The sequence below is a fragment of the Mixophyes fleayi genome, chromosome 1 (assembly GCF_038048845.1).
Source record: "Mixophyes fleayi isolate aMixFle1 chromosome 1, aMixFle1.hap1, whole genome shotgun sequence".
Lineage (NCBI taxonomy): Eukaryota > Metazoa > Chordata > Amphibia > Anura > Limnodynastidae > Mixophyes > Mixophyes fleayi.
The window spans coordinates 270656774-270786438 of record NC_134402.1 but is presented as its reverse complement, the minus strand read 5'-3'; the positions used below and the strand labels follow the sequence as shown (position 1 = coordinate 270786438).

The window sequence follows — 129665 nt, the reverse complement described above, 5'->3', positions numbered from 1 at the left end:
TGGTCAGTTATAACAATATGTCTCACAAATATATTCAGAAATATTATGCGCATCATTTACCAAATAAAATTTGTTTCAGCACTTTCTGTTGCATGACTTATGATATTATTTTTTCATGTGCAGAATTCACCCCGTCCTCAAAAAAGTAAAATGCTTCTTCATAGAAATGACAATAACATATATACAATTGCTTAGTAACCTTTACTCTAGATTTTAGACTAATAAAGTAATGATTCAGTATGGTAAAAAATGCTGAGTCACTCTGAATTTGCAGTGTTTCTCATTGTTAGTTAACCACAGCCCCAGTATTCACAAGTACTGTATAACAAAAAACATCTAAAAAAACTTGCTTAGTATGTTTGAAATCAATACATTATAGCAGTGGCTCCCAAACGTTTTCAGTTCGCGGCACCCTTAGAGTCTCCATAATATTTTTCAAGGCAGCCCTCCAAAATAATTACCGAGCAGTCACGTTTTATAAGTAGTTGGGCCAAAATATTGTAATAAGTATTTAGGTCAGGACAGAAATACTTAATAAGTTGTCTGCAAAAATAATACACATAAATCCAAGGGAAAAGAATATTTTTATATATTTTATTCAATTCTATTTCTGTCAAAAAATAATTTACAGCTAATATTCAGAGGAAAGAAATCAAACAAAATAAGATAACATGTACAAAAATCATCACACTGTGCCCCTTCACGATCACACTGTGCCCCTTCATCCTCACACTGTGTATCCCTTCATCTTCACACTCTGTGCCCTCCTTCATCCACAAACTCTGTGCCCTCCTTCGTGCACACACTCTGTGCCCTCCTTCGTGCACACACTCTGTGCCCTCCTTCATTCTTTTGCCCCACCATTGCTGTTTCCTTTCACTATTTCCCCTCCGTTTCTTTACTTACCATACTTGGCCTTCTTTCTTCTATTTCTTCTGTCTTTTATTCTGTCTTCTTACCAATCCGGCGGCGCCCAGGACCCAGCATCCTCCTCTCTCTTGCCGCTTCTCACTGAATATGTTGGGTGTGATGACGCGAGGAGAGAGGAGGATGCTGGGTCCCGGGCGCTGCCTGATTGGTAAGTTTTTTTTTTGGGGGGGGGGGGGTTTCCTGGCCACGACACCCCTGTGAGAGCGTCGTGGCACCCCTGTGAGAGCGCCCCGGCACCCCTGGGAGCCGCGGCGCACACTTTGTGAACCGCTGCATTATAGATTCTAGTACTGGTCTTACTACAGCTATTGACAGGGTTTGACAGATGATGTTACTGATCTGTGTTTAAAGTTCAACCTCACCCATAAGAAGTATTTTGTTATGTTACAGGGGACTGTGTCTCTTTCCATGCATGTCATAACACCTAGGTTTACTCAAAGGATTTGTTCTCTGCAAACTGACTGCAAAAGTCTATTCTACATAACAAATAACTGATGTGAATTCAAAACAAACTGCCATGTTTAGCAGGGACATTATATGTTGCTTCAGAATTTCTTTTATTCCGCCTTTACAGAGCAACCTTTTTGAAATTGACAATTACAGATCTGTAAAGCTGTGGCAAAATTTTGAGCTAATACAATACGGCATCAGGACTGGCTGTTTCATAGGGGTGCGAAGTTCTAGCAATACAGTTTCTGAGTTCCAACATTGCTTGCCCATACAGCAGAATAGACGTTCTATACTGTATATGTAAATTCTACATTAATTGACAGTGTCAACTAATTCTGCTATGTGGGGCAGTTTGAATTCCATGTGGAACAAAATGATATGGAGAATTCCACATGGAAGATTTAAGGCCAAATTCCAAAGTGAGAAACGTGCACAATTTTACGCCCAAATGCGGAATGATGTGAATATTATGCAGAAATATGTAAAAAATTTGCTTAACCCTATAGACAGTCATAGCACAGCATTTCCATTATCATAGAATTTATTTAGCTTTTTGCATGTAGAGCTCCACATACATTAATCAACATCATAATGGCAGCTCCCAGTTAGGAAAGGCTGAGACTGCAGAACTGAAGAGTGTCAGTAAAAAATACCCATTTATCACCTTCACATGTATGAATAGATGTGTCTAAAATAACTGCTGTCATATTTATTTGTTTACTTGTACTAGTGGTAGACTTTTATAGATCGGGAGAATCCATATCTCTGACGAGGTGACGAGGGGTGCGCACAATTACCATTAGTGCAGTAATTTCAACGTGGATTTCTGGTCACGGCTCAGGGAGCTGCAAGCAAAAATCAGTGTTGAAATTACCGTAGTAACGGTAATAACGCGCCGCAATTACTCTTCTAATGTTAATAGTGCGCACCCCACGTTGTTTTTTAGAACAATGCAGGGAATTAAATTCTCCCCTTAGAGATGGAAAAGTGGAACGTGGGAATAAAGGTGCTATGCATATTATTAGAATTGCTTTGCATACTACTTTTTTCCTATTTGCAATCTTATATTAAATAAGTACTAATTTAAAAAATGGATTATTTTCCTGTAATAAATCATTTTTTTTCCCGAGTGAACGAGAGTTTCACTTTAATAGCAATAAATTGGAAATACTAATATCAACTGAGTATACAATTTTATTTTTAAAATTGTGTCATTTAATGAAATCTCTATCTTGGTATTTCTGTGTGAACATTGGCACATAATTGCAACTACATAGTTATTAAAAGAAATGTCCCAATTTACACCAATCTGAAGATAACCCAAAGTTAAAAAAGGAGAAATAACATAAGCAGCCATACAATGTAATTTTTATGGTGCATATTTACTAAACTGCAGGTTTGAAAAAGCGGAGATGTTCCCTATAGCAACCAAACTGATTTTGGTTATCATTTATTTAGTACATTCTACAAAATGACAGCAAGAATCTGATTGGTTGCTATAGGCAACATCTCCAATTTTTCAAACCCACAGTTTAGTAATTATACACCTATTTTTTTAGCGTTATACATGATCCTCAATTACTTTATGAATTCAAAAGAAAAGCTGCTTGTCATAACATGTTTCACCACCAGAGGGCAATAATAGTACAAATTTCATAAAATAATTGTTTCAAAATAAACCACAATTCACAATTAGAGATGTATTAAACCCTGAAATTTCATTCACCCCACTTCTATACACTCCAATTCTTCTCACCCAGATTGTAAAATGTGTGTTTGTTTTTTTATCTATTTATTTTGAAAAATAGCAATCATGTACAGATAAGAATCAACAATTAGTACCTTTGCAGGGCAAGAGACAAAAACAGAGAATAGTACATGTCATGGGTATATGTCAAAGAAGCTGGAAATATTTGAGTAGCAAATATATAGAATAGCCAGAGGTTGTCAATAAACAGACAGGTAGGTATACAATTGTTATCCAGAATACTCAAGGAACTATAACATTTTATAACAATATAATGTGGGGGGGGAGGGGCACTGGTCGCCACCGAGACTGAAAGAAAAAGAGATCACACTTCCCAATTATCCACACAGTTCCTTACCCCTAACTTTCCTTTGTAAGAGGAGAAACAAATAGATAGAAGAGGGGCAATAAAAGTTTCAGAGGAGATTACTACTTAGATTCTCTGGGAAGGGAAACAGCATCGAGAGTCAAGAGTCAGGTCACCTATGAACCTAGGGAGTCTTTTTAGGAGGAAGGAGTTGGTACAAGAGGTATGGGGTTATAAGTCAAGCCAAGGAGCCCAAACCTGGTGAAATGTATCATCCTTATCATGCAGGTGGTATGTAATCTGTTCCATCCGGGCAATAAACCAGATATAGGATCGCAGGGCCGCCCTAGTGGGGGGTTCAACTTGTTTCCAGGACTTAGCTACTAGGCATCGCGCAGCAGCCAGGACATGGGAGGCCAATTTCGCAGACTGTCTATCATCATCAATCAAAGGGTAACAGAGAAGAAAAGACCATGGGTCTTTCCGGACAGGGCATGGAAGGATGGAGGCGAGGAGGGCCCTAACTCGATCCCAAAAGGAGGATATTTTAGGGCAGGACCACCAGATATGCAAAAAGGAGCCCATCTGGCCACAACCCCACCAACATAATGGAGAACTAGAGGGGAACATTTTTGTGAGTTTGTCAGGTGTGTAGTACCACCTATAGTATACTTTATATGCGTTCTCCTTCACCAAAGTGGAAATAGAGCTGGTGGCAGCTTGATCCCTTATGATTTCCCAATAATCCTCCTCTGGGGGGGCCCAGATCCCTCTCCCACTCCCTCTCATGCCTGCCGCCCGGAGGTAAAAGTACATTGAGAATTAAGCTGTAGATAGAGGAAATCATGCCCCTACCCAAGGGTGAGGAGAGACATAGAGATTCAAAGGGAGACCTAAGAGGGGGGAGAGGAGCCCCCCGAGGAGAGAGCCCACAAAGTGTCGTAATTGTAAATACTCGTAGAATTTAGGATGGAGACTAAGATTAATTTCCACATGTTTGGGGAATAACTGATTGAGATGTTCAGTTATAATTCCAGCAGCAGCAATGAACATACAGTCACACAATACACTAGAACATGGGCATGGAAGATCAATAACAGATTTTGATATTTCTGGCCACTGGTCAAACTACTTCTGCCAATATTCCAGCAGATCAAAATCGTGTGGCAGTATTATAGTGTAATTCAGCTATACACCCCTGCATTACCCTATATGATTATCACTGCCAACACCTCCTAGTTTACCAGACATAGAACAAGTTCAAGAAGTAGGGATGTGAAAATCTTAATTTGCAAAATAAGACAAAATAAGAATTTTATTGGGCAATTGTTTGAAGATTGATAGGGCAGGAGAATGGCCACTCGCCACTGAGACATGACAATGCCCCCCTGTTGCATGCACGGCTGGCCATCAGAAAATGTGGGGCCCAATACTAATTCATCTGGCAGCCCCATTCCCCCTCATAGATGCCTCCTCTCTCTTCACCATACATGCACCCCCCTCCCTCATCACAGTGCATGCCCCCCCCACTCCCTCAACACAGTAAAGGTAACCCCACTCCCCCCCAATAACAGTAAATGTTCCTCTCCCCGCCATGATATCACAGTAAATGTTCTCCTCTCCCCCCATCCCATAACTTGACAGTAAGTGCACCCCTTCCCCCATCTGATCCCTTCACAGTAAATGTTCTCCCTTTCCCCCTCATCCCATCACATCACAGTAAATGTTCTCTCTCCCCTCCCCCAATCCCATCCCAGTAAATGTCTCCCTCTCCCTCCATCCCAGTAAATGTCCCCCTCTCCCCTCCATGCAATCAGAGTAAATGTTCCCCTCTTCTATCTTTCCCCCCTCCCCTATCAAATTAATGACCAATTAACTTACCTTCTCCTCTTCGATGCTTAGGCTCCGGGTCACTAATAGACTGGGAGCGTGGAGCGCCGGGAGGCCGTCGCTGCACGCTCCCAGCCTATCAGAGCCTGGGAGCCGCAGTATCGCAGAAGAGAACGGTCACAGTCGGTCAAACTATGGGGCCCGGACAGATGTAGAGGACTGTCCAAGCCCCCTACTCTGTCTGGGCCCCTCACAGCTGTACCTACCGTACCCCCCAGATGGCTGCCCACTCTATGTCCCACCTTCATTTGAAACATGAAACATTTAGACAGAGCAGAGGTGAACAGGTCATACCTCCCAACATTCCCACTGTCAGGACAAAGGTGATGATGCTTGAGAACATAGGACAGTCTGGATCTGAGGGATTTGTTCCACCCTAACTTGGGACTGTTTGAAGGTATGACATAGATTGCTAACATGCTTATTTCATGCTCACTACACTTTAAATTTGTTAAGCCTGAGGTCTTCCATGAATTAATGTCAAGCCTCAATAGACATACTCCTATTACTTTTCCAATAAGGCCATTTTGATCATGCATAATGAGCTGCTTTTTCAGAAGTGGCTGTCATTCTCCTCCACATAAACCTCACCATGGATCTGGGTAGCATGCACAGACAGGATTAATATATGACTTTTACAGTTCAATGGGTCAATGCTGAAGGATGTATTATGAACAGCCAGTTTACAGGTTGTGTTGCTGCAGACTTTAAGCCACATGGACTAAGAATATTAGCATTATTATCATAACATTCTCACATTCTTTTCCTACTCCTCCACTCTAATCTTATTATCGTGCGGCTCCTGCATCTCTGGATGCCACTATGCATCTTGATGGGAGAGGGGTGCCGAAATAATGAGGATCATTATTTCGTACCCAACCCGTTGTGGAACAGTGTTAGAGGGTAAAGAGGTACATCTTAGTTACTGTACACCTGAAGAGCATATCTCTATCTCTCTCTCTCTCTCTCTCTCTCTCTCTCTCTCTGTACATATATATATATATATACATATTGTAGAATAGATACTAAACAGTGTTGTTCATAAGTTATATATGTCCGTTTTCTTCCAAGTCACAGAAATCTGTTTTTGATACAAAACTTACAATATTTCTTTAGAAGTCCATGTATATTAAAGGTGGCTTCTAAAGACCAACCTGCTGTGATAATATTTCCTTAAACTGCCTAATGGCTGATGCCCCCCCTTCCTTATTACCCACCCCCCTTACCCCTGAACTTAAGACATGAGAATCGTTTTGCTAAAAAATAGGTCACAGCTTTGTTTCAACATTTGCGAAGGTGGCAAGAAAGAGCAGTGGATCCATCAGTTCCAGCCATCACCAATAAATCACAAACAATAAGAGGGGCTGTGACAAAACGAGTGTGATATGTGAATTATAGCAAATACTTTTTATAGCCTTCTTTTGTTTCCCCAGCTCACCAGACTATAACTGCATTGTCCAATAACATGTGGCTAAGGGGACATTGTAGTTCAGTGTACATATGTATATTGTTTATTGTATATTGATAACTTGAAGTAAGGTTGCTATTCATTGTATTTAAAGTAAAGCCAGGGGGATTATGGGTAGGGATCAGGTTGCCATGTGCCTGAGTAGGAAAACTAATTAGTGTCCATTGTTCTCACCAGGCTAGTCAAGACAGGCCATCTAACAGGGGAGGTTCTCTGAAAGGACAGCTCATCTTCACTCCCCTGTCCAACCCCCCCCCCCTTTAGTCCAGCACTGACCAATGGTTAAGTAGAATAGACGCAGGGGTTTGCCCAGGGAGGGGAAAGACTGTGGAAATTAGACCTGTGATATATAAGGAACAACTCCAGGGGGGAGGGGTGCTCATGCTTGGATTTCATTCAGGAAGGTGCAAGATGGAGTTTTGAATTGTCGTTTTCTAACTCAAGTCTATATATGCAGCTGAGAGGGATCCATGGGTCATGAAGTCTGGACAGCAGGTGACTATATCTCCTTAAGTTATTGGGGTAAGGGACAGATGATGTGGTAAATCTGACTGGCATTTATTTACTGTGTGTATATAATATTCTAGTGTTGTTTGTATAACAATAAATATACTGTTGTATTTTTATAACTGCATTTTGCCTGAGTGACCATACGAATCCTAGAAGGTACTGGGTAGCACTGGGCCAGATAAACCCGGTATCTTCACATTTTTGGTGGCAAGCAGTGGGGTCACTCAGTCCCAGGTCTTCTCTGGGTAGAGCTGCAGGGGAACTGTATCGTGATACATTCCAGGGCTCTGCAAAGCAGTTAGCACTAGAAACCAGTTACCACATTATCCTGAACTTACTCCTAAAGGCTTTAAGGTAGAAAGTGTCACGAAAAGCGCTGTGGGCTTTAGGCGAGGGAAGATGCCGCCTAAGTGCCGATTTGATAAGGGGAAGCGCACCCCGCCAGAGGAGAGCGGAAGATGGAACCGTGTCTCAAAGAGAGGAAATCACAGTGAGGTGATCCCTGGAATTAAAATGGGTGTGAGCTCTAGGAACAAGAGAGCAGATCACAGCCCAGTGTTGCAAAAGTTCCCAAAGGAAGGGATGAAGCAGTCCAGTACACCCAGGAGAAAGGTGTACTGGGATGAAGGACTGTGGGAGTGTCTGCAGGATGGGGATATGGATGTGTTGCACCACCCCACCACAATGCAGCACATTTTGGATTATTGGGATGAGGAGTGCCCAAAGATTATTATGTGGGAAGGAGCCAGTCTACAGGAGAAATTGGAGAACCTGTTGGATGTGTTCCTAATGTTGAAAGAGGAGGCAAGTGCCTGTAATTTTCAGGATGAACCAGCATGGGATGATTTTACACATGAAGTTATTTGTACTATGCAGAATCTGGCCAAGGGAGAATCCAGATACAACAATAATCAGCAGTACAAACAAGACGTAAATGGACTATTACAGCACAGGGACATGCCTGATGAATCCCCTGAAAATGTATTAATAGAATCTGTCCCATTAGCAGATTCTACAGATCCACTAGAGACAATGAGTATGGAGGAGCTGATAGTGGAATGCCAGATCCGGGGTGTACCTTACCTGTACAGCACACACATGGATATCCTGAAACGTTTGTTAAAAGATCAGGAGAATCCCATCAATGCCTTTAGTGTTTATAGAAAATGGATGCTCACTTTAGGTCCCCACATACCTCTCTGGGAACAAATGCAATGTCTGCAACAGAGTTTTGAAGAAGCAGAGGATGAGGTATGGCGGCAAGGATTTACGGACACTGAAATGTGGCAGGATCAGTGTTATCGAGTGAATACTGAAAAATGCCAATTGGAATATCTTTTATCACACTCTAAAAAGATGGCTGCTCAGTCTGTTAATCAGGGGGAGGTCCATCCCAGTGGATTAAATACAGTTGCTCAAGCTACTATCTTGGGGGAGACTGGAGAAGAACTGCTTGGTGAGGATGTTGTACCTCTGACTACTCAGAAAGGATTAGGAGAAATTCTCCCATTTGGTGACTTGGATGGAAAAGAGCTACCAAGTAAGTACCATGTAGTAGCATCTTCTGATAATTTGCCAGTGTTATTGGAACCTGAGACTGTGTCTGAGTTAGAACAGAATTACAGAAAAGACCAGTTATCCATCCCTGTTGTGCCTGAAAAGAATTTGTTTAATGAAGTAACGCAGGATACCGCATGTGTGCTCTCCGGGGCAAGTGATGTACAGCTTTACCCAATTGTGACAGAAGAGAATCATAAACTTGCGCAACATATGATCTCAGCAGAAATCATGTTTACAGACTGTAGGACAGAATTAATGGGAGAGGATAAAGGAATTGTCATGTCAGAGGCCACTACCATGGGGCCCTGGGAAAATTACACTTATGCCTTCCCCTATGCAGAATTGGCAGATGAGGAGATGTTGACTGAGTGGGTGTCTGAGAGGGCACCAGTACAGCAAGATTCACCAGCCCCACCAGCTTTGATGCATCGCACTCCAGCTCCAAATCTGGGAATCCAGGACCCAATACCAGAGGCCTGCACTGGACCATCCACTTTGCTTTGCTGCCAGGAGGACAAGTCTGTGTCCAATGAGGATTCACACTACCCCGATGTGCCAGAGGCGAGGGAAGTAGTGCAACAGTTGGATGTGGTAGCAGGGGAGGGGAGATGCACACAAACATACTTACAGGGGCACCCACATGTGGTTTGGGAGGGGGACAGAGGATTCCCCATAAGCAAAGAATTAATGGAGCCCCCACGCTTGCCTGCCACTGGGCAGTTGTCCCTTGAGTGTTTGGGGGAGGGGGGATTGGATCTTTGCCAGAAACAAACGGACAAGGTGCCAGAAAGTTTTCCTGCCACTTGGCAGTTTTCCCTCGGATATGTGGGGGAGGGGAGCATGGCCTCCAGAAACAAAGGACAGGCCAAGGGACTATTTGCAGTTGGGCAATTAAGGGTGGACAAGGCACCCAAGGGATGTTGGACTACAACTCTCCTACCATGGATGTGTGCACCGGAGTGGCCCAGTTTTATTGTTGACTCATCTTATGACACAGGGCAGCATAAACCCCCACTCCAGCTGGGTGGGAAGATATGCCTGCAGCCATGGGACCCTGGTGGGAGAAAGAGGAACTGTGTACTGCTGTCTACCTTACCATCAGACCCAGGAGAAACCACAGCAGGCCAGAATATTTGGACTTGTAAGAAATGATTACTTGGGGCTAGGGAGCCACTGGGAAACAAGGGCTAAAAAAAGTAGGGGAGGAATGTGACAAAACGAGTGTGATATGTGAATTATAGCAAATACTTTTTATAGCCTTCTTTTGTTTCCCCAGCTCACCAGACTATAACTGCATTGTCCAATAACATGTGGCTAAGGGGACATTGTAGTTCAGTGTACATATGTATATTGTTTATTGTATATTGATAACTTGAAGTAAGGTTGCTATTCATTGTATTTAAAGTAAAGCCAGGGGGATTATGGGTAGGGATCAGGTTGCCATGTGCCTGAGTAGGAAAACTAATTAGTGTCCATTGTTCTCACCAGGCTAGTCAAGACAGGCCATCTAACAGGGGAGGTTCTCTGAAAGGACAGCTCATCTTCACTCCCCTGTCCAACCCCCCCCCCCTTTAGTCCAGCACTGACCAATGGTTAAGTAGAATAGACGCAGGGGTTTGCCCAGGGAGGGGAAAGACTGTGGAAATTAGACCTGTGATATATAAGGAACAACTCCAGGGGGGAGGGGTGCTCATGCTTGGATTTCATTCAGGAAGGTGCAAGATGGAGTTTTGAATTGTCGTTTTCTAACTCAAGTCTATATATGCAGCTGAGAGGGATCCATGGGTCATGAAGTCTGGACAGCAGGTGACTATATCTCCTTAAGTTATTGGGGTAAGGGACAGATGATGTGGTAAATCTGACTGGCATTTATTTACTGTGTGTATATAATATTCTAGTGTTGTTTGTATAACAATAAATATACTGTTGTATTTTTATAACTGCATTTTGCCTGAGTGACCATACGAATCCTAGAAGGTACTGGGTAGCACTGGGCCAGATAAACCCGGTATCTTCACAGGGGCCCTAAATGGCTTACAGGCCCTGGAGACACCCCCCCCCCATTATTCTGGCTTCTTACAGGACCCCCTATAAGGGTGGTATTAAGCATATCAGCTGCCCTTCAAAGAGGGATATTCGCCTGGCCGTCACTTTTGCCCCCCCCCCTCTCCCCATGGCTGCTGACTGCAGTGCTTTTTTTTCATTCTGTGGAACGGTAACAACTTAGATTTCGAGGAATTCATCACAACACTTAATACTAATGACAATAATCTAAAATTAACCTATGAGATGAGTTTGGAAAGAATTAATTTCCTTGACATCACAATTAAAAAAGGACTGGGAGGTAGGATAGAAACGGATTTGTACAGAAAGCAAACTGCTACAAACAGTATATTGCATAACACGAGCTCTCACTATCCACCAGTTGTGAAAAACATACCCAAAGGTGAATTCTTGCGTATTAGACGCAATTGTACTGATATGCACGATTTTGTAATAAGATCAGATGAACTTCGAAAGAGACTATCTGAGAGAGGTTATAGTAAACGAATTATAAAAAGAGCTTTTTATGAAGCAAAAATTAAAGATCGACCATCTTTTATATCCGAAACTATCAAAACCTCAGTCCAACAAGATTCGATTTATTGGCAATTTTTGTCAAGAATGGAGAGATATTCGTCAGATAATACAGAAACATTGGTCCATTTTATTGAATAATGATACTCTTAAATCAGTCTTGGACGACAATGTTAATCTAACCTGGCGTAGATCTAAGAACTTAAGAGATAAGCTAGTTGATAGTCACTTCAGTAACATCAAGAAGACATCTTCTATTACCCAAGGATTTTTCAAATGTGGTAATTGTAAAGGTTGTGACTATATGATTAAAACTAGGGATTTCAAGGACAAATTTGGAGATAATCATAAAATAGATAAATTTCTTAATTGCAATTCTAAGGGTGTCATCTATGCCCTTAAATGTCCGTGCAATAAATACTACATTGGCATGACTAGCAGAATTATGAAAACACGCATTCTCGAACACGTAGGAACTATAAGGAATGCCAAATCTGACAGAGATAAATTTAAACAACTTACCTCAGTAGCCAGGCATTTCCTGAAGGAACATGGTGGCAATGCTTATGGATTACAAGCCTTTGCAATAGAACAGATACATTTGGGCATAAGGGGAGGGGATATGAACAGACAATTACTTCAGAGAGAAAGCAGATGGATTTTCCTTTTTGACTCTCTTATACCTCACGGTTTGAATGAATATACCAATTATGCTTGCTTTTTAGGGTAACCAATATAACATTCAGGTTCCCTAGGCACCCATTATATCGACCTATAGAACTTTTTCTCTCTCTCTCTCTCTCTCTTTTTTGAGAAGTATATGTGTATATCCCCTCTATGTCTTGCTTATACTTATATTCTGCTCCTTCTATTTTTAACCTTGAACCTTACATGTTCATCGAATAATTATAATATCCAACTTTATAAATCAAACATGGTATTATATCTAATCTGGTCAGTAAAATGCTGATGGGGCTCGTTTATCAGTTTACATCTTTTTAATGTGATTTGCATATACTGATATTGTAATACTCATCTCCATCCTTTACATATTATTTAATATTTATATATTTTTCAACTATTGTATGTGCATTTTCAGGTACGAGACTAAACTTTATTTATTAGGATACCTGAATTCATATGAATCTATTTGCTTTCTGAGAACCAGTTATATATTATATATATTATATTTTCAAGATCTATCTTAATAGTGGATTATCATACACATATATCATGAATCTAATTTCATGATAAATATTTGATATAGTGTGTCTATTATATATCAATATTCCCAAGATCCATACTTACCTTTATCTTTTACATACTATAATGCTAACACACTATATTCATTGTCTATGGTGACCATATTTTTGTTTATTGATATCCATAATTCCTTCTTTATTAAATTATTTTTCAAATTCATTAGTTTATCATTTTTTAGCCCTTAAGAACTTTGGGATTTTTCCCAATATTTGGCTAATATACAATTAATAATTCTCATCAATACAAATATAGAGTTCTATTACTCCCTACATTTCTAATAAACTCTCCCATGATCTAATATCATATATTAACTTACCAATCCTATTTGTAGTTTAGCGATAGTAATATAGTTGTTTTAATATAAGTCATTGTCTAATTTAGACTGGATAATGTGAAACGCTGTATAGATATAATAGGATCATTCCATATTGATACAATCATTGGCTATTTTATATGTCAGTCATCTTCTAGACATCTGATTGGATGTCCTCGTGATAAAAGACCTGTCTTTTGCTACAATCGGCTCCTCTTGATAAAGCTTGTTCTAAAAGTGAAACGTACGTTGAGGTTATGGGTAACTGACGTCAACAGTGACGTCATACCCGGAAGTGGAGCCAGCGAGCGGTGGTGCCGCTAGCGCTCTGAGATTTTTCTGACTGTGTGCTTGTTGCTCGGTATTTATTAGGCGCCTGATATATACTTAACTAGGGAATTCAGGGCATATGTAATACTAGTCCATACATTCACATTGATGGTACTATATCAATGGTGTTATTAATAAGGGACCTTTGATATAACTCTATGGCATATACTGACTTGTGATATATATTTTTTCACTTGTGATTTTGCCAATCACTACTATTCATTATTTAACATGGGGTTGTCAATGTAGGATATCCCTGGCAGGAGCGCTTTATATATACTTTAATCAGGCAATCTTAGGTGTCTGCCACGGTCATCTGGGGCGCTTATATCAGGTTATTATATATGTTTCCACTCTGTCCTACTATCAGATATGGACACCTAGAGACATATAATTTCATATTACCTGGCTCCACTATCCCTAATTTTAATACACATTGCTCTATCTTTTTTTCACCATATTCTATCTGTTTTTTAAATATTTCACTTTTTTACCAATGAGGTTGTATACCATCATCTAGATGGATATGTTTTTCATTTATTAATAAAGGCTCCTTGCCCTGAACTATTTAATGGTGATTATTGAATTTCCTTTCAATGTGGATAGGAGTGCTTCCAATCCCTTCTTTCTCTTATTCCTTGTTATGCTCTATTATGGTAGGGAGCACCCCCTCATATATGTAGACTGTGATTTCTGTATATTCTGAGGTATATCCTAGCTCTGTGCAGGACATTATATAATTCTTTGAGCTTCCAATTATTACTGAGGTTCCTTCTCAGCTTCTTATGTCCAGCACGAGCATCATTCTATATATTTTCTTCTAAACATATCCCTGAACAACTACAACTGGGGACAATCAGTTTGCCAATTTTTGTATCTCTAATCCAAATAATGGCGAGTTTTAATCTCCAAGCAGATCTTAATAGTAGATGTGACAAATGGAATGATAATATTGATCTGATATTTCCTGATAAGGGTACTGAATATACAAGTCACAATGTGAATACTTGGAATGATGACTTAGATATTTTAAAAAATTTATTATTTAAACAAAGTAGGACATGGTGGAATCTAACCACCACACAGAATTATTTAAAACATTCACTAACACCACGAGGACTTAGACCAAAAGTATACCCTGCTTATCAGTTGGCGACTTTAGAGCTTAAGACCGAATGGGAGAGTATCTTATTAAAATGTTCTAGAGATCTGATGCAGGTAACTCTTAAACATGATACACTCACCCTAGACATGTACTCAAAAGAGATAGAACTAATTAGTTCAAAACTTAAGAACTTTGAGAATGATAGTAATTTTCAAATGATCTATACTAAATACAAAGGTGATCTTGAACAATTTGAAAAAATTTTGATAGACAAAAAGAAGAGTAAATTTGCCCGAGATCGCAAGGATTATGCAGAAGGTACCATCTTTAAATGGAATAAAAAAACTTATAATCGAAGTAAAAAAGACCATACTGACAGTTATGATTCATCAGAATTGGATATATCGGACAATGAAACTAATAACAGTAGATCCGATAATAGAGATAGAGAACCCTTCCCCAATAGAGGTCGTTTTTTAGAGAATCCTCACAGAATGGAAAAGGAGGGAGGATCAGGCGTAAGGCAATCAGGCGAGGCAGGAAGAAACCTAAGGGACAGAAGTCGTTGGGGTTGGAAGGAAAATCGCAAATTCAATCAGAGACAATGGAGGGGCAAATGAGTGACCAATCCCTTCAGATTATCAATCTATCAAATAAGGTCCTAATGGAATCACATTTAAGTCTTTTGCGACGAGGTCTTTCCTTTTCCCCAGCGTCTATCTTTGATCGTTTCTGTTGGGAAAAAGATTTACATCTTTTTACCCGGAAATTGAAGCTGTCTCTGTACTATAATAAAAATAAATTAGATTCAACTTATCATAGTGACAATGAGACAGAACTTATTCCTTGTCTTGACAGCAGAGAGGATATGGAAGGAATTCAAATTTTAGAACAACTTATGGATGAACAGAATTTAGAAGTACATATTCCTACCACTATTGAAAGACCAATTTGTAAGAAAAAATCTACCTTTTTCCCTAAAGATATTGTCTGCCCAGAAATATCAGTTTTTGAAAAACTTGTATCACAAGATCTTGATAAATTAAAGACTAGTGGTCCACATTTTATCAACAAAAATATAACCAAAGAAGAATACTTATGTTTGAAAGAAATGGAACTTTGGAGTGATGTGGTTATAAAACCATCGGATAAAGGTGGCAATGTTGTCATTTGGCCAGTCGATATGTACAAACGTGAGATGTATCGCCAACTAAATGACACTAATTGTTATCGCCGCCTTTTTTCCAACCCCTTGGATGATTTCCACAAAATATATAACACCATCATTAAGAATGCGTTGGAGTCACATATTATCAACAAATGTGAATATGAATTCTTACAGGTCAATAATCCTAAAACTGCTACCATATATCTCCTGCCCAAAATTCACAAAAATAAAAAGGTACCACCAGGCAGACCCATTGTATCTGGGATGGGCAGTTTGACGGAACAAGCCAGTATTTTTTTGGATACACATTTAAGAAAATATGTTAACTGCCTACCCTCATACGTAAGGGATACTACTGATGTTTTAAAGTTGTTGGATGGTATTTCAATTGACTCTGATACCTGGTTGATAGCATGTGATGTAGAAGGTCTCTATACTAGCATTGGCCATGATACAGGTATACAGGCGGTGAGATATTTTCTACAGGACAATCAAGATTTATTATTCAGCAATTTTTTACTTGACCTGTTAAGATTCATTCTAACTAAAAATTTCTTTGTTTTTGAGGATCGCTTCTATCTACAAACGCGGGGAACCGCAATGGGCGCGGCATGCGCACCAACGTTTGCTAATCTCTATCTAGGACAATGGGAAAAAGAGACTGTCTTTAATGACAATCTTAAAAGATTTTCTGATCACATCATCATGTGGGTCCGTTATATAGACGACATTTTCATTCTGTGGAACGGTAACAACTTAGATTTCGAGGAATTCATCACAACACTTAATACTAATGACAATAATCTAAAATTAACCTATGAGATGAGTTTGGAAAGAATTAATTTCCTTGACATCACAATTAAAAAAGGACTGGGAGGTAGGATAGAAACGGATTTGTACAGAAAGCAAACTGCTACAAACAGTATATTGCATAACACGAGCTCTCACTATCCACCAGTTGTGAAAAACATACCCAAAGGTGAATTCTTGCGTATTAGACGCAATTGTACTGATATGCACGATTTTGTAATAAGATCAGATGAACTTCGAAAGAGACTATCTGAGAGAGGTTATAGTAAACGAATTATAAAAAGAGCTTTTTATGAAGCAAAAATTAAAGATCGGGACCATCTTTTATATCCGAAACTATCAAAACCTCAGTCCAACAAGATTCGATTTATTGGCAATTTTTGTCAAGAATGGAGAGATATTCGTCAGATAATACAGAAACATTGGTCCATTTTATTGAATAATGATACTCTTAAATCAGTCTTGGACGACAATGTTAATCTAACCTGGCGTAGATCTAAGAACTTAAGAGATAAGCTAGTTGATAGTCACTTCAGTAACATCAAGAAGACATCTTCTATTACCCAAGGATTTTTCAAATGTGGTAATTGTAAAGGTTGTGACTATATGATTAAAACTAGGGATTTCAAGGACAAATTTGGAGATAATCATAAAATAGATAAATTTCTTAATTGCAATTCTAAGGGTGTCATCTATGCCCTTAAATGTCCGTGCAATAAATACTACATTGGCATGACTAGCAGAATTATGAAAACACGCATTCTCGAACACGTAGGAACTATAAGGAATGCCAAATCTGACAGAGATAAATTTAAACAACTTACCTCAGTAGCCAGGCATTTCCTGAAGGAACATGGTGGCAATGCTTATGGATTACAAGCCTTTGCAATAGAACAGATACATTTGGGCATAAGGGGAGGGGATATGAACAGACAATTACTTCAGAGAGAAAGCAGATGGATTTTCCTTTTTGACTCTCTTATACCTCACGGTTTGAATGAATATACCAATTATGCTTGCTTTTTAGGGTAACCAATATAACATTCAGGTTCCCTAGGCACCCATTATATCGACCTATAGAACTTTTTCTCTCTCTCTCTCTCTCTCTTTTTTGAGAAGTATATGTGTATATCCCCTCTATGTCTTGCTTATACTTATATTCTGCTCCTTCTATTTTTAACCTTGAACCTTACATGTTCATCGAATAATTATAATATCCAACTTTATAAATCAAACATGGTATTATATCTAATCTGGTCAGTAAAATGCTGATGGGGCTCGTTTATCAGTTTACATCTTTTTAATGTGATTTGCATATACTGATATTGTAATACTCATCTCCATCCTTTACATATTATTTAATATTTATATATTTTTCAACTATTGTATGTGCATTTTCAGGTACGAGACTAAACTTTATTTATTAGGATACCTGAATTCATATGAATCTATTTGCTTTCTGAGAACCAGTTATATATTATATATATTATATTTTCAAGATCTATCTTAATAGTGGATTATCATACACATATATCATGAATCTAATTTCATGATAAATATTTGATATAGTGTGTCTATTATATATCAATATTCCCAAGATCCATACTTACCTTTATCTTTTACATACTATAATGCTAACACACTATATTCATTGTCTATGGTGACCATATTTTTGTTTATTGATATCCATAATTCCTTCTTTATTAAATTATTTTTCAAATTCATTAGTTTATCATTTTTTAGCCCTTAAGAACTTTGGGATTTTTCCCAATATTTGGCTAATATACAATTAATAATTCTCATCAATACAAATATAGAGTTCTATTACTCCCTACATTTCTAATAAACTCTCCCATGATCTAATATCATATATTAACTTACCAATCCTATTTGTAGTTTAGCGATAGTAATATAGTTGTTTTAATATAAGTCATTGTCTAATTTAGACTGGATAATGTGAAACGCTGTATAGATATAATAGGATCATTCCATATTGATACAATCATTGGCTATTTTATATGTCAGTCATCTTCTAGACATCTGATTGGATGTCCTCGTGATAAAAGACCTGTCTTTTGCTACAATCGGCTCCTCTTGATAAAGCTTGTTCTAAAAGTGAAACGTACGTTGAGGTTATGGGTAACTGACGTCAACAGTGACGTCATACCCGGAAGTGGAGCCAGCGAGCGGTGGTGCCGCTAGCGCTCTGAGATTTTTCTGACTGTGTGCTTGTTGCTCGGTATTTATTAGGCGCCTGATATATACTTAACTAGGGAATTCAGGGCATATGTAATACTAGTCCATACATTCACATTGATGGTACTATATCAATGGTGTTATTAATAAGGGACCTTTGATATAACTCTATGGCATATACTGACTTGTGATATATATTTTTTCACTTGTGATTTTGCCAATCACTACTATTCATTATTTAACATGGGGTTGTCAATGTAGGATATCCCTGGCAGGAGCGCTTTATATATACTTTAATCAGGCAATCTTAGGTGTCTGCCACGGTCATCTGGGGCGCTTATATCAGGTTATTATATATGTTTCCACTCTGTCCTACTATCAGATATGGACACCTAGAGACATATAATTTCATATTACCTGGCTCCACTATCCCTAATTTTAATACACATTGCTCTATCTTTTTTTCACCATATTCTATCTGTTTTTTAAATATTTCACTTTTTTACCAATGAGGTTGTATACCATCATCTAGATGGATATGTTTTTCATTTATTAATAAAGGCTCCTTGCCCTGAACTATTTAATGGTGATTATTGAATTTCCTTTCAATGTGGATAGGAGTGCTTCCAATCCCTTCTTTCTCTTATTCCTTGTTATGCTCTATTATGGTAGGGAGCACCCCCTCATATATGTAGACTGTGATTTCTGTATATTCTGAGGTATATCCTAGCTCTGTGCAGGACATTATATAATTCTTTGAGTGGTGCAGTGCTTTTTTGCCAACATTAGGTTCCCCCTGCCTGGAACCGCAGCCCACCACCACTAACACCTAGCTGTGCACCTCCTAATTCCAATAACAAGCCAAATATGTCCTCAATAAATATCCTCTTACCTTGATAGTATAAATGCACCCCATTTTGCCTGTACAAATGTGTCATGTTAAATTAAATTCTGCTATGCTTGACCATACAGACATCTAACTCTTTTACAATCTTTCCCACCACAGAATTCACCATTCTGTGCGCTTCATCCATAGCTGGGCGATCTAATGTATCGTGCCACTTGATCCTGTGTACTATTTCTGACCAAATTACATGAGTACTGGGCCATTAACTCACTCACCTCTGCTCAGCTTCCTCTATCAGTTGGAGTACCACAAGGCTCAGTCCTTGGTTCTCTACTCTTCTCTATCTATAAAACTTATCTTGGAAAACTAATAAGCTTCTGTGAATTTCATTATTATCTCTATGCGGATGATACCCAAATTTACCTATCCTTTACTGTTCTCTCACCATCTGTGTTAGCCCGTGTTACTGACAGTCTTTTTGCCATTTCATCTTGATGTCCTCTCACCAACTCAAACTAAATATTTCAAAAACAGTTAATAATATTCCTACCCACCAACATAAGTTACCTACCTGACATGTCCATTTCTGTTGACAACATGACCATGAATCCCACCCCGCAAGTTTGTTACATAGGAATTATCCTTGACTCAGAACTATCCTTTGTTTCCCACATTGACTATATATCTAAATCATGTACCACCTCTATGGTGATGACACTCAACTCTGCCTCTCATCTCCTGATCTCTCCCCTTACCTCCTCCTGGATGTCCCTATGCTTTCTCAAACTTAACATGGGCAAAACTGAACTCATTGTCTTCCCTCCATCAAGAGTCTCCTCCTCTCCTGACATCTCTGTTTACAACACCACTATCTCCTCTGTCCCCTAACTCCACTACCTGGGTGTCATTCCTGACTCTTCCCTCTCCTTAGCCCCTCTCATTCAATCTCTTTCACAATCCTGTTGCTTCCAGCTCCGCAACATCGCCCATATCAGACACTTCCTCTCCCAGGATGCCACCAAAACTCTTATCCACTTACTGATCATTTATTCTCTTGACTACTGCAACCTGCTCCTTACTGGCCTTCCCTGCTCCCATCTCGCTTTTTTTCGATCTATACTTAATGCTGCAGTTAGACTTATCTTTCTCTCTCACCGCTCCACATCTGCCTCCCCTCTCTGGCTCGCTTTCCCCTACAGAATCCTCTTCAAATTCCTCATGTGTAAGGCCCTCTCCAACTCCACTGCTCCCTACATCTCCAACCTCATCTCCATACATACTCCCTCCTGGCCTTTCCGGTCGACCAATGTCCGTTGCATTTCTCCCCTCTGAAAACCATATGAAACTCCCTTATCCATGATTTCACCCTCCACCACTAGGACAATCTCCCTTATTATATCAGACTGTCCCCTAGCCTGTATAGCTTCAAAAGGTCATTGAAACCCACCAGTTCACCAGTTTATTAAAGCCTACCAGTACTCCACTTAACCATTTCACCATGTAGTATACCACACCCTCTTTCATCCTCAATCTCTCCCACTCTTGCTTCTTGCCCTCAGATCCCTTTACATTGACTCACCCCCATGTGTCTACAATCTGTCTGCCCCTTCCCTTTAGATTGTAAGCTCTAGTGAGCAGGCCTCTTTTCCCTCCCGTTCTCATTACCTATAATGTTTGCTCTCCAACTACACTCCTCCATTGTCTTTGCATTTCTTTCAGTGGCTCTAAACCTGTTAGTTGCGCCTATGCTAATGGACACAAGTTTCAGCCTGCGCTGAATATACCCCTTGCACCCCAGTAGCTGTGGTGAGAATTGTAGTGTTATTTGTTTACTGTTTTGTGCCGTTATATTATGTACTGTATTGTTGTTTGCCCTCTATAGAGCTTCACGTATCTTAAGATAAATGCAACTTGGCATACTATCTGCTGCATGAAGATTTATAGTTAATCATGCAGTAGAGATACCAGTCACTCATACAGTTGACGATGATAACTGGTGGTTTTTTTTGAAAAATATAATAGATAAATGTAAAAAACAGCTACAGCCAGCCCCACCAACAAATAAAAAGTGGTACAAGCAAAAGCCTAGGCTGGTAGCGACAATTTAGAGGATATACCACACTGTTTGATTATCCCCCGAGTATATCAATGAACTACATTTTGTCAATGCAGCTCATTGCAGTTAGTGGTGAAACCCCACGTGAGGTCCCACCACTACTAACCCGCACGGAGCAGCTTCCCCACTCTCTAACCAATCAGAGCGAAGCCACTCTGTATTGATTACAATCTGACAGGCAGTGGAGCATGTCATTGGAATCCCTTATGGTTTTTATATTTCTTTCCAAAGGGATTTTACAATCTGCACTAAAGAAGAGGATTCTCCCAAGGATTTAGGTGAAAAATAAATTGGTATTTGAGGGTGTTTTTATTTTTAATAAAGGACTGGTATTTAAGTTCACCTAGTCTCAGGCAAATCAAAATTTTAGGAGGTTACATAGTAAGATTGGTAAAAAGAAAAAAGGCATAGGTCCATCAAGATCCACATTTCCTAAATTGACAGAACATAATCCCAGTGTGCAGGGCCGGCACTCCCATTAGGCAAGCTGAGGCAGCTGCCTAGGGCGCCGTGCTCTGGAGGGCGCCACTCAAGCCAAATATAATAGTTCACAATGTCCCTTAATGCTAGCGTCAGCCGCGGACATGATTAAGATACCTATTTGCCGTTATAGCCGCAGCGCACCTCATGAGTTGACCCGGATCAGCAATTGAGTCATTCAGTGACTCTTTGAACAGCTGCGGAGTAAGGCGCCCTCCCCTTCACTGCTACACAGTTATTCTCCGCCCATGGAAGAGGTCCTGAAGGAGCAATGGTGTCTAGGGCCTCACTCACCCTCGGATCGCTACTCGCAGGCTACTCATGGCCAGGATGATATCCAGGTGCTCCAGGCGTCAGCGGCTCCGTTGCAGCCGTATCACCAATCGATCTGTGAAGGGAGTCAATATCGGAGGCAGCTGCAGACTCCAGCGGAAGCATGATTGACTGTGCAGGAAGTGGACCCCGTCAACCTTCTTCCTCTGTACATTCAGCTGCAGCCTGAATGCAGCCCAGAGACCTGAGAGCTCGGCAGGGGAAGTGCTGTGGTAGCTGCACTGCTCAGAATTGCTGTGAAAAATGAGCAGCTCTGTTCAGACTCTTGGACTATAACAATGGAGATCCTTGGAGTGTAAGGTAAGGAGATTTGTATGCAGAATGACAACAACATGACACCCACAGGTGACTGCCCCCCCTGCTCATGTGTGCCTGCCCCCCCCCCCCGCTTATGTGTGCCTGTCCTCCCCCCCTTGCTCATGTGTGCCTGACCTCTCTACCCTCTGCCCATGTGTCTCCCCCTGCCCATGTGTGCCTGTGTCCCCCTGCCCTTGTGTGCCTTTGTCCCCCTGCCCATGTGTGCCTGTGTCCCCCTGCCCATGTGTGCCTGTGTCCCCCTGCCCATGTGTGGCTGTGTCCCCCTGCCCTTGTGTGCCTGTGTCCCCCTGCCCATTTATGCCTGTGTCCCTCTGCCCATTTGTGCCCGTGTCCCCCTGCCCATTTGTTCCCCTGTCCCCCTGCTCATTTGTGCCCGTGTTCCCCACCTCTTTGAATGTATTCAGCTCTTACTAGATAATAGGAACCCTGTCTGAGTGTGCTTTGGGCTCCCTAAAGACTTCAGTCAGCTCTGATGGTGCCTATGTAATGATGTAGCCCTTGAACAGCAGCAGTTGAGACATCAGCTTTGTGACACCCTGACAGGCAGTATATATTAATTTTGAATTTTTAGGTAAGATGCTGACTTTAGTCTTTAAAAAAACAACCATAAACAAAAACCTATACTCATGTACTATACTCATGTCCACTTATACTTAATATACTCAGAAATGTAGAAATTATATCGAAGGATGTTATACTCCTAATAAGTTCACACTAAATCAAATACTTTTATTATATTTGAAGCTTTCAGTTCTCTTCTTGATGAGTTTATGAATGTGGGTCGAGCGTAATGGGGGGGGGGAGCCGGTAGGCTGAAGCTTTGCCTAGGGTGCCCAGAAACCTAGCACCGGCCCTGCCAGTGTGACAATTTAGTCTCCAAAGGGAAAATGTCCTTCCTGACCCAAAAAAATGGCAATTTGATCAATTCCCTGGATAAATCATTTCCTAATACTAATTATAGCTGCATATACTATTTCTTGTAAGAAATACATCTTTAAATTATGTCAGTGAGTTTGCCACCTTTGCAAGGAATTCCACAGATTAACCACCTTTACTGTACAGAACTGTCTCCTTTGCTGGTAGTGTAACCATCTTTTTTTTCTATTTGCAATTTATGACCCTTTGTCCTCTGTATGGTTTATGGTATAAAAAGCTTGTTAGACAAATGTTTGTATTGACCTTAATTATATATCTTATACATAATAATTATGTCGCCAATTAGGTGTGGTTCAAAAGGTTGAAATTTACTTTATATCAACTGTGTCTAAAAATTGTCTTAGAAATGCCACTTGTTCAATATTGCAGTAGGTATGGTTTAAAATGATTGAAATATAATTTATACCAACTGTATCCAAAATTGTCTGTCTTATTGTAACACCCCTCAATCCATTCCTGAGTGGGGTGTTGCAAATATGCTCTGTTCACACTGCACTTACACTCTTGATGGCACAGTACCTCCACCGAAGTCCTGTGTGCTGCCCTCTGTGGGATGTGGGTAGCTTGCCTTATCAAGGGGTGACTTGGGAGACACTCTTGATTCCACACAAACCTCTCAGGGATACCACAACACAGCATATGGATAAAAAACACCTTAATACATTTATTAAAGCAAAGGGATGATTGGAAAATGGATCTAACAGGTGGAACAGTTGTAACAGGTTGCAATTAATCATCAATAGAAATCTCAATCACAGTTATAATGCAACGTGTTACTTGCTAACCATCTTACTCCTATGAGACATGTATCACCTTTCATATTGGTAGAAGAAGATTAGACAAAATAACAATGGATCAATAGAATAGAATTTACAAAATCAGAATAGACTTGTATTAGATAGATTGATTCAGTAAATATAACAGTTCAGCTATAACAGTTCAAGTGAACAACACAAAGATCTGGGAGGTCATCCCAACTCAGTCATGAAGCATATATCTCCCATGCACATGTAATAAACCCAAATAAAGGATGTCAACAACACTACATTACACTTGCACCAATCCTTTCACTCTGATTATCTAATGCAAACAATAAATTCAAAGTTATAATCATTGGGTACCCTTGGTGCACCTGGTGAATAGCCCATGTTGAACGTCAACAATGTATATCTCTTCAGTTGATAATTTTAACAGCCTAACATAAAGAAATATCAACAGGAGGAAATAGTCTGTGTCTTTAGATAAAGATAACACGCAATGCTGCACTCACACAATTCAGTAACAGTATAGATGTGTACTTTTATCTCAGTCTCTATGCAATATATGTACAGTATATGCCGGAGTCACATATAAATGCCTCTTTTTAATGAAATAAGTATTGCAATAGTTGTGGTTGAAATTATTAAACTATAGTTTATAGCAACTGTACCCAAAATTGTCTTATAAATGTATTAAACATTTCTTTTTCGCTCAAACATTATCACAGTATATATGCTTATAGTGAGTGGAATATGCTTTACAATAATATTCACACATTTTTTTTCCCTCTGTCTTAAAAATGATTTTTTTTTAGAAAAAAGGTCATAACACAGGTAACATTAACTGAAATAACTGAACAGCAGTTTTACGATAGGACTTATGAGACATTACAGCAATGTGATGATTACCATTAGCTGGGAAAAGAAAATAGATTCCTTACTAAAGTCTGACGGGGGATGAGGACAAACATTATCCCTGTGTGATAAACTAGATTGTTGCACAATTCAAAAGGGGTAAATATGCTCACACAATCCAGCACTACAAACATAATGTTTCTCACAAACTTCCATCTTCCAAAAAAGAAGCCATGTTAGTGATACTGTCAGTATAAGGAAGTAATTAAATGTACTGGTGCATCATCCTCATCAGAATTCAACAAAACAGTAACATGTATTAAACATACATCAGTATAAATAATAATATTTGACTTATACAATAAGAAAAAATTAAAAACTGAGAAACATTGGTAAAATCCCCTTTGGAGACCTAACGAGCCACAATTTTCTTTCCTGCACCCAGATTTCTGAAAAGATCATTGGTTTGAAGAGCAAGAAGACAGCATTTGTGGTGGAGCAGAAGTTAGGTTGGGCCTAGTTTTGCAGAGAAATGCAAAAACAAGATTTCATTTTGCATAGTGAAATTGTTGAAATATAAAGATACAAGGCTAGAGAGGGAGCACTTTTAAGGGTGCTCTACAGTTTGCAGAAGGGCAAACAGCCATTTTCACTTCGTATAAACACTATTTATGAAACCTTCCAAAAAGGAAAAGTGGAGGTATTGCCCATAACACCTATAATATTCTATATTCTATAATTTTCTAGAATTTAGTAGATAAATGATAACTAGAATCGGATTGGTTGCTATCGGCAACATCTCCGCATTTCCTTTATAGAAGGTTTGTTGCATTTATCACATGCTCTTGTACTTTCAGTGAGACACATTTTACCCCTTGCATTTGAAATTTTGCCCCCTGCATTTGAACTTTGGTGGATAAGTAGATGTCTAGACACGGTGACATGTAAAAAAGCCTCAAACATACAAAACTCAATGTCTCCTCATCCTTGTGTTTAATTAGGCCATGAATGAGACTATGCCAAGTATTATTTAAGAAGAAATATGGAAAAGTTTAATAAATGGGGAAGTACTAGGTTGGACTTTGGTATGATGTTTAGACTTTTGCACAGTGCACCTCTTCTTACCTTTCTGCCTCTTTGCAGATCTAGGTATGGAGATGTGCCCCGCAGATGATGTCCCCGTGAAGAGGGCGAAGAAAGAAGAGACTGTAGATGACTCACCAGTCCTGCGTTGCAGCGGTGAGTACTTCCATTCTTCCCCGACAGGTCCCGGCAGCAGAGGGCAAGTGAGGCAATAAGGGCTCACCTCCCCCTGCTGCCCAATCGGTGGGCGGATAGGTGATCCAATCCTGGCTCACCTCTGGCCGTTTAAACTGTTGGCACCGCGGTGAGCCGCCGAGTGACGTCGACGCGCCGTGGGGCTATGTACGCCGCCGGGCGACCTCCATCTTCCAATAAGTTTGCCAGGTGAGGAGTAGGAAGAGGACATCGTGGGACGTCCAGCGGTGGAGACGCCGGCGGATGTGGCAGGGAGCCCTTGTAGGAGCTGGGGGCTGCCCTGCCACGCGAAGACGACGCGGGAAGAGAGGAAGCCGGCGAGCAGATCGTCGGCGGGGAGCCCTTGTAAGGGCTAAGAGCACCCCCGCCAAGATGACAGTGGAGACACTAGCGCCGAAGCGGAGGAGGCGACGTCGGCTTGAGGGTCTGGAAGCCCTGAAGACGGCAAGACAAGCGGAATTTCCTGCGCGGAGCAGGTGAGTATAAAGATACTCGGTTAGATCGGGCATAAGGCCCAGGGGCACGTTCCGGGCACTAGGCCCATGCTGTGCTAGGTGGGCACTGGGCCGAGGCAGTTAGGTGTTAGGTAGGTTTTGTTATCAGGCACAAGGCCCTTAGTGTAGACAGGGCATGAGGCCCTTAGTGTAAACAGGGCGCGAGGCACTTAGTGTAGGCAGGGCACAAGGCCCTAGGTTCAGACACGGCACGAGGCCCTTGGTTCAGGCCGGCACTAGGCCCTTGGTTCAGGCAGGGCACAAGGCTTGTGGTTCAGGCAGGGCACAAGGCCCATAAGATTTAGGCCCCAGAGAGGATGGACAAGGCCTCTGGTGCGAGACAGCCCACCAGGCCTTGAGGTAGGTATCGGACACTGTTATGTGCGTATTGTCGCTAACCAATAACGATTGTCGAACCTCGATTTTGTGTTTCCAACGCACAAAGATTTATTCGCAAATAGTAGAATAATATGCTTAAGCGAAGTGATAATAAATACAGCCGTTACTTATCGCAGGCGCTCTGGATCCAGTGTGCAGTCATTCAATCCTGAAGTCTGGGGACAAGATGTCTGAACACTAGATGTGAAGCTGCTGCTTATATACACACAGTAACACAATGAAGATGGTATAGCTTGCATCTATTGGTCCAGGTCTCAGGAAGGTCCAAGGGGTTATCAATCATTGGCTAGTACATCCTAAGGAATCCAAAAGAGGGGGTCACCTCCCCAGGGGGTATGCTCGGCTCTTCCCGCCAAGATTCCTTAGTCTTAAGTAGTTCATAATTCCCTATCATTCATAACTTGTGTATGCACTCTGCGATTCCCTCGCAGAGTGAACCAAACAGTAGGATATGTAAAAAGGTTTATTATGATACCACTCATGATATGATTTCTTCAACCTGTTCCGTGTATTTCACTAATATGCATGTAACTCTAATATAACATATAAATACTACTATATTTCGACATAACTGACTATGTGTTGCAACTACCATTAATGTGTACTATTTTATAAGTATGCGTGTTTGTGCAAATGTATGGTAAAAGACCAATTACTGTTGCTGCCATGTGTAGTGGATGCGTACGCCCTTTCACACCGTAGCGTGCCCTTGTACGTCGTAGCGTACCGTACGCATCTTTTCAGACAAAGACAACCAAGTTTGCTCGACTTTAATTGAAATGACTTTATCCAATTTGCTGACTTCGACAGCTCCACCCTTTAATAGTGTAATAAACTATCACCCAATCACCGTTTCAAGTTCAGGATTATACAATACTTCTTCACAGACCATGATCTCGGTATCTGGTACCACCCTTTCAGTCTCTTTCTCAGTGTTACTCCTATGAGACCATTTTCCACACTTCAACACAGTAGGAACACATTTGACAACTAAACCAATTGCTAAGATGACACCCAGTATAAGGAGAAGGAGCTTACCTACACTAGCAACCATTTCCTGTACCCACTCCCCCAGACCGAAAAACCATTTCACAGGGTTCAACCACGAGAACCAACCCGCCACCTTTTCCCCGACCTCATATAACGAAGAATTATGGCTCTTTCGAAATTCCCATTTCAGCTGCAAAATTTCATCCATCTTCCGGTCTATAACCTCTTTAGGGTCATCCGTATTATTAGTAAAGTACGTGCAACATTTGACACCGAACAGGGTGGCCAGTGTCACACAGTACCCACCAGTAATAGAGGTGAGATAATTTAGTACCAGTCTATGTTGCACCAACTCCTTCTTGTACGCTTGTAGCTCCCTTCCAGTATACCTGAAAGTGTCATCATACATCTCGGTGATATTATCTATTAATTTATCTAGGTCTTGGATATATTTAAAGTTTAATGTTCCCCGAGCGGTCCTGGTGAGGTCTAGAGCAACCATAACTTGGAAACCAGCAGTTTCACTAATCAATTTTGTAGCTATGGGTTCCTCACCAGGAATCATATTTCTCTTGCCACGGTGTTCATACTGTGTGTGTATGTATGGTGGTGATGTAGTCTTGTGAATACCAACCATTTCTTCATGAGTAATAGTCATGATTTCAGGAACCAGTTTAGCTAAGAAACACAAGCCCTTGGAACTCTGAGTCACCCAGGAATAAGCTTTCCTTCCACAAACAAAATACACATCATCAGGGAGAACATAAGGAACAGTATGCCCATGAATTATATCACACAGAGTTTTGATAAAACTACCCATGCCTAGTGTCTCCATTTGCTCTAGACACGTGTCGGCATTAATGAAATTTTTACATTTATCTGTAGAGACTTTTCCAATGGATACCTTCTTATGTTTGGTTATACGCCTTAATTTGTGACTTCCATCAACATTCCTGCCTAGTAGTGACCTTGTGAGTCTCCCTCTAAAATGAGTGTGGCGAGCTATTGTCTGATCTGATAGGTCAGCCTCCCAATTCTCCAGGCGCTTTGCATGAGATATATTAAGGCACAGCAAAGATCTGCCTATGGAGTATTGTCGAAGCGTCAGACTAGGGGACCTAGTGTTATTGTACCTCCCGTCTATGGGCCTCCCACCCCTCAATTCGAGTACTTCGGATATGTTTAGAGGGAATGGCACTAGTCCTATATTATGCTGCCCTTGCGGCACGTGAGAGCACACCCAACACTCGGTCTGGTTTAGCACCTTACCCACCAGGGAGTAATAATCCTTCAAAGGATGCCCGTCTATATTTAGAGTACTGGGGGACTGGCATCGTTGGATGCATCTCTCTTCAACTAGGGAGTCGCAGAACTTGCAGATACAATACTCATCAGTCAATAGCCCCTCACACTGCCTCCGAGTTCCTGAGCTAGCAGACCTTTTCATAACCCCCGGTCCAAGTTTGATAATGGGCTGCTCTGAGTATCCTAATAACTTTTCTTCTGCCTCCATTTCATCCGTATCACTCCCAGAACTTTCCTCCGTCCTCCATCCTCCTTCACAAAAATAGACTGTCCTAAAAAAAATAAAAACAAGGAAAATCCTGGAACAAAAGAAAAACAAAAACCGCCACTCCATCCCTGGAAAGATAGTTCTGGGGCAACGTCTCTGGTTCAGGTGTCTCGACTGCAGGCTTTAGGTCTCCCGGAACAGACTCATGAGTGACAGATCTATGTCGTTGGTCTTAGCTTTATCTTGCACTTTCTCCGGATTATGGACTCTCCTGCAGTGGGTGGAATGGACCCAAGTGTCTCTCTCTGCAACCTTCAGTGATGTAGTACTGGTCAGCAGCACTTGGTACGGGCCTTCCCAACGGTCTGTTAAACAACCTGAACGTAAGAAATTGCGGATCATAACATAGTCTCCAGGTTCAACATCATGACAGTTCGTTTCTGGCATACCAGGTGACAGCATTTTTAGTTTTTGTTGTTGTTGTTTTAGCTGTCTACTCATTCTTATAAGATATTGTACAGTCACTTCATTATTACACTTCAAGTCGTCTTGTGGACTCACGATCAAATGAGGTTGCCGTCCAAACAGTATCTCAAAGGGGGACAGATTCAGAGGAGGTCTAGGAGTGGTCCGAATGCTATGGAGGACCAATGGCAAAGCCTCAGGCCATGCCAACCCAGTTTCAGCCATTATCTTACCAAGCTTGTTCTTTATAGTACCGTTTACTCTCTCCACCTTACCACTGGCTTGTGGTCGGTAAGGGGTGTGAAGTCTGCTACCGATTCCCATGAGTTTACACATATTTTGGAAGATATCACCAGTAAAATGGGTACCCCTATCACTTTCAATGATTCTAGGGATACCGAACCTACACACAAAGTCTTGTACAATTTTCTTTGCAGTGAACACAGCAGTATTAGTGGCTGCCGGATATGCTTCTACCCAACCGGAAAACACATCAATACAAACTAACACATACTTTAAATTCTTGCACGGTGGTAATTGGATATAGTCAATTTGTATTACCTGAAAAGGTCCGTCTGTAGGAGGGATGTGGGATGGCTCAGTTGGAATAGTTTTCCCAACATTTTTCCTCAAACAAGTAAGACATGACATTGCTTTCTTACCAGCCTGAGAGGAAAATCCGGGAGCACACCAGTATGCTCTCACCAGTTTGCACATACCTTCTTTACCCAGGTGAGTCAGACCGTGTGCTGCTTCAGCCAGGCTTGGATAGTATGTTCGGGGAGCTATAGGCTTACCTTGTCCATCCCTCCAGAGTCCTAAGGACTCTTGACCACATCCCTTCGGATTCCAGACCGCCTTTTCCTGCAGGGAACACAAATCTTGCATTTCAATTAATTTCAGCATGTCTAAGGTCTAAAAAACCATCATAGTCTCGGTCGATACAGTCATAGGTTGCCCTGCTGCCCATTTAGCAGCTTCGTCTGCCCTGTTGTTGCCCAATGACACTGGGTCTTCTTCAAAGGTATGGGCTTTGCACTTTATGACGGCTACTGTTCTGGGTATCTGTATCGCTGTCAGAAGTCCTTTTATGTGTTGTGAGTGTGCCACTGGTGTACCTGCTGCTGTCGTAAAGTTTCTAAGACGCCTCAGGGCCCCAAAATCGTGCACTACCCCAAAGGCGTACCTAGAGTCAGTATATATATTGGCTGATTTGCCCTCTGCCAATTCACACGCTCTCCTTAGTGCTACTAGTTCCGCCACCTGGGCTGAGTGAGGTGGGCCAAGGGGTTCAGCTTCTACCACATCCTGATTGTCTACAACAGCGTAACCAGTACATAGCTCTCCCGTCTCTCTGTCTGTCTATGGCAACTTCCGTCTGTATAAAACGTAAAATCTACATTTTCTAAGGGGGTGTCACGTATGTCGGGCCTTGCAGTAAAGGTCTGATTCAGGTGTTCCATACAGTCATGCGTGCCAGTATTCTTGCCTAACTCATCATCAACCAGGGTCTCCTCACCTCCCACCCTTTGTGTCTCTAGAGACACATACGGAAGGTATGTAGCTGGATTTAAGGTGCTACATCGTTTGATGGTGATGTTTGAGGGTGCCATCAGGGCTAGTTCCCACTTTGTGAATCTAGCTGAAGAAACATGTCTGGTTTGGGCTGAATTTAACAGAGCTGATACAGCATGGGGTGTATAGATAGTTGAATTATGTCCTAACACTACGTCCTCGCTCTTACTTACCAGAAGAGCCGTTGCTGCTACACTTCTGAGACATGTTGGGAGTGATCTTGCCACATTGTCTAATTGTGCACTGTAGTATGCTACCGGTCTGCTAGCGTCACCCTGTTTCTGTGCGAGGACACCTGCTGCACAACCATCAGCTTCTGTACAGAATAGCTCAAAAGGATTTTCATAATCGGGTATTCCCAATGCAGGTGCTCTAGTCAGACTATCTTTAAGATTTAAGAATGCTTGCTCTGACTCTTCTGTGTGTACGACACGTTCTGGTTTTGAGGAAGAGACTAGCTCCTGCAATGGTAATGCCAGAATAGAAAAACCTGGGATCCAGGATCTACAGTATCCACACATCCCCAAGAAAGTACGAATCTGCTTCTGGCTCTGCGGCAGAGTCATGTGTTGTATGGCCTCAATTCTGTCGGTTGTCAGGTGTCTTAGCCCCTTAGTGAGGCAGCGTCCTAAGTATTTGACCTTAGTCTGACATGGCTGTAATTTATCCTTTGCCACCTTGTGCCCTGTTTGTGAAAGATGAAGCAACAACAATTTAGTATCATGTAAACATGACATAAAAGAATCAGAGCACAACAACAAATCGTCCACATATTGAATTAGAACAGACCCATTGTGGGGTTGAAAGGATTGCAAACAGTCATGTAAGGCTTGGGAGAAGATACTGGGGCTGTCAATGAACCCCTGGTGTAGTCTGGTCCATGTGTATTGCACTCCCCTGTAGGAGAATGCAAAAAGGTATTGGCAGTCAGGGTGAAGAGGGACTGAGAAGAAAGCAGAACATAGATCAATGACAGTAAAATGACTGGCAGACGGTGGAATCTGCATGAGGATGACAGCTGGATTCCGCACTACAGGGAATTGGCTCTCAACAACTTTATTAATTCCCATTAAGTCCTGGACTAATCTATAGCCCCTCCCCCCATTCTTCTTCACAGGGAAAATGGGACTATTTGCTGTACTGGCTGTACAAATTAAAATCCCTTGTTGTAACAGCCTCTCAATAACAGGATATACCCCTAGTTCCACCTCTGGTTTTAATGGATACTGTGGGATTTTTGGAGCTATCCTACCACTTTTTAGATTGACCATGACAGGGGCTACGTTTGCCATCAGTCCAGTGTCCTGTCCATCTCTGGTCCATAGTGAACCTGGTATTTCCAGCAACATCCCCTTTACTTGAGATGGACTTTGTTCTGTAACAGGAGAGTGTAACATTAACCTTTGAGGGGTGTCCAATATATCCTGTACCTCATGTGCGACCTTCTCCGGTATATCTAAGAACACACCATCAGAAGTACAGTATATGACACATCCCATTTTACATAACAAGTCTCTCCCTAGCAAGTTAGTAGGAGCCGCCGCAGCCAAGAGAAACGAATGCTTGGTATGCAGGGGCCCGATAGTAACCTCAGCTGGTTTAGTTAGTGGATAATGCAACACTTTTCCCGTTACCCCGATGGCTGGAATTGTTTTACTGGTCACCTGTAGATTGAAAGTAGAGGTTATCACAGACCGGGCCGCCCCTGTATCTACAAGAAAAGTTTCTTTCCTACCAGCTATGTCAACTATCATTGTTGGTTCTTCACTCTGACTCTCAGTTAACCTCACTGGTTGTAGACTACAGGTATGACCTGACCCCTAGCGCTGACTATCATTTTCCCGCGCAATATTTGTGGTTATAATATGTGCGGGAAGATGTGAGTCTTCGATTCTATGTGAATTTTTCCTTGGAGGATATCTATGTGTCCCACCTCTAGGGCTGTATTTGTCTTTTTTACAATCCCTCCTCATGTGTCCTTCTTCATTACAATTGAAACATCTGATCACTCTATGTTTCTTATTATGTGGGTTGTATGCTGGTGGTCGTGTATGCATCCCCTCTAGAGCCTGTATACTCACCGTCATTAACCTATCACCTTTCTCCTCCTTTTGTCTAAAAAGGTTTTTGTCGTGCTCCACAGCAGACTCCCTAAGAGAATCTACTGTGATGCCTCTCCAATTAGGTAATGTGGTTTGTACTCTGGATTTTAAATTTTCTTTAAGGCCATCCATTAATACTCCTACAGCTACTTCCCTATGATATGGGTCCTCCCCTATGTTGGATATCCCAGTGAACCGTGTTATCGCTGCTATAGCTCTAATGAAGTAATCTGCTGCTGTTTAACTATCCTTTTGTTTAATGGTGAAAATCTTACTCCAATTTACTACTACTGGAAAATAGATGGCTAAGTGTTTGACAATTTGTTCTATATTCTTTTGGTTAATCTCAACAGTCAAGGTGTCATCTTCCTCCAACAAACAATCTTCAATAAATTTTTGTATGTTAGTATTGGGAGGAAGACACGCTCTCAACACTACACGCCAATCCTTATTGGTTGGTTCGTGGGCATTTCCTAAGTCTTTAACAAATTTCTGACATTTAGCTAACTCCTTTCTAGGATCTGGGAATTCAGTCATAATGGAACGTAATTCTGATCTAGTCCAGGGACAATGCATTGTAACATGTCTTAAAGGAACTACACCATCCTTATCCGGTTTCCCATTGGGAACTGATATTGTGCGGACTGGGTACGCACCCTCTGGTTCACTGACTTCAGGGGACACTACATGATTTGCTGGTTCAAGATTTAGAACACTTTCACTCCTAGTGATCACGCTACTCTCACCTATCTCAGCCATTTTCTCATACTTGCGCTGAGCCTCTAGTACACTAACAGCATGGGCAATGGCCGAAATCACAGTGGGTTCATCTTCATCTTCTGATACACTTGTTTTAAACTGGCTTAAAACAGGATACAACTTAGCAATTTTTCTTTTTTCAGTTTTAATACCGGCTGTACTTACCGCACCCGCCACATAAGGTGGCGTGGGCACGCTTGCGCTAAGTTCGCCACGCTTCTCAACGGCTACTTCCGCCGTGCACGCGCTTTTCGCCACGCCTACTTCCGGTTTGCATTCGCTGCTCTGCCACGTGTTACCTTCCATTTGCCACAATTTTAAACAATCATTATGTCTATTTCTCTTTTTCGTTGACTTGATCAACCATACTTTATCCTTTACAGTATTTAGTACCTCTGCATTAAAACTTCCTATTGTTGGGAAAGGCCTATCACCATCTTTGGTCATCTTGACCCACGTGTCACAATACACAGTTGCGTATGCACCATATTTCTTACACATGAGAAACCTCGCTGAACCAATAGGACCTTCCTTAGGCAGTACACTGACCATCTCTAGCGTATGCTTAGCACCCGTGTTGAACAACACCAATCTATGCAGAACGCTTTCAACAATTTGCTACAAACACTCTACCGCCAGAGATCTCTTACTGGCCGTGGACGTATTTGCTCAAGCCGCGTCCACTCACTTCCTCTTGTATTAAACAAGGACCCCTAACACAGACAATATCACTGTGGGACCCAAGGGCTATCAGCTCCTCGACCCTGGCTAAACCACAAAATCTGTCGAGTTTATTATAACTGGGAGAACAAAGTCGATACAATCAACCAGCCTTTCCAATATAATTCCTCCTAGCTGCTTCACTAATTCGCACTAACGGTGCGGTTAGATCGTACTGCCTACCAATACTAATTATTAGCAAACCTTGCGATCTATTGGTAGCGCTTTGCGAAAACCCTGTTTTCGCATTCGGTATACCTGCCCTGTATACCGTCCTTCAGTTGGGCAATCCGCCTCGTCAGACAGCAACTGAGCACAATGAATAATAAACAGTGTATCTACGTTACAAAATCACACACTATACACCTTTTCTGCGCAGAAAATCAAAAGTTCCCAACAACAGTAATAATATCTCAGAGGCTTTCACAAGTAATTATACTATATACATATAATAACTATTAAAACGATTGTTTAACCACGTGGCAAATCTACCGGAAGTTCGCGTACGCACAGCAGGAAATACACATACGCTAAGCAATGCAATACAGTTAAAACGCACAATGACAGTAAAAAGAAACAGTTTTCTCTTTTGTCCCTAGGTTCTAGTTAGCGTGCCCTAGACAATGCAAAACGGACATTCGGTTTCACAACACCGAGTAAAATTCAGGTTTTGAACACATTGCGTTCTTACCCGTATATGACGCGTCTCCACCCTTTGTTGCGGAACCGAAATCCGTTGGTCTTGCGTATCATCGGCAACGAAACCTCCAAAGCTCACGAGCCCCCAAATTGTTATGTGCGTATTGTCGCTAACCAATAACGATTGTCGAACCTCGATTTGTGTTTCCAACGCACAAAGATTTATTCGCAAATAGTAGAATAATATGCTCAAGCGAAGTGATAATAAATACAGCCGTTACTTATCGCAGGCGCTCTGGATCCAGTGTGCAGTCATTCAATCCTGAAGTTTGGGGACAAGATGTCTGAACACTAGATGTGAAGCTGCTGCTTATATACACACAAAAATACAGTAACACAATGAAGATGGCATAGCTTGCATCTATTGGTCCAGGTCTCAGGAAGGTCCAAGGGGTTGTCAATCATTGGCTAGTTCATCCTAAGGAATCCAAAGGAGGGGGTCACCTCCCCAGGGGGTATGCTCGGCTCTTCCCGCCAAGATTCCTTAGTCTTAAGTAGTTCATAATTCCCTATCATTCATAACTTGTGTATGCACCATGCGATTCCCTCGCAAAGTGAACCAAACAGTAGGATATGTAAAAAGGTTTACTATGATACCACTCATAATATGATTTCTTCAACCTGTTCCGTGTATTTCACTAATATGCATGTAACTCTAATATAACATATAAATACTACTATATTTCGACATAACTGACTATGTGTTGCAACTACCATTAATGTGTACTATTTTATAAGTATGCGTGTTTGTGCGAAGATATGGTAAAAGACCAATTACTGTTGCTGCCACGTGTAGTGGATGCGTACGCCCTTTCACGCCGTAGCGTGTCCTTGTATGTCGTAGCGTACCGTGCGCATCTTTTCAGACAAAGACAACCAAGTTTGCTCGACTTTAATTGAAATGACTTTATCCAATTTGCTGACTTCGACAACACAATGCCTCATAGCTAGAGTTAGCAGGGCGCAAGGCCCTTGAGAGCGTAGCAGAGCGCAAGGCCCTTCAGTGTAGAGATGCGCAGGCCTCTAAGTTAGGGGAGCGCTAGGCTCCTGACAGAGTAGCTGGGCGGTAGTTGTAAAACGGACAATGGGTCCTTGTGGTTAGAGGGACAGTAGGCCCTGGTGGTTAGCAGGGCAGTAGGCCCTTATAGTTGATAGTGTGCGTTAGTCCCTGGTCTAGCAGGATGCTATGTCCCTGGGTAGCGTTGGGGACACTTGGGGCTAGATTTACTAAGCTGCGGGTTTGAAAAAGTGGGGATGTTGCCTATAGCAACCAATCAGATTCTAGTTGTCATTTATTTAGTACCTTCTACAAAATGACAGCTAGAATCTGATTGGTTGCTATAGGCAACATCCCCACTTTTTCAAACCCGCAGCTCAGTAAATCTAGCTCTTGGTCCCTTAATAGTTAAGTGGTTAAGTTACTGGCTTACAAAGCCCCCCTATCCATCCTGAAGGGAACCTAAAGTCCTGAGCTCCAGGACAAGGCGAGATTAACAGCCGGGGCTTGGGCCACGGGCGGAGGCCTGTGGAGCAACAGAGTTCCAGTGGACCCGGACGGCCGAGGTTGGTGAGTGGGAGGATTCTGTTCGAGGAGAAGAATGGTACTGTGCGTCCCCTAGTGGTGCCTCAGGATTTGGTGACTACCTGGGGTGTTGGGAAAGGGATTGTTCTGTGTGGCTTGTTTTACAGGCATTGGTCGTCAGACAAGGTCTTTGGAAGACCTCTGCGTGTGAGAACCCCTGAAGCCGTAGGAATAGACGGAGTCGCCATGGTAGACCCGATTCCGTGACAATAGCCCGGCGAGGGCTGCACCGTGGCGAGCTTACCTTGTGGAGCTGCCCCTCCTGTTTTTTCCCCTTTCAGTTACAGTAAAACGAGTGCACGGCACACGAGAACAGGGGTCCTTTTCCCCTGCTGCATTTTGTGCGCTCGGACATCCCCCCACCCGCCTCCCCACCAACCTCACATAGGCATCTCCAAACACTCCCAAATAGACATTGCTGTGTGACTGGTTTATATAACCCCACTAAGCACTTTTTCCCATTGCAATCTGGCAGGATCAATATACAATCTGTGTATACTAAACCCACACGTCCCAACATTTAGAATTCCGAAAGTGGGACAAAATAAGTCCTGTGCCCGATACACCTATTATCCTACATAATTACATTTATTTATTGCATTTACGCACAGGTACATTATAGGGTCTTTTCTGCATTCTGCATTTAGTGTCCCAACCCACTTAATCCCAGACAGATTCGGTCATCATAAGGATAACATTTAGCTCCTCATTCAGTCAGGGCTATATTGTTGTGCTAATGTGTCCTGATATAGTATGATAGTAATCTTGTTATAGTAATGAAGCACCACTTGTTTAATATAGGGCATACATTGATGTAAAATAATGATTTATCCCAAATAATAATATGAGCCAAACACAACCATGGCATGTCTCCCTTATTATCTTGACAGTAAAGAAAAATTTACCAAGTTGCATAACTGATGCAAAAAGTTGTGACTTTCCAAATTATTAGGCAGACACAACCTTTCATGATATGTGTCTACCAAACGGTGTTAACAGTCAAACAGTTGACAAGAAAAAGGAAGTAACCAATAAACATAGTAAGAATTGTAGCAAAATGAAAACAATACTAAAGGTTTTCAGGGTAGGCATATCACCTTTTAGTAACACAAATTTGAAGTTTTATAAATTTACCACCAGATATCCTGAATGAGCCAGACTCCCAATACTGATTAATGCTGCCTGACACACTCCCCCTGTGAAGTTCCCTATTCCACAGCCTGTGTGATTGATTGTACCACAAGAAAAGAGTTTAATGCACACTCTGCAGGGATATTTATACAGGTCTTTCTCCTCAGTCCTTGCAACCCAGCACCAAATAGTGGGTAAATGCGTCAGAATCCACTTGACTGCCCAGGTTTATGCCTGCCCAAAAAATTCTGGCGCTGAATAGATACATTAAACAGCAGATGTTATAGTTAAAGTAAATCTTCAAAACCATCTTGGAAGCAGTACATTTCAATTAGAAGATGTCACTCTAAATGCAAACTTTACAAAGAAATTATCTTTATCTTATAATCAGCAAAGTAGACGATGCAAACACTCTAGAATAGTGATAAGTATTAGGCGGCCCTCCGAGCCTTCAACTGTGGCCCTCAGCTCATTCCTGCTTTATTGTCAGATTTGTTTGTTATTTTCCATGGAATTGGTCATGTTGGCCTCTGTAATATATTCTGGGGTAACAGTTGAATAATGCTTGTATGATGGATTTGGGGTCACTGTAGGATTATGGGTGCAGCACTGCTGGTACAATGTGCGGGGAATAGTGCGGAGACCAGATATAAGGGTCTCAAACCTGCTTTGGCTCTAATCTTGTTCTTCATTCTACATTTGAGGACACACTTTTGTTTTAATGAAGAGTCCATGCATTTTTACATATAGCCACTAGATGGAGCTCACACTGAACAGTATACACAATGCACTGATGATTCCTTGAAAGTAAATTGATTTTCCAGCTGAGCACATCCAACTTTCTCATCCTTACCATCCAATTGCCAGTCCTAAGGGAGAAATTAAAGCAGCAACAGCAAGAACAGCATCACATCTGGCTGTGTATCGCAGGCACAGCATCATTACTAAAGAGCTCCCCTGACACCATAAAAGTAAATACCTAGAACTGGAATGCAATAATCTGCTCTACTATGAAAGGCTTCAAATCATTTCTTTTTCATCTCATTGGGAGCTTAATGGTAGGTGCATGTATTATACTGAAACTGTACATTATATGTTGTAAATAGATTCAAACTTTTAAATATAAATAAACACAAACTCAAATTGCCAACTTGTTGAAAAACATAAACAAGTGACACAAAACTAATACCTAAAGTATGCTATTATTAGGTTTTAGAATGTTTGTGCATATCAGACTTGTCTAATTGTGTTTGGTATTTTTATGCTTACTCCATGTATATCTCCAATATATATTTACAGCTTTGGATTTTCACTTGTTCTAACATCCAGATATAGCAGACTACCATTTTGCTGACAAATAACCCAAATTGTCTCATTTAATGCAAAATGCTACACGTTTGTCTTGGACTTGCTGTCAGTGAAAACACTGATTATTGCAACAAATTATCCTATAATACACCAAAGGGAGCAATGATGTCTGCTACATCTGCAAATATTGGATTTGTGATTCATTTTCAAAACAGATTTTATCTGCATTTTAAAAACAACAGATTCTATCTTTATTTTAGATTAAAAAAACTGTGTTTGGTATTTACTTTAGATGTTTATGTTCGAAGCAGCTGAAGGATGGCATGACTTGGATAATACGGAATACGACTGCTGGCCACTGGAGAAACCTGATGAAGTAAATATGTTAGACTGCGGAGGTAAGGCTGCCATACTGATGCTGGAGAAAATAAAAGAGGGTTGTTGTAATGTGTGCAAAGTTTTACAGGATAAACTACAAAAGCCTTTGTATTAGAGGAATGCACTTGTCTACCTAGCCATTTGTAGGTTTATTCCCACATCCTGGAGCTGGAACTGGCAAAGGAAAATCAGTTTGCGCTTACTCCTGCGGCATTGTGGGTCTGAATGGAAATGCGCTTTGTGGAAAGGACAAAATGTTATTTGAAGTCCTAACTACTGCCAATTCGACACCATTTCTTTCATTCATTTAAGCTTTTAATTTTTTCACTTAAATTAATGCTTGGTTTAGTCACCTTTGTTTATTTTTATCTTAAATGAATCCCGAGAGTGAAGCATCATCAGGACTATTGTTATTACATGTGTCACTTTTCTGTGTTAAATGATTTTATTAACTTGGTAGCAATTTGCCTTGAAATGGTGCACGTGGAAGGTACATAAGGCATCTAATTAATAGGATCTCCTTCGTAGAGTGCAGCAAAAGCAGAACAGTCACCTAAACCAGGGGTCAGGGAACCTTTTTACCTTTAACCCCAAAATATATTTAGATACGCCGACATTACCCCCTTAATTTGAAAGGAAGGAAATAATATATTATTGATTATTGTAATTCCATACTTTTGTTCCCCCTTCTCTTACTTCCCTCACCCTATGTGCCTCCATAGTTTTGTTCCCCCATCTCTTACTTCCCTCACCCTATGTGCCTCCATAGTTTTGTTCCCCCATCTCTTACTTCCCTCACCCTATGTGCCTCCATAGTTTTGTTCCATGTCTCTTATTTCCCTCACCCTATGTGCCTCTGTTATTTTACTTACTTTTTCTCTTCTTTTTTATTCTTATCTGTTATTCTTGTCTTGTTTTCTTCTGCCGCTGCACCTCTCTGCTCCTCACTGAAAATGGCGTTGGGCCACCCGACATTCAGTGGGAGAGAGGAGGAGAGGAGACTGCCGGGAGCCGCTGCGCGGTCATGTGATTGAAAAAAAAAATCACATGACAGCCAGCAGTGTGTCTCGGCAGCATTACCCCCTGGAAATTCATTTTTAACCCAGGTTCCCTGACCACTGACCTAAACACTCTCTTTCTCTCCCCTCTTTATTTCATTTCATATATAATTTAATGATATTATACCCTAAAAATGAAATAGTCTTTTTTTCATGTGGGCCTATATAAGCATGCACGGTTATGCACCAATCATGCACGTCGCAAGGAATGCCCCCAATCCAACCAGCAACTCTCCTTTCCAAGGTGGGAAATTTGAAAGCACCATCTTGGGCCACAAATTAATGTGCTACCCCATACAAACAGGGGCATTTACATAAGCGTGTGTAGTCACAAAACAGCGTTTGCAATTTGTAAGTGTGATTTAATATGTATTACTACAAAATGTACATCATTTGTAGAACACCATTTTAGCTGAAAAATTAAGCAATAGAATGATTGACCTAGTTTTACATTGTTTCCAAAATCTGGTTTCTAGATTTGAAACATAGGTCTTGAAATATTAGTGGTTAATACTGTGGAAAAGCAAACATTTTCTAGATCATTTTAATTTGCAATTAGGTTTAAAACTATTGTCACGGGGCTTGTTTTGATTTTTCTTCCCTTTTACCTGCATTTTTTTCTCGGTTACATTTGGTCTTAGGACTGTGATTGCCGTTGGTCAGCTTTCTGTTCTGATTCCTTATATAGCCTCAGTCAGCTAGAAGCTTCATGAACAATCAGAGAGCAAGACAGAAAATTTTTTGTTTTAGAGTGACTGTAAGCTAGTGTGATTTGTCTTATATTTCTAAGGTTATGGTATTATTACTGCATAGCACAATTCCACAATATTGTACATTAGGGAGAAAATGGTAGTGGTGAACTAGAGCTAAACAGAACAGTCATAATATATTGACAAGTATGAAGATGTAATTATAGTGATGAAGCAATTTCAGTCTAATATGAGCATTGTTGACATAATATCAGACATAACCTGTTTTATGAGAGGGACATCTGAGAGAGAGAGGTCTGACCCAGTATTTCTCATTTTACTTTTGATTAACTTAGACTCAGCTAATAAACTCACATAAATTAAAGTTCTATCCCAAATAATTAGTACAGCATAACGGCATCATGTCAATAAGTAAATGGGAATTACTAGATCAGACAAATGTCTCCCTATTGAAATTGCAAGCAGACTCACAATGGATGCAAAACGTTGGGAATTCCCAAAATTATTAGGCAGATGCAAGTTTTCAGGAAAAGTCTCCGTGTAGAAGATAAGCTAAACAGTTTCTTATGGTTCGTACTTTGGTTTCAGGCGTTTCAAAGAAAAAGAAAAATGTGAAAGGAAAGTTAATTCATTAGAAATTATTCAACATGTGTTTATTTATACACTTAATTTAAAATGTTCTTTTTGAAAGACATTTGACTCACAATTTTATTTCTTTTTTTTAAACTGAATGAGCACAAACAACCCCAAAAACATTTCAAACTGATAACCAACTTGTGTTATTGATCTTTATTAAAATATGTATTCAATGTATTTTTTAACCTAACTAGCCTTCTCATATCTGAGCACAATTCAGCATGGCTTTGCAATGATGTTAGCATGATGTTATTGTATCAAACGGCGCATTGTGTGGTGGTTATAATCTGCCAGAGATCGACATCAATGGCCATTGGTTTAGTGCTCCAAACCGCCTCATTTACTAAAGAGCAATTTTAGGGTTGAAATGAGCGCTTCTGGTGGTGTGTGGCAGTTTAAAAACACCTAAACCCCTGTCGGTTTAGTCAAAACCACCACAAAACCAACAGAAAAAAGGCAGTTTATTTTATACCTGCTTCTGATAGGCTTCAGATTGGCTAATTAGCTCAAACTGTTCAAGCTATGTTGCTGTTCATAACATAAGAAGAGGCATCGGTGCTTTATGAATTATCATGGCAATCATTATTTAATGATTATGGGGACAAAATTAATTAATAATTAACTTATGGGAGCAATTTTTAATTCTGCTGTAGAGAAACACTTTTAAAATGAGCGATGTAAAAGTGGTACTTGTTCATTGAGTACATAGAGAGAGACAGACATATCATCCAATCCAGTTGCTCTCGACTGGACTAACTTACATTACAGAATATGTGCTTCAACTTAGCTTCTATTTTCTATAGGACTAGAGATGGCGTGGGTGCAAAGGCCTCCGGCAAGAGCGTACAGCGGTGAAACATTTGATGTCACTTACTCTATTTCTACTTCTGATGACTTTTATAAGTATGCAGTCAAACATGGAATCCTTGTACACAGGTAGAAATCTTCACTATGCTTCCTTAGCCACATAGTTTGAACTGAAATAACCTAAATTTATTATACACCCTACAAAATAGATATTCATGTTACAATGAGATCTGCTTATAACTGAATCTATTGAAATATATACATTTTCTGTATTCAAAGCTGAGAAACAAATTCACCTTAATTGCAGTATCGCTACATAACAAGCATTTATTGTTGCAATCTGATATTTATTGATAATGTTACATAAGATAAGGTTACCCATGTATAAGGGTCACTAATATGAAGCAGTAATTTGCTTGGAAAACAGTTGCTAGATCTCTGTTTAATGGAATAAGAAAGAAAACTACCATATTTGAGAAATAACATAAAAGTAAATCCAAGCATTAGCAATGATATATGCTTCTAAACTGACAGTCTGTCGGAGTGTATGGATACACTGAATTTTAATTAAAATGCTATATCAAAATGTCTCTCATCTATTAATACTTAAATAAACTAACTTTGCATAGGTTACTGCTCTCCTATGGGGGATTAAATTAAATGTAAATGCTGCTTACAATATACTATTTCCACTTAATTGGTCATAATAGCAAACATTGATTTGTTAGTTTTAAATAAAGCAGCTTTATAATAAACACAGCTAAAGGGTTTTATGAATCCAATTATTCATTTGCAAAACACTTATGTACATATTTCTGAAAACTGGTACACAGAAAAAAAGATGCTGGAACTGATAGCGGACAATCAGATTCTGTCATTTTTCTCAAGCAGTTTAGAAAACAAAAGCAAGCATCTTATTGGTTGTCGTTGGATATGTTTTATGTGCACCAGTTTTCAGAAACGTCTTTCTTAATGGTAAAGTAATATTGATGGATTAAGTAACGCTAGAAGTACAGAGGTCAATGGTATGATTTCTTTCTGGTCGTGACTAAGAGATGCTGAGGCTGCTAAAAGATTTTGCGAGGAACAAGAATGCCCTGGAAGCTGGAAAGATGCAAATGAGGAAAACTGCTGTGTCCATCATGCCAACATCCACTCCTGTCCCATATCCTTCATGGTAAGTACAAATGCTGCAGTGTGCAGAGTAAAATGGGCATTTGTAAAAGTAATGTCCACCTTGCGTTTGGACCAATTACCACCACACCATCAGTGTTTGAAACCTTTTTACAATATATATATATATATATATATATATATATATATATATATATATATAAACAGAAACAGACATAGATCCTCTGCACTCACCATGTACAGACTGGGGTGCAAGAGGGGGTTGCCCACATTGTATAGACAAAAAAACAGGGATACTCTGACCAGATTGGGAAGACTTTGGCGTGAGTTGGTCAGCTTAAACATATATTGCAATATGTGGAACTAACATTCCCTGTTTTTAATATAGAACAGTATTTAGTACAGCATTAATTATGTGTTTGGAGAGTGCAGAGTATCCCTGTTTTTATATATATATATATATATATATATATATATATATATATATACAAGTTAACCCGTGCATGATACTCATGCATTCTAGTCAAATCAAGCTACTTAAGGTGTTAAAAAGGTTCTTGTCATGCATTTGGGCCATAGCCCAGGCCTCAACCACCAACCACTCCCCACTGTCACCCCCGGCAACCACCAACCACTCCCAACTGTCACTTCTCCTTCAAGAAATATATATATATTTTTTTAAAATCTTTATAAACACTTTTAACAATTAACAAATTAAATTAACAAATTAAAAACATCTTAGTATACCAAATTTCAGCCCTTTCTGAATTTTTTTTTCCACACACACTAAGAATTTAGTAGGTCAGTGTATAACTCCGCCCAGCAGGTGGCGCTGCAGCTTGGTTTTATTTTTTCCACACACACGCCACTAGACATTTATACTATATATATATATATATATATATATATATATATATATATGAAAAACTTAATAAAGCAGCTTTCTTCAATGTTTAACAAATAACATGTTACATAATATCTTTATGCCCATAAAGCCACATAATAGGTAGGCTGAAGCCAAATATTAGCCTGCACTGTAAACCATCTGGGGTTGCTTATATAGTAAAAAGAAAACTAGCAGTAATTTTGTTTGTCTGCTAATGATATAATAAAAAAGGAAGAGAAAGGGGCTGTTAGCCTTCAGATTATATTACATTTTCAAACTCATTTGAGACATGTAACTGAAATCTCTAGCCCATAAGTAGATAGGCTAGAAACAACCTTAATATGTGCTTATTTTTGCAACAAAAATGAGCAGTGCCGCCAATAAAGTTGCAAACCATGTTATAATGAACTATAATTAACTGAGGATATGATTGTTTTCTCCTAATCAGTGTGACTTTCATTTTCCTTTCTGTAATTGTAGTCATTTGAAATATTTTGCAAACTACTTTCTTCTCTTCCCAACAAGTAATTGTTTAATATTTAAGATCTTTGGGAGCTATTAGCACTACCATAATACCTTGTCATAATTTTCTTTCTGAACTCCTTGTAATTTGAGTGGTTCTTTTGGTTTATTTTAGGTTTTCTACTGTAACATGTTTATATTCTGTCATTTAATATGTTCTATGTATGGCTTGACTCATTAGCAATATTACATTATTTTGAATCTGGTGAACTTGTTAAGAGTAAATTTTTTATACTCTTATCATTTTTCCTTTATTTTATTATTTTCATAGTAAGATTTATCAATGTGTCTTGATTTGATCAATACAGGGAAAAGGTGGCATTTGTGGTCCTTGGATACCAGACGATGGACAGATATTCACACATACCTTATCCACCTCTGGAAAAATGACACAAGAGAACTGGACTGCTAAGGTATCATGTTGGAGAATAAATATTTTATTTCATTTTTAAATATGAATTTCATATATTTAGTTCCTATAACTGCCTGTAAACTTCTCAAATACAACTATGCATGAAGAGTGTACTAAAGGCACTTAATATAATGTATAGTGAATACCTTAGGTCCTTATGTGTCAATGACACAGTAGAGTTAGTTGTAGTATTGTACAGAGGTGACTATGATTCAGGAACCACACAGCATGGACGTTCTAGATTGTATAAACATATAGTAAAATACAGGCTCAATTGAACAAGTTTATTGTAATAAGATAAAGAGGTGGAGCAGGTGCATTCTCTGGGGTGTTTCTTGCCATGCACAGCAACTCCCTCCACATAAGGACTTGAATTATTTACCAGGTCGAAGTACAGCAGGAGACTGGGCTAGAAAAAAGGGACAGAGGAAATAACAGTGAGCACGTGGCTGTATTTTTTAAGGTCTTGTGACCATTCGGGAACATGGGCATATAAGCAGAGGCAGGCTAGGCTAGGGTCAGTCCCATAGTGGGCTACCTTGGGCTGGGTCACTGGGCCACCTGCATTTTTTTCCTTTAAAATGTTCCTAATAGGTTGCAGAGTCAAATAAATTTGCCTGCCCTCCTCTCCATATTAGTAGAGGGTATTTATTTTACAATTTATATTTGTATCTTAATCTATTACATATCTTAATAATTCAAAAGAAAGTCTTAATTTATCATTTGTGAAGTTACAATTATTTCTTATTTTTTGTTTTCTTTTACTCCTAGGTTGTCTTAGTCCATGCTGGTATGACTTCCTTAATCGCCCATATTAGGGTTGGCAAAATGCAAGTTGCACTGGAAGCTAAAACCTTGGTGGTGCCAGTAGTAGGTATGTTATAAATGGACTTCCCACTCTCTATATTTTCTATTTAGGAGTGTAATAGGTACAGGGCCGGATTTACCGCTAGGCAACCTAGGCACCTGCCTAGGGCCTAGCGGCTCTCGGGGGGCACAGCTGGGGGGGACAGGAGTAATTTTTTAAAAAATGAAAAAAAAAAAAATTCGGCCCTCCCCCGACTCGCGGCAAACCCCCCCCCCCCCCCCCGCGACTCGTGCGGGGGGGGGTGCCGCGAATCGGGTCCCGGCAGCCTCTTCTCCTCTCAGTGTCTCAGTGATAGAGAGAGGAGGAGAGGCTGCCGGGACCCGACGAGCGATCACGTGACTCTTTCTTTCTTTTTTTTTTTTTTTCTTTACATCTGGACTGCCGGAGGAGGAGCAGCGCGCAATAGAAAGGTAAGTAAAACACAGAAGTGGTGATGGTGAAGGGGCACAGAAGTGGTGATGGTGAAGGGGCACAGAGGTAGTGAAGGGGCACAGAAGTGGTGATGGTGATTGGCACAGAAGTGGTGATGGTGAAGGGCACAGAGATGGTGATTGGCACAGAAGTGGTGATGGTGGTTGGCACAGAAGTGGTGATGGGCACAGAGGTGGTGATGGTGAAGAGGCACAGAGGTGGTGATGGGCACAGAGGTGGTGATGGTGAAGGGCACAGAGGTGGTGATGGTGATTGGCACAGAAGTGGTGATGGTGAAGGGCACAGAGGTGGTAATGGGCACAGAGGTGGTGATGGTGATTGGCACATTGGTGGTTGTGGTGATTGGCACAGAGGTGGGGATGGTGATGGGCACAGAGGTGAGGGGGAAAGGGCACATGTGATATTGTGAAGGGGCAAAAGTGACAATGAAGGGGCACAGTGTGATGATAGAGGGACAAAAGTGACAAGAGCACATACTTGGATTTATGCGTATTATTTTTGCAAACAACTTAAGTAAGTATTTCTGCCCTGACTTCAATATTTATTATGTTGTTTTGACCCAACTACTTAAAAAAACGGGACTGCTTGGTAATTATTTAGGGGTGCCTTTTTCTGCAGCAGGGTGGCCTTGCTTTTTTCACATGTTAGGTACGCCCCCAAAGATGCAAGCCACGCCCTCACCTCCTTTGGCGGCGTGCCGCCGCTGCGCGGCGGCACATGCTTTCATATCTACGTAACTATAGGGGTATATGGTAGGCTGCAAAAATATAGTGCTATGGATTGTTTCAGGGAGGGGGCCCAAAAACAGTGTCCTGCCTAGGGCCCTATGAGGTCTAAATCCGGCTCTGAATAGGTACTATAAGCACCATACCCAGGCTAGTTGTTCTCTTTGCCTTTAGTAGCCGGATGCACAGAGGGTCTACAAACTCCTAATAAAGCAACATATTTTATATAACACAAATAGGTTATATATTATTTAAGTCTAATATATATATATATATATATATATATATATATAGAGAGAGAGAGAGAGAGAGAGAGAGAGAGAGAGAGAGAGAGAGAGAGAGAGAGAGTTATTGTATTAGTCAGGTTAAGATATAACTAGCAGGTGATTACCAATGCACCAATGAGCAATACAGAGAATTGTAGTTTCACTGATAACTGGTGAGATAACATGACTTAAGTTTTTCTAACAATTTCTGTTGGTAACTGGTTCGATTGCAGAATAACTACGGAATCCTCTGTAATTAGTTTGAGATCTACAATGACTGTAACTAAGTGTTTGTGTTCTCTTCCAGTGTGTGGCAATGGTGTGTGTGAAGAAGAAGAGGTTTGTGCTATTTGTCCAGCTGACTGTGGGGAATGCACACTCCCAACTGATTCTCGAATGGCGATTGCTATCCCTGTGGCAGTGATAATTGCAGGCTTTATTTTGTCTGGGGTGGTAAATTCACAGCTCATATTCAACGTATATATTATTGATTTGTTACAATTCAAACAAGATAAGCCAGGGACACTCAATCTATAGGTCATGACACCCAAAAGTGGATTCCCATTGGAGATATGGCGGGTTTCTGTGATTCATTTTAGTTCCCAAAATCAAATCATTTTGGATAATTGAATAGTGTTTTGTACAAGCAATAAAGTAGAACAAGCATTATATTTAACGTGTAGCCATCAGCAATTAAAATACAATACAATGACAGTAGAAAGTATTGACCACTTTGACCCATTTTTCATAATTTGTTTTCTTACATCATGGAATCAAAATGGATTTATTTAGGCGTTCTTATCACAGATCAAAACAAAATACTCTGTAAGTCAAATAAAAAACAGACAATAAATAATTACATAACCATTCACCCACTTGTTTTAATACTTGATATAAACACCTTTAGCTGCAACTACAGCTGTGGCTCTCTTTGTTAAGTCTCTACCAACGGTAGAGACTGGACACTAGTAGACACTACCACTTCTGGATACTGCATCTTTCACCTATTCTTCTTGGCAATACTGCTTCAGCTCCATCAGGTTAAATGGCAATTATTGGTTAAAAACATTTTTCAGATCATTCCACAGATTCTGGATGGGATTGAGTTTATTCTTTGGCTGGGCTGCTCCAAGCCTTTTTTATTTAAAAAACTGCAACTTCACAATAGATGTATACTTTAGACCAGCGGTGTGCAATAGGCAGCCCGCCAAGCCTTTTCTTGCAGCCCCCATTTGACTGGTGCCGATCTTATTAGAACAGAGACAGCCGACTTCCACTTCACGTGACCTCCCCTGCACAGTGCAGGGAAGTCACGCTGCATATCCGGAGAAGGACGGAGTGCACTGTGCACTCCCTTCTTCCTCTGTGCGCCCACTTTGAAGGTCACTCCTGAAAAGTTCGAGATCTCTTGCAGACTTCAGTTGGTTTTCCCCCAAGAGTTGCCTACATCCAAGAGTTACCTACATCTTGCTCCACCCATTTTGCCCTCTATTTTGGCAAGTTTTCCCGTCACTAAAGGAGAGAAGCCTCGCCATAGAATTATGTTCCTGCACCATGCTTTAGAGTAGGGATAGTACTCTTTGGATGGTACGCAGTGTTAGCATGGTGCCAAATAGCCTAGCATTGAGGCCACAAGGTCCAATCTTCTCAGAATATTCCTCCACTTATATGTGGGTCTCTCACATGCTTTCTAGCAAACTGTATGGAGTAAATTTATCAAGCTGCTTGTTTCAAAAAGTGGAGATGGCGCTGTCAGATTCTGTCATTTTGTAGAATGTACTAAAAAATTATAACTAGAATCTGATTGGTTGCTAGAGCCAACATCTCAACTTTTCAAACCCGCAGCTTGATAAATTTATACCTCTGTGAGATTTCATGTACGTCTTTTTCATTAATGGCTTTCTGCAGTTTTGTGAAGTGCATGACCTATTCTTGCCTCTTGAAGAGTTTCTTCCATCTCTATCATGGCAACAGTCAGAGTTGTCATGCGCCACTAGGTGGCTTCCCTAATAAATACCCTACTCACACAGGCCCTCACTTTTTCTGACCTGCTCTAGACAAATTCAATGTTGTGCCATATTTTTACCATTTCTTTATAACGAGCTTGACAGTTTTTACATCCTTCCATTTTCAGATAGGTTTTTTTGTTTTTTTTCAATTGTAATACATTATTTGTACACAGGTAATCAATTAATTAATTAACGTGACCTCTGAAGACAATTAAGACAAACCATGAGAATGTTTTTTATTTTATATTATAAAGTATTTTGGTGGGTTAGTGTGATAGGATGGACCTCCTATGCAACCCTGTCGTGTTGCTGGGGCCTGCCTTGCCACTGTCCCCTTTCTTTATCCCAAACACACCCCCTCTAAACGCTATAAGGGGTGCTGTGCTGCTACAACCAGGCTACTTCACCTGCAACTGGATCCGCTTCATTCTGGGTACACACTTGCTGCTAGAGCACCCCCTTGCTGGACTTTTGGGTTTGTACCTCTGACCTCTTTCTTAAAATCAGGGTTTCTGTGGATGGATCCCCCTGGCCTCTCTCAATGGCCAGAGCTGCATGGTAGCTCCCCTTCCCAAGACTAGGACTACCGAAACAGGTCAAGAGGTCCCCAGACTCTGAGGCCCTAGAGTAATTCGATAAGCAACAGGAGGTGTGGCAGGTAGCATTCCCAGGCCCCCCCACTGAAGTTACAAATACCCATAACATATGTTTCAGAGTGCCATTGAACAGCTCGCATAGTCCAGAGATACTGAACCAGGTTACTCATGAGCTGCATCCCTTGATCAGTTAGGATCCCGCTGGGAAGTTCTACTCTGCTAAAGATCCTAGCAGTGCGTCCACTGCCTTTTTCACAGTTATGAAGGACAGAGCTATGGCCTCTTGGCACCTTGTGGTGTTATCCACCACAGGGAGGATGTATCTCTTCCTCGATCTATTGGGCACAAGTAGTGGACCTACTATATCCACAGCCACCCACTGGAACGGTTCCCTGACTATTGCCAAGGACCTGAGCGAAGCACGTACACTTGGGCGTCCAAGCCGTTGGCACACATAACTTATAGTCGGCTCGGACGTCATTCGACATTCCAGGCTATCTAAGTCCTTTCTGAGGTGTTTCTGTGATTCCCGTATGAGTCCATACACTGTCCATACCAGCATTAATACCACATCATTTACAAGGTGACCATTTAGACTGTACTATTATTGTCACCCATCCACCTATATATGATTAACACCTATTACTTTGGAGTATTCACCTGTCCAAAACATAACCACTACAATATTTTTCAAACATATAGCATTGAACAATGGGAATTTTTAACTGCATTGTTATTAGGGATTACAGTGGAGGTGTATAATATATCAGACATTTGTATATATTATTGGATAAAATAGTAATTGTTACTGAGAGGCTCAAGGTAGTGTGGCCAGTAAAAAGTAATTTCTGTCATATATAGCTAAGGTTTTTATACGGATTATGCCACTCTGTAGCAGCAAGATCAAAATTAGGTATATGCCCTAGAATTTGTCTGACACTCGTAATTAAAATATTGTTTTCTATTTTTGTATTGCTTATTTGATATAGGGGTTTCAGTACCAACGGCAAAAAATGTTTTGGGATGAAAGTTGGATCATCAAGTATAGTGAAATAAAACAAGGTATGAAATCAATGAGTTCTGATGGTTATTGCTGTTTAGTGATTTTGAACACACTATCTATTTGTAAGTTATAAGTCTGTATACAACTGTTTTACCATCATAGATTACAGATGTTCAGTTGGTGACCAACGTGTAAACTCATAAAATAAGAACACTTTCAATTAGGAACATAGGCATACAGAAAGGGTCTGCCAGGTGTGCCCAGGCATACCTCAATCATGTAAATAGAGCATACGCTCTGCATATGTTTTATTGCTATATGGGGCAGATTCAACTCTCATATTATACCACACAGTAATGCCCCCAATTTCATATATACACGCATATTATGATTAAACACATAAGGGCAGATTCAATTAGCAAAAATCAGCTGAGAAATTACCATAGTAACGGTAATAATGCACAGCCGCGTTGTTCTAAAGAACAACACGGCTAATTGAATCTGCCCCTATGTGTTTAATCATAATATGCGTGTATATATGAAATTGGGAGCACTACTGTGTGACAGAATATGAACTAGGGGGCACTATGGTTTTGGATAATATAAGTTGCGTTACTACTGTGTGGCATACTAAACTGCGGCATTCCTGTTTGGCATAATATGAACTGGGGACACTTCTATTTGGCATAATATTAATTGGGGGCGTTACTGTGTATCCCCATAAACCAGTTATTCTGCAGACTAAGTATGGTTTCCTTTAATGCAAGTGTCTAAGCCTCCCTGTTTGTGAATCAGGGCCACTTGTATTGGAATTTATTCACTGTGGCACAGCAAACAGGACATTATTATGGAATCTAGGTGCAGATGCTAAATTTAATTCTCAAATCAAGGCAACTATTCCTCAATTTACCACATTGATAGGCTGTGCATCAAAAACAAATAATGGCTTCTACATCATATCAAGTTGTCCAAGTTTAATGGGCTTTTTAGGATACAAATGTGAAGGTCCTCCTGCTGGTCTGGTCTAAAACTGTACACAGTTCTTCTTGCCCCAGCTAGCGGATGGTTATGGGCAATAACAGACCAGAGGGCCTCCCGAATACACTGGTGTTTAACACAAGGGTGGGAAGGAATGGACACTAGTGAAATATTGGGTGGCAGGCCAGCTCAGTTTAAATAGTGTAAGGTTTATTACAATGTTTTCTCCAGCACATAAACATAACAGTTGTAGATACATTTTTGTTCTTAGCAGATGTAAAACATTTTTTTGGTTCAACTCACATACCTGGTAATACTGTGTACAGTAGTTTCACAGCATACGGTCGTAGTTCTTCATATGCGCAGGCACACAGCTGGCATGTGTCAGAGATTTTTGCACTTCTTCCCTCCTGCCATCCAAATATCCAGGGACTCTCCTCCATACATACGATCCATCCCCTACACCAGGAACCCTCTTCCACAACTTACAGCCACGCTGCTAAAACACAGCAATTCCCTTCCCCTTACGGCATGAGGGAACTTGCAAGGGGGCTCTTCTCCTGCTGTTGTACAGACCATAAACCCAAATTTCCAGGGATCTTGACTATAATAATGCTGGTAACTACGAGAGTGAATGCTTCAAGACTGCTCTGGGCTTAAAACTTTTTCCACATTCCATGTCTTTTATGTGGGACTTATATCTGAGGACTTTTTCTGGAGTATTTACCTTACTCCCCGAGACTCTTCCACCACGCACACACTACTCTGCTTGCAGGAGCTATAACCAGTTAATATGTGGTACCTACCCATAATTTATGCCCTTTTTCTGGGGTGCCTTTGAAGGTGGGGATCACCTGCTTGCCCTTTTCTAGGGCTTGCATGTTTCATGGGGCCCCTGGCTGCTAGTGATGAAGGGACCTCTACTTTGGGGACACACCCTCTGATGCCTCCTGACCATATTTACCTCTCCAGACACTCTTCGTAAACCTCTCTGCAGTCTCCGCGTACTTCTTTATCGCCAGGGTTTTCTCTCAGTGATGGGTTTAGTTTGGTGAAATGAGGGTGTTCTGTGTAAAGTATGGATAGACAAATCGGTGCACCTGGTTTTCTAAGCAGTGCAAAAATTGCGTTTTAATTTTGCGGAGCAAGAATATTACAATGTGAAGGAATTGAAGTGTAGAATTGAAGTCTGCACTAGCTTTAAGCTGGTGTAGATCAGGTCTAGTCGTATACTTGTAACTCAGAGGCAAAATTTGCCCAATGTACTCTAAACCAAATCTTCAAGCACCCAAACGTTCAAGATGAAGTCAAGATAATCCCAATGTCTTTTTGCTCTCATGAGAAAAATGTAAAGGTTCTATTTTAATGATAGGGATGGTTCTAAAATGTTAAGTGGTTGGACAAATGATATATACAATTTTGCACAGCGCGTCTATTCAGACTCCACCTCTCCACACCTAGGCACACTGCTACTTTGCAAAAGCATCTGCCGAGAACAGAGAGTAGGTGTACACCTTGATGTGTGCTGGGCAGACCATGAGGCATACTGATGCAAAACCAAGGCATGTTGCACGACGGATTCATGTACTTCGTATGCCAAGTACACAAAACAGTGAGGAAAACATTAGCTTGAAATGTAATTGTTATAATTTGCTTCACAGAACATAATCCTATTGTTTAATAGGATAGTGGTGTAATACAAATAGCTAAAACCTCAACATTTAAGTTTTTATTTTTTAATGGTTTACTTCTCAAAGTTTGGATGACAATGAGGAATAAGGTCTCTTTTTCAAATCTGTTACTTCTCCTTAGGGTGTCGGGAATATTTCCTAGGCAGGAAAAATTGACTTCTAACTGCTAGTGGTGATTCTAAAGTTCTGATTAAGTACATTAATTGGATCTGGGAAAAGTAAGGTTGGGTTCTCACCTCCCTCTTACAGACTATAGCTTAAGAGATAAATAATTTGGACGCCCCAGGGCACCTGGAAGACAGGTCACTCAGAAATCTTTTTAGACTGACTAGATTCACACAGGCTTATACCAATTTTACTGAAGGTCAGGTCGTACATTACATCATAGCTCAGAGGCGATCACACAAATCAAATCAACCACACATTAATCCAGGGAGACCTTGCCTTGTATATGTAGGCACTCTAATCCTGTATACACTGTTTGGCCTGCTATGAAATGTTTGTTTCACTCACACAAATGTCATAGTGGGACACATACAAAACTAACAATTTACCTCTCACGGTCAGGGTTTACTAATGACACAGCCAATGTAAATAACTAAATACCCTTCAGGAATCTTTCACTGATATTTCAGTATATCTCTTGTTGTGTAGTGCGAGCAAGCACAAAAAAACAAAACGGATTAAGAAACTGCAGGATTTAAAGAATGACATAATCTTTGTAAGAGCTCTTATGCAAAGTTGTTTCAAGATTGGATTCCTATCTTCAGATCATTCCACAGATCGGAACACTACAGGAAGCACACTCCAAGCTGCCAGCACCTCCAATGCCAGTTGTATCACTACCCTGAGCTCCTGCACTGCGGCTGTCAGCACATCCAGAAAGCAATTCTTCACCAAGACTGGCAGATAGTACGTCCTTATCAATCTTATTTTCCTCTCTCTAATTCAATTGAAACCCCTTTCTTTGATGCACAGTCATCTGTCTTATTAAATCTACTTTAAAGTACTCTTCTTTCCATGCAGGATTATCCTAATAACATCTAAGTAATGTATTTAACTTTAAGTAAGTGTACACCGGGAATAAAATAGATAAAAAAAAACAAGTAAATAGTATCAAAATGAACATAAAAATGTAAATACATAAATGTGGCTAAATTAAAGTCACATAAACCCTGTTTTTTTATTTTACTTTCCTTTTGTAGCTGTCTAATGTAAATGTTAGGACAGAGAGCTATAGTATATAGCATATACTTTTTGCAGGATTCTATAACCTTTTACATCGGTTTGCGGAGTGTACAGCTCAGTAGAGTGCAGATGTCTTGGACTCTGTCCCCTAATCCCTTATCATTTACCAAAGACATTTTGTCAACTTCTTTTGTGTGTGATAATACCCTAACAATACAATGGCTTGCGGGTGTTATGTGACACTATTGGCATGGCAGGTCTGAAAATATGACAAAGAGGAGGCAAAGGGTAAGCGCTTAAAAGCCCCTAATTAGGCTCATCCCCTGCACAGAGAGATTTTGTAAAAGTATGTTTATCTTATGACTTCACTTTTTCAAGACACAATTAAGTAAATACATTTTTTAAAGTCATAGCTCCAATGGAATTTGTTTCATTCAGTTCTGCCAGTAGCAAAACGTTACAAAAGCAAAATTATATAGCCAACGCTATATGTAAATTCGTATAAAGAACTAACATATTGTGCAGGACTAGGCAGTTTTTGGAGTGTTAGCTACATGCACACTGGCGCAGTTTGGGCAATACTTGAAAAGGGCTAAACCTGGTCCTTGTACTCCTTAAAATCTAGATGGATCAGGGCTATTGATACTGCAGTGTCAGCTCCAGGATAACAAGAAATTTATCATTATTAGTAATATAATATTGTAATATTATACAAGTGTATAATTTACATTACAGATATTCCTAGTCAGGGCACGTTTGTGTTTCCTCACTCTCACTTGGTACTATTATACGTAACATGAATGTTCTAACAAGTTGGACTAACAGCAAATGTCATATTAGGAAAGTTATCTCTCTGAATTAATGTGGAAGTTACGATGTGTTTCTGTCTTTTAGATATCTATATTTACTATAGTTATGTTTTATCACTAATTCTAAATCCAAGTTTAGATACTGTATATCTGTATATACTAGAACAACAATGCAGTCTACATTATACGTAAAAAAAAAGCCTATTTTATAACCTAGATCAATCATAAGGTAGGAGTGACAATGAAATGAACAAGTACAGGAAGTCTGTAGAATTGATTTACTGCATGTGTTTATGTAGTCTTTCACCATCTATCACCACCTTTGTTAGCTGACATATTATTTCACTGTACGCAGTCCAGTCCATCCCAAATGCCACAGTATAATGATGCAGAAATCTAATAGCTCTACATCTGCTGTCAATCTATTGGCTCTCACTAATGTTTAAAATAAAATACAAAAGTACAGTATTCACTCAACACTGAATCATTCAACACTGTAGTTTCTCTATTCACCGTATCTCTGTCATTAAACAGTGTAGCTCCATTATTCAACACTTTAGCTCTGACACTCACTCAACAATGCATCTCCAGTAGTACACACCACTATAGTATATACACACTACTACTAGTGTGTATGTACTACTACTACTACTACTACTACTACTATTATCTGCACAGAACAGTTGCTAAAGCAGTTGATTGGCCAACCAGTACAGACATATAATCAGCAGCAGTGATAACTGGTGCAGACAAATGAAGTATTTTCAAAGTTTTGCTAGATTGTATGCTTGGAAAAACAACCTTACCAATGCAATAGAGGTGAGTAGCTGAGGATCTGCGGTGGTCCCAGGCATTGGACCCAGAGAGGTTTGTTGATATACTAAATTGGACTGATGTTCTCCTTTAACTCTAATATGTCATATTCCTTAACTGTAGGTAATGAGTGTCACACAGTTTTTTTTATTATTGTGACGTCTGCTAAACAAGTCATTTGCTACAACAAATGTACCAAGTAAAAATATACAACATACAGTATCACTGTTCTTTTATTTAGTGATGGCAGAATAGTAGCCATAAAGACAATCCCAAAGAAGACATTTACCCTAAGCAAAACAATAAGGAGGGAAGTAAAGCAAATACGGTAAGTGCACAATGTACATTTTGCTTTCTTACATTATGGAATAAAATGAATTTATTTGGGAATTCTTACCACTGATCAACACAAAATACTCTGAAATGTAAAATAAATAAAAACAACTGTAAAGTTTTTCATTTCAGATTGAAAAAACATAACAAATACAATTTCCCAATCAACTAAGATTGGTAAAACTGATTTACCTACTTTATGGAGCTCCTAAAATACATAAAACATTCATAGATAATGACTTTACATCACAGAAAGCATATGCATGCAAGGTGCTTAAACATTCCTTATATAACTCAATACAGCAGCTAACTTTGTCCAATATAAAGTGTCTGTTCAGTCACAGCTATATACTAGTACAGTCCTTGCTCGTTGATCTCAGTAGGCAACCTGGATGTATCAATCTATGCATGCCACACTGGACTGACAATACAATAAGTCCCCTTGGTGTCCTATGAGCTGAATGTAAGTTTGTTGCCAAATGACACTATTATGCAAAGATAGTACTTGCTGATTGTTGTTCAGAATCTCACTGGGTACCCAGTCTTTCAACGCTGCTGTCGGTTGTATCGGGTAAATTTGCGCCGCATGCTTTCCAAGGTGGAACGCACAGGTTCCGCCGTATATCCTGTGAAGTATGCGTGCCTCAACGCGTTTCGTCTGGGGTTCAGACTTTCTCAAGAGGATGATAAGCCAGGATCTCCCTTGGATGGTAATTAGTAGTATAGGCTCAAGTCTGATTGGCCTTTGAATATGCCATTTATCTGGATGTAACCAATCATGATTCTCTAAGTCTGGAGAAAATATATTCAAATCACTTGTTCTATTTTACATAGCTTGAAATGTGAAAATAGCGCTGTTGTTTCGATTACTAAACAATGTATCACATCATGATTAATAACTAAATATGATGTTCTGTGTTTATATATAAAGGAAATATGGACTACTTCTATTATTTTCACTCTGGTTAAACACATTCTATATAGAAACACAGCATTGGACTTTAATAAAAAATTAATATTATATAAATAAATAAATCAACCAAGTTTCCCACAATAACTCCTCATTTTTCTATCTTAATTTTCTAAATGGTTCAAACCTGAATAAACATTATCTAATGTGAAATAAATATACTTTGACCTTTATGATAGAAATATGTTGAAGAGGTGTTTTATATGTAAAGCTGTTTAATTAAATGGGGTACATGGAGGCAATTTATGGGGAGATAGTTGTTCCAGGGGTTTGGATTCCACCATGCATTTCCTCATTGTGACTTCGGGGTACAGCTTACGCACCGTGCTTGGCTTCCAAGATCAAAAGTTTTGGGCATTTTCAGGGTGGTATTACCGAAGCGGCTGTTACCCCTAGTCACGTCTGGGTCCTGTGTGGATTATTTGGTCTCCATATTTCACCCCTATAGTGTTCATCAACCCCTGGATTGGATTGATCCAAACTGACTTAAAATATCAAGTCAAGTTCCATGTTCAAACCACGAGGAGTTAGTGTTTTAATGTTAGAAATGGTTCTAGTCTCTTCCCTATTTTTTCTAAAAAATTTCCGCCTCTCCAGTTGCTGGTAATTTTCTTAATGCCTAGGAATATCAAACCTGACGGGTTGCAATTATGTTTGAAATGATTCAACAAATGGTGTTTTTCAAATCCTATTTTTATATTACTGGCATGTTCTCTTATTTTCACTTTCAATTTTCTGATTGTGCGGCCCACATATTGTTTGCCACATGGGTATTGGATAAGATAAATTACATTGGCAGAATCACAGGTGATGAATTCTCTAATGCGATAGCATTTCCCATCTGAAGTGGCTTGATAATGTTGTATAGCATTGGATTTTCTACATTTTAAATTAGTGCAATTGATGCATCGTCCACAATAGTAGAACGAAGATTTCTGGGCCCATCATCATCATTTATTTATATAGCGTCACTAATTCCGCAGTGCTGTACACAGAACTCACTCACATCAGTCCCTGTCCCATTGGGGCTTACAGTCTAAATTCTCTAACACACATACTCAGACAAAAATATGGAGAGACTAAGGTCAATTTGATAGCAGCCAATGAACCTACTAGTATATTTTTGGAGTGTGGGAGGAAACCAGAGCACACAGAGGAATCCCACGCAAACACGGGGAGAACATACAAACTCCACACAGATAATGCCATGGTCAGGAATTAAACTCATGACTTCAGTGCTGCGTGGCAGAAGTGGTAACCACTTAGCCACCGTGATAATCTTATATAAAGTATACCTTATTAGATTCCCCTTTATGTTTATTGTTTCCAGGGCCTGATTAAGGCTTCTGGCCGCCCTAGGCTAATACGGCCGCAGCGCCCCCCCCCCCCCCCCCTCCTCAGAATATATAGGTGTATAGGAACACTCCTGAATATGAATGTTCAGGTATATTCTCCAGCATTCAAATTTAGACAGATTGTGCCATTGTCTCTTACCTGTTCTTGCTCTTCTCTCTTGCAACTTAGTTATCCTCTCGCTGGCTTCTGGAAAGTTGGCGTCCTGTTTTGAAAATGCAAAAATGTATTATAATGCAAACCCTGAATGATTAGGCCCTTTAGTTAAAACAAAACACTCCATTATGGCCAACTAAAAGTACCCCATTGGACAGGCATATATAAGCAATATCTGAATATTTGTTGCAATCAAATACAAACCTCTACCAGCCCCATCTCACTAATATTTAGTATTCTAGTGATTGCTGAGACCACCCATGTGACCACCACACAATCATGAGATTCTGCCCCCCAAAGCTGCTCTATTTTTTAAATACCCCCTGCAGCCATTTTCCTTAACCACAACCCCACCCCCCACAGCCAATTTCCTTAACCCCTGCTGCAGCCATTTTCTTTACCTCCCACCCTGCATCCATCCCCCTTGTAGCTATTTTCCTTACCTCCACTCTGCTAGCTAGCTATCCCCCCCCCCCGTCACATCAAAACTCCCCCAGTCACATATATCAGCCCCCCTACTCTATTCTCCTTCATACATATCAACCTCTCTCCCTCCCTATAGATTTTCATGGCAGCCCCCCCCTCCCACCCTATAGATTTGTATGACAGTCCCCCTCTCCCTCCCTATACATATGCATGACAGTCCCCCCTCTCCCTCCCTATAGATATGCAGGGTAGTCCCCCCTCCCTATAGATATGCAGGGTAGTCCCCCCCCCTCTCTATAGATATGCAGTGTAGTTCCCCCCCTCCCTATAGATATGCAGGGTAGTTCCCCCCCCTTCCTATAGATATGCAGGGCAGTTCTCCCCCTCCCTATAGATATGCAGGGCAGTTCCCCCCCTCCCTATAGATATGCAGGGCAGTTCCCCCCCCTCCCTATAGATATGCAGGGAAGTTTCCCCCCCTCCCTATAGATATGCAGGGAAGTTCCCCCCCCCCTCCCTATAGATATGCAGGGCAGTTCCTCCCCCCTCCCTATAGATATGCAGGGCAGTTTCCCCCCCCCCCTCCCTATAGATATGCAGGGCAGTTCCCCCCTTCACTTACCTGTAGTTGTGCCAGCGTCGCTCCTCTCCTCAGATCAGCAGATAGGAAGTGAAGACGTACTGCTTCCTGTCTGCTGCACAGCAACAGGCAGCCTGGCGATTGGCTGTGTGTTGCTAACCACTGACCACAAATGCTTTTATCGTCGAGCCCTCCACCCCCCGGCGGTGACCCCCCCCTCCCCCCAAAAAAAAAAATGAATGAAGAAAAAAAATTTTTTTTTTTTAAAAAAAAATACCCACAGTGCCGCGCTCCCCAGCGCCCCAGGCTGCAGCCTGGTCAGCCTAGTGGTTGATCAGGCCCTGATTGTTTCCCTATATTTTTTGTGATGGAAAGTCATCTATGAATGTTTTATGTATTTTAGGAGCTCCATAAACTAGGTTAATCAGTTTTACCAATCTTAGTTGATTGGGAATTTTATTTGTTATGTTATTAATACAATCCATTTCAATATATTATTAGAACAGATGGCATATATATATATATATATATATATATATATATATACTGTTAGTGGTCACGGCAGCTCCGGGCACCGCCGCGACTCTCCTGCTGTTCCTAGAACGCCTGCTTTTACGGCCAGGTTAAGGTCCGTCTGGAAAAAGGTGCACGCTGCACTAGGTCAAGCTTCCCGAAAATCCAAGATCTTCGCTGACCGTCACCGTAGACCCTGTTCATTGAAAGTGGGGGATCACGTTTGGTTATCCACACGGAACATCAAGTTGCGGCAACCTTGTAGGAAGCTGGGGCCCCGATACATCGGACCGTTTCCAATTGAGAGGAAAATTAATCCAATGGCATTTAGATTGAAACTACCCACTTCCTTAAAAATACCTGCGACTTTTCATTGTTCACTTCTGAAGAAAGTTGCTGCTCCCAGCAAGTTTAATCGGTCTCTCTCTAACAGGCCCAGGCCTCTGATGGTGAACGGAGACCACGAATATGCTATTGAAAAAATCCTTTATTCTAGGAGGGTTCAAGGTCAAGTCCAATTCCTCGTTCATTGGAAGGGTTATGGCCCTGAGGAGCGATGTTGGATATTGCAGAGGCGTCTCCATGCTGGAAGACTCGTTAAAGAATTTTTCAAGAAGTTCCCCACGAAGCCTGGATGTCGGGGTTCCTTGACCCCTCCTCAAGGGGGGGCTACTGTTAGTGGTCACGGCGGCTCCAGGCACCGCCGCGACTCACCTGCTGTTTCTAGTGACGCCCCGGCCGTTGCTACGGCAACCAGGGCGTCACTTCCGGTTTCTGTGTCCCGGTTGCCTGGGCAACAACCGGGATGCTTTGGTCTTCCTGATGCCGCGCCCGGCCAGCTGTCAAACAGTCGGGCGCGTACGCACAGGATTAGGTAGGGCCAGCCCTGCAAGGCTGTGTAGGATCAGCTAATCAAGGCTGATTACAGATTAGTTTACTGCTGGCACTCTGCCTATTCCATTGGCTGCAGGCTCTGCATATTTATCCTACTGCAGCTGAGGACACATTCTGGACTGTGTCCTGATTGGCCATCTGTACTATTTAAGGCAGTGAGGACTGAGCCTCACTGCCGGTTATAGCGTTCTGTCCTCAGTACTGCTGCCTGCTTGTACTATCCGTTTAGGTTCCTGCTACCTTAGATTTGACCACCCGTGTTTGACCCCTGCTTGTTATTGGACCTTTGACCCTTCTCTTCTGACCTTGACCTTTGCCTGGAATTCGGATTTTGCTTCTCTGCCTGTGAGTTTGACCCTTCGCTTGCCCTTGGATATTGCTTCTGTACCTGTGACCTTTGGACCTTGGATTTCTCTTATACTACAGTCCACCAATCACTCCACTTCTGGGAAACTCCTTTAAGTCAGTATACGCTACTCGACCCTCGGTCGGCCCGCAGCCCAGTCTGTCCCCACCACTAGGGGCTCCAGCGAACACCTGGCCTTCTGAGTAGTTCCCGAGTTTCACTGTACTGACTTGGGAGTTGCTAACATATATATACTTATTTTGTGGAGGTCAACACATCCTAGTCACTAGGGCTCCTTAGCATAGACCATATTGGAGACAATTTTGTTTTGCTACATAGAGGCATCATTATTGAACATAGAATACTATCTGAGTCAATGAGCGCCTATTTTTATCTCTAATATTATGTTTAAGGGAGGGAACCCTAACTAATAGAGCTGCTCTTGCAATTCAAGAAGGATTGCAGTCCCCTAATTTTGCTTAAGATTGAAAAAACAAACAATAATTGATTGCATAAGTATTCAGTGAGTCTATTTGGGTAAGTCTCCACCAACTCTGCACATCTGGACTCTACAATTTTCACCCATTCTTCTTTGCAATATCTCTCATCGGTTGGAACTCATTTGGGAACAGCAAACTTGCAATGATTCCACAGATTCTGTACTGGATTGAGGTCTGGGCTTTAACTGGGTCCACTCCAAGACATTGATTTACGTTGTATTTAAGGCACTCCAAAGTGGCATTAGCTTTATGCTTTGGGAATATATATGTTCTCCAAAGTCCTAGGTTTCTTGAAGACTGCAGGTTTTCCTCCAATATTTGTATAAATTTTGCTCCATCCTTATCTATTTTGACAAGTATTCTACCCCTGAAGCAGTGAAGCATTCCCATACTATTATACTACCGCCACATGCTTCACGGTATGGATGGTATTTTTAATGTTTTGATGCACAATGTTAGGCACAAAGGTTAGGCTTGTACCAAACTAGCTTTTGGCATTAAGGTAAATAAACCTAGTTGATTTTCCTCTATGGGGTGCAAGGAAAAATAGAAAAATATTAATCATCGTGGGGTGCCTTCACAATTGTTCTCGATGCACATTGTGTATATTTAATTCCCCCTCTTGGTTTTGTCGGTTCATACTATATTTGAATACTCTCACATGCCTTCTGCCAAACTCTAGTGAAGATTTCATATGAGTTTTCATCATCAATGGTTTTACTTTTTCTACCGTCCCATAAATCACAGAAATGCAATAACCAAGTGTAACCTCTCACAGGTGTATTTATTTTTTAATCCATCAAACACTTTAATTGTATACCAGGGGACTCCAATCAGTTAATTATGTGCCCTCTGAAAACAAATGAATGCATTGAGGGTTTTTTTTAAGTATTTTAATTAATATTTGATCATATAAATATTCATTTTTATTTTTTTTTCTAATTATTAAGAAAAAATGTAGTGTTTTTTTATTTGACATTAAAGAGAAATTTTTTTGATCAGAGGTTAAAATACATATTTGGTATCCTTATATGCAAGAGAACTAGTTGCTTACATTTTAGGATGAATATCTTGGGTTTATGTTATTATGTTTATATTTTCAAATTAAAGTTCCTTGTTTTCATATATAGTGAAATTATTTTCATATGCAATTAGTAATAAAGATATCCCTTGTCATTTTCTACCAAAGGAAAACCCTATCTGTCTTGAAAAATATCTAAAGTTCATTTGCATGAACTAAGAAACAAAGTAGGCAAATAATGGGCATTTGAACTGATGAACAATAAAATTGGAAAATTTTAAATTGTGTCTGGGCATGAAGGGATGAAAACCATACAGTTTTGACATGTTTAAAAAATGTATATAGTTTAATATAGATATATATATATATATATATATATATATATATATATATATGTATGTAGTAGGAGCTCTGCAAATGGTATAATTTTTTGACAGCCCCAACGTTATTTGAATTGACCAGATCATACTATAAGCGAATATAATGAGCATCAACAATTTACTTTGGTAGGAAGTACGGGGTGTAATCTACATCAGCATGTTGGAGAGACTGGGAACTACAGTACATTGCTCTGATTTGTAGTTACTCAAACTGTCTCATCTCTTTAGGGATCTTGATCATCCCAATCTTTGCAAATTTATGGGAGGTTGCATCGAAGTTCCCAATGTGGCTATTATTACAGAGTATTGTCCTAAGGGAAGTTTGAACGATGTGTTAATGAGTGAAGATATTCCTCTAAACTGGGGTTTCAGGTAATTTACTACTAATGTGTTGCTCATCTGTAACGAACAATTATACAAAAATGATTGTATGTACATATCAAGGGACATTGATATAATTTGTTATGGAGAGGAAACAAAGAGTAGGTAAAATTGGCCACAGGATCCTGCTAGGTTGAGTGACAGGATTATCATTCAACTGTACCATGTAAGTGGCTACATTGGACAAGATCCATCTATTCGTCTATTCGCACTGTATAAATGACCCCTTTACTCTATAAAGTCTTACCAGATGATAGCTAAGTTTCCCACATATATATTAAAAATTAATAAGACATAACATTGTCCTGCAGCTCTGTATTGGCTCATGTCTGAGCCTCTCTGATTGTTGCTCCCAGAACAGGAATAAATTTTTAGCTGTGACTGCAGTGCACTATCCCTCCTGCAAACTTCTCAGGAACTCTCTCATTATCACCATCATCACCATTTATTTATATAGCGCCATTGATTCTGCAGCGCTGTACAGAGAACTCATTCACATCAGTCCCTGCCCCTTTGGAGCTTACAGTCTAAATTCCCTAACATACACACACAGACAGATAGACAGAGAGATAGACTAGGGTCAATTTTGATAGCAGCAAATTAACCTACTAGTATGTTTTTGGAGTGTGAGAGGAAACCGGAGCACCCAGAGGAAACCCACGCAAACACGGGGAGAACATACAAACTTTACACAGATAAGACCATGGTCGGGAATTGAACTCATGACCCCAGCGCTGTGAGGCAGAAGTGCTAACCACTTAGCCACCGTGCTGCCTGATGCCTCTCAGTCCTGCAGCACACAAAGGAACCCACAGTGCTCAGAAACTATCCCTTATTAAAAGGGGTTTTCACTTTCTTTAACAAGTTCAGAGGCAAACGCAGGATTCGAGAAGGGGGGTTTCCACGCCACAATACCGGTGGGCGTGTCCAGCATGTGTAGGCGGCGTGGCTACAAACACACACCAGGTCAAACACACAGACATGTAAACTGTCCCATACACAGATAAGCACAGACACACACATACATAAACACACAGGATCAAACACACAGACATGTAAACTGCCACATACACAGATAAGCACAGACACACACATACATAAACACTCAGGATCAAACACACAGACATGTAAGCTGTCATATATACATACACATAAATATACACATTCTTACCACCTTCTTCTGCTGCCTCCTGCATAACACCCATGCTGGTCATGTGGGAGGAAGGGGCGGAGCCAAGCTGCCGGCAGAGAGCTGTGCTCACACAGCAGGGGACTGACTGGAAGACAATCGCAAGCTACAAGCAGTAGTGGCTGGTCCCAGGAGAGGGGCTACTGTAAGCATACGGCACCCCAGGTAGGGCAGGGGTTTCTGGGGACTAGGAAACACCCCCTGGGTGCGCCCCTGAAGTTTACAAAATTTCTTCCCTTATTAAAAGTATTAATTTGGTGTGGGTCCCTCCCTTATGACTCCAACCATATCAACCATATCCTCTATTTAGCAGGGTCCAGGCACTCATATCTAGCCAAAACTTCTGATGATTGGCTTCAATGCAGCTTATCTCTTTCTGCAGCAAGAGAGATCCAATACACAGGCTCTAATTAAGCAAATGACAAATGCAGCCCTAAGCGAAACGTCCCTAAACTCAGGTGATAGGGACAACAAATGGTACCTGCAACTTAAAGGTTAACTCCTCTCCAGTTTCCAGTCAATAGGATGGGAATGGGCGTTGAAGCCTTGGAGAGGATATACGCCGGACACAGGCATGTTCAGTCCTTCTTACCCGGCTGGAAAAATTGCAACGTAAATTAGTTAAATTTAACAGTTGTCTGTGTCATTATTTATTAAGGTATGTTTGTTTGATTAAGTGTGTCATAGGGGCATGGTAACAGAGGTTAGGAATCTGCAGTTTATATGTCAGACATCCCCTGCTACAGAAAGAGCCAAGAAGCGCTAAATATGATCAGCAGAGGTTGCAGCTATACGTGAGTGCCAGGAGCCTGCTAAATAGAGAAGATGGTGGGAGTAGGGCTGTCACAAGGAATTTGGGGCCCCGGTGCATCAACTCTTTGCCCCCCTCTCCACAGGTAATAAATAAGGTAGCTGTATGCCGCTGCACCCCTTTGGCGCCTCCATAGGGATGTGGTCACGTGTTGGTGCAGTGGTCAACACGGTGGCGTGGCTGCACTTCTTTAGGCATAACATATTGAGGGAGAATCAATTGCTGGCGATGTGGCAGGGTTAACCTGAAACAAATAATATGAGGGGTGGTACTGGGAAGAGCAATAGTTGTCAATTTGACACCTTGGTCCTGAGGACTGGGTTGGGGAAACACTACTTTAGAACAATGCAAAAGATGCTTGCTGTGAATTCCTCCTCAGTATCTGTAATTAGTCAAAGTTTAAGTTAAGGTTTTGGTTAGCAGTATGGTTTCTGTTTCTGGGTGAGATCACTTGCTTAAATTTTCTAAATCTTTACCCAAATGGCTTGATTTGGACATTTAATTTTGCAGAATGGCACAGCTACCTTTCTTCTGAGCATGCTCAATTGTAGGGAAAGTGTCTGAAACTTCAGAAACAGGAGATGGAGGGTTCTGTGCATCCCACTTATCTGTATGGACGACAGCGGGCCAGTGATAGCATCGGATTATAGCTCCTTCCAGGAATTATTCCTATTGCAAGAGCCAGTTAGTGGATTTACCATGTTCTGGAAGTCCTGTTTTGGCATTTTTCATTATTAGACTTAAATTAACTGAAGAGCCCACATTTTTCTTAACTCTGCATATGACATATCTAGTGCACAGATATTAGCAGAGTTGTAAAATTTTACAGAGGATCACTGTACATCCAAATTGACAATTGGTTTTCTATTGTAACTCTGAACTGGTAGAAGCTCAGTAACACAAGACTTAAAAGTAAACATTACCTTTCTTTATAATAATCCAATCTGCATTTGATCTCAGACAGGACCTGATTAAGGATTTCGGCCTCCTTAAGCTAATATGACCCGTAGAATATTCAGGAGTATTTTCCAGCATTCAAATTTAGATAGATTGTGCTGTTCTCTCTTGCTTGTTCTTACAGCTTTGTTGTCATCTAGCTGGTTCTGGAAAGTTGGCGTCTTGTTTTCAAAATTTCCAAACATTTTAAGTGTAAAATGTTAACAAACCCTGAATGATAAGGCTCTTTAGTTTTAAAAAAAATACTAGTCCCAGAACAAACTACACTCTAGCACAGGCATATATAGACCATAAAATATATTAACATTTGTTGTGAAAGAGCTTTAATCAAATACAAACATCTACCAGCCCCATCCCACTAGAATTTAGCATTCTAGTGAACGCTGAAACCACAAAACATCCTTGTGAACACTACAGAATACAGATTTCACATTTACAGAATACACATTTCATCAACCCCCATAGCTATTTCATCACCACCAGCCAATTCATATCCCCTCCCAGCCAATTCATCACCCCCCAGCCAATTGATTAACACACTCAGCCAATTCATTAGCTCCCCCAACAGTCATTTCATCAATCCACAGCGGTCAATTCATTACCACCCAATCATTTCATTACCCCCCAGCCAGTTCATCACCCCTCCAGCCATTTCACCACCCCCTTAGCCATTTAATTACCCATCCCCCTAACCATTTAATTACTCATTCCCCAGTAATTTCATCATCCACCCACCTCAGCCAATTCATCACTCCATTTAGTCATTTCATCAACCCCCAGCGGCCAATTCATGACCCCCTCCATCACCCCCGAGACATTTCATCACCCCCCAAACATTTTGTCAATTAGCCCCCACCATTTGTCACTTACCTTCCTCTACTCTCTCCGCCTCTCCAGGCTTCACCACTGCAGCAATTTTTGTTGGATATAGGCAGCCTGGCAGCAAATTTGAGTGCTGTTAGCTGCCTGTCAGTCACGGTCAAACTGTTCTTAGTCTAGTCTCATGAGATGTGGTAATGCTTATGAGACCAGAAAAGAACAACGGCCACACTGACAGGCATCTAACAGCAATCAGATTGCTGCCAGCCTGCCTGTCACGCAATAGTGACTATCAGTCCCACTCCCTTTAGTCCAGGGCCAGTTCTGATTCTTCCAACCAGCCCCCACCACTGATATTAAAAAATAAATAACATGGGTAGGGATTAGTAGGAAAATCCATCGCAGGATCCAGCAGTCCCAGGCAGCAATTGATCAGCCAATTGGTTATTCAGGCCCTGATCTGAGAGCTACTGTACTTTGAATACAGGTACCTGCCTCAATTTACTGTGAGAATGGCTATAGCATTATGAGTGCTATGTAAATGTGCCAACTTCAGCTCAAATACCTAAATTGTGAGGGACATCAATGTAAATTTGATCTTGAGTGTATTAACTATATATAATTGAAATTATTTTATTTTACTTTATAGAGACTACTCTAGTTTGCAAGTTATAAGCAGTATCTAATGAGACAAAGCAAAATGGCTACCCCCTGTGGCCTTACTTCAGCAAATTTGCTTATTATAACAAAATAGTAGAGAATTGCAACTATGCATAACAATAAAAATGATAGCAGGAAACAGAAAGCATTCAAAATTATTTTAGTGACCATGGTCCTTTTAGTATCATGTGGATATAGCAAAGTACTGTCATAAATAGGTTGCCTGTTCATCTCTGCCAAGCAAATTAAAATATAAGAATCATATAGTTAAGGCTAGGTGAGCGAACATAATACATCAAAACATACTTGTCCTTGCACTTTTGTTGACACATCACCCCATTGTCTCTACAGAGAGCCTGCATTTGCTTACTTAGAGATCCATTAATGACCTGTGCTTCAAAGGGAGCCCAACAGTAATGCTTTGCATAGCAGAATGTGTGCAAATCTTACTAGTTTTAAATTGGTAACTACTCAATACATAGGATTCCATTTTTATATATATATTTTCTTATTGGTTTTGTTGTTTTTTTTATATTTTTCTTAATATAATTTCTTCACTTGATCACTTATGAAGTTTTGGAGATGTTTTTAAGCAATATAAAATTTTGCAATTTGTTTTGTTTTATGCATTTAGGTTTTCATTTGCTAATGACATAGCACATGGCATGGCGTATCTACATCAGCATAAAATGTACCATCCACGGCTTAAATCCACAAATTGCGTCGTTGATGATCGTTGGGTTTGTAAAATTACAGGTAAATTTATTATGTGGATATTAAATGCTTAATATATTTTGTTGTTGTTGATGATAAAAGAGAGGAGACAAAAAGTAAAGTAAAGAACAATGGTAAACCATTCCCACAAATCTATAAAGGGAACTATAAAGGAATATTAGTTTAAGGAGGAGGAGGGAATTGCTCATGGTCCTGTTAGATTATGAGTAATTCATGGTCACAGCTGAAGACCGTATGGCATCTTAGGCAAGATAAAGGTATCTTGTCCTCAACTCTGATTGTATCTGATAAAATAACTTTCCCATGGGATTCCCCATTTCTGTGCACCTTTGCACCATACCACTCTATTTAACATAATGTAAATTACCTCTAAATTTTGTTGATTATATTTTTATTGGAGTCTGCAGAGACCACAATAAATTTTGCACCTTCCCTTTCCCCACTTTCTCCTGAAAGGTTTCTGTACTGTGATTGGAAGAGGCATGACAAAGCAGTATTGCCAGTTACACCAGCTGCCTGCCGTCATGCTTGTCTACAAGTAAAGCAGAGCCGATAGCAGGAGGGCAAACAGTATAATTAGCAACACTGTTCCACCCTGCCTTACCAATCACTTGCTGCAAGGGAAAAAAAATATCGGAATTTAGAGGAAAGGATAATATTGACCCCTCAGTGTCCGGTATGTCACAATCAGGATTTAATATATAAAATATGAATTGCTGTACTCTCTGTGGGCAAGTAACTAAGAACAGATGATCAGATCTATATTTTCAAATAAGACATATCCACATCAAAGCAGTTTCTTTTATCATTCCTATTTGAGCAAGTCCCCATGCATATTCATAATCCGGAAAATAAACTACACCTAATACATCAAACAGAAAGGTCTACCTGGCAGGGAAATTATAGGATTGTCACAAATAATCAATATTTTATAGTGATGTTTCATGTCTACACATAAGCTAAAATTATACTCTTTTGATTACACATATTATTTTCATTCTGTGATATTCAAGAGGAAATTTCAGGCATATACAAGAATTTATGGCTATTCTTGAATATATTGTGATTCATACCCAGGTGTCCCCCCTATTAGCAAATACACTGCCTTTCTGGAAACTGGAATTTCCCCTAAGTGTGCACATGGGTGGTCTTGATTAGAGAGTTGCCACACATGCACAACTGACTGAGTATCAGCATGCCTAGGGATGATATTTGTCATTCAGAGTCACGCAGATGTTGTGCACAGTAGGAAAGTGAGCAAGGGATGCTAAGAAAAAGAAAGGTGAAGCTTGTAATCAGAGAGAGGAGCAAGTCTGAGTCGGGCAGAGAGACAGGAGACAGAGAGAGGAGGAGGAAAAGTCTGCCAGAGCAGAGAAACGGAACTAATGAGTGAAGCACCATGGAGAGAGAGCAGGAGAGTGGAAGAAGAGGTAAAGAGAGGGATAAAGAGACCATTTAGAGAGGAGTGGATGTAGCTGGCAGACTCAATACCCGAGAGGGGCCTTGCTGCCAGTGGAAGGTGGAGACCAGTGAGATAAGTAGCAGCCAATTTCTATGTTATATAATTGAATGGACTGTCTTTTGTTGTTATTAGTTAGACAGGGAACTGGTGGGGAGACCTTTATGTGTAAAAACCCCTTTTGCAGGACTATGCTTTAATCAAGGGTGCAGTGCACGGAGATAATATATGCAGGTTATAATATAGGGGCTTTTTGACTTAAAATATCATCTCTCAGGAGATACACCTGTTTATTTGATGGGGTTTATTGTGACCCTGCCTTTGCATTAAGGCTTATTTTAGCCTTATTGCACCTAACTGTGTGTAAATTGATCGTTGGAGCCCTTGCAACACAGTTTACAGTTTTAATTTATTTTGTATCACTGTATGATTATATGTTGATTTTATATTTCGCTCTCATTTCTACCCCTAATTTTAATGCATTATTAAAGATTATTTTTATCTATCCTTTCGGAGTGCCCCATTTACACCCCTTTTTTTTGTCCTTGCTTGTTCTTTTGTTAGAAGGTTGTACACAAGTCTCTTGAGTAGTTTGGAAGTAAAAGGGAAGAGAGAAACAGAGTGGTAGTAGGAGAGAGGTAGGGTCAAGAGATGGTTTAAGACAAAAGGGAAAGTGCCAGTGGAGAGGGACATGTTGAAAATGTGACCTAATTGTTAATGGAGGAGTTGGGAGGGAATGGGGTAAAATATACAATTATTTCATTCAACTAATGTCCTCTGAAGATACATAGTAGGAGCAATCTGTATCCGGCTATGAAGATCGTTAAAACTATCCTCAAACTTTGTCAACTGCGAGATTCTTACAGAATAAAATATATCAATAGAACCATAGGAGATTAAATGTACACTTATTAGGTTAGATTAGGAACAGGTCAGATCATTATAACTAGGAAAATGATTCTAACAAATATCTTTAGAATGCCTAGATGCCTGTCTTCAAGTAGTAACCATACATAGGGCTGTCATAAAAACTTCCAGACAATGATACATTGAAAAGGTCATACTAGCTTATGTATGGACCATCTTGAGAATGGTAAATATTATGTGTGTTGAATAAATTGAACAAACTCTTATCACCTAATATAATTAGATTGTTCTACTCAATCACTTAAAAATAGTGGGTGCCAGGCCAGGGCTGTCAAAAAGTATGAGCATACTTGGCAGTTGTCCGAGGGCCCCATAAGTTGGGGCCCTCAAAGTTGGCAAGCCCCATAGACTTGCCAACTTTTCAATATATTATTCCAGAAATTGCACTCAGAGTGTTCATGTGCATGACGGTGACCAACTGTGTAGGAGAATGTTCATTTTCAAGACTGAAACTGATAACAAATAAGCTTCACAGCACAATTGAGCAGCAGCATTTGAACTGGCTTTCACTCATGTGTATGGAAAAGGTCATGCAGAAGACCATTGAATTCAAGCCAATCATAAAGCAATTCTCTGCAAAGACATTTCGCAAATGTTTGTGTTGAACTATTCATTAAGAATAAATTATTGATAGTAATTTCTTTTTTTTTTTTTAAACTTTTTATTAGAAACATCTTTTTCTAGTAGAAAATGCATTACAGATTTTTGAGAGGTTAATCAGTGACAGATAACACGTGTTTACATACAACAGAACACTTAAACACTCTCATGGTACCCTCGTATTCAGGAGATAATTGCATATTTATCTAGCACTGTAAAGATAGATGTTGTTTTAACATTTCAGGGTTATAGGATATAGAGGGGGAAGGAAAGTAATGAATGGAAGGGGGACATGTAGGGACCAGAGGAAGGGATTGGGGGTTAAGGAACTTGTTTAGAAATATCATTCCATGCTCGGGTTACACTAAAACTGGAGTGGAGGTTGATTATGATATAGGGCCCATGAGCACCAGACTTTGTAGAAGGAGACGGAGGAGCCCCTTAGCACACTGGTAATGTGCTCCATTTGGTAAGTATGCCAGATCCGGCTGCAGACCATCTGAAGTGTTGGTGGTGTGGAGGCCACTATCTGACATGTGGCGGCGCTGATGATATTCCTGAAGAATTTATGCTCAGATTTGGTAAGGTCTGGGAGGGGCAGCGGTAGTAAAATATGCTTAGGATCGAGTGGTATATGAGTATTTAGGATTGTTGAGGCTAATGCGAGAACTGCTGTCCAGTATGGGCGGATCCTGGGACAGTCCCACCATATATGCATGAATGTTCCAGTCTGACCACAGTTTCTCCAGCAGTCAGCGCTAGTCTGCGGGAATATTTTTTGCAATCTCGAGGGAACATAATACCATCTATGTAACAGTTTGTTAGCATTTTCTTTGATGCGGACATTTATAGAGCAGCGAGCTGTACAATCAAATATATCCGACCACTCTTCCTGATCTAGCTTGGTCCCCAGGTCCGCCTCCCACTGGGTCTGAAAGCGATCGATAGTAATTTCTTACTGTGCCATCTCCATCTATATGATTTACCAACTGAGTTCCATTGTTATGTTAAATTTCTTGTTTTTCAACTTCAAGGCTCATGTTATATTGTCCAAATGTTTCCGTTTAATGTTTAAACACTGATTTTGTTGGAAATACCAATAAATATCAGTTTCATTTTATCAATAATATACATTTTTATTCCTGTGAGTGGTTGTGTAGGTAGGACCCCAGACACTGCTTTACACAGGGGCCTATGATGCTGTTAAGACGACCCTGTGCCTGGCGGTCCTACATGAGGGCAATTTATACAAGCATATGGTGGCAACAGAAATACTAAACATATCAAAAAAACATATGAATGATACTTTATATCATATAAAAGCTTGCTGAATAGAATGTCACAGATTCATACCAATAAACCTTTCACTTAATGATGTGCTTCTAAAGATTATTTAGCTCCCATGTAAATGCTGTCATTAGGTTTAGAAATATTATAGTCTTGTTGGAATTGAATTATCTTTCACCATCTGATACCATTAAAGTGTTAGTATCACATTACATAAATATAGTGTGGTTGTTGTGTTAAAATATAGCACAAGTTAACTAAAGCACCAGCCACATCTATTACAATAAAAAAGTAATGTACGTAATAATATATGATAGATTATTGTACTTGAATAAAGTGTTATAATTTTATATAACTATAAATAATAGATCTGATTAATCTCCTATTAGCTTAAATCCATTATTTAACTTTTTGTGGTTTGATGGGTTTTGGTGTCATGTGATATCAAGATATGTATATAAATTGTGATTGAGAGGCTATTTATAATGTAGTTTTATTATTACTAAATACTTGGTGAGCTGTTTCTCTTAATGGTACGTATTAAAGTTATATTAATAATATATGTTGTTTCTCAATCTTTCAATATAAGATATATTTAATTTTCTCAGGTTCTTGAGGCAGCAGACTGGATGTTGTTAATTTCTTCTTTGCTTGTGTCTGCGGATAAAAACTAATGAAAAGAATATATGTTGCTATTATTGACTGATGTTTTTACAAAGATGTTCCTGTGTTGCATTCCCATCTCCATGCACCTATCTGTCTCCCTTCAGATTATGGTTTGGAAAGTTTCCGGAAAGCATTTTCTGTGGAAGATTATGACACATACCAGGAGCATCGTGTTCAGATCTACATAACTCCAGAGAATCAATCCGTGTCCAGCCAGGAGAAATCTGCAGCAGCTGACATGAACAGGTATGACATATATTGTAATATGTAAGAAGAGTTCACCAGACTGGTGTTTTACAGTCTTAGGGCTAGATTTACTAAGCTGCGGGTTTGAAAAAGTGGGTATGTTGCCTATAGCAACCAATCAGATTCGAGCTTTCATTTATTAAGTACCTTTTACAAAATGACAGCTAGAATCTGATTGGTTGCCATAGGCAACATCCCCACTTTTTCAAACCCGCAGCTTAGTAAATCTAGCCCTTAGTTTTCATTGCATAGCTTTATAATAATAACATGTTCAATATTTATGGAAGATAACCTTTTCTGTGCCAAAACATTTATGTTCCGATTCCATATAATGAGAAGGGGCTTTTATCTATATGCTACAAAAATTACAAAGTAGAAGATAGATATTTTTCTTTCACTACAGAGTTGTGTCTAATGAGACAAACAGGTTTTCTATTGGGAGTTTGGGAGCTGTAGGGATATTTAAAAAAACAAGAAAATTATATAGCTTCAAAACAAATGTTCCCTCCTTTACTCTAATCAATTGCCTGACAAAAATAATTTTCATGTCTCTGCCCATTGAAAAAACATTAACTGCACACAAAAAAAATCTATTAAATTTATTGGAAGTGTAACTTATTCATGTTTACAGTGAATACTTGTCACACTAACGCTGGCGAGAAGATTTAGGGAAATCAAATACACTAGTTTTTGAATCCCACTCTAGTATATATATATTTATATATAGATACATATGAATCTACTATATAAATGCCTAGTGGCGTGTGTGAAAAAAAAAAAAACCAAGCTGCAGTGCCACCTGCTGGGCAGAGGTTTACACTGACCTATATATTTCTTGAAGGAGAAGTGACAGTTGTGAGTGGTTGGTGGTTGCCGGGGGTGACAGTGGGGCTACCTTAAGTAGCTTGATGAAGTATGTGGCAATGAAGATGAAGGATGAGGTGATGGAGAAAAATTATGAGGTGGTGACATGTGGACAAAACCACGTTAAAAAAGGGCGCTTGCGTCGGGAAGTAACGCTCTTCCCCTGAGGAGGCCTGGGCTAGCCCCAAATGCATGACAAGAACCTTTTTAACACCTTAAGTAGCTTGATTTGACTAGAATGCATGAGTATCATGCACGGGTTAACTTGTGTTTTTATATGTTTCTATATGTGTGTGTATATTTTATGTAAATAAAGAAATACTGCAGCGGGTTACTCAGAGACTCATAGCTACGCTGCTGGGTTCCCAACTGTTTTTTGTAGTCTTTCTCCAAAGTCATCTTGATGAGCAGGGAAGTGACAAGGCTAAATGCCATGGTCTTAGTGTACTCTGAATAGAGGGGACATAGGAAATGGGCATGGATGGGCAGGAGGACTATGAGTCTGTTGTTTTAAGACTGTGTATATGGACTGGGATTCCAGTTCTTTGGTGGCTGTGGCTTTATGTCAGGTGTGATATCCCTCACTGACATCAATGCATTATTATGCTGAGCAGGATATCACCCACCCATCATCAGCTATTTATACAGCGTCACTAATTCTGCAGCGCTGTACAGAGAACTTGCTCACATCACAAAATTCCCTAACATATACACACACAGACACACCAAGAGAGATTAAGGTCAACTTGCTATCCGCCAGGTAACCTACCAGTATGTTTTTGGAGTGTGGGAGGAAACCGGAGTACCCGGAGGAAACCCACGCAAACACAGGGAGAACATACAAACTCCACACAGATAAGGCCATGGTCGGGAATTGAACTCATGACCCCAGTGCAGTGAGGCAGAAGTGCTAACCACTGAGCCACCGTGCTGCCCCTGCAAAACTGCCCAGAGCGGGTGTCATCCCACCTGACATAAAACCACTGCCATCAGTGCATATTAAGTGCCTGGTGGGATGGCATCTATCCAGCATAACAAGCCTGGCAACACACAACCACCAATGATTACTGTGTTAGGAGGAGAGGCAGTAGCAATTTCAACTTATTTTAATTGCACATCTAAGGTTCCTACTCACCAAGGAACTTTCATTTAATTAAGAAATATTTTTGGCATTAAGTCGTGCGCAAACTTTCCCATGCAAGAAGTTTTTACTTCTTGCAGACCCGCAGTAATTATTTAAGTGTGCAAGTACGCCTACTTGACCACTGAGCGCATTTTGAGTGGTCCTTGGAACTGACCTCAGAAATTGAAATTGTGCCTATCTTTGATACACTTGAAAATGTGCATGGAGGAAAGAATAAAACATGACTTCAAAGTTCAGCATAAAATCACCCAGTGCTCAAGTCACAATATGTACAAAGGAAGATGAAAACCTTGATTTAATCAGTGGCTTTATTGTTTACAGTCTTGTGATAATTATAGTTTTCAATATGCTAAAAAGTCATTGTATATTCAGTAAAGATCATCTCTAATTTACTAAATAGATGACAATGACAGTAAGACTATGGTCTAATAAATGCTTTTACAATTTAGTTATTCATAAAGTGGACAGTACATAAGCTCATCCATGAAGCAAACACAATCTTCTATCCTCCTTGATTGTGTTAATTTCCCAGTATCAACCATGTAATGTCCTTGGGTGAAATGGCTCAAAATCCTTCCACTCAAATATTCCAATCTTTTATTAAATAATGCAGTAATCCAGATGTCCAAAACAGTACTGTATTGATCGTTCCTTCTATGCTACAAGATAATCACTCAGAATAAAATATAACCGAGGTTCAGTTCAAAACTACATCAAATATGATAAATATGTAAATATGTAAATATATGAATTCATTCTTGCTATCCCTTACATAGTGAGCTGCTTCGAACTCTAAGGGACATATTCAATTGACGGCGGGATCGCCTAAAATCCCGCGCTCCAAAAATATTACCGTTAATACGGTAATCCTGCGCGTAAAAACCGTTAATACGGTAATTTACTCAGGGAGCTGCGAGCTGAAATCCAGCGAGATATTACCGTATTAACGGTAATATTTTTGGAGTGCGGGATTTTTCGGCGATCCCGCCGTCAATTAAATGTGCCCCACAATAATAAATCAGACACCTTCCTTCTAATAAGGACTTAAATTGTGCACTTGTTGTTAGACTCTCTAACTAGCTGCATTGCACTAAGGTTAAGCACAGGGACAAAATCAGTTCCTCAAACAAAACATAGGGGCATATTCAATTAGGATTCCAGTCTGCGTTACCGCGGGACCTGCGCAGTATTGCCGGTAATACAGTACCGCAATAATGCAGATTTTCGCACACAACCCTATGGGGTGGATTAACTTTGCGGCCCTTTCTGGGGCGATCCCATGGACTGGAAACGTAATTGAATATGCCCCATAGTGTTATAAAAAGTTCTAATTTATTATAAATGTGAGTATAAAATCTATCAATAATTGATAAATTTAAAATAAGTAGCTTTAAAACAAATTTACTAAAACTTTAAGACCATCCCCTTTATTAATTTCAGTGTTCCTGTTTTTTCACCAAATATGCTCAGTTTTATGTTAATTTTTGGTTTTAATGAAAAGTGAGGGGACATTGAAATTGTGCCTAGACAGGTGCTTCCCTGCAGAATTGCAGCTTGATGGTGTAAAATATGCCCCATTAACGATCTCTGTTATCCAAAATTTAGGTAGAATATATATTGTATATTATCCTGCAAAGTAAATGTAAATATGCCCTCTACACCATTTATCAAATAAACTTCTTCAACAAAATAAAATATTCTTGTTGTGTGCAAGGCTAGGTGCATTCATGTGCTTAATTTATATTAAGTAAGAAATGCACCAAAATTTCCCATTGGCCGGAGCAAACTTTTGCAGCCCTAGAATTATGGGTGAAATTGCCCAAAACTAGGTGCTGTTGCGCTTTTCTGGTTCAAATATGACTTTAATTGTTTAATAGCAAGGAAATGTCTAGTGTGCATAATAGAAATGCTTATAGAAATGCTTATAGTTTGTGTGGAGGCCAGGGTAAGTAAATAGGATGACATATTTGCCAACTCAGTCTTCTGATCATTTGTAGATCATTTGTATTCATCTAGTTTATAAAATGTGTTTTGAATAAATTCAGTGGTGATAACATTATAAAAACGATAACAAGTTGGAAAGGTTATAATTTTCATGAATAAAGTTATATTATTTTTTACTAAAACTAATTACAGTATTTTATTTTTCAGCTATGCTGTGATTTTACTTGAAATAGCAATCAGGAATGATCCTGCATCGGTAAGGAACATTTATTATTTTAATAGACCCTAAACGGAACACTTAAAGACAAGTTACAGAGTAAAAAGAGGGACATCAATATATATGTAGGCTTCCGTAATCTTGAAACTCAAATTTGTGATTACCAAATAAAATTAAGTTTACTCGGTCCATAAAAGTTACACTGATTCCTTTTTAGTACACATAATAACAAGTGAGGCTTTTAGGATGAACGCACTTAAAGGGCGTCAGGATTTGTAGCAAGCTGAACACTTACCTTAAGGGGTTAACATAGGATGGGGACCGACCAATGGTTGCTCCCGTGGGAGGGACCTTGATTGAATATAGCAGGCTGTACTTCCTGCTCTGCCTCACTTTGCAGCACGAGATCCCACCCACCCACTCCTCATTTTAGTATTTTTGTGTTAACGCGGGGGTAGGAAGGCACTGCATTCAGCGGCTGATTAGTGGGCGCACAGGTAGTTGGTCGTAGGTCACTGTCCCCTTAGAGGCACCAGTAACTCCTTTTGGTCCTTCGTAAGGAGGGTCCCTGTCCGGCTCGGTGAGGGAGGGCAGCGTGAGTTTGAAAAGGGCAGTCACTCTGACGCCAACTCAGCGCATGTTATGTAGGGATTTGTTCCCCGTGGTTTGCAGACTTACGGTGGGTTGCGCCAGTCCCCAAAGTGATCTAGTGTTATCAGCTTGGGAGTTGTTCCGTAGTGCCCTTTCTCCGCCACCATAGGTTTAGTTTAATATAAAATACTAATAATAAAAGTTCTGCCATTTTTTAATAACTTATACATGTCTCCGTGTGTTTATTTGCATGCAAATGTTTATATTTTAAGGTTGATGTGAAGTTTATGGGAACATACACGGTGAGCCCTTTAAGCAAACCAGTTATGAGAACATATCAGATCTAGTTAATTTAGGTGTGTCAAGAGTCTAAGAGGGGGAATTCAATTCAAAAGGGAAAGGAAGACTGCACCAAGCATCCCATTTTTTACCTCCTCAAAATACGTATTTCTCTCATTCTTAATTATATAAGAGATACTAATAGAGTAAGGGTGCACTTGATCAACAAATACATCATTTATACAGATTGAGGGGAAAGAAAAGGATGATCTTATGGGGCACTCTTGAAATGAGTATAGAGAAATATAAATGTGTATTGACTTCGTAGTTAAAATCTTTAGATAAATCTTTATTAATACATTGATAAAATTGTCCTAGTAGCGAAATATTAAAACTTGTAATGACATATCATGTGAATTGAAACATAAACTGTTAAGAAGACAAGTATTCAAGGGGAATTCAATTCTAAAGAACAACGCAGGCCGCGCACTATCACCGTTATTATAGTAATAGATGTGCACTATTACCGTTAGTATGGTAATTACAATGCTGATTTTTGCTCGCAGTTCTGTGAGTCGCGAGCAAAAATCTGTGTTAAAATTACCGTACTAACAGTAATAATGCGCCTCGTGTTGTTCTAATCAACAACGCAGGGAATTGAACCTTCCCCTAAATTCTGGAAAAGTAAATAATCCAAATCAGGAATTTCCTAAAGTCTGGAAATGCCCTTTGAAACTGTGAAGTGAACAAAAACCTTATTGCTGACAGTTGCTCAGTATGATGACACTCCTGATTTTGAGTGTTTAGTTTGTCTTTATCCCTTTATTATTAGAACACACTTCCATCCCAAAAAGCGTTTGTATGCAAAAATTCTCTCACTTAAAGGCAATTAAATCAAAAACTATCAAAAAAGGCTGCAACAACACTACTATGGGTCCAACAAGCCTGTAATCTTCGTGCCCGCCGCACTCGAAATAGAATAATGTAATTGAAAACCTCCGCGGGTTCCCTTCTTTATGACCCCAAAAAAATCGCACTGAGATTTCACGACTACTATGCTTCCCTCTACGATTTGCATCCGACAATAGATGACCCAACCTTGCTTAAGGAATATATTAAGAGTTATCTCCGCTCACGTCAACTATCCAAACTCACTAGAATGCAATTAGCATCCCTCAATATAGAAGTCACATCAGAGGAACTCTCTGATGATCCTGGCCCTGACGGGTTCACTGCTATATACTATAAAAAAATTCTGATCAACTGATTCCCATGCTCATAGGGTTGTCCAACTCGATTTTAGAGGGAGGAAAATTTGAACAAGGCCACCACTGAAGTGAGAATTGTCATTATACCCAAACCAGATCGAGATCCAACTGAGGCGAGTAGTTATAGACCCATATCTCTTCTTAATGTAGATTTAAAGCTTTTTGCAAAAAATACTAGCAGATAGATTGGGTACTGTCCTCCCCTCATTAGTTCATCCTGATCAGGTTGGTTTTGTACCGGGTCGGCAGGCTTATGACAATACCAGAAGGATAATCAACTTAATCAATGTAGCTAAAAGTCCATCTCTTCCTGCTCTAGTGGTCGCATTAGATGCCGAAAAGGCCTTTCATAGAGTTGCTTGGCCTTACATGCAGCATACCCTGATGAGTTTATGTTATCCTACAGCCTCAGTATTAGCTAATGGACACATACACCCCCATTTAACATAAACAACACCAGGGATGCCCCTTACTCCCGTTAATTTTTGCTCTCATTATGGAATCCCTAGTAGCGAAAATTAGAAATATCCCTGACATCACAGGCATCCCCACAAGCTCAAGAGATCATAAGATAACTATATATGCTGATGATGTTATATTAACAATATCTAAACCTCACATCTCTCTACCTAACCTTAAATGAATATCTGACTATAGTTCTCTATCAAACTATATAATAAAAGGAGATAAATCTGAAATACTAGACCTCAATATTCCCCAATATACTGTGCAATCTCTCAAAGCTAATTATAATTTTTGTTGGCATCATAAAAAGATCAAGTAGCTCAGGGTTTACCTAACAAAGAATTATTCCCAAATGTATATGGCCAACTTTCCTACACTCATTAATACAATAAAATCTGATTTAGCACAATGGAATAAACTTCTTATCTCCTGGATTAGCCGCATGGCCACTGTTAAAATGGATATCTTGCCCAGGCTACTTTACTTGTGGAAAACACTTCCAATCCAAGTTCCCACACATATACTTAAACACCTACAACAAATGCTTTTCAGATTTATTTGGGTGGGACGTAGACCTAGGGTAAGAATGTGAATTCTAGCTAAACATCAAACTGCAGGATGTCTAGGCCTCCCGAACATTTTAAAATACTATCAAGCAATGCACATGTCCCAATGTGTTCTTTGGCACTCGCCCCCCTATCGCAGAGTTTGGACCCTTATTGAGTCAGATATGCTACAACTATACTCTCCTTATTCACTGCTCTGGGTCCCGCCACATCACAGTACCAAATGCTTAGCTCAAATCCCTACAGCACAATTTTCCATTTCCATATGGAACTGGGTAACCCAGACTTTAATCTCCGATCCAAATACCTGTTGTTAGTCCCACTATGGAACAATAAAAACTTTGCGCCAGGCCTGGACTATAAAAATTTTCACGATTGGACTTCTTATAATCTACTTTTTATATGGGATCTAGCTCCGATGAGATTTTTCCCTACATTTTTGGATCTCCAAGCACAATTATGTTTGCCACACAAAATATTCTATCAATACCTCCAAATCAGACATTTTTATCGTTGTTTACAGACACCTCTCACATTGAACCTATGCTCGGCTCTAGAATCTCTGTGTCACAATTCTCCCACTACAAGGGGCTTAATATTCACTCTGTATCAACTGATTACCAACTACAATCTACCAGACAACGATCCCTATGATATAGCCTGGGAGCAGGACGCAGGGGACACTCTGGGCCTGAGTCATTAAAGAAAGTAAGGCAAAAAAAGGAGTAAATGTTCTCCAGGACAAGGGGTGTAAATTAGTTTATTATTTTGCACATAAGTTAAATACTGGCTGTTTTTTCATGTAGCTCACAAATACTTGATAGCTTTATTTTTACACTGAAATTTAAAGTTGATCTAGGACATGCCCTATTCCAACTATAAATCTGTCTCCACAGTTTAAATTTACCTCCCCCTCTAATGGAACATGGTTTTGCCAAGGTGCAAAGTTACTCCATTTTTATGCTTTACTCTCCTTAATGTCTCAGGCCCTCTGACTCCTAAAGAAGGTCAAAAATTAGATCTAACATAGCTAAGTCATCAATTCCAGTTAGAATAAAGGAAAATTCCTTCAAACTTTACTATAGGTGGTATTTAGTCCCCTCCGGTCTACATGTGGATTACGTGGTACCCTACTGCTAGTTTGGTGGAGTTGTCCAAAAATACAACCTTATTGGCGTCAAATTCATACCCTTATTGATTCTATTACTCAGAGTAAAATGCCTGACTCTCCGCTATATTCTCTTCTTCCTAGGCCTCTGCCGGACACCACTCGGCCTATACAAATACTTGTCAAACATATCTTAAATGCAGCTAAATGTTTAATAGCTACATCTTGGAAAAACACTATCCCCCCCCCACACTCCCTGCCACTATCAACAAAATTTGGTCAGTTTATCGAATGGAAATCATATTAGCTTTTCTGAATGATACCCAGTAAATTTCCAAAACACATGGTCTCTCTGGGCGAGTCATTATGAAGCAGAACCTCCACTAACAACCGTTTGACATCCTATTGTTGCTGTAAGTCCCAAATAACATCAGATTTGGTGACTTATACCTCATAATTGCCAACTCTCCCGGAATGTCCGGGAGACTCCGGCATTTTGCGTGAGTCTCCCGGACTCCCGAGAGAGTGTGGCAATCTCCCTGATCTGCCCAGAAGTGGGCAGAATACGGTTCAAACGCCGCGATTCACCGGGAATCGCTGCGTTTGGCCCCGCCCCCACTGTAAAATGACGCGATTTGCGTCATTACATGCCTACCTCCTACTAGCAGCTCCCGGAAAAAAAAAATGAAATGTTGGCAAGTATGTTATACCTCACCCCTTCAGGTATACACATTACCTACATAACCTCCTACATTCCTGAATATCACTGCATTCGTCTCTCAATATTACTTGATATTTCCAAATATAAAAAACCTCCCACATCTCCCTGCCATTCCTCTCTTACCCTTTTCTACCCCTGTTTGTCTCCCTTAAAATACATGTCCCTGCTGTAGTAACATACCTACTTTCTTGTAACAAATCAGAGCTCCCGTCATTGTTTATTTCCTTTTTTTTATTGTCAATTCACTCTGTCAATAACATATATTGTATGGTATGTATTTGATATATGGACTTGTAAAAATGAATAAAATATTTTTGTTTTAAAAAAAAAAAAAGAGAACACGCTTAACAGCATTCTGTATGTTTAACAAGAATAACTAATATACCACACTTGCCAACCTTTGAAAAGTGAATTCCGGGAGACCATGGGCAGGGGGCGTGGTTGGAGGGCGGGAGCGGGCGGGGTGGGATCAATCACGTCAGGGCAGGGGGCGTGGTTGGAGGGCGGGAGGGGGCGGGGTGGGATCAATCGCGTCATTTTGGCCCCACCCCGTAACAAAAACTTTAATGGGCCAAAATGACACGATTCACCATGTATCGCGTCATTTTGACGAGGAAGTTGCAGTATGCGGGATACTTGCCTGCTCTCCCAGGAGTCCAGGAGACCTACCCGGATTTCGGGAGTCTCCTGGACATTCCGGGAGAGTTGGTAAGTATGTAATATGCTATGTTTTGCAAATTGAATTGTTTGTCCCAGATTGGTAACACTTGCGTCAATTTCTAATATCCGTTGCATGTATCTATTGTTTTCAGTGTAAATATTCACTATATTATATTTTTTAACAAAACTGTGTAACGTCCAGATAAGACAAAATTAACCATTTGCCTACATATATGAAACTCTAAGCTTTGATTGAGCAGACCTTTCATTTCAAATATGAAAATGGATGTACTCTGAAACTAATAAATATGTGGGGGAAAAGGGAGCATATTGTTTTTTTTTAAATGCTCTCTCAATGGTTGCATCTACCAAATAGATCAGTAATGTTACCCAACACTTTATCTAGTAAATAAAAGAGAAAAAATAGTATGCATATGAGATGTGTTGCCCTGTTCTCCATGCTTTATCACTATTTGCAGTGAAATTGGTTCTAGTTGATGCAGTAAGGAGCATTGGTGCACAACACAACACAAACATGCTAAAATGCTAGGAAGCTTGCAAATATAGCCTTTAGGTTTTAGAAGCCCTTGGAACCTTGATTTCTAGATAAAATTGCATAAACTGCCAAATGAATCTCACATTGTGTGAGCCAATGACGGAATACTGACCTTGACTTCTTGTGCAGAGTTGTAAAGACTAGAAAGTGTGGATGCCCATGCAAGCCGGAACACTGTGCAAAGTTTTAGACATAAAAGAAGAGTGTGGTAACAATATGCCAGTCTACCTAATATAGATTAGAATTTAGAGATTGGATTATTACACTAACGTAGAATAACAGGGGTACAAAGAGGTAAACAGACAGCTATATCGATGTAATGTATTAATAGATATTGTTTGTCAATTTAAAAAATGTGTAATGACATACGCTCACAGGGAAATATTTGAGGCAGCTGGATTAAAAGGATTTGGAGGATGAGAAGATGCAAAAAACATATATGTAGTGTTTACTTCTTGTTTACTGTATTATTTAGAAAGATGACACCAGATCAGCAGAGCACTGCTGCCTTCCTTTACCAGAGTTAATTAAAGGGAAAGCAGACAACGCATGTCCATGCCCAGCAGAATATGTGGAGGTGAGTCACTACAGAACATCACTAACACATCTTGTTAACCATTTTTGAAGATCTGATTATCTGCTTCTTCAACTCTCCATGTGAAGGGATTATAATCAATTTAGTTTTAGAGATAAAAAAACTGTTTTAATTCTTTAGAAACTGTTTCCATGTATCATAACAATATTATGGATCCATATATGGTGTAACTAAGAAATTAGGGCATACTTCAACCTTTAATCAAACCAAAATAGGACCAGAGGCCACATGCTTCTACGTGCCTGAATGGTCATCGCCTTTTTATCATTATGCAAGTGCTCCTAGACACTCAAGCAACCTAAAAACTGGCATAAAGGCAGATCCCAACATAGGTCTGGCCATAAAACAGTGGGCCCATCTCACTTATTAAGACATGATGAAGAATTTGAAATACCCCTATAGTTCTCAGTGCTAAATAATTTTCAGTGTCCCTACAGATTATACGTACCAGAGAGCAGAGAGTTGGAAAAGGTAGACAGGATCAGCAAGCATGCTTTCTTATACATAACTGTATACAATGCATAGGACATCACTGGACAGTCTATGGTAATGATAAGGCATCTAATCATGGTATAAATTGTGATGGAGCTACACATGTTACATTCCTGGCTTCACAGTTGACTTGTTCAAGAAACATTGTATTTCCAAGTGTATTATTATATTTTTCCTATAGTGTGAAATATTTGGCATTTATAATAAAAATATGTCTGCAGTGATTTAATGGTGTTCCCCAATCCCATACTGAGAGTCATTTGTTTTTGTGCATAGTTGCAAACGAATATTGTGTTAGAAATCCCACAGAGAAAGGCTCCAGTGAGCACATATCTTTGTTTTATCTAACTTTTTTGCCATTAATTCCAAGTTTAAATACAACTTTTTATTTTATTTTTATCCATTTTAAGAAGATATTGTTATAAGCAGTCTTCTTTTTTCTGACAGCTGTTATTGTCACTTGTCTTTGGCCTATAGCACCCAAGGGGTTGCTGGTGTTTATTTTACACATTTTATTTAACCACAGACCTCCCTTTAAGTGCTTTGGTAGAGTATTACATTAATATTGCAGACAGTATATCTGCTATCACTAATTTACCTGTAATCTACACATTGTAAGTAATGAAATAAAATGATTCACCTGTTTTGTAGTATTATAATGCAAACGTCTAACTTAGTCATCTATAATTATAGTTAATATACAATAATATCAATATCTATAATGAAACTTTGCCAAGTGAGCATAAAAATTGTTTTGAAAAATATGCAACATAAAACAACAGCAATCTGATGTAATAGAAAACATACACAAATTGAAATAGTTTAGAAAATAGAAATAAAAGTGTGACAAATGTTATTTATTTTTCTTTGCCAATTGTAGAGAAACAAATAAATGTCAGGATGAAGCAGAAGAACACAACTATTGGGAAGCGCTTGTGCTCTGTATAATACTTAGATCACTTTGTGCCAGTGTATTAAGTTAATCCAAGGTGACCTGATTCAGTGGTATCACAGTAGACGCTTCACACTACACATGATTGTAATGTATCTGTATATTACTGCAAGTGATACAATCGTAGCAGGAAAGGACCCTGGATTTCCTCTTTATCTAATTTCTGCTGCAGCTTATCAGGAGGTGCAGGAGCCAAAACCCTGCTCAAAGGCCTACATTTGAACAAGTCAAGAAACTGCTGTACAAGATGAATCCAAACAAAGTGAGCCCTGTGGATATGATGATGACTTTGGTAAGTTTGTATTTTGACATACTTATATTTATAAGTTTATTGTAAGTTATTTTATTATATAATCACAGAACTGTCAATTTAAAAACTATAGAGACATGAACATTACATCTATATGATGAATCTGAAAAGCTCTGAATGCATGTGTCCTGCATTTATCCATGTAAATGTGTCATACAATTTTTCTTGGCTAGCACAGTAAGGGCATTTGTCTTGGGCCTTAAGCATACAATCGGCCCATTTGGAGTCTTGAGTGTACATTTCATATTTTTTCATATTTTAGCACTATATGTAATAATTGAAAATGCTTTTAGTTAATTATAATGCTTTATATTGTATCTTTAGTTTTTGGGCTTTGTTTTTGTTAATGATAGGATTTTGATAAATGTTGAAAGCCCTTGCTTTTTCTGCACTACGCTCCCTTTGGTGACAGCTCTTTGTCATACCAACATTATATATTCGTAAATGTTGGTAAACAAGTAATCAGAGCAAAGGGTTAAAGAAACATGTTTGTATAAGTGTCACATATTTCAACACCTCCCTATATACTTACAAAAATATTCAGTTTTGGAAATGTATAGAGGTAACAATTATTTCATTACCTGTAACCTAATAAAGAAAATTGTTATATGATGGTTTGGAGTCATGAGTCCCAGTAAACAACTGCTGTACACAGTCATATAGAGTCACTGGTCCCGAATCATCAAGGAACATAAGTGCCGGTACATGTCCTACTTAGCATAAAATCATTCTTCGCATGCGCAGAACAGGAGCATACGCCAGTGAATGCAGCAACGTTCAATTCATCTATGAGCACAAAGGACCCTTACTGCAACCTGCAATTTCAGGGGCAGTACTGGGAGGGGACTGGGCGTATCATGTAGTCAATGTACAGTAAGGACGTGTTCAGCTCAAGCGCACGCAGCAGCATCTGATTCAAGTTTTGGACATCTCCATGGGACGTGTTTTTCTGTTGTATCACTTGCAGCAGCTACAGGTTGGGTGTAAGTGTCAATTACTAGTGATTACGGCTATGTATGCGAGCTAGAACATGTGCTTGTAATCAGGAGAAAATGTAGAAATACATTTTATGTACAATGGGCATTAATAACATCATGATAAATACTTTGGAGGTGACAATCATTGAATACTTTTATTTTTTTCTGTGCATTCTTTTGGGACTTTATATTCACATATGTATTGAACATATTGTGCAGTGTATTCTCAGAGCCTCCCTAGATCAGTATTCAACAAGAGATGTTTCTTCAGGTCCGCTTTTAGTTTATTTAAGTGCGTTTTTAAATAAACTGCAATTTATGTTCGTTTTGCATGTCTTAATGCATCAGGCCCACAGAGCACATGAACCAGGACATACCTCCTAACTGTCCGTGACTGCACTGGACAATCCGGAAAACAATGCTGCTCTCTCCTACCTTTTCTTGTAGATTTAACTACCTACTGATGGTAGGCCTGATTCATTAAGGAAAGTAAGGTAAAAAAATGAGCAAGTTTTCTCCTGGACAAAACCATGTTACAATGCAAGGTTATGTAAATTAGTTTATTATTTATCACAAAAGTTAAATACTGTCTGTTTTTTCATCTAGCACACGAATACTTTTGATAACTTATTTGTACACTAAAATTTAAAGTTGATCTAGGACATGCCCTACCCCAAATATAAATCTGCCGTCACATTTTAAATGCAACATGGGGCTAGATTTACTAAGCTGCTGGTTTGAAAAAGTGGAGATGTTGCCTATAGCAACCAATCAGATTCTAGCTGTCATTTTCTAGAAAGTACTAAATACATGAAAGCTAGAATCTGATTGGTTGCTATAGGCAACATCCCCACTTTTTCAAACCCGCAGTTTAGTAAATCTAGCCCATGGTGTTGCTAAGGTGCAAAGTTACTCATTTTTTTTGCTTTACTTTCCTTAATGAATCAGGCCCAGTGTGTTTAGCTCAATTGCTATTTTCTGGATCCTGGACTGTTAGGGCACTATTTGTAAAAGATAAAGGTACTATTCAATGCCTGGAAAGCTAAGCAACAAGTGAACATTGCAGGCCTCCCTCCATCTGTACAGCCCTAACATGTGTTAGGGCTGTACAGGTGGAGGGAGGCCCACGTTTATTAACTGTGCCTATATAATCCCAACCAGCCCCAACTTTAAATTAATAGCATTCATATTTATTAAATAGTTCGACCCCCCCAACCAGCTTTGACATTATATTAATAGCATCTATATTTAACTAATAGGCTTATTTACCCTAATAACCCCTGACATTAAATTATTAACACAGACCACACATTGCATTAGTAGACTGCATTAATACCTTCTTCATGCCATACTTCAAATTAACTGATTAATCCAAGAAACATAGTTCACTTTTTTAAGTTTTTTATTTTAAACCTATTAATCTACTGTATAGGTATATAACTAACTAAATATAATTGCTTAATACATTAGCACAAAGATTTCTATCAAACGAACTTGCTAAATATATTTAAAAACTTGTAACTATAATTTTCCTAACATATAAGTGTTAAAATTTCACAGATACATTAAAATGAAATTAAGTATAATAAACATTTTTATATTAAATAAATAAATGAATGAATTAAATTACTTCTCCCTCCAAGTTCCCTTACTGCCCAGAAATAAATGATCAGACTAGCAGGGTTAAAGATAAGGGTTAATGCAGGATGATTAATTGCACAAAACATTGTCTACTATAAACATGTATTTATCCCATAAATAGGTGTGCCCCCAAGGAAAATATTTTTAATTCCATGCAGAAAGGCCTGCAATACAATACTTACAAAAATGTTATTCATTTTATATAGCACATATGGTGACGGTTGCTTTATGGCATCTATGAACCAGGAATAATGTAGTATTTATGACACCAGTGAAATGTGGGTGAGCAGATGGCGGTGTCACGGTGTATTAATTGTACAGCTTATTCTTTACTATCTAACTTATAGGATGTAGCCTAATTTATTCCCTCACATTATCCACAAACATATATTGGTCCCATAAAAGCACCATTCATTATCATCAATCATTTTACCAGATTTCCAGGGAAAAGCAATTGTGTCCAATACCTTCTATGTCACAAGGCTTTCACTTCAGAATACTGTAGCCTATGGATCCAAATGTGGAATTCAATGCATTTCTGTGGTCCTTAACCTCTTAGGAACATACCATAGTTTATGTTGTGTAAAATCATTTTTTTAATACATCAAACCTGCAAGCAGGTGTTAACAGGTCAGTTCCTAGACAAACTTGTTTCATGGGTGAAGCTTTACAATGCACCCCGTCCCCAAACCTTTTCAGTGACTGTGTCTGTGCTTCTTCTAGCACCAGGGTTGCAAATAATGACCTGCTTATAATAACCTAATACTACAAGCTATGTTCCTCACTATTCATCATCATCATCATCATCATCATCATCACCATTTATTTATATAGCGCCACTGATTCTGCAGTGCTGTACAGAGAACTCATTCACATCAGTCCCTGCCCCACTGGAGCTTACAGTCTAAATTCCCTAACATACAGACACAGACAGACAGACACAGACTAGGGTCAATTTTGATATCAGCCAATTAATATACTAGTATGTTTTTGGAGTGTGGGAGGAAACTGGAGCACCCGGAGGAAACCCACGCAAACACAGGGAGAACATAAAAACTCCACACAGATAAAGCCATGGTCGGGAATTGATCTCATGACTCCAGCGCTGTGAGGCAGAAGTGCTAACCACTTAGCCACCATGCTGCCCACCACTTAGCCACCGTGCAATTACTTTGTTGTTAATGCACTAATTTTTTGTATTGTTATGTGCTAGATTTTTCCTCTGTAAGTGAAAACATTTTTGAATAGCTTTCTAAAAAAATACAGTCAACATTGTCCCCCTATATTATCAGGACCTGATTAAGGGTTCAGGCCACCTCAGACAAATAACCTCGTAACACCCCCTTGCCTTCGACACCTACAAACTCATCCTTAATGTAAAATCCGGATTCTTTACCCACCCAACCTCTCACCAATGCATATGTTCCTGTGTTTTTGTAAAGTCAGTTCCATTTTGCTTTTTAAAGGGGTCACAGCAATATTTGTCACTTATTTCATTTTCATTAAAATCCTAAAGGTATTGCAGAACGGAGGCATAAATAAGCAATCCTGAGGGTGAAAATGTGACGGTGGAGAGGGAGGAGGCTGTGCCATGTGCCTGACGCTATCCTTGTCTCTCTTGCTCACTTATTCTCAGGCACCCACGAAGGATGACTCCTTATCTTCAGCCTTTACCATGGGAATGCGTCAATATTTTTCTTTTTGCTTTGGATAACAGCTATTCTCTTACATTTTAAAATTAATTTTAGTTTATACCTCCTCCTTTAACGATTTTGCACTCCCTCACCCAAAAGCCTTGTGCTCTAGGCTTCAGCTTAGTCAGCTTATTAAATAATCATCATTATTTATTTATTTATATAGCGCCTCTAATTCCGCAGCGCTGTACAGAGAACTCACTCACATCAGTCCCTGCCCTATCGGAGCTTACAGTCTATATTATATGAAGTCGCAGTTACTTAATTGACATATCTATTTGAACTTCTGCTGGAAACAAGAATCCAGTTGTATTTTTAAAGAGGAAATCAACAGATGTTTGTATTTAATTTAATTTTATTTTGTACATGAGTTTGTGTTAACTATATTTTATACTGAAAATGTTTTTTTTTTATATTTATATAACTGACAAAACAACATTCTCTCTTGTGTATAAGGCACAATATTACATAGCATTTAGTACTAACACTTTCAAGCCACAGCTTTATGCTATCTCTGCGTATTGTATCTTGAGGTGTAGGTATACACAATTGTTATGCTTGACAATTGTTTTGGAGCTGGACACACTTGAGATGCAACAACTCCCCATATGCAAGTAAATACTTGTTTTTTATGTGCTTCTTATAGTAGTCCTTTTTGAGAACATCTGTGTCCATCTCTAGTGGAGTCCCCTAGTATTCAATATATTATATAGGCCATGCACCTCCCTTTGTGCTAACACTTATAACCACTAGGGATTGATAAAGGGACTCCAGAAGCAAGTGCACACTTTAGAGAAGCAGCAATAGTGTGATTATTATTCATTATAAATGCAAGCTGATTGACACTGCAGCACTGACCACTTACTACTTGGTTGTAAAGTGTTTATAAGGTATAGTGACACTTCCTTCACTGGGGAGGCTAAGGCACCTCAAAGACGGTACAGCAGTCAGCGGTGAGTAACAGTTATAAGGTAAGTTTGACTGTTTTCTAGTATTAAAATAACATACTAATTTATGTTGTACATAGTTTAAGTGGATAAGCACTTACTATATACTGCCCTCTTCATTATGCATTGTTCATTATTATCAAAAATAATGTCCTTCTATGTGGAGAGAGTGCAGTTTGGCTTCACCCCTGTATGCTAATTGCTTGACTTAGAGTGGAGCTCCAGGCTGCACTCTGCAGTTACTGTAGGGAACTATAACGTATAATATAATCTGGATGTCAGGCGCCGCCCCCACACCTTCATTTGGTGCAAGGGACGGACGCCTGATCCTCCTGCACCGCGCGGATGACGTACTTCCAGCCGCCGGGGGCATGCGCAGTTGCTCGCGTCGCCATTGCTAGGCAATGGGACGCCGATATTCGCTCAGCTGATCACTGGCTATTCCCTGTCTAGTCTACCAATGAGGGATGTGTTGCCTCTATATCAGGAGGAAGTATCAAGGGCCATGCTCCTTCTGCCCCACCGTTCCATTGTGCTTTCTAGCACCCTGATTGATTTCCTGGTTCCCGACATGGCTTGTCCTTACTCTCCCTGTGGATCTTCCCATGGTGTTTTCTCTCTCCTGGTATTGACTCTGGACCATGTGACTACGTCTCCGTCTATTCCCAGTGTACTTTCCTACCAGCACGGCCTGACTTCGGATTGTTTAACTACGCTTCTGCCTGACCCATTGTACCTTGCTACTAGCAGCCTGTTCTGGGATTGCTTGAACAGGTGGCTAACTTCACTGGTGGCTAACTTGGAGGGCTGCGACCTGCGCACTCCTGCAGCAAACTCCAAACTTCTTTGCGGGGGTCCCTGGCGAAGACCAGGGGTACATTTAGACTCCGCGCATTCCTGTTAGCAGCGCTAATACCAGTAAGTAGCCTTAGTAACCCGGTATCGTGACACTGGAGAGCATAGCACATCCTGATGCACAAATTGGAAGCCAGGTAAAGTAATTAATATACTAAACATGCTAAACTGCAGACTCCAGGACAAAAGAGTGTGAGGCAGAGGGAGAGTTTGTTTTGCTAAATGCATAGAGTGTGACTATAGTGGGGCACAAGGCACTGTTAATAAAGGTTAAGCTTGCCTGTTAAATCCTGTCTCATTTGGAAGAATGCTGGTGACCCTTCCCATGTTTCTTAAATATGGACACTGTTATGTTGTTTAGAGAAAATTGGAGGATTGCTTGCTGATTTTGGCTCTACTCAGCAGAGAGGTGCAAAGTCTAACGTGTCTCTGGTCTTCGCCAGGGACCCCCGCAAGGGAGTTTTGGCTTAGTTGCGGGAGACACGCAGGTCGCGGTCCTCAAAGAGAGTAATCAGCAAACCAAGTAGATTAAACAGAGTGTCAGGCAATCCGGGTCAAAACCACACAGGCAAGAGAGGTACCGAGGTGAGATCCACAAACGTGGTCAGGCAATCCGAGATCAAACACAGGAATCAATATATATATCACCAGAGTCAGGAGAAAGAACCAGGAAGAGGATAGGAAACAACTGAGATCATAAACAGGAAGAGTCAGGATAGCAACACAGGAGACGCTGAATTAAGGAGATCCAATACTCTGGCTCTAGCATGGTGTCAAAACAAAGAATAAATAGATGGAGAGAGAGTCTGTAATTACCAGCAGTGTTGACGTGGAGCTATGCCGCAAGAGCCAGGAGCAGCGTCCCATTGTCGAGCAACCAGACACGAGCGCGTGACCGAAGACAGGCGCCCGTCCCTGTGTGGACTTGGAAACACAGGGTCAGCACATGACAGTGCCCCCTCCCCTTTTCCGCTCAGACTGAAGTGTAGAAATATTCTTGAAGAATTGCTTTAAAAGGAGTTGGGCATGGAGATCCTCCTTGTTAACCCAGGTTCTCTCCTCAGGAAAAAAAACCCTTCCAATGGACTAGAAACTGACAATGTCCATGAGGAATACGGGAATCCACAATTCGACTAACCTCAAACTCATCGCCAGCAGAAGTCCGAATGGGAGCAGGGCGAGAGGGAAGTCGATGAAATTTATTAATAATTAGTGGCTTCAGAAGGGAAACATGAAATGCATCATGAACCTTGAGAGAGGAAAGCAGATGAAAATTGACGACATGAGTAATGAAAATAAGTCCAATGTAATGAGGAGCCAGTTTTAGAGATGGAACTCGAAGTTTAAGATTACGTGTAGACAACCAAACCTTATCACCAACATGAAATATGGGTAGAAGTCTCCGGTGATGGTCAGCAAAACGTTTGCAGCGTTGAGAGGATTCCAAGAGTCTGGTTTTAGTTACTGCCTAGATGTGCGCGAAATCCAGTACTAAAGCATTGGCTACGGGAACTGAAGAAGGGATATTGGTAGAAAAATCTGGGAAAGTGGGTTGAACCCCACAAACTGTGAAAAAAGGGGAGAAGCTGGTGGACTCATGGATGTGGAAGATGTGGGAGAACTCTGCCCAGGGAAAAAGGTTCACCCAGTTTATCTGGTTGTCAGAGGAAAAGCATCGTAAGAATACTTCAAGGATTAACCTGCTTGGTTTGTCTGTTCGTTTTTGGATGGTAACCAGAGGAATACTTAAGGTCCAAGCCCAAATCTTTACAAAAAGCCCTCCAAAACTGGGACATGAATTGAACCCCGTGATCTGAGATGACTTCACAGGGGCAACCATGTAATCTGAAGATCTCGTATGATAAAAATGAGAGCCAGCTGAGATGCCGTGGGGAGAGCGACCAATGGAACAAAATGAGCCATTTTGGAGAATCTGTCGACCACGACCCAGATGGTAGTGTAGCCATTGCTGGAAGGAAGGTCTGTGATAAAATCCATGGATATGCTTTGCCACGGGGAGTCAGGAATGGGAAGAGGATGCAGGAGTTCCAAAGGAGCTACCCTAGGATTCTTATTGCAAGCACAAGTCCTACATGAAGCCACAAATTTCCAAATATCGGAATGCAAAGTGGGTCACCAGTAGCATTGACAGAGAAAAGCTTACGTTTTCTTAACTTCAGCATGACCAGACAACTTGGAAGAATGCGCCCAATGTAATGCTATAGGTTGCAGGTGAGGTTCCAAAATTGAGCATCCTCTAGGAGGGGTCTTAGCAGAAGTCTTGGTAAGAGCCACAATACTGGTGGGATCCAGAATAGATTGGGGTTTAGAAGGAGTACAGACGTCAGAATTATCGAAGGAACGTGAAAGGGCATCAGCTCGAAAATTCTTGGAACCAGGATGGTAAGTAAGAATGAGGTTGAAGCGAGAGAAAAATGATGCCCAACGTGCCTGACGAGGGTTGAGACACTAAGCTTTACGAATATAAACAAGATTTTTGTGGTCGGTGAAAACTGTCACAGGATAAAGAGATCCCTCCAGAAGATGACATCACTCCTCCATGCCAATTTTATAGCAAGGAGCTCCTTATCCCCAATTCCATAATTCTTTTCAGTAATGGAGAATCTCTTGGAAAAGAAATCACAGGATGGTGGGTACTAGACACAGACTTCTGAAAGAGAACTGCTCCGATTCCAACGGAAGAGGCATCTACCTCGAGGAAGAAAGGTTTTAGCTGATTCGGTTGAGAGAAGACTGGAGCTGAACAAAAGGCTTGTTTTAACTAGTCAAAGGCTGTCATTGCTTCGGGAGACTAACACTTGGGGTTGGCAGATCTTCAGATGAGAGCAGTAATGGGTGCAATGATAGTAGAAAAGCCCTTGAGGAACTGAACTAATAGTTAGAAAAACCCACAAATCTCTGAATAGTCTTAAGGCCCTGGGGGAGAGACCAGTTGTCGATTGCTGCCACTTTCTCAGGATCCATTTGTAAGCGGAACCAGATACAATGAAACTCGGGAATGGAAGTTGTGTGACCTGGAAGATGCATTGCTCAAGTTTCAAGTCTCAAGTAAGCTGGTGACTGCGGAGACGAGAGAATACCTCAGTGACATGAGTCCGATGGGACGAAATGTCTTGTGAAAAAATCAAGATGTCATCAAGATAGACTACAACGGACTTGTACATAAATTCCTGGAAAATGTCATTGACAAATGACTGAAAAACCGCTGGGGCATTACAAAGACCAAATGGCATTACGATATACTCGTAATGCCCATCCCGAGTATTAAAGGCGGTCCTCCATTTGTCCCCTTGGCGGATATATGAGATTGTAGGCCCCACGGCAGTCCAGCTTGGAAAAAATCTGAGCGCCACTAATCCTGTCAAAAAGCTCAGAGATAAGAGGTAGTTCTTGATGGTAATCTTGTTCAGCTGATGGTAGTCAATGCAGGGACGAAAAGAACCATCCTTCTTTTTAACAAAGAAAAAGCCAGCACCAGTGAGAGAAGAGGACTTCCTGATGAAGCCACAAGACAGATTCTCAGAGATATACTGAGATATTGCTTGGGTCTCTGGAAGAGACAGAGTATAGATCCTTCCCCAGGGAATCTGCTTGCCCGGAACCAAATCACTTGGGCAATCCCAAGGGCGATGAAGAGGAAGAACCTCAGACTTAATCTTGCAAAAGACGTCTTTGAAGGCATTATAGGTGGGGGAAGAATGGTCTCGGAAGGAGAAATATGATAGGAGGTTAGAGGCACCAAGGGACGAGGTAAGGTGAGACACTGGTTGTTACATTGAGGACCCCAGGACGTGACTTCAGCCTCGGACCCAATCAAACTGGGGGGGTATGGGCACGTAGACAAGGCAGGCCCAAAATGAGAGGACTCACTGACTGAGGCAGCACCAGGAACTGGATCCACTCTTGATGCAGAGCCCCAACAAGCAGCCGCAAAGGCAAGGTTATACTGGAGATGGAATCGTTGCTGACACGATTGCCATCCAAAGTGGTGAGGGTAAGCGGCTGAGACAGAGTCTGGATAGACAAATGGAGTTGCGAGGCAAGAGAGACCAAAATAAAGTTTCTAGCAGTGTCAGAATCCACGAAGACAGAAGTTGACTGAGGTCTATTGGGAGAAACCAGTTGAACAGGCATAAAAAATTCTGGGTTATGGGAAGCGTAGGGAGTTAAAACGGCAACTCCTAGAACGGCCTCCATCTTACCATTTAGGAGGAGTTTCTCTTTGGGCAAGAAATCAAAATATGCCCAGCGTCACCACAGTATAGACATATCTGTTTAAAGCATCTCTCACATTCCTCAGGAGATAAACGAAACGCCCGAGCTGCATTGGTTCTTCAGGAGGAGATACTGGGTTTTGAAATTGAGGTGCCAAGCGAGGAGTGCGTTTAACTGAAGATCTTTCCTGGGTTCTTTCTCTGAAGCAGAGGTCAATCCGAATGCATAGGGAGATGAGAGTGTCAAAGTCAGAGGGAAGCTTTCTGCATACTAATTCATTTTTAATGCGGTCGGTAAGGCCCTGCCAAAAGGGGCTGTCATTGTTCCAATGCAGTTCTGAGGCAAGGGTGCAAAACTGCATGGCATATTGACCAACAGATGAGGAACCTTGACGAAGATTCAAAAGACTTGCTGCTGCCAAGGAGGCTCGTCCAGGCTCATCAAATATCTTTCCGAGCATCTCGATAAAGGAAGCAGAGTTTTTCAGGAGAGGGTCGTTATGCTCCCACAACAGAGAGGCCCAAGCAAGGACCTGACCACTAAGCAAGAAAATTCCAAATGTAACTTTGGTTCGCTCAGATGGGAATGCAGCAGAATTGCATTTAAAGTGAATAGCACACTGGTTTAGGAAACCTCTGCATCTCTTAGGATCTCCATCATACTTCTCAGGTAGGGAATCCATAGCCCAGATGGTGTAGTGGTTGCAGAAGCCACAGAAGTGGTGGTAGGCATAGTGCTAACAGCAGCTTGAGAGGTTGATAGAGAACCCTGCAGGGAATCAAGTTGTGAAACTACCCCTTGGACACATTGTAACAACCATGCCTGATCCGCCTCTTGCTTCTCAACTCGACGAGCAAGATAAAGTAGGAGGTTGTGAGTGGAGGGCTCTCTTATTCCATCTATAAAATTGGCCAGAGTATACTGTCATGTTGTTTAGAGAAACTTGGAGGATTGCTTGCTGATTTTGGCTTTACTCAGTAGAGGTGCAGAGTCTGACGTGTCTCTGGTCTTTGCCAGGGACCCCCGCAAGGGAATTTGGGCTTAGCTGAAGGAGACACACAGGTCACAGTCCTCAAGAGTAATCAGCGAAGCAGTTAGATGAAAGAGATTGTCAGGCAATTCGGGTCAAAACCACACAGGCAAGAGAGGTACCGAGGGGAGATCTACAAACATAGTCAGACTATCTGAGGTCAAATACAGGAGTCAATACATATATTACCAGAGCCAGGAAGGAGAACCAGGAGGAGGTCAGGAAACAGCCGAGGTACAACACAGGAGTAGTCAGGATAGCAACACAGGAGACACTGGAATAAGGGAACTCAATTCTCTGGCACCAGCATGGTGCCAGACCCAAGTATAATTAGAGGGAGAGAGAGGACGTAATTACCGGTGGCGGTGACGTGGAACACCGTCGCCAGAGCCAGAACCACCCGGCAATCTGCCGAAAGATGTGCGTCTGGTTGCCAACCAACCAGATGCGAGTGTGTGACCAGAGGCAGGCACCGGTCCCTGTGTGGACATGGAAACACAGGGACACATATCAATTATCTATGTTCTGTTTACAAATTCAAGTTAAAATGTTGTATTTTTTGTATAAAGGAGCTATAGCCACCTTATTCTGGCCGCTGCTATGGTTGCTAGAGGACAGTGGACAGAGACTTGGCTCATAGCCAGGCCCAGGAGATAAGGACCACCAAACAGATCAGCCAGAGAGACTACATCTCCCTAATACTTAGGGAGAAGATTGGGGGTACTGGAGCAGCACTGTTTTATTGTTCCTTGTCCAGGAACAATGAGCAGCCAGATACATCTTGAAGCATTAGAAAATTTCTGCGGGATGGCCAGATCTCTGCTTGCCTTTGCACCGATGTGGGCTTGCAGACTGTGGGATGATACCTGGGCAGGACTGCTGCCTTGCCAACAGTAGGAGCAACTGGAACATCTGTCTTGATGATTTGGATTATCAAAAGATACTTTAGAGTAGACTACTGAGCATAGTCTATGTCATTATTATTATTTTACATTTGTAAGGCGAAACAGTTGTCTCTAGATCCCGACTGTGCGGAAGGCAGGACATATATAAAAGAGGGACATGTTTTCATATCTTCAAAATAAATGCAGGAATGAAAACAAAAGTTATGGAGAACCCTGGTCATGATAGAATTTACATTCTAATCGAAAAAGGCACAGCTGAAACAAGAGGAACAAGTGTGGCTCGGAGTAGAATGGAACATTGGTGAGGGTGCTTTAGTGTGATTAGTTTAGGTAGGAGTAGGGTAAGCTCTCACAAAGAGATGAGTTTTCAGAGAGAGCTTAAAAATGTGAATACTGTGGGAGAGTCTGATTGGATGTGGTAGGTAGTGGCAAGTGTGAAGTCTTGTAGGCGGGAGTGACAGGTTGTTTACCAGAGACAGGGCAAGACGCGGGTCAGAGATATATGTAAGAGGGTGAGAGTATTTTGAGATGAGATTTGAGATGTATGAAAGGGTAGTGTTCTTGTGGGCTTTTAAGTCATTTGAATTGGATTCTGGAGGACATGGAAAGAGTTTAAAAGTAAAGTGGCAGATGTGGAGCAGTGAGAGAAGAAGATCACTCCTGCTGTTGCATGTAAGATGGACTGAAGCAGACATAGATGAATAAAGAGGGATGGCAGATATGTGGTGGTTGCAGTAGTCAAGATGTGAGAGTGCATAAGGGTTTTGGAACTATCTTGGTTAACAAAAAGGGCATGTCTGGCAATATTTCAAAGGTGGAGGTGATAGGACTGGGAGAGAGACTGGATGTGAAGAATAAGCAGATACAAATTGAGACACCAAAGCACTGGACTTGGGAAATTGGGGAAATTGTGGTGTTATTGACAGTGACAGGAGATCTGAGGGCAGTTGGTGACTCTTGAAGGAGGGGAAATGACAATCTCTGTTTTGGATATGTTGAGCTTTAGGTAATGTTGGGACAAGAAAGTACAGAAGGGGAGAGATAGATTTGGATGTCATCAGTGTAGAGGTAGTACTGGAGTCCAAATGAAAATTAGTTCCATAAGAGAAGATGTGTTCGGTGAAAAAAGCAGAGAGTCTAGAATGGAACCTTGTGGGACCCTAGCTTATAGTGGGAGTGGAGTAGAGAATGAACCAGAGGTAGAGACACTAAGGAGTGTTTTGATAGTGGGGAAGTCATCCAGCAAATGGAGTGAAGTATGTGCAGGAGAAGGATTATCAACAGTGTCAAAAGCAACAGAAATGTCCAGGAGGATGAGTATGGAGAAGTGACACTAAACCTTAGCTGAAAGCCACCTCATCCCAGGTGACAGGTTCACTTTACTCAAGTCTGCTTTTTCATAGCTCCATATCTGCTATACCATTCCTTATTTCTACAGTCTTTGTCTCCTTTAGTATCTTCTCACACTGCACCCTGTATTCATATCCATCACATTTGTTTTCAATGTCTTTCTGCCTCTGTTACTTGACATTTTTTGCCCCTCCCATTTTCTTCTCCATTTTCATTGTCTCATGTCAACTACCTTACCTCCCTCAGCTCTATTCAGAGCACTGCCAATCTTTTTCTGCTATCCCTTATTATCTGCTTACTTATTTTTCTTTGTCACTCCTGTCTGCTACACCATTTCCTTATTTAAAAATAAAAATAGCAACAATAAACAAAAAAATACACAAAAAGTTTGGACATGCAAGTTTGTTTCTGACACCAAATTCTATGCACCTTTCTCTCTTACTCTTCTCGGTCCAGTGCCAATCTTGACACCTCCATATCTATTCTGCCCCACTTGCCTCATTTCTTCCACACTTATCTCTTCTGCCATCTATATGTCAATTGGGTTTCCCAAAGCATAGTTCTCTACTTGCACTACACCTGCCAAGTGCCCTGTCTTTGTATTACATGCCAACTTTATTCACCCTTTATTGTCTTCCCTATGTCTGTTACTCCCTTTATGTCACCTCTTCCCAATGCTTTTGTCCCCCTTGTTTGCCTCATATCTCCACTGCCACATTTGACTTGCTTCACAATATTTTCAGTTAGTGCTTCTCTTGGTATTATTATTATTATCCTTTATTTGTTTGGCGCCACAAGGGTTCCGCAGCGCCGTACACAGTACAAACAGTAGACTATACAGGGTAAGACATTACTGAACAATAAACAATAAATACCAAACTTCAGAGGCTCCAGGCAGGCTAATGCAGTAAGTACGGAGCAGAAGAACAGGTATGGATACAGGAGGGAAGATGGCCCTGCTCAAGTGAGCTTACATCCTAAGGGAAGGTGAACAAGACTCAGGCACAAAGGGAGTCAGTTGACGCATAAGGGAGGGAGAAGGGACCGGGAGGAGAGAGGGGATAATGGGTTAGGTGGAAGGATGGTAGGCTTTAAGGAAGAGGTGAGTTTTAAGCGCTCGTTTGAAGGAGCTAAGATTGGGAGAGAGACGGATGGAGCGAGGAAGGTCATTCCAGTGAAGGAGGCTGCACGGGAGAAGTCCTGGATTCTGGAGTGGGAAGAGGTGACCAGTGTGGAGAGGCGACGGTCATTGGCCAAGCGCAGGGAGTGGGTAGGAGTGTGAATGGAGAGTAGGTTAGAGATATAGGGGGGAGTGGACTGGGAAAGAGCCTTGAACGTGGTGGTCAGGAGTTTGAAAAGGATTCTGTAGGGGATGGGGAGCCAGTGTAGGGCAAGGCAGAGGGGAGATGCGGAGGAGGAGCGGTGAGAGAGGAAGATGAGTCTTGCAGCCGCATTGAGAATAGAGTGGAGGGGGGCAAGGTGGGAGAGGGGGAGGCCGGAAAGGAGGAGGTTGCAATAATCGAGGCAGAAGATAATGAGTGCGTGGATGATGATTTTTGTGGCATCCTGAGAGAGGAAGGGCCGGATGCGGGCAACATTGCGAAGCTGGAAGCGACAGGCTTGGGCGAGGGATTGAATGTGGGGTGCAAAAGAGAGAGAGGAGTCGAAGGTAATGCCCAGGCAGCGAAGTTGGGTGACAGAAGAGATGGTGGTGCTGTTGACGGTGATAGAGAGGTCATGGTGGGAGGTGAGCCTGGGGGGAGGAAAGACAATGAGTTCAGTTTTAGAGATGTTAATTTTGAGAAAGCGGGAGGACATCCAGGAGGAGATGGCAGAGAGGCAGTCGGATACATGAGAGAGGAGGGTGGGGAGAGATCAGGTGAGGAGGTGTAGAGTTGGATGTTATCGGCATAAAGGTGATACTGAAGACCGAAGGAGGAGATGAGAGCACCAAGGGAGGAGGTACAGAGTGAAAAGAGTAGAGGGCCGAAAACAGAGCCCTGAGGGACTCTGACAGGAAGAGTGGAGGGGGTGGAGGAAGAGCCAGACATGGATACAGAGATTATTATTATTATTATCATTTATTTGTTAGGCGCCACAAGGTTTCCGCAGCGCCGCACATAGTACAAACAGTAGACTATACAGGTTATAACAGTACAGAACAATAAACAAAAGTACCAATACTTCAGAAACTCCAGGCAGGCAGATGCAATAGACACGGAGCAGAAGAACGGGTAAGGAAACAGGAGGGAAGAGGGCCCTGCTCAAGCGAGCTTACATCCTAAGGGAGGGTTAAACAGACCAGGCACAAGAGGAGCCAGTTAAGTTAATGGGAGAGAGGGGAGAATGAGTGGAGGAGATGGGGGTTAAGTGGATGGTTGGTAGGCTTTGAGAAAGAGGTGAGTTTTGAGTGCACGTTTGAAGGAGCACAGAGTAGGAGAGAGGCGGATGGAGCGAGAGAGGTCATTCCAGTGAGGGGGGCTGTGCGGGAAAAGTCCTGGATTCTGGAGTGGGAAGAGGTGATCAGAGTGGAGGAGAGGCGGCGGTCATTGGCCGAGCGCAGGGAGCGGGTGGGAGTGTGAATGGAGAGGAGGTTAGAGATATAAGGGGCAGTAGAGTGGGAGAGGGCCTTGTAAGTGGTGGTGAGGAGTTTGAAAAGAATTCTGTAGGGGAAGGGGAGCCAGTGTAGGGCAAGGCAGAGAGGGGAGGCAGAGGTTAGCGAGATATGAGGTGAACCAGGCGAGGACAGACCCAGATAGGCCAAGAGAGAGAAGGGTTTGAGGCAGGAGGGGGTGGTCTACGGTGTCAAAGGCCGCAGAAAGGTCGAGGAGGATGAGTAGGGAGAAGTGACCCTTGGATTTGACTAAAAGTAGATCATTGGTAACTTCGGCCAGGGCAGTTTCGGTGGAGTGCAGGGGGCGGAAACCAGATTGGAGAGGGTCGAGGAGGGAATAGTTCGAGAGGTGTCTGGTGAGGCGGCTGCAGACAATCCTCTCAAGTAGTTTAGAGGCAAAGGGGAGAAGTGAGATAGGGCGATAGTTAGCAGGAGAGGTGGGGTCAAGATTGGGTTTTTTGTAGACCCCCAACTTCCTACCATGCCACTACTTAGTAGTGGTATGCCCACTACTTCCTTTTATCCAATAGGCAGACATCCCCATTAGTGTATTGTGTATTTATTCTGAACCTGTCTACACAGTGAGAGTGAAGCCAAGTAGCAGTTGGTGGTATTCTCATCCATGTCTGTCCTGGGACCAACATGCAGTGATATCATTTGTACTGTTTAAAGAGAGAATGTGAAACTATATCTCTGAGACTGGATGGTCTCAGGCAGTTTAGATCACCTGGTCTGAAAGTAAGAAAGAGGGACCGCAGCTGTACAATTTATTTGAGGAACTGTGTTGATGGATGCCATGGGTTGGAGAGTGACTACCTTGTTCCACACCCAAAAATAAGATTACTAAGTGGTACTCCACAATGTCAGTCTACTAATGGCACTCTGCACTCACAACCAAACTTAAAAGTGGTTCTATGGATTTACCATATATATGTGGCCCTCCTATGGAAAGCCTGTAGAGCACAAGTACAGTCCTAATTAAGGCAATGGGGACGGAGCAATGTCTGGAAATAAAAAAATCCACATTTTAGTAACAGCAGAAATTAGTCTTAAAAAAGCCACTGAAGTTACAGCTTAACTGTTCTATTGAGTCAATTAAATGTCAATCTCAATGCATATTTTATAAGCTGGAACATCATTTATTTTTAATTGTAATTATTTCTATTCCTTATGTGATAGTGCAGAGTACATTACTTGTGCACTGAATGCTACATTTAAGTTTATGTAGCTTTCCCATCAGTAGCTCACCTGAGCTGCAGTCTTCCTTCTAATGCACTTTAAATCTATAATTTGACTTACCGTGCAGTTTCTATATATCACTGAATTGCTTCTTTGCTTTGAGACTATATATCCCTTAGGTCAAGGTGCATGAAGATTAATAGGCAGGTTCTAATCCTCTGTGTTTACAGGAACTGCTCAGATAAGCTATATAGTTTGATTTCAAATGCTAAGTAGGACCAATTAATAGAATATGTCACATTGTTAAATTTTCCCCGAATAAATGTGATGCTGTACTCGTATCCTTAAAGCTGCATTGAAAAGGGTATGTTTTGGGGGATGAACAACTTACATAAAAGCAATCATCAACTGTTATAACTAGAGATCGGCAGGCTCGGTTCCCCGAGATCCGAATCCTACCGAATTTAGCCTATCCGAGTACCGAGCCGAGCACGCTCGGTACTCTCCCGCCAGTTTGGATTCGAAATCGAGGCAAGACGTCATCGTGACATATTCGTTTTTCTGAGCTCGGTTCTCGCGAGATTTGAATAGCATAAATACCAGCCTCCACAGCAATCCATCACCATTTGACAGAGGGAGAAAGCAGGGTTAGGTCACACTGGCTATATCAGCGCAGGGACAGAGCAGTAATTGGACACATTATGGTTTCTATTCAATACCATTGTAATCTTAATACCTGTTGTTACAGCAGTAAGAGGAGAAGAGAGGAGGGTTCTGTTCAGTTTCTGGACCTCCAAGTGCTTTTGGGGTGTCCCACATTCTTTTGCAGAAATTTTTCTGGCTGTCAAAAGTCCTGTTTGTCAGCAGTCTACAAAAATAATATTTAGCACTCCAAGTGCTTTTGGGATGTTCCCCATTCTTTTCCATTAATTTTTCTGGCTGTCTAAAGTCATATTTGTCAGCAGTATAAAAAACAATTTTTAGCACTACAAGTGCTTTGCCCTCATTATAATGGATTCATAGCAGTCCACATATGAGGAGAATCAGCAACCAGGTTCTGTCACCAGTCCTGATGGTAGTGTTCCCAGTACATCATCTGGGAAAGGCGATGTCAAACTACATAGTCTTTTGAAATCAGGCAAAAAAACACACACCCAAAAATTTTTTACCATGTTGAGGCGAAAAAGAAGTGTAACTGAGGAAGAGTTAACTGGCGATAAAAAAAATAATTCCCAACATGCCATTCTACACACGCAGTGGCAAAGAGAGAATGAGGCCTTTGCCTTTCTCTATTAGTGGCAGATCCAAAAATGTTACCGAGCCTTCTTCTTGTACGGACACTCGTGACCAAGCAAGACCAAGTAATTTGGAGTCTACAAGTGGTGCACATCTACTGTTACGCGTCAAAGCTGAGCTGAAAGATACCAGTAAGGCATTAGAGGATAATGTATGCTCTGAATCAGAAATGACACAAATCCCTGTGGAGAGTCCATCCACCAGTGGTATGTCTAATCGTGAGCATTCTGTTAGTGCCAGTGTACCCATAAAGAAGGGTCCTTTCAGCAGTACTGCTGATGTGTGCCTTAACAGCCCGAGTGTAGCCGGTGATACACCAATTGAGGATGCCACTTTGGAATTAGAAGAGGATGAGGGGGAGATTTGTGTAGGTGACGAGGGCACTAATGATGATGTTGATGATTATGATGCAGACAGATACCAAATTGCCTTTCTCAATTTCTATTTATATTCTAGACTCTATAACAGCTGAATAGTTTTTTATTTTACTCCTAGTGGAGAGGGGGTCTGATGCAGACAGATGCCAAACTGCCTTTGTCCATTTATTTTTATATTCTAATTCTACAGTCTATGCAGGCTGCTTTTTTTCTATTCAACTACAAGTGGAGGGCAGGGGGGGTTATAGACAGCCACCAAACTACCTTGATCCATTTATTTTTATATTCTAATTGTTCAGTCTATGCAGGCTGCTTTTTTCTATTCAACTACAAGTGGAGGGCGGAGGGGGAGGGGGTTATAGACAGCCACCAGACTACATTGGTCCATTTATTTTTATATTCTAATTGTTCAGTCTATGCAGGCTGCTTTTTTTCTATTCAACTACAAGTGGAGGGTGGGGGGGCATAGACAGCCACCAAACTATCTTGGTCCATTTATTTTTTATATTGTGCAGGCTGAAACCAAACTGCCTTTGTCCATTTCAATTTATATTGTACAGTCTATAACAGCTGAATTTTTTTGTATTTTCTACAATTGGAGGGGGGCCTAGAGAGACAGAAACCAAACTGCCTTTGTCCATTTCTTTATATATTTAACTATAAGTGTAGGGTGTAATATACACCCAAAGACGATGGCTGCATTGCCAATAGGCTAAGATGAAGAAGAAGACAATCAGGTTTGTGTGCAGAATTAAGGACGGCCTACCAGGATTAAAGTGTTTTCTTCCTAATTTATTAGCTTTAGAATTACCTTACTTATCCAAGAAACCGGTGGAGCACTAAATTTGGTTATTTTATGCCCAAAAACATTGATTTTTAAACAAAATAGCAAAACTAAACCAAAACCAAAACACGCAATGCCGGTTTGGCAAAACCAAAACCAAAACACGACGGTAATCCAGATCCAAAACCAAAACCAAAAGCAAAACATGGGGGTCAGTGAGCATCTCTAGTTATAACATTGTTAGACTACCACTGGAAACAACTCCGTTTCCTAATATCAATATCAACATTTTAAGAAAACTATGACAAGGGTTAGTCTGAGTTGCAGTTTTCTGTTCTAATCAAGAGGCTTCTCATTTAAAAATATGTTTTAGGTTTACATGTTTATAATTTGTGTTGTCATATATTATAAGGAATCTATTAATAATCAGTAATTCAATAAGTAATGCACTTTTTTTTGTTTTAGATGGAAAAATATAGTAAACATCTGGAGCTATTAGTTGCAGAACGTACACAAGATCTAATGCATGAAAAGCAAAAAACAGACCAACTGCTATATAGTAAGTAAGCATATTATTCCCTTTAGTGATTGCTAATAGTTTAATGATTTTACTGCTTCTACTATTGTGAATTAACTATAACTAATTCAGTATTTAGTGTCACTTTTCAGAGGCATATATGGGCGAAAGATTTAGAAGCATGGCAACCTCGCTACCAAACAATAACTCTAGGGAAATACCTAAGGATTAGTTCTTGTCTTAATAACCAGGGGCCTGATTCATTAAGGATCTTAACTTGAGAAACTTCTTATTTCAGTGTCCTGGACAAAACCATGTTACAATGCAAGGGGTGCAAATTAGTATTCTGTCTTTTCACATAAGTTAAATACTGCTTGTTTTTTCATGTTATGCTGGGTACACACTATAGAAAATTACTCCTTTGCGATTTTTCCAACGATTAAACAAAGAAAAGTAAGTCACGATCAGCATGCGGATTCGTGTGTACACACTAAACACATTTTACATGATTTACCCTCAGATCAGCGCTCTTCATCTGTCATAACCATGCACACTCCATAGAGATGGAACAGCATTGTTCCATCGTTGAACAAGATTTTTAGTCCGGTTTGAAAATCAAATGAAAATGAAACGATACGATGTGCTTTGGAATGATTATCGTTCATCGTTGCAGTGCTCACACTTATGCATGATTGGGCCGATCGGTCATTTATCATTTGATTGGCTCGATAATCGTCTGAAGACACTGTAGTGTGTACCCAGCCGTAGAGCACAGTTAACACAGAAGCAAATCCAAACAGCAATTAACAAGAGAATGGTCAGGACCAGGGATTTGCAAGGACTATAAACTTGCTTGTGCCAGAAGATGGACATGCCATCGTATGTAGGTATATGCCCGCAGAACCTTCCCAAGTGTGTGCTCCCCTTAAGAAGATGACTGTTTGACTGGTGCATGGTAATGTCCTGTTGTTAAGCAAAGATTACTGAAAGGTTTCTATTTTGAGTATTCCAGAAGCTGCTTGTAGAGTCCCTCAGTAGATTTAATGTCAGGAAGCATAACGTGCATAACATATTCTCTTATGCATTACCACAGTTTAATATGGAAGATCGTTTATTGTGATAGGCTCCTGAAATCTTTCCATACACAGTATATTTGTTATTTTTCATACAAACTCATTTATATAAAGCAATATATGCAATTTAGGTTTAGAAGTCCTTTAGGAAAGTAAGGTGTTGTGTATGAGCTTCTCACTTGTGCTAGTCTGCTAGTTCATTCTATTTTGACTTCATCGTGAAATAACATTTTTGAATGGTAGCAGATACCCAGATACCATCTCAACAGGGGCACTTGATAACACAGTATGCAGTAACAGATACAAAAGTCCAGCAGTATGGTGCAAATAGCTCACAGATAGTTTTATTGGCAATCAAATGAGCAAGCAAAAGTAAAGACAGCAACAAAATAAATCCAAACATAATAGCTGTGCTCATCAAGCTTGTCTCACTTATAAGAATAGCATACAGACAGACAGAAGGGAGTCACACCCTTTTGTTTAGACCTCACAGCTGCAGCCTACCAATGAGATTTTTACCTGGCTGGGAGGCCATGAGACCCAAACTGGCCCAATGGAAAGGAAGTCCATCCTGCCTCTTCCATTCAATCCAATAGCCCCTAAACTATCTAGTACTTGAGCCGCATATTGGAAGCTATCTTTCCAACACACACTAAAAATTATCTGTAGTTTAAAAGGCATATGGCACCATCATTATTGTGCAGTACTTCTCTCACACAGTGCTGTAGAATATAGTATTCCAATGTAGATAATGGCTAATAATTTGAAATTAAATATTTACAGTGGGTATTTCTAAATTATATAGAATTCTATGTTAGACCCTAAAACAGGAATTGGAAAAGTTTATTTTCTGGAACAAGATGCAGAACCTCTATGGACCCATTGGTTCACATTCTGTTGCAATTGGTAGTTTTGTTTTCAGTGGAAGAGCAAAATGCAGCTTATACAGTATGACTTAAAAGTACTCTAAGCCTAAGAAAATACAGTCTAATATGATAAACTATGTTATAACATAAATGTAATGTTGAAAACAGTTGCCAGTTACACATGTGATTGATTTCTATGTAGAGCAGGCCCTATAAGATTTATGCAGCGGGGATTAATACAGTTTTCTTATTCTTTTACTTCCTAAGGCATGCTACCAAAACAGGTTGCAGATGATCTGAGACAAGGAAAGCATTCACAAGCTCAAAGTTATACCAGTGCAACTGTGTTTTTCAGGTAGGACTGTGCAAGTAAATATGCTATTCTTATGCACCTACCAGGGTGGTGTCTAATATGTGCTTCTATAACTGGACTTAAGCAAACAAATAGAATACTCTTTTTCTTGCTTGTTATTCTATGTTAATGCAACCAGAATAAATAAGCACAAAATTATGTTTAAATTATTTGGTGTTCTCAAGTGTGATATGGCAAAACTGCTTATTTCTGAGTAATGGAATGCTGCCGATTAAAGTCAATGTACTCTATAATCCATGGTACTACTTCAATGTTTATGTGCATAATTAATACCAGTGGTTCTCAAACAGGGGCAAGCAATGATTCTTCTCTGGTGGTGTCTACGGCATTCTGAAGTAAGCTCTGTTGCCATTTGGTTGCTTGTCTGCCAGCCAGCGGCAGAGCTTCACTGTATCATAGGCAATGAAATGCGTGGGTGAAAAAGATGACTGGGATGTGGAGAGGGCAGTAAATTGGGGAAGCAGGGTCCATTGAGGAAGATGTGCTGAAGTGTATAACTATCTGATTTTACATGTAGATGTAAATAATATGTCATGAAACAGATGGAAATTATTTATTTTGAAGCCTGTTCGGGGGGTTGAGAGTGAAAAAGGCTGAGAACCGCTTGGTTACTGTGTTGCTTTCACTGATGAGTTACTCAGTAAGCAACTGTCAGTGGACTGGGATGTTTCACTCTGAGGCACTCATTAACTTTGAGAAAATGGGATTCGCTAAAAGAAAACAATCTGAATATTAGAGAAGGCCTTTAAGAACCTCCTACCACCTCCTGACCATCCTATCCATCACCTCCTCTTCCTTTGCCTACCATCTTCATTTTCTCCCAATTTGTCCTACTGTCTCTCACCACCTCTAGTATGTAAACTCTCGTGGGCAGGGCCCTCTCTACCTATTGTCCCATGTCTGTCTACTATCTGACTTCCTTGTACGTCCTGTTACAAATTTTGCTGCACTCTGTGTGAGTCCCCACAGCATTACTCACACTCATCTATGATACTTATGTGTATTACCTGATCTATTTGTTACTTGCTTTTGTATTCGGCGCTATGGAATCTGTGGTGCCTTATAAATAAATAAATAAGAAGAAGAAGGAGGAGCAAGCAGAGATGTAGTTACTTTTTGAGAAATACATTTGCAGTAAAATGTTTTCAGAATGATTAGAAATAGGTGTTAGATCAGGGCTTGGCTTGGATGAATCAGGTACCTATCCTAAATTGGGAATGCTGGGAGGTATGCATTGATAACCTTTTAAGTAGATCTTCTGGAGATATTATTTCACTACTCCAATCTGTTTTCACAGTCAGAGCTGTTACTAGAAATGTTAACGTTTTGGATAAAAAAGTAAACGGATGCTTCCTAGTCCTCAACTGTAACCAAATTAACCTAAAATATTTACTTCCCTGTGCCCTCCTTTAGCTTTGCTCCCCGGGCGGTTTCTACTCTCACACAGCTCTAGTTATTTGAGTCTTAAAATGGGAGCTACTTATTCTGTTTTGCACATAAGTTAAATACTGACTGTTTTTTCATGTAGCACACAAATACATGATAGCTTATTTGTACACTGAAATTTAAAGTTGATATTTGTGTGCAACATGAAAAAACAGTCAGTATTTAACTTATGTGCAAAACAGAATACTAATTTGCACCCCTTGCATTGTAAATGGTTTTGTCCAGGAGACTGAAATAAGAAGTTTCTCAAGTTAAGATCCTTAATGAATCAGGCCCAGTGTGTGCATTTATCAAACCTTCTAAAAAAGAAAAATGGAGGTGTTTCCCATAGCAACCAATCACATTCTAGATATAAATTATCTAGTACAGTGGTGGGCAGCAGGCGGCCTGCAGGCCCGGCCCCCCAAGCGTTCACATGCAGCCGACCAGCTGGCTGCTCCCAATCTGAATGAGGCAGAACGGGGGCAGCCAACTTCTGCATCACGTGACCTTCTCTGCACAGTGCATGGAGGTCATGCGGCATTCCCTCCTTCTTCTGTACAGTACTTTTGAAGGATGGAGGGCCACACAAGCTAAGCGAACTTGCCTATCACTGTACATTATAGAAAAAACAATAGCTAGAATCTGATTAGTTGTTATGGGCAACATCACCACTTTTTAAAAGGTTTGATTAATATCCCCCAGTATGTTAAATAAGGCATTTTACAGTATTTTTTTTTAAAACACAATTCAAACAGTTACCTTGTTTCAATAAAATAAACATATTGTTATAGTAATAGCAGAGTGTAGATTACTGGAGTTCAAAACTGTGAATACCACTCGTGTTGTGTCTCTTATGTCTTGGTGATTTGAAGCAGAAACTACTGGTACATTAGAGACGTAAGCAACAGAGAGATAGAAAAGCTGGTAAATAACCTAGGAGCTTGCAAAAAACACTGATAGTCACTGTAATATGCAATCCTGCACGCTACTGCCAGCTAAACTGTCATTATGATCCAGTGAATTAATGCCTTTTCTACCAAGGCATTTCAGCACCCACAGATTGCGAACAGACGAGAATTGATCTACTGATTTATCTAGTTCTCCCCTTGTGTGCCAAGTATGCTATTTATTTTACCCAATAAAGAGGGAAATTCTCTCCACTGAGAGATACTGAGAGAATGTCATCCCTTAGTAGTCTTGTACTGTATTGCTGTCCTCGTCCTGAGCTTACCTAAATAAACCCTTGTTCCAATGGGAACTATGTTGGTGTAAAATGTGTCTCCAGTAAGCACCCATTACAAGTAGATGTATGGGTTAATGCATCCCTTACTGTAAATTGTATTGATTTTAGAAGTCACTAAGGAGCTAGGTGACCATATAAAAACTTTATGTAGGTCACAGAAATCCGAATTTACTTTTTGCATTCATATTAATTTATAGTACAGGGTGTATTATTCCTTATAATACACAAGTTTTCCTAATGAACACTGAAGAGATGAAGTCAGAAGATTTTATACATATATTATTTACAGGAGTTTATACATAAACAGTATTAACATCAAATATGTATCATAAATAGACAATGTGTAAATATGTGTAAAATGATTTATTTTGTTAACATATTATGTATTTGTTGTGTCTTCCTAGTGACATTGTTGGGTTCACTCATTTGTCCAGCTCCAGTACACCTTACCAGGTTGTAGACTTCCTCAACAAACTCTACACCACATTTGACGACATAATTGACAACTATGATGTGTATAAAGTGGAGACGATAGGGGATGCCTGTAAGTAATAAAGCTCTGTACATGTTTGTTTGGGCAATATATAGCTCCCAAGTGTCCCATATTTACTAAAGAGTAATAGGTTTTTCCATTGGAAATCTATAATTGTTTTCACAGAATGCAGACATCTTATTTAGTATACAGATGGAGGGTTCGCTACTGAATTATTGAGCTTACCTGGCTCATCAATTTAACCCCATAAAAGGAGGTTGTTATAACGTATTTTCAATTAAAATGAAGGGGTTGTTATTATGACATTTTGTGATGTCTTCACTATCGTGCACCATCAATAAGTCACAAGGACAAACATTAAAAAAAGTTTGCATATATTAACCTGATGCTGTTTTTGTCACAGTCAACTTTATGTGGCAATATTCAGAGTACGGCGATCTGCCGACATGAAGATCAAAATTATTGGTGCTACGGAACAGGGAAAATTGGTAAAAGAAGATTTACGTAAAAAATGCGGTATATAAAGAAATATTTATGAAACAGGAATTGTGTTCACTTCTTTTTTTTTTTTTTGGAGCCGGTAGTTGATTCCACATTTGTGGGATAAATGATGCGTGGAATTTAACTTTTAACAAAAAAGGGTTCAACATGATCATACGCCTATTTTTTTTCCGTCATTTTTATAGATTTTAACTAGTGTAAAATAAAATCCATGTGCAAAGTAATAGGATTTAACTGCTGTTATACTTCATTTGTCACCCATAGTCATAGGTGAGGTTAATGGCTGGAGCAAGCTTTGTGCCTATCTTTGCATATGTACGTGTGAAATATATAGCCGTGCTAAATGAAAGGGGTTCTTCATGTTAAATTAATTATTGTACATACCCCCACCCAAACCTGTTCTCCTGTCATTTTTTATTTATTCTTAGCTAGCCTGTGATCCAGATCTGAATAATTACTGTGCAGACACTACACACCACTTGTCCCCCTGCTCTCCCTGCATGGTAACAGGTTTAATGTGGCTGTGCCCATACAGCTCTAATGCTTGTTTAATGCAGAGACACGTAACCTCTGAGTTGGGACCTCAAGTCTGGTCCCTTATCCTTTTTTTTTGGGCTCCTGTGCTACAATAAATGCAATATACTCATTTGGCATCCAAACAATGACACAGTTAATAGTTAAAGAAAAAAAGGTTGAACACCAATGGTTTATTTGCTACTTTGGTCTTGTAATAGCGGCATACACGTGATTGTCTATGTCTACGCCCTTAGCAGAAATGCTGAGTGTGCAGTTTTAAAATGTTGCATCATCCAGCATGCTTTTGTGTAAGGTGTTGATACTGCAGTTATCAGTGTTGATGGTTCACTGTCACCTGTTGTTCGTAGTCAGTATTACGGTGGATCCTCACAATTGCCTTATATTTCAAACTCCTGATGCACCTATGTACAATGTTCATTTAACTGTTTTACATTATTAGGGACCCAAAATAATTATGACATTATGGCCTGAGTTTAGTTAAATTCATATGGGTGACCCGAATCTGGCCTCCCATGCAAAGCCCTGCCAATAGATCCATGCACAACTTTAATTTAAGATCCAGTTTGCATTGGATTTATTAGTGATAAAAATAAGCTACGGAATGAAGCTTTGTGCCTGGATTATCAAGACACGTATACTGTGCGCTACTTGCATATTTTTTAATGGCCGAAAATCAGCCCTGCATGCTCCCCTATTCAACAAGGGACGGATTTTGAAGATACGATGGGTGGTAATATGGGTGTAGGTAGGCTCTTTTCTGCTCAGCTCTGCTCTAATACACTAAACACTGCAGGATACGTACCTGTCAGCCACAGCAGCAGCCGATGGGTCCAGCGACATTACATTCGCCAGACCCTTCAGCACAACAGAGTCATCAAATAAATAAAATCAGTGTCCCCCCTCACTCCCTCCCAAACAGATTAACCCTAGTGCTGCCAACCCAGGCTGGTAGTAGCAAAATTGGGAGGACAAAAAGCGTGGGGTCCTTCTGATTTTTTTTTTCTATCAAATATTTTATTTAATTTTTTTCAAACAAAACAGAAATAAAAATAACAAAATAACAAATATAGTTCCATTGTATATTGTATTCCACACTTAATGAATATAACCAGTAAATCAATTCTAGATGTTAAACCTTGAATTAATATCAAAGTAGATTTGAAAATTGATGTGTTAAGAGATACATGCATATCTATCCTGGGTATCTTCAGCCTTGGAGGGAAGATATCAAAAAGCATGAATGACAATCAGTCAAGTGTCTTAGTATAGCTTAGTCTTATAGAACATGTATATGATTATGGATTTAGTAATAGGGAGAGGGGGAGGATGAGGGAGGGGGTGTTGGGAGCACTTAACCCAGATCAAAGTTGTGGGACAGGGATTACACCGAATATTTTGAATTTTTCCATCTGGACCACACTTTAAAGTATTTCGGTTATGGTATTTTATGAATGATACATGAATCTCTCATGTCCTACAGCCTCATTGACCAGGGCCACCCAGCTAGTAAATTGAGGCTTCTCTTGGGCCATCCACATTCTAGCAGTAATTACTTTGGCCAGGGCAAGAAGATTGAGAACATATTTAGTAGCGCTTCAACCCAGCTAAATATTTATTCCTACACCAAAGATGCATGTCTTGGGGAACAGCAATGGGATCTTGATATCTGTATTTCTTATACCCTTTACTACTAGCAAACAAAATTCCCCAACGATAGGGCAGCTCCATAATAAGTGGGGTCCTTCTGATTTTATTATAACCAGCACTAGGCTTTCACTTGGCTGGTGGCACTATAGCAGTCGAACACGCAGCATTAGGAACCCCTGCTATAATGACAAACAAACCCCAGGCTGATCAGCATGGGGCTAGATTCCTTAGGGAGTTGGGGTGTGTAAAAAAAATTATGCACTGTGCTGAATGCACTAGGGTTCTTCCCACATCCCTAGGTGGTGGATGTGGAGTAATAAAAGTGTTTTTAATAAGATAGACAACATTTTGTTTTGGTGCACTACAGGTCACAGAAATCCCAGGTTGCCATTAACAGTTTGGACATGCTAGTGCTTGTAGTACTACAAGCACCAGCATACCCATGGCACCCAGGGCCCGCTGTGACCTGTAGTGCTCCAACACAAAATTTAAATAAATCAGTCTGGTGCTGACTAGCCTGGGGCTGGTTTGTCATTATGACAAACCCCACGCTGCGGGTTACGCTGCTGTAGAGCCAGCAGCCCCGGCTGGCTAAGCCTAGCACTGGTTGCAGTAATATCATGGTGGACCCTGCAGATTTTTTTTCCTTGATTTTGCTACTACCAGCCTAGACAGCACTTGGGTAAATCTGTTTGGGAGGGGGGCGCTGGTTTATTTATTTATTCATTTCTTTATTTATTTAATTGAACACTGTATCGTGCTGGCGGGTTTGCCGGCTGCATGTAGACTAGACTCCTAGCTGGAGCAGGAGATACGGCTGAAACCACACTTTTTTCTTGTGCACCCGAGGTTGAATTGGAAGTGGCTGCACGGGAACACTCTGACTGTACATTTACTACATGCATGCGCTCATTCGCATTCACTCATTCACTGCTTCCCTGAACCAGGGGCGGACCTAGTCTTTATATTTAGGGGGGGGGGGGGCGATTTAGCAAAATCACGCCCATTGATTCTGATTGGCCGGTCTCGGATGGCCCCACCCCTGCCATGATTGGCCCCACCCCCCTTTTGATCAGCGGCATCTTGGAGCAATTTAAAGTTAGGTTTGTGCTGCTGGGAGGGGCAATTGCCTCAATCCCCCCCCCCTCCTCCCCTGGATCTGCCACTGACCTGAACTCGTAGTAAGTGTGGTTTGCATTCTAGGAGGAATTGCACTTTGCTGATTTCACTGGTGTATGGGCCGGATCTCGGCATGCGCAGATTGATTTAGCAGAGAATACACTCAAAAACTGCAAATATGTGCCTTGATGAATCAGGCCCTTTATCTCTTCTGAAAAAAACAATATAAAAAAATACTTAGAGTTTAAAATAAACATTTACCCCTGCTGAAGCCAACACAGCACAAATTGTTCAGTCATTACCTCCAGATCTGAAGGGGTTTAATATATACTATATGGACAAAAGTATTTGGCCACACCTGTTAATAATTGAATTGAGGTGTTTCAATGAGACCCATTGCCAGAGGTGTATAAAATCAATTACCTAGCCATGCACTCTCCATTTGCAAACATTTGTGATACAAAATGGGTCATTCTGAAGAGCTCAGCGATTTCAAGCGTGGTACTGTGATAGGATGCCACCTGTGAAATAAGACGGTTCGTGAAATTTCATCTCTGCTGCATATTCCACAGTCAGCTGTAAGTGTAATTATTAGAAAGTGGAAGCGTTTAGGAACAGCAACTCAGCCACGAAGCAGAAGACCACGTAAAATCACAGAGCGGGGTCAACGACTGCTAAGGCGCATGGTGTGTAAAAGTCGCCAAAGCTCTGCTGATTTCTTTTTTTTTTTAAACATGTTTTATTAGGAAGATTTTAAATTTTTAAACAGTATAAAAATTAAGTTACATTAATCAAACAACAGATATAGTGCGAATGAGAAAAACAATATGAACTTCGCCAATAAAAGTAAGAGCAGAGAGAAAAACAGAGAAAAGGCAGGGGAAAGGGAAGGGAGGGGGAAGGGAAAAATGTTAGTGTGGTAAGAGGAGGAAGGAGAAGGGGCATCTGGCCTGGCCTCTAAATGTACAACAGGTACAACCGCATATGGTACGTCTTCTGATACTATATTCATCGGTTTCCACGCTAGACGGGTCTTGGTTGTTCTACTCCATAGGAGGCGAGCCAAGGGTCCCAGATCACTCGAAATTTATTGGGGCGGTCATTAATGATGCTTGTAATGTGTTCACAGCTATAGGTCTGCCATACTCTATTGATAATTTCAGGCAGTGAAGGGGATTCCGGATGTTTCCAATTTGCTGCTATTGTGCATTTGCCCGCATTGAGTATATGGCCCACAAGCGCTATTGTATATTTGCTAACATCTGGTATGGGTCTGTGTAGTAGTGAGTATGAGGGGCAAGGGGGAAGTTTTATTGAGGTGACTCTATTGATTAGATGAGATGTGAATTTTCCGCCAGAATTCCACAAGTCCAGGGCAGGACCACCAAATAAGTTGGAATGAGCCCTCCTGTCCACATAATCTCCAGCATAGGCTAGAGGAATCAGGATATATAGCTTTCAAGTGGCACTCTGCTGATTTCATAGCTGAATAGTTACAAGCTTCCACTGGCATTAATATAAGCACAAAAACTGTGCTGCAGGAGCTTAATGGAATGGGTTTCCATGGCCGAGCAGCTGCATGCAAGCCTCACATGACCAAAGCCAATGCTAAGCATCGGATGGAGTGGTGTAAAGCACACTGACACTGGATGGTGGAGCAGTGGAAACATGTTCTGTGGAGTGACGAATCACGCTTCTCTGTTTGGCAGTCAGTTGGGCTACTCTGGTTTGGCAGATGCCGGGAGAACGTTACCTGCCTGACGGCATTATGTCAACTGTGAAGTTTGGTGGAGAAGGAATAATGGTATGGGGCTGTTTTTCAGGTTTTGGGCTAGGCCCCTTATCGCCAATAAAGGGCAATCTTTACATCAGTGCCTGACTTCATAAATGCTCTACAGAATGAATGGGCACAAATTCCCACAGAAACACTACAATATCTTGTGAAAAATCTTCCAAGAAGAATGGAAGCTGTTATCGCTCCAAAAGGGGGCCCAACTCCATATTAAAGTATATGTTTTTAAATACAATGTCATTACAGTCTCTGTTGGTGTAATGGTCAAGTGTCCGAATACTTTTGTCTATATAATGTATATGCAATTAGAATGAAGTGTGAAAATGTATATTAATAAAATATGCGTTGGTTTTATTTACCGTTCTAATATTATAGCACAGGTGTGTCATTAAAATATGAATTGTGAAACAGGTGTGTCACCAAAAAAATAATTGAAAACCACATGCATAGACTAAAACAATTCCAATGCATACTTGTAATACATCTTTTAATTTAATGTGTTTTATTATGCACTTAACTTTTGTCACCAAAACTAATTCTCCATTTTTTGTTGTTGTTTCTTTTTCTATAATTTATATGCATTTTTTTAAGATATGGTTGTTTCCGGTGTTCCCAAAGAGAATGGTAATTTCCATGCCTGTGAAATCGCAAGCATGGCTTTAGACTTAGTTGCTGTGTGCAAGACCTTTTTAATTCCACACAAGCCATCCACCCAGTTAAGGATCCGTGCTGGAATTCATTCAGGTATGTTCTATTCTGCTGCCAGAATTCAGTGTATCATTTATTTCTATACATTTATTTTTGTGGCACTCACTCTGGCCTAGAATTAGACAAAGCCCACATATTACCTTCTTTATGACAGCATTAATTGGGGTACATCGTTCTCTAATCTGTTGTCAGGTAGCTATGTAATTAAAGCACTGAGTAGATTTTCAGAAAAGCAAATGTGAGTTACACAAACACTGATACTGTACTGACAGGGTGTTCCAGAAGACTGCACATCACCATATAAGCTGAAAGCTAAGTCATCTCCTCAATGTATTTTACTGGCAACTTATAAAAATTGACTGACAGCCAATACATTTACTGACATATTATTTATATAATCCTGGAATTATTAACATGAATGTAGTAACATCTGGAGAAGAAGGAGGCACAGGGATTGATAACAGAGTATTTATAACCGTATGCCAGTTCAAACTATTAGGGGGAGATTCAAGAAATGCGACTGAGCGGTGATGTCAGACCTGAAATCTCCACTCATTTTTCTATGAGCTATGAGCAAAAGTGAGCGAGAGCGTTCTCTACCGTATCAACCGGATGTGTTGAGCACAATGCACAAGGCTCCGGCATCAGATTGCTTGGAACTGAATCTACCCCTATGTGTAATTTTGTAGTGACAGATCTGTGTCTTACTTTTATTGATCTTTATTTTTTTCTTATTGATAGTCAGCATTTCTACAAATGTTGTGCTCATTGTGAGTAATTGTTTTGACAATTGGTAACCATGGCTGAAAGTTCCACAGCTTCCTGTGCAGTGCAGTTTCCTATAGCACCCCACCAGTACAGTAAGCTGAAAGAATAACAGAGGTAGATACCTTCTTCTATAGAAGGCTAAACGTTCTGCTAGTGTTTAAACAAACTTACCAAGGTCCTCATGTAGAGTTGGATGCAATTTTCATCTCAAATGTAGATGTAAATTGCATCCAAAAAAGACATTTTACAGGGGTATGTTGAGCCAGACACAGAAGTAAAAATGGTATTATATGGAGCATTCCTCATTTCGCATCCACCTTTGTGTGACCCCACCCCCAGATGTGTACAAGGTTAGTTTTAAAAATCACAATGTGATTAAGAAAGAATGTCTCTTACCTTTTTAGAATACAACTGTGTTTCTATATCTGTATTACCAAAGCTCAACATGCAAATGTACGCAAATGTCCAACATTCTCTAGAAGTCACTCAGTAAGGTGAAAACATGACACATCCAACACACAGGGCTCATAAAATGCCACACCTGTCAAAGTCTATGACGCTTGCAAAATAATAATAATAAATCCACAGGAATACATATCTAAAAATGGGAACTTTACAGTGTAAACAAAGAGTCAGTTTATAATTTAATACACTGTATAATTTATCATTTTAGGACCTGTAGTAGCTGGAGTTGTTGGAACAAAAATGCCCCGTTATTGCTTGTTTGGAGACACAGTGAACACTGCTTCAAGAATGGAATCAACAAGTGAAGGTAAAATTGCCTATCCAATATTTTTTATATATTATTGCTAGGTGTTCCATCAAATCATCTCTGTGTGCTCCAGCAACCATAGTATCAAGAAATTATTAACATTTTTATTATGCTAAGATCTCCCTGCTAATAAAACTTAAGGATCCAGCATTAGAATGAAATGCCTACTTCAAAACACATATATTGGTCTGTAATGTTAATGATGTAAGAGGTAAACCAGCTAGCTATTCATGCAGTAAAATAATTCCAGAATGCATTGAACAAACATCACTATTGTTATGACTTAATAAAAAATAGGGTTGTTTACTAAAATGAATGAATGTGAATTTAGAGGTGGTGGCTGCAATGTCTGTAAGAGGGGAATAGATAAAATGCTCTTACTCTTCCCTGACAACATTTTCTTACACCATCAGACCAAACATAACTTCAAAGCTATCAAGGGTGTTGTGAAAAGTGACAAGTGTCTGTTGACAGTTTGTTCTGTAGACTATAGGCTTACAAGGAATACAGGTCCCACTGTTTTCATAATATATGTGGAAACACTACTGATACAAAAGTAAACTACATACTTGAATATGAGACTTGGAGGTTTTCAGGTCTTAAAATTCTAAGGAATGTGCATTGTGGAGGTCATTATATAGAAAGATATATGTTTTTTTTTCCTTTGCACTGCTCATTTCTTGAGATTGATGGAAGCAATTTTAAACCTCTGAAGAAATCACACATATGGTGATGAAAAGCATCAGAAATAGTGAACACTTTCTGCGGCCTTTGGGTTGCACTGCATTGATCTCTACTACCTTAAAAGAAAGGAGCGAGGATATATTCAAATAGAGCACAATCGGCTGGGGAGATCATGAAGCAGTACAAACTTACAAATTATCCCAGAGGACTCTGAAAAAGAAAGTCTGGACTATTCAGAGTAACAAGTTGCCTGTATCCCCTCAATAATGACAGGTGGGGCTTTGAAATCATATAGCACTATTTGTGCACCTTGTGCATATGATTGTACAACCTCTTAGGAATGTAGGGTACAAAATGTCGACAATGGAAGTGTCGACAGTTATCCTTTTGACATGAAAATTTCGGCAGTCTAAATACCGACATTAAAAGAGCAATGCTGGCGGGCAATGCCGTCAGCACAAAACAGCTATCAAAGAAAATATAAAAATAAATAGCTAATAAAGTTTAAAACTACCGTCCCTCCCAAAACATATCCAAACCTGTGCTGGCACAATAGACGGTTAAAATGTATGAATAAATTTAAAACATTATATTTTAAAAGAGCAAGGCAAGACCCCCCCCCCCCCCCCCCCCAGCATTGCTTTTTTAATGTCGACATTGTGAATGTCTACAATCACACTGTTGACAATTTGAAGCTGTCACCAGGATGGAAGTGTCGGCGTTTAGCCTGCTGACATTTTCATGTTGACAGGATAATTGCAGACATTTTCATTGTCGGAAATATGACCGCATCCCGTTGGGACCATGCAATTGTTTCTAATTAGAGGTTCAAAGTCAGACTTTACATATTAATAAAGGCTGGATTCATATATTTACGCTTAGTACAAGAAATCCCTTGAACTGAATTGGCATATATTGAAAAAATATCCTTGTTTGTTATTGATAAATGTGATCATATTGATATTCTATAGTATTACAACAAAGAACTATTGATCAAATTGAATTTGCTTTAAAATGATATGTAATTGAAGAATATGTGCTATCAATTGGTTATGTCAGTATCACATGTCACATTTATATTAATTAATTTATTATAACCCAGTGGGAAGCAGCAAATACTTGGAAGCAGCACTATTGGTTCTGTGTATTCATATTACAGAGGTCTCATATTTACATGTGCATGCAAATCAATGTAAATGAAAACTGGAAATACCAGATGAAGGTAGTTCGAACGTCCTTTACTTGTACATGTGATCTGTAGTCAAATTATTTTATAAGGATATTAGGGGAAAAGCAAAAGTTGAAATTAATTAAAGGGATGACCAAATGTGCCAATAGGAGATTTGGAGGTTTTCGTCTCTGACAAAATGTCATATAAAGCGTTTGCGCAAATAAACATAAAAAGCATAATGGAGAGTTTTCAGAAATATGCACATCATGGAAAAATAATTGTGTTCTCCTGCATCATTGACCCCAATGAGTCTTACAAAACACAATAACTACAATACAGTATTGGGCACCAGGCTATATATTAATGGGAAGCCTTGTGAGTATAAATAAGTGCATTAAATAAAAAATTAAATATGTATTACAGAAAATATATTCATTTTTCAGCACTCAAAATCCAGTGCAGCCCCAGTACTCATGATCTACTGAAACAAATTGGAGGATATAAACTGGTATGCCGTGGGACATTATCAGTCAAGGTATATATATGGAAGAGTGCCAAATAAAATGGATAACAATATTAAAATTATGTTCCACATCAAGTTGTAGTGATGTCTGAGAATAAACTGTATTCTGTGTGGAGGAGTATACAACAATATACAGTGATTGCCGCACAACTGTGTTGCAGATCATTTATCATAAAGATTGATTAATGAATTTGTAGCATAAAACTTCTTGTGACATACACACAATGGGAAAGTGAGAAAATGTATGTGAAGCTGTTATTATGCACTTGTAATATAAATAGGCCTACTATGTATTTCTGATTTAAATAGACAAATAGTGTACAGTATGTGGAAGATGAAACAGTTATAGGATTCTTAGTAAACTGCTGTTTTTCATGAATTGTTAAAAGTATTTGTCACAACATCACATAGTTATGCGATAATGTTGCCATACTTGGACAGCACTGCTCCACGATTTTGTTTAATCCCTTGAGTACTGAGAACGAGTAAAGCAATACGAAATCTGCTGGCGCTATATATAACTAAATGTTGACGATGATGAGCAGCACTCATCCTCTACATGACCCATTAAAGTGCTAAAGTCGAGTCCTATTCGTCCTCTTTATTTAAGGGGTTAAGAAAACCTACAGATCACTTCCCATCATGATCTGTGGGTTTTATGATACTGCTAGAGCACTGTTTCCCAACTCCAGTCCTCATGGACCCCTAACAGTGCAGGTTTTCCATATCTCTTTGCTGGAGCACAGTTGTATTCATTACTGACTGACACATTTTGAAAGATCCACAGGTGGCACTAATTATTTCACTTGTGACCTGGAAAATCCGTACTGTAAGGGGTCCCTGAGGACTGGAGTTGGGAAACAGTGTGCTAGAGGAAAGGAATCTTTCCTCTACTAGAAAGGTACATGTGTCTATGCGCCAGAGTCACAGTCTGCACATGCACACACACAGTCTATTAAAGTCAATGGGAAATGCCAGGGATAGGGTGAGACTATTTTAGAACCTCCATCTCCCAATCCATGGTACTTAGAAAGCTGGGAGTAGCCTTTTTGAAAGAGAAAAGACCCCTCATTCAAATGTTGGTACCCCTGTTTATTTGTTTCATGCTGAAAGTTTTTGATCATGGGGGGGGTGTGAAAATCCTCAGCTGCGGAAGGATTAAACAGAAACCAGACTTTAAGTTTTAACCAGTAAATTAGTTAAGACACTTGAATTATAGGTTTTCTTAAAAACTGCAAATAGATGGCTGTTTCAGGCCCAAATATCACAAAGTGTTGCTGTTTATCCATCCATACCCACAAAGGCAGAATCAATATTTATAAAGGAAAATTAATACTGTAGACCTTATTTAGTGTACTGTAAAGCGCATTCGCTTTACACTGTTGTGTCTGTATGATGCATTTATTCTTCTCCCCAGAAACCTAATGCATTTAGGTATCTGGAGGGGGGGAGCAAATAGTCTGAAGAGGCACAAAAATGTAAAGCCTCATATCATTTTAAGGCCACCCCTTACACTGAATTAAACTTTTCAGTTCTTCTTCTAAAATACTGTGTCCTTTCCAGAGTTGGCCATCTCCCCAGTTGTATTGTATCCCACGTCCAAAGGTGTCACACATTTACCTTTAAACTAAGGATTATCATATCTCAATAAGATTGCCAGGAGAGCTATGGGAAGAGAAGGGAAACAATGAGAACTGCACTGCACTGCATTCAAGCAGACTTGTTATACACATTTATATAACAAAACTATTTTTATATATTCATCTCTTAATATTTATATTGGATAGTTACAAACAAACTACATCCTATTAGTAATGACCATAATATCAAATATATTGTCATTGTTTACCTACATAAAATACATTTGTTTTGTCTAGGGTAAAGGAGATATGACAACCTATTGGCTTGAGGGCAAGACTGGTACATCAACAAGGAATATCAGTCCAAATACATCAGCAGTAATTGAAGAAAAAGAAAGAGAGTCATTTAATCTTATACCTGGAGTACTATCTAATGAAGCCCTGTCAACCTCATTCTGAAAGATGTTTATGTAACTAACCTCTGCGTGAGCCCTACTACACAGCCTCATAGGTTGGCGCTCTTCATCTGTTATGATCTCTGTGCAGATCTACAAGAAATGGAGATAGCTGGGAGCATTGTATGTCGTGACGCTGAACAACACAGTTGATGGCAGCTGACAGATTGTCCACTATGAACTATTTGCAAACAAGTGGAGAAAGTCAATGATTTGTAATTTGACATTTCAGGAAAAGATTGATAACATTTACAAATTTACTGCCTGAATAAGAGAAAAATTAGTTTAAAATTAGAAGTTCAGTAAAATTCTGTGGTCTGGTTTTCTTATGTACAAAATGATTCGCTGACATGCACTTTAATCTGTAGAGAAACTGTTGAAAATGGATTTATAAAACAAAACGTATTACTTAAAGTACTCAATGGCAGCTGTTACATGCACAAAGTATCATTAGAATTGAGAGCTCAATTTACAAACGGAACACGTTTAATTAAAAAATAAGGTACAACGCAACAAATCCACCCAAGCATGCCACACTCTCATACATACACAAGGTATGTCACTGGGCAGAACCAATATGTAGCCACACACTTTTTCTCCATGCTGTCATGTTCTGCTCTATTTATTTCAATTAAACCAGCATCACCTCCTTTATGTTACCAGGATTGGAACTGGAGCAAAGCATTGTACATTGTTGATGCCGTAGCAAAATCAACTTCATGAGCGTTTCACCCGTTTGTAGCTTTTCTAAACACAGCATGTTAGCAGAACTACATTTGCTGTATAATTTTCTTATTGAGATTACTGTATTTGATGTGATTTTTAAATGAATGTGGTTTAGTTGATGATTGTTTTTATTTTTAACTGGTTGAATTAACGAGAACTCTGGTGTCATAGCTGCTCTGAACCTCTTCGTTCTAATCTAGTCCTGAATGATCCTGCTTATCTTTCACATAGCATAGAGTAAGGCTGAGTACACACTACAGAAAATTTCTCACGATATGTCTACGATATCGTAAACGATTTTACCAACGACTGAGTCCCGATCAGCATGTCGATTCATGTGTACACACTAAACATGTGCACACTCCATACAGATCTATGGACACTGCCGGTCCTGAGTACATACACTGCCGGTCCTGAATACACACTGCAGAATTGGAATGACATCGTTCCATCGTCGAACGAGATTTTTAGTCCGGTTTTAAAATCAAATGAAACAAAACGATGAGCTTTGGAACTATAATCGTTCACTGTTGGTGCGTACAAACTAATGCAATATCGGGCCGAACTGTCGTTTATTGTATGATTGGCCCGATAATAGGCTGAAAAACCTGCAGTGTGTACCCAGCCTAAGGGCTAGATTTACTAAGCTGCGGGTTTGAAAAAGTGGGGATGTTGCCTATAGCAACCAATCAGATTCTAGTTGTCATTTTCTAGAAGGTACTAAATAAATGAAAGCTAGAATCTGATTGGTTGCTATAGGCAACATCCTCACTTTTTCAAACCCGCAGCTTAGTAAATCTAGCCCTAAGTGTCAAACAAGCAGTACATGTATGATGAAGATAACAGCAATTACAATTAAAAAACAGTTGGTGTTCATCTTCAGAATACATCTCATGGCTTTCTCTAGTATCTCTGGGCTCAGTGAGCTTTCCTGGTTGTTAGCTACTGTACCTTTAATCCTAATAGAAATAATTTAGCACTTCATCAATCAATAATTCAAAAATCTGAATGGATGTTTCCAACATGTGCTGCAGCTATTGTGTACAGGTCATATAAGAGAAATATAAGCATAAAAATGGTGATGTATATAAACATTTAAGATTTTAAAGATTGATAGTGCCTGAAAGCATCTGTGTAGAGCACTGAATACATTACCAGTGCATATAGTATCTTCCAACATGAATCATATTATACTGAGACAAAGTTGAGCTCAATTAAATGTTTTTTGTAAAGAAAAACTTTAACATCAATTCTTTAAATCAGGCCAGGTAACTGCAATTGAAAAATAAGTAAGAGGAAACAAAAGCAGCACATGCCTCGCTAATGACCAATGTGGGAAAGTATGCAAATGTAAGAATATATTATAATTATCTCTTAATACTGCAATTATATGGAGGTCAATAGCCGTCTAGTCTATCATATCAAATACAATATTCAATTAAAAAAAAAATTCTGAACTTGATCTTAGTTCTACAGAGGTTGACCAACAAACTTAGCAATCTAGAAACTAGCACTAATAAGATCTATATCCGGAATTGGTAATATAAAGTTCAGTGACACCATGCAGATTTAATTCTTGCTACCAAGTTTAATTTTTCACCATTGTATTTCCAGATCACTGAGTTTAGATAGAACTCTAGTGTCAAGAGGATATGACCAC

At 40.2% G+C, this 129665-nt stretch overlaps 1 protein-coding gene and 2 long non-coding RNA genes across 3 annotated transcripts; all 3 read left to right on the top strand.

The window, feature by feature from the left end:
* Nucleotides 1–39944: 39944 nt before the first annotated feature.
* LOC142148858 (atrial natriuretic peptide receptor 2-like) lies at nt 39945–128306 on the top strand. The gene is made up of 17 exons (XM_075204818.1): nt 39945–40032; nt 40575–40680; nt 43868–44000; nt 44925–45048; nt 46722–46826; nt 47597–47699; nt 49424–49631; nt 80572–80620; nt 87271–87372; nt 89007–89126; nt 109495–109588; nt 111753–111840; nt 114934–115073; nt 121210–121362; nt 122768–122866; nt 125165–125256; nt 127122–128306. Exons 1-17 carry the CDS (start codon nt 39985–39987, stop codon nt 127281–127283), a joined length of 1926 nt encoding a protein of 641 aa, XP_075060919.1. The 5' UTR covers nt 39945–39984; the 3' UTR covers nt 127284–128306.
* Nucleotides 52530–58532, top strand: LOC142153605 (uncharacterized). Its single transcript, XR_012691546.1, has 3 exons — nt 52530–52783; nt 56164–56305; nt 58445–58532. It is a non-coding gene; the product is annotated as an uncharacterized LOC142153605 (long non-coding RNA).
* Nucleotides 65930–76403, top strand: LOC142153616 (uncharacterized). Its single transcript, XR_012691548.1, has 3 exons — nt 65930–66047; nt 71127–71248; nt 76271–76403. It is a non-coding gene; the product is annotated as an uncharacterized LOC142153616 (long non-coding RNA).
* Nucleotides 128307–129665: the final 1359 nt, after the last annotated feature.

Bases quoted from the DNA above. Each gene is read 5' to 3' on its own strand.
- LOC142148858 (XM_075204818.1), top strand. From the start codon at position 39,985: ATGAAAGGCTTCAAATCATTTCTTTTTCATCTCATTGGGAGCTTAATG. The intron at 87,373-89,006 runs GTGAGTCACTAC...TTTCTGCTGCAG, and splicing joins GCCCAGCAGAATATGTGGAG to CTTATCAGGAGGTGCAGGAG. The intron at 125,257-127,121 runs GTATATATATGG...TGTTTTGTCTAG, and splicing joins GTGGGACATTATCAGTCAAG to GGTAAAGGAGATATGACAAC.